The sequence below is a fragment of the Phacochoerus africanus genome, chromosome 13, assembly GCF_016906955.1.
Source record: "Phacochoerus africanus isolate WHEZ1 chromosome 13, ROS_Pafr_v1, whole genome shotgun sequence".
NCBI lineage: Eukaryota > Metazoa > Chordata > Mammalia > Artiodactyla > Suidae > Phacochoerus > Phacochoerus africanus.
Window position 1 is genome coordinate 59180641 of NC_062556.1, and position 144179 is coordinate 59324819.

The window sequence follows — 144179 nt, forward strand, 5'->3', positions numbered from 1 at the left end:
TTAGGACAACTCACAAGCAAGAAAGCATTGCATTAAATTCAAAGTTTTCAAAATGATTAAAAACCATCACTAAAATGCATTAATAGATTTTTTTTTGATGTGAAGCAATACCCTTTAAGCTGTGTATTTTTCAAAATATATACTGTACAACCAAGAGCTATAATATATCTTAGATTATACAATGTCTCTATGGAAAGGCCTTACAAAAAAAGAATACTTTGGAAGATAATGAAATAATGTGGGGATGATGAATTCTGCCCTATTATTATTTATCTATTTATTTATTTTTTTGTCTTTTTGTGTTTTCCAGGGCCGCTCCCCTGGCATATGGAGGTCCCCAGGCTAGGAGTCAAATCAGAGCTGTAGCCGCCGGCCTACACCACAGCCGTAGCAATACCAGATCCAAGCCGCGTCTGCAACCTACACCACAGCTCACGGCAACAACGGATCCTTAACCCACTGAGCAAGGGCAGGGATCGAACCCACAACCTCATGGTTCCTAGTCGGATTCGTTAACCACTGAGCCATTACGGGAACTATCCCTATTATTATTTATATAATATAGGTTCAAAATGACATTATGAACACACATTAGATGTTAAATTTCCAGCTTTACTGAATATTTACAAAAGTAAGAGACTTCTTAAATCTCACACATCATAAATAACTGATGAATAAGAACTTTCATATATTTAAAACATTTTATGATGCAAATTGGCTAATTGTTTATCCTGATAATTCTTTTACCTCATGCTTCATGTTTTTATAGGTCTAATCATCAGGGACTATATATAAAACAGGTATTACAGTAATTTGGTATCTGCGCTTTGTCTCATCTCCCTTTAGCCTTTCATTTATTGTAGATAAAATGATTCAATTATCCATATCGTCTTTCTATTTCAAATTGATTATACCATCATTCAAAATAATGTGCTGCTCTCCAAATTTCACGCGCAGAAAGAATGTTGATAACCAGCACAGTCTTTCTGAGAATGGTCTTTCTTGAGTTTAGCTATGTTTTTTATTCTGATAGCTCCAACAAAATGGCAAAGGAGTTTACCCAATTAGGATGTGTATACAATTTTCTTTCAGCACTATCATTTGAGACAACTAGACTCTCATTCTGTAAAATGTATACCTAATTTAAAATGTAGACATATAGCTAAACTAAAATGCACATATTTTTACTGAAATTAAGATCAAACTCTATGAAACAAAAACTAAATACCCAAATCAATCACCAGTTATGAAGTCCTATCACTACTTGGAGCGTCATGGTTTAAGAATCTGCCAAGCAAAAAACAAAAATGGAAAAAACAAAACAAAGCAAAGGATAAATTTTTAAAAAATCTCTGTGTGAATATGTTTGTATGATTCTACAGAAAGGTAGGATAAAAAAATAAAAAAATAAACCAGGAGATTAACCGGTCACTTCATTGGAGTGAAAATGGAAAGTGCATATATTTTTTTCTTCAAAACAACCTCTCTTGTTTCACAATTACCAAATTTTTCTAAAAATTAATTTGAAAAAAATAAATGATCTTTTTTTTTTTGTCTTTTTTTGTTGTTGCTATTTCTTGGGCCGCTCCCAAGGCATATGGAGGTTCCCAGGCTAGGGGTTGAATCGGAGCTGTAGCCACCGGCCTACGCCAGAGCCATAACAACGCGGGATCCGAGCCGCGTCTGCAACCTACACCACAGCTCACGGCAACGCTGGATCGTTAACCCACTGAGCAAGGGCAGGGACCGAACCTGCAACCTCATGGTTCCTAGTCGGATTCGTTAACCACTGCGCCATGACGAGAACTTTTTTTTTGTCTTTTTTGTTGTTGTTGTTGCTATTTCTTTGAAAAAAATAAATGATCTTTGTGTTTTTTTCTTCTCTAAGTCAAAAGTTCACTTTTTGTAGTATGAGCATTATTTTAGCTACAGCATGGATACTTTTTGTATAAAGGAAAGTGCATGTAACACTGACCTAAGTAAAACTGTAAATTAGTACTCAACCTGTTCCTCTTTTATGTTAAAGTATAAATTGAGACTGTATGGACATTATCATATTTACATCGTGCTCATTATTTTTTAAGGCTAATATGAATGATCCATTATATGAATATTGTATTACTTATATAAATAGTGTTTTGTTTTTGGCCACTTAGTTTGCCTCCAGATTTTATATTATACACAATGCTGCAATGAACAGCTTCACAACTGTAAATGACATGCTTTTGTAAAAGTATCCCTGTAATAAAATTAAACAAAACACGTGCACTGTAGAAGCTGACCTATGTCACACTGCCCCCCAAAATATTGCCTAACTATACACCTATCTCTCTAATTTTTACTATACCGCCATCGAAATTGAAGAATTTTGTTTGTGAAATTCTTTAACTATTAATGAATGCAGCATGCTTTCAAATGCTTAGTTTTCAATGTATTTTTACCGTTTATGAACTTTGTTAATAGCTTTCCCTTATGTTTTTAAAAAATTGAGTTATTGATCCTTTCCTACTATTTATAAATTAAATACTCTTTTGTCCAAGTATTTCCTTGTAGTTTTTGTTTTTATTTCACACACAAATTTTTAATTATTTAATGTACCGTTGTTAATTAATCATTAATCTTATGGCTTCTGTATTTTGCCACATTTTAAAAGCAACACTTGTTACTTATATTTTCCAGATATTTGGAGGGGACAAAATGTACTTCTATAAAACAGAGCAAGAAATTATTCTTTTCTTCTTTTCAACAGGAGCAATATTTAGGTAGTTTCTTCTAGAAACATCTTACAACTTGATTATGAAATGATTACATTTTCATTCTAAGGTAGCCCATAACAACTTCCCTAGATAGAACTGAGAGAACAAATAACTTCACCTTCAGTCTCTCTTTACACACACACATATATATACACACATATACATATATATTACATATTGTACATTTATATACATATATCAACTGTAGAGATAACATTATGCCATCTCTTACATAAACCAAAGTGCTGGCATATGTTTTATTTTAGAGGAATTAATTTCTGCATGTTTCTCTATCAATCTTGCAATGATTAGCAACACAAATTTCATTGCTATTACTCAGTTCACCAGAAATACTTACATTTTAATTTAAAACATCTTAACAGATTTTAAATAATGTATAGGCTTCTAACTGTATTTGTCTTTTGCTGAAATTGACATAAAAAGCATTGGATATGGAGTTCCCATCGCGGGTCAGCAGAAACAAATCCGACTAGGAACCATGAGGTTTCAGGTTCAATCCGTGGCCTCCTCAGTGGGTTAAGGATTCGGCATTGCCATGAGCTGTGGTGTAGGTCTCAGACACGGCTGGGATCTGGCATTTCTGTGGCTGTGTTGTAGGCTGGCAGCTGTAGCTCCGATTAGACCCCTAGCCTGGGAACCTCCATATGCTGCGGGTGTGGCCCTAAAAAGCAAAAAGCAAAAATAAATAAAAAAATAAAAAATAAATAAATAAAAAGCATTGGATATTTATTAACTCTAAAAAATTCTGAATATGTTTCCATTTTATATGAATATAGAAAAAGTGGCCTTTAAAAATTTTATAATAATTTTGTTTCATACTAGATTTAAATATGTGAATCAAAACTTCGATAACAATTTCTTTCCACATCAAGTTATGTAAACTCTTTTGTTGGCATCTTAAACAAATCTGTTTTACTTGCTATATCTATTTGAATAAAATATACATAAACAATGATCTTGCATTTAGCTTTCTCACCTCCTAATTCATTTCATTACTGACCTCACACCTCCATACCATTAATCATTTTTTGACCCGCATATTCGTGTTCTTTCCTTTCACAATTTTCCTCTAGTGTGATAAAAATCCTCTACTTTTGTCTGTGCAAGTGAATGACTGGAGAAAATCACACATGTATCCAATAAATATTTTTAAAAATCTCATTTATCTTAAAACTATGGCTCATCTTAACATATTTCTAAGTTTTCTATCTCATTTTCTCCCACAGATACTATGATAAATTGTGTAATACAATCTAAGTTGGACCTACGGTAGCAGTCTTTATATTGTGTTATAATTATGTGTAAATGGAGCTTCCACCTCCATCAACTTAGACACCAAGTCGCTCAAGATAAAAATCATAACAGAGTTCGTGAAATGTAATAAATGTTTGTTGAATATGAGTTCTTAGTTAATTTCCTTTAGTTATAAATATGACAGACTAATTTTGTTTTGCCTTATAATATAAAGGAATGAATAAAACTGAAATGACAACAGCAAAAACACCAACAAATATAATGGAAAGTTTGGGGAACACTTGAAAGAGTCAAAGGCCGGAATGAAGCACAAAACCTTAGAAGACCTCTCAGACAGGTTCATGAAGATCTCCTCCTAAAGTCTTGCCATTAAGCAATGTAAGCACACCTCTAAGTGTAGTGGTTTAATATTCCACATTAATGGGTGGGAAAAAAAAAAGGACAATTGTCATTGTGCAGCATAAATTTTTAATTTTAAATGATCTAAATCTTTATTTTTCCATATAAGCATGGAAATAGCTGCTATAAGTGCTTTCTGGAATATTGAGAGTGTTTCCCAGAGAAGATGATATCGGAATAAACAAGCAGCCAAACCAAGATATATTTAATGCTTTTGGATGGCAGAGGATTCCACTGTTTGCTTTGAGGATTATTAATTATAATACTAATCACAATATATTGAGCATGTATTCTGTGCCATACTATACACTGGATACAATATCCTGTTCAATCCTCAAAGCCACCCTGCAAGGTAGATAAGATCACAATAATCCCCATGTTATAGGTAATAAATCTAAGGCTTATATTATTCAATTAGAAATATTCTAATATTTTCCCTTGTGTATAATTTTCCATTTTGCCACACTTATATTGAATGATTTCATATTTATGATGATGCATTGAACCTGGTAACTTTCAATAACATCATTGTGTAGTGAATAATTAAATAATTGATAAGATTTTTTTGAAAATAAAGAAATATACAAACATTTAACAGACTACACTTGTTCCTTATTTTGGAAAAATGTATAAACTCTCCGTGATTGATGGCAATTTTAATGATGAAATGAGAATATAACTTTATGTTTAGTAAGAATGAGAATATAACTTTATGTTTAGTAAGATTCGCTAAGAGAAGCAAAATTTTCCTTCTACCCCCTTAGGGCTTTTTATTTGATCTGAGAAATAAATCTATGTACGACAGATTGGCTTATTTTACATTTATGTTTTACATGACATGGGAGATCTCATAAGGAATGAAGACCTAAGGAAATGGCAAAACCTACATGCTTTTATAGTAGGTTGAGGAGTGAGGCATTAAGGAAAGTAACTGAACTACTGAAAGAGGGTAAAGGAAGATACAAATTATTATTATTATTTTATTTCCCCAAAACATATTTTTTTGTCTACTGAACAGCATGGTGACCCAGTTACACATACATGTATACATTCTTTTTTCTCACATTATCAGGCTCCATCATAAGTAACTAGACATAGTTCCCAGTGCTACACAGCAGGACCTCATTGCTAATTCATTCCAAAGGCAATAGTCCTCATCTATTAACCCCAAGCTCCCAATCTATTCTACTCCCTCCCCCTCCCCCTTGGCAACCACAAGTCTATTCTCCAAGTCCATGATTTTCTTTTCTGTATTATTAGAGAAATGCAAATCAAAACTACCATGAGATACCACCTCACACCAATCTGAATGGCCATCATTAATAAGTCCACAGATAACAAATGCTGGAGGGGGTGTGGAGAAAAGGGAACCCTCCTGCACTGTTGGTAGGAATGTAAGCTGGTACAATTACTATGGAGAACAGTATGGAGGTACCTTAGAAAACTATACATAGAACTACCACATGACCCAGCAATCCCACTCTTCGGCATATATCCAGACAAAACTTTCCTTGAAAAAGACACATGCACCCACATGTTCATTGCAGCACTCACTATTCACAACAGCCAAGACAGGAAAGAACCCGAATATCCATCAACAGATGATTGGATTCAGAAGATGTGGTATATATACACAATGGAATACTACTCAGCCATAAAAAAGAACAAAATAATGCCATTTGCAGCCACATGGATGGAACTAGAGACTCTCATACTGAGTATAGTCAGAAAGAGAAAGACAAATACCATATGATATCTGGAATCTAATATATGGCACAAATGAACCTTTCCACAGAAAAGATACAAATTATTTTAACAGGATCTATTTGTATAGAATTATATATGTCTTAATTTCTTGCCCTTGGTGATAATGATGATACTTCCACTAGGGGGAACAGCTTTCACATGGGGATTTTATCTCCTGCTTTTAAGAGAAAGAACAAAGGTCAGAGTGCTTTTCTTGCCTGGCTTTGTATAAGTGCCTCTAAATTAAAATAATCATTATGCCAACATGGCATATTCTGCCACTATTCATTTCTATCTATATGGTTATATCTATGCCCATGCTTTTATATATATATATATATATATATATATATATATATATGAGTGTGTGTGTATATATATATATATATAGAGAGAGAGAGAGAGAGAGAGAGAGATACATCTGCCTTTACGTCTACATCACTATCCATACATGTCAACATGTATAATTAGACCTATTTGTAAACTTCTACCAAACAATGAAACTAGCTTCTTACTGTTTTCATGCATTAATTTTTAAAAAAAATGGAACAATACTGAAGAGCTTAGAGCTAAGATCATCATAAAGCAAGAATTTTATACCAATCTCTGTTGCATTCATATATGATAATGTTACACATAAGTCAACCATAAGTCTGTGTTCAAATTGCATGTGATGGTATCAAAAATATTTTAAATTCTGTTTCTTAGTAACAAGAATGTTTGTGTGTGTGTGTGTGTGTGTGTGTGTGTGTGTGTTCATTTTGGTTTCTTAATGTATGAAATATAGAATACATCATTTTAACTTAAACTAACCATTAATAAAATTCTATACCAATATGAAGTAATGAAAGAAGAGCTCACTCTCCAGAAAATCCTCTTTCCAGATACTGTTTTCCATATTATTCTTTATTATTTACCCCTTGGAATAACAACATATTTTGACTGGAAGTAATGTTAAAGAGTTGAGAGTTTAAAAAAATTACTATTGAAAACAGGTCTTAGAAGAAAGGATATGTCCTGGTCAAAACCGTGTGGGGTTAGCCTCACTGTGAGTTGACGTGAATAAAGGAAAGGATACTTCAATTGCCATATCTTCCTTATGAAATTTCCATTTTGTTGATGTCCTACTGACTTTTCTTATCCCCTAAATGTTTTTGCCTTAGGCTCTCAATTGCATGTGATATTTAGGCAATATAGTGACACTGTCATTCCCAGCAGTTCAGTCATTCTGGTACCACTTATCTGTGTGCCTACTACTCCTTGCCCACCATACCCTGGAATTGTGATCTCCTGTTTTAGAGTGCTTTTTCAAGTGGTGATACTTAGAGGCCTGGGTTGAAGATGTGTCCCTGTAGAACTGACTGACATTTTTGGTCCTTCGAGTTTGCAAAGTATCCTAAGAGCCTTATTGCTCTGGAACCAATTTGTCAGTGGGTGAGAGGGGAGGTAGATTTCTATTGGGAAGATTTCTGAAGCATATCATTTAGTACAAATTTCAACCTCAAACACCTATGATGTTCAATCCATTAGCTATGAATTCTAAATGTGAATCAACTTGTATCCATGCATTTGGAAAAAGTAGTTAATATTCCTCATGCTACTTGGCAGATTTTTTTTCTTCCACATTTAACTTTTGAGATGTAGGTTTATTTAGGGATCTTTTCCAAACCTTCACTAAATAGTTTATATCCTATTTCCAGAAGAGTGTATATATGGTAAATTATGCTTCTGTTAGCCATAGTACATTTTGGAATTTAGTAAAACAAAACAAACTAACAAAAAACACAATACAAATAAGATACCATCTATAGCTTTTTTCCTATGATCATTATAATTTTCTTCTAAAGAAATGACATATGAATATCAATAATGTCTATCTATGTATGTATAAATAAGTAGCGATCTTGTAGGTCTCACAATCTTTCTCCTTCCTTCATTGTCTCCAAGTTCAGAACATATACCCTCCACCCACTACATACTTTCTGCATCAAAAAATCCTTCCTATATCCAGGCTTCATACAGGATACATTTATAGGTTCAAACTCTTTTCAGGATATTTTGTAAACAAACACACGTTCTCAAGGGGATTTCCAGTGACAAATGTTGATGTGAAAGTATTTTTCTAATGTTTTACAAGCACACACTCAGTTACTTTTTCTCTTCTCCCACTTTTCACTCACTAGGACCAAAGAAAGGACACTCAGTTAAGATTAAAGTACTGTGGGTCAATAATGTATTTCATTAGGTGGTGGTGTCCTGAGGTTGATGAAATCCCTTGCTTTCTTTGATGCCTGGTGATGCTAGCAATGTTTCTGGATAGTAAAATTATTTTTGTTAGGAGACTATTACTCCCAGGCAAAGTAGTAGACAAGTGAAGGAGGTCTTTCCCCATTAGGATATGGATTGTAACTCTGAAAACTATTGCATTATCAGTCCAGTAAATCTCCCATTCAAATTTGTGCTGATACAACTGGGTCAGATTAATATTTGTTCCAATTTTGTGACCAAATATGAAAGAACGGCGGTGATTCGATTCAGTTGAAACCTCCTAGGATAATTTGGTACGTGAAGGAGATGTATAGCCCACTTTTGGCTTCCAAATGTATGATGCTATTTTAATTTTGGTTGGGACACATTTGTTCCTAAATTCACTATGGCTATTTACATAGACATATCCTGTTTTAAAGATACAGAAAGTTCCTTTATCTGGGTTGATTTCTTAGAGGGGAGATGTAAAAAAACAAAAACAAAAACAAAAAACCCACAAAAACCTGCTTCAGCCATTGTTTTATACAGATGACTTTCTTAGAGTTGTATCATTTTTCTAGAGATCAGCTTAATTGAGTTTTGTTAATCTGAAATAGTAAGAACATAAGGAATTGGAAACTGCATTTTCTTTATCAACAGTGCCTCATATACTACCAAACTTAATATAAAAATACGTATTACCTAACATGACTCCTTTTTTAAAGAAATGATTTTTTGTTTGCATTTTATATTCTAAGCAAAATCTTAATGGCTTATGGCCAATGAGTGTCCTTTCAAAGGTGTCATTGTCAGAGCAAATGAATTCATGGCTCACACTATGCACTGTCAGCATCTATTGTTATCTTTTTTTCTTCTTCCCTGTCATTCAGATTAATAACATAAGTGCTGCTATGCTTACAGCTTTCTTCTCCTTGTCAACTGACTCAGAATCTCCTTTGCACAAGGAATTTTTCTTCAGCAAATTTAAATGTACTGTAATATATCTGTGTTTAGTTGAAAGTGCTATATGATCATTTCTCTTCTGACTACTCTTATTAAAACAAATAGATTTTTTCATGTAGTTTTCTTATTTCCTAAACACATTACAGAATGAATTTGAGGTCTTACAATCGTTTTTGGTCAAAGCCTGGGATTAAAATTATTGTAACATTGTTTATGACACCTTTTAAAATGAGCTTTTTTGGGGGGCTGCACCCACAGCACGTGAAAATTCCCTGACCATGGATCGATCCTGTACCACAGCAGGAACCTTAGACCCTGCGTGACAACACCAGGTCCTTAACCCACTGTGCCACAGGGGAAACTCCTTAAAAGGACTTTTGTATTAAAAATACTAAATCATTAATAACATACACAGTATATCCACGTCTCTTAAGTCTCATGTTTATGAAATTCTTGACAAACATATGTGGAGATAGTCCAGACAATACGAATCTATGCATGACATACAGTGAAAGTGGTAAATTATGCTATATTCAAAAATAAGAATAATCAAATTTATGTTTTACTATTATGAGTCTAGGTATTAGGCTCAAAAGAAATTCAATACTTGTTTCACTGAATAAGAAAAACAAGAAATTTTAGAGTCATCCTCGGTCATAAGCCAGAAAGTTTGCAAAGACAATTTATGGAAGACTTAGGCTAGAAGTCTTGCCTCTTGCAATTTATGGGAGACTTGCATTTTGAAATGCTGATGAAAGTTTTAAAATAGGTGTTGGCTGAAAAAAAAATGCTGTGAGTTCGGTTTTGTTTGGGGAAACACCGAGGCCCACAGCCCAGGAGACAGCCCTCTCAGACGGGTCTGAGGAACTGCTCTGAAGGGGTAAGGAGGCCAGGCAGTATACACGTTGGTTTGGCAAAGGAGGTAAGTAGAATGAAGCACACATCTCACTATAAGTTTGCTGCTAATCACAAGGAACAGAGTTCTCTGTTAACGGTTTTAATGCTTTTCTAGGTATAAGAAGATGCAAGAAACTGGCTTTATAAATATAATAAATTTATTTATCCAAAGGTCTGTTTTGCCAGTTTTTCCCAGAGTACAGTGTCTCATTCCTGATCTCGATCCTGAATTCCTTTCAGGGTGTGTCAGCATCTATTGTATGTTAGCAGCTATTGTGTCAGCGACTGCAATAGCTAGTGACTTCATTCTTGTAGAAACAAATGGTAAGCAACATCTTTTAGTTGTCACTAGAAACAAAAACTACTACAAATACTTCAAACACAGTATAATTGTTAGACTACCTAGGTCTGAAGTCAGGGCACTGCCGCTAGGCTTCAAGTTCATGCCATTGCAGCTACAGCTGTAATCCAGATCAACAAGCAGCTGTTGCAACTACTCAGAGTTCAGAACACTGCAGGAAACCACTGCTAATGTCATAGTTTCCCTACACCCACATCATCTATTCTTACACATTGAAACAGAGGCTTTCAATTGTACAAATTGATATCAGTCTGCACTGCAGCTGGGGGATGAATAGATTCTGCCTGCCTCTGCCTTCCCAGTCTGGGGGTGGCTAATTTACTTGGAACCACCTAAATCACATCTCAAATTTAGAGGAGAGAGTCTGGGATTTCAGTTTTTAGCCTGTCAGTCCTTGTAATACAGTGAGAGCGGGATAAAGTGGCAGGAATGCATGCTGAGTGTCCATAGACAAGTGGTACAGCAAGTACTTCTTCACTGACACACAAGTTACTGTTATGTGAGATGTTAGAAGTGTCTACTTTCCAGGCTTAGAGACTTGGATAGAGTCAAAGGATGAGCTCTTCAGCATTTTATTATGTTATCTTTTCCAATTACTTTCTTCAACTTCATGTGAACTCTCTCCTCTTAAAGAGAGAAATGAAAATTTGAACACCTAGAGCATCCAGAACATCTAGGTCATTCCATCAGGATCCTAGAGGGAGCAAGATAAGACGTTTCATCTTCACAGCTCCCTGTTGTGTCCCAGGGAGTCTGAAGAGCTCTGGTTTTCCCACTGGGGTAGAAAATGCAGGCATCTTGTTGGTCTCTCCCATATCTTCCTCTGTGACACTGGTCAGAGAGACCTCTTATTTTTTGTTTTTTTGTCTTTCCATTCCTTTGATTGTGGGCAGAACACATGACTTTCCTCTAACTGACAGACTCTGGCAGAGATGATGAGTTATCTATCACTCCTGCCATTACAGAGCATTATAATACCATGCATGCAATTTCTCTTGAGCATTCTGCACTTCTAAATATTACTTCATATTTTTGGAGTTCCTGCGTTGGTGCAGCAGAAATGAATCTGATTAGGAACGATGAGGTTTCGGATTCAATCCCTGGCGTCGCTCAGGGGGTTAAGGATCCAGCATTGCTCTGAGCTGTGGTGTAGGTCACAGACTCGGCTTGGATCTGGCATTGCTGTGGCTCTGGTGCAGGCTGACAGCAACAGCTCCAATTAGACCCCTAGCCTGGAAACCTCCATATGCTGTGGGTGCGTCCCTAAAAAAGACAAAAGACAAAAAAAATTTTCTTCATTTTCAAGAATGAGTTACAAGGAAAAGCACTTTATGATTTAATTTGTTTTAGAAATAAAAGGAATTAAAAACTATTTAGCCTATATTAAAGAAAATATATTTTCAAATATATGATAAACTATTGTAATAGAGTTATTATTATAGTATTTTGTAATAAAATATGTTTCATATTGTTTTTAGACTATCAAAAAAAGAACATTTAGGGCTTCCATTGAATCCGAAATAGATAACATAAAATGAAACAAATAGAATTTAGCACATTGTGCAGAACCTAATTATGAACTGGAGCAGTACCAACTGTCTTTAACAATATTTATTTTCTGTATAATCTGTAATCTAATTCAGTATTCATTTCTCTCCAAGGAAAGTTTGTAGTATATAGAATTTTCACTGTGGAATGATACAGTCTTGCACACACACATGAAAACCGGTTTTTCATTTTCTCCAAGATAAAATTTAATGCATTAAATTTTAATTGGTCGCCAAATAATGTTTTACAAAATGAAATTTTATGTAGAATGCCTTTGGAATGGATTAGCAATGAGATCCTGCTGTGTAGCACTGGGAACTATGTCTAGTCACGTATGATGCAGCATGATAATGTGAGAAAAAAGAATGTATACATGTATGTGTAACTGGGTCACCATGCTGTACAGTAGAAAAAAAATAATGTATTGGGGAAATAAAAAAAAATAAAGGAACTGATAGGAAAAAGAAACTTTATGTATGAAGAAAAGAATCCTTGGTCAAATACATATAGACAGCACCAGATTAAACTGTTTCTGTTTGTGTTTGGTTGTTTGTTATTGTTGAGTTATGTGCAGGTATACCTTGTTTTATTTTGCTTTGCCTTACTGCGTTTTTTACTAAATGAAGGTTTGTTGCAACCCTATGTTGAGCAAAGCTATGGGGGCTATTTTTCCAACAGCATTTGCTTCACTTTGTGTCTGTGTCACATTTTAGTAATTCTCATAATATTTCAAACTTTTTCATTATTATTATACTTGGGATGGTGATCCATAATCAGTGATCTTTGATACATTTACAACTCACTGAAGGCTCAGATGATGGTCAGCCTCTCTTAGTAATAAAGTATATTATAATTAAGGGATATACATTGTTTTTTTAAAAATATAATTCTGCTGCGTACTTAATAGACTACAATATACTGTAAACATAATTTTTATGTGCACTGGGACTCACTTTATTGCAACATTCACTTTACTGCAGTGGCGCAGAACTGAACCTGCAATATATCTGAGGTGTGTCTGTATTTGATTGTTTTACCTCCATGCCTCTGTGATCCTTGACTGTCTGAAGATGGATAACCTATGATGAAGATTAACCTCTCAAAGTTATTTGACTAAAGTAGGCTTTGTTCAAAAAACACCTAATGTTATATAGAGTCAGAGTTTCTCAAAACATTTCTTGAGAATCTTTTGCCTAGATAAATGTAAAACAACTACTTTCTAAAAATTCTAGAAAATCTTAAATACTTCAAAAATTATATTATATCCTGTAATTTGCCTAATTCAATACAAAAATAAATAAGACAGATATTCTCATGTGCACAGAAGTTGTATAAAAACTATACATTTTTATTTGGTGACATTTAATGAACATCATGTATGCAATTAAGACACGGACTATGTCATACATTGTTAAAAGTTCAGAATATTAATGATTAAAGTATAATGCACTTTGTTTTCCACATTTTCTACATATTCGTATGTTGTAAATTAATCTCAGTATTTCTATATTAGCAGTACTCCTACAAGACAACAGAATATTTTTAAAAATTTGGATCTAAAAATAGAAAATTTCAATAAAATATACATTTAGTTACTACATAAAATATACCTACAATGACTCAGCTCAGAGCCCATACAAATATTTAAAATAAAATGTTGATTCATATCTTTATTTGCTTGATTAATCATTTTAGACCTGAGCTTTGATATCTTTGATGTATTTGATTTTCCTCCTTAAGATTTCAATAATCAACATATATTACAATATGCCTAATTGGAATTTGGCCTTACATCTTGATGTGTTGTGGAAAGAGAGACTAAATATTAGAAGTCCAATGCATTATCCATAGTGCAACATAGTTTGACACTAAATATCAAGAAAAAGTTCACATAATGAAAAATGTATAAAAGAATTAGAAGAGGAATAAATGACCATTATAAACAGTTACAAAACATATAATTCTAAAATCAACCCTAAAATTGAAGCACATATAAAGGGGTTTCAATTCTATGTATTATTTTTATCTTGGGTTTTATAATGGACTGGTCAATCTAAGTCATCTATCAAGAATGGCTAGAGATATAGGCTTTTAGAACATATTACTGAGTGAGAATTTCAGGCAGCATGATGGTAAAAGGCATAGTTTGGAGGAGGAGGATCTACTGAATTCCTTTCAGGTTGTCTCTTCCATTTTTTATAAAATATTGGTCACATTTAGATGGTTCAATGTCTTTCTTAATTTGGTGGTAATTTTTTTTTTTCATATTAGAGGCAACTCCTTAATTACCCTAGAGGTGGATCTTATTTAACAACATAATGAGTATATTACTGATTCTTAAGGGACTAAAAAAAATAAAGTATCTATAATAATTTTATGTATTTATTTTTTTCTTTTTTGTCTTTTAAGGGCTGCACCTGTGGCATATAGAGGTTCCCAGGTTAGGGGTTGAATCGGAGCTACAGCTGCCAGTCTACACCACAGCCACAGCAATGCCAGATCCGAGCTGTCTGCCACCTACACCACAGCTCATGGCGACACAGGATCCTTAACCCACTGAGCGAGGCCAGGAATTGAACACGCATCCTCATGGATCTTAGTTGGGTTCATTAACCACTGAGCCATGATGGGAACTCCTATAATAATTTTAATGCATTAATGTATATTTCATCATATATGATCTACGAATATATCCAGTAGTGTTGGATTGATGAATTAGTGATTTTCTGATATGAGTTTCTATTCTTATATAAACTTTACTTTCCATTGTTTATGGGTTAGATTCATTGCTATTAAATTGGCCTGTAGCTAATGAAAAAGACTGTTATATAAAAATACTTTCATAATCCCAGAAGAACTTTATTTTGAGAATTTTAAGACACAAAAGCATTACTAAATAGTACTGGGATATTAAGCAAGGGTAACATCTGTATTAACGGTGATGCAGGAGAATCATAATTCACAGGTGTCCTCTGGGGTGTCTTAAATTCTGTTGTAGACCCTCTGAAGACCAGTGGAAAACCACAACCATTGCCCTCAGGCTCTAGTGAGAGATTTGTCTATTTTTGGTGTAATAAACACCTATTTTCTGTAGCTGACAATTATCCTTAGAAAAAATGAAGCAAAATTCACAATAAAACATTTTTAAATTTCACCATATACAATGACTCTGAATCTTATCAGCAATAAATGCTGTGATACCCCACCTGCCTAATAAATAGTACCATACTAATTTTTAAAGTTTGTGTCTAATATTTGCTTTAAAAATAAACTACCCTGAAAATACATTCAACAAAGGTTTTGAGAATTGATCATTATACACAGAGTTTCATAAGATGCGTTTGTAAGATTAAATTAGCGGAAGTCTATTGCACTTTACTTGGAAGGGAGTGCTTTGTCAGGCATGTTTATCTGTTATCTCTTAGCATAGCAATTGTCAAACAATAGGTATCTTGGTCACAGCATTGCTGAAAAGGGAAAACATCCAATTAACATTCCAAGGAAATGTTTTTACTGCTGCCAAAAGCTAAGATACATGTATAATACTGAAAATAACTTTTCAAGATTTTTTTCTAAATCATTCTGTCTCTCTTTTAAGGTGATCAAATCATGTTATTTTAATTTGCTGATTTCATTTTTTTCTGCTACTTGTCATCATTATAATTTACCATTCTGATTAGGTTAGGTTACAGGCCAGCAAGCTCTAAGAGTTTCAATTTCTTTTAATCTCTATTTGATTCCTCGGGAAGTTGAGGAGGGATATCTGATATGTATAGTCCCTGATGGTATTTTCAGAAAATAGTACTTTCAGAAAATCAACCAGTCTAATGCACTGCATTTTTAAATTTAATTCTGTTATCCCTTCTGTTTGATAGTTAAGAATTAGACTGGTATAAAATAAAATCCTTATCTGGCAGTCACTACGATGACGTTTCAGAAACCTACCAACCAACTCTCATGACACTGCTCATAATATCCACATATACTACAATTCAGGGAATTCAATAGGCTGTGAACAAATATGAAATGACCAGCAAAGTTAATTACTTTCTGAAGATATTTAAGAGATTTATATCAGATAATTTACAAAATTGAAAAGTGCTTATTTAGTAAATTTAAAATGAATATTAACTGTAATTATTTTATATTTCTCCATATGTATATTTGTGGTGATTAACTGAACTCATTGAGGAAAAGATGCTTTTCTAAAAATATAAAGGTCATTTTACCCAATGTATTAATATTTTCCATTGTTCCATGAAAGAAGAGGTTTCTACATAAACTATTTCACTAAATATTGCACAGATCCATCCATCCATCTATCTATCTAAAATCTCACATGGAATTTTAATTCACACAAATTGCCATTGCATCCTGCCCTGATATATATAGAATACAGGAGTATATATGAACACAGATGGATAAAAGTTCTAGTAGCCTTCCAGATTCAGAAAAATGGTGGTGATGATGATAATGATAAAGTATCCTTTCTATTTTCCCAGTAATATAAGAAGCAAGGTTATACCTGAGAGATAGGCGGGAGACTTTTATGGTGGTGTAAGGAGTCAGAAATATTTCAAATGTGTAGGATATAAGTAGGAGAGATATGATACTAATAATTTGGGGGGGGGGGACAAGTCTGCATGGCTAATTTTTCCTAGTCATTTTTAGCTGTTTGTAAGCAGAAAGCAGATTCAGTCATGACTAGGGGGGGGGGTGCTTTACCAGGTGAGGGCATGGACAGCAATAAAGACAAGTGAGCTGAGAATATGCACAGAACTTTGGAATCTAGTGAATTTATAGGCCAAAGCAGGCTATGGAGAATAGAAAGTCCGTTAACAGGTTGTCCAAATAGGGTCAAGGAAGTTTGGAAAAGGAGTTAACAGTGACGGAAAACTGGGATTGAGAGAATGAAGTGATTATAATCTAAGTACAAGTAAGAATGTGATTATTGGTGTTGATATGGTCTAGGGTATTTGTTGGCTGAAGTTCACTAACGGAATAGACAGATGTTCTAAAGTTCATTAAAGGAATAGACAGAAGTTCACTAAAGGAATAGACTTTGACCTTAACACAGGTCAAAGTGTTAAGAACCCAGGGTTTTGGAAAAACTGTAGACGCTGAAGCTACAAAGAATGATGTTAGGAACACGGGATGTTTCACCATCTATTTAGGAAAATTCATCATGTTTATGAAGAGGCCTAACTAAAGTTTCTATAAATCATTCTTATGTTGCATTATTTCCCTATTTACTAAATAATTCTTGTTTGCATAAGGCTTAATAATTCCCCAAAATATTTGAAATTCTTTCATTTACTCAGTTTTTTTTTCAAACCTACCTAGTATATGAAAAATAATTTTAGAGAAAAGGATATAAAGATTCAGTGCCTGACTCTATATTTAAATGAAGTTTGTTTGTTTTTAATTTTTGTAAGATATTTGATTTTAAAATACTGCAGGTTAATATTCCCAGGGTGTTGAGGTACTAACTCTTGTTTGAAGAATCATGTTATCTTGAAAGTCAGACTTTTGCAACATGGTGCTAATGAACTCCATCTAACTGAATCCTCTCTAAACCCTGAATTCAAATTCCTGCTGCCTTCTTTACACCTCCTCTTGCATGTATGCCAAATCTCAAGCAGTTGGTGTCCAAAATGAAAATATTTGTTCATGGAATTTTTTCACCTCCCACCCAATTTGTTTTCCATTTTCATAAGTGCATCTTAATTTATTCTTTTGTTCAAGACATAAATTCAGGTGTCATCTTTGATTTCTCCATTTCCCTACCTTTCAACTCAAGGCCTGATTCAAAAAATATCTGAGGTTAGTTAAATCTAACTTTATTGCTGCCACCCTAGGCTGGGCCCACATAACCTAGATCCAGGATTTTTACAAAAGCTAATAACTAGTCTCCTCAATTCTTATATTAATCCATTCACCACTGAGAAGTGTGAGGGAGCTTCTTAAAATACAAATTGTATTATATACTTATTAGGAAGAAAAAAAAAAAACAACTTCTGTTTTCCACTGTGACCTTAATGTCTTGCATAATCTGACCCAGGTCTACTGAAGCCTAAGGATTGATAATGTTAACCCTTGTGATGCCACCTGTTACCTCACCATCAACCAGTCACAAAATTGTGCATGAGCTGATCACATACCCTGAGACTCTCCTCTCTCACCTTGTCTTTAAAAATACTTTGCTGAATCTATTGGGGAGTTTGGGCTTTTTGAGCCCTCACTGTCATGAACTCCCCGCTTGGTGACCTGCAATAAAGGCTGCACTTTCCTTCTCCGCAACCCAGTGTCAATAGATTGGCTTCAGAGTGCTAGGGCAGCAAATTCAAGTTTGGTTTGGTAACATTAGCATGTCACCTACATTTCTTCACTTATTTTTAACCCTTTTATTCTTTATGTGTTTCATTCTGCTTCATTCTGAACTTATTTCTGTATCACAACTTAGTTCCTGTCTTTACATTTAAGTCTGTTCACATTTCTGGAATTCTGCTTGGTGCTTATAAAAATTCACTTGTCCTCTTGTCCTTCTCTTTTCTCTTTGTTTTCATATCCTCATTGAACATTTAAAATTAATTTAAATTTCTATTATACTATTCAATAAACTGATTTATGTTCCAAAACAATGGCATAAGCCTAACATCTATTTGATCATAATTGAACAAAGATACTGGAATGTGGAGGCCATTTATGATCATGGCCACAATAGGCAATTACTATAATTATGACTTTAGGTTCTGACACTCTTAATCAGTTCTGCTCTGTGCCCCATATATCCTTATGTCCCCTTCTTTTTCCCAGGATCCTTTCATTTATATCAGGAATTGATAAATCTCAACAACGGTCTATGGAGTGGTTGATTTCATGTGTCAGTTTCACTGGTCATGGGAAACCCATGTAAAATACTAGTCCTGGGTGAGGCTGTGAGGGATGTTTCTGGGTGAGATTAGCATCTGAATGGATCAACTCAGAAGACTGCTCTCTCCCAGTGTGGGTGGGCATCATCCAATCACTGAGGTCCAGAATAGAAAGAACAGAAAGCTGAGGAAGGAGAACTTTGCCTCTTTTTTCCTGTCACACTGCTGAACGGCCATATCTTATCTTCTCCTGCCCTGAAACTGGCATTTACCCTTTAGGCTCCCCTTGTTCTCAGGCCTTGGAACCAGACTGAATTATATCACTAGGTTTATTGGGTCTCCAGCTACCAGAAGACAAATGGTACAATTTTTCAGCCTCCATATTGTGTGAGACAATCCCTCATCATAAGTAAATAAATAAATAAATAAACTCTGATTCTCTGCGAGGGAATAGAAACAGAACTCATTTTTGTGTGTTTACATGACACCCTGCAACTTCATTTAATTTATTTGCTAGAACTAGAGTGTTTTTGTGGTTTCTTTTTTTCATTTTCTATATACAGGATCATGCATCTATGAAAATAATTTTTTTTCCTTCTTTTAAATGGGTACTTCTATTTTTCTTTCTTGTCCTCTTGCTCAGGTTAGAATTTCCACTACAACACTGAATAGCAAGTGTACAAAGGGGTATCCTTGTCAATGCTCCTAATCTTAGGGGGGAAAGCTTTCAGTCTTTCACTATTAAGTTTGATGCTAGTTGTGGCCTTTTCATAAATGCCTTTTACCATGAGGTAATCTCCTTTTACTATAAGGTTTCTGAGTGTTTTTTTCAAGAAATATTGTTGGATTTTTTTTTTTTTCCAAGTGACTTCTGTGTCAGTTAAGATGATCATATGTTTTCTTATGATGAATCACTCCTGCGTTCCTGGAATAAATTCCATTGTACATGGTGTATAATCCTTTTTATATTCTAGTGAACTCGATTGGTTGGTATATTGCTGAGGGTTTTTAACTCTGTATTTAAAAGGGATAGTGATCTGGAAATTTATTTTCTTTGGTAATGCTGGCCCTATAAAATGACATAAAATGTGCCCTCCTCTTTCAGTTTTTTGGAGAAGTTTAGAAAATTTGCTGTTAATATTTCTTTAAATATTTAGAAGAATTTAGCAGTGAAGCTATATGGTTCTGAACTTTTTTTTTGTTGGGGATTTTTGCTTTGTGATTCAATCTCTGTACTTGTTTTAGATCTATTTTTTTTTTTTAATTTCCATTTGAAATTTATTTTCTACTTCTTGAGCCAGTCTGGGTAATTTGTGTGTTTCTTAGAGTTGTTCTATTTCATCTGGTGTATTTAATATTTTTGGTATCCAAATCTTCATAAACTTTTCATAGTGTCCCATAAACCTATGCTCAGTTTTGTTTTTGACATTCTTTTGTTCTTCGCTGTGCTTTAGTTCATAAAATTTGTATTAACCTGCCTTTGATTTCACTGATCCTATGTTCTATTCTAAATTTATTAAGAAGGGAGTTCCCCTTGTGGCACATCAGAAACGAATCTGTTCTTTTTTTTTTTTTTGCTATTTCTATGGCCGCTCCCTCAGCATATGGAGATTCCCAGGCTAGGGGTCGAATCGGAGCTGTAGCCGCCGGCCTACGCCAGAGCCACAGCAACGCGGGATCCGAGCCGCCTCTGCAACCTACACCACAGGTCATGGCAATGCCGGATCGTTAACCCACTGAGCAAGGGCAGGGACCGAACCCGCAACCTCATGGTTCCTAGTCGGATTCGTTAACCACTGCGCCACGACGAGAACTCCTGTATTTGTTTCTCTTGATTCTGAGTAACATTTATCTTATTCACTGTGCGTTAGCCTTTCCATATGAAAGAATTTTGGAGCTAAAGTTTTGTGATTTCTTTCCATAGAAATTGCAAGTATTTCTATTAGGAAAATAGAGTAAAGGTGCTAAATACTTTGATCCATTTGGAATTTTGCCAAGTCAGGGCTGGGTTGTAGATTTAGTTGACTTAAGTTCACCTGTGGTTTTAAATGTCTTAAAGACAGAACTGTTGGATAACTGTCTCTGCCTCTCCAACTCAGTCCTCATCCACAAGTGTTAACTGACCACTCAGCAGTATCTCTGAAGGTGAAAACCAGATGGAAAACAGTCACGTGTTCTAATCTGGTCACAGGCCATTAAAAGCTTCTCTAGTTTTACGTTTCCCAAGAGTCCTTTTACATGGTGCAAGCCTGATCTTCCAGTAGTGCTCAAGATTAGATCTGCCCACAAAAAGGAAAAGAGCCACTGCTCTCAGTGTGAGCAATGGTAACTTTCTACGTCCGAAACAGAAAGAGGATTCCTCTTCACTTTTCTGACATGCGTTATTTTTCACATTTTAACATCTTTGACCATTAGTTGCATCTTAAATCCATGCTGCAATTGTTGCTGGCTGTCGGTCAGAACATAATTCTATCATCTAAGCACGAATGTGATATATGAACTTGATTATTACTTTTCATATTTTTGAAATCTCAATTGACTTATTTGTACTGTTGTTACATATATGTTGTATTTCATTGCTTTTCAAATGTATTTTAAAAGATGATATTATAAATTAGATTGAAATACTAAGTCATTTTAATGTAAAAAGGCACTAAAACAGACTTGGGGGCAGCAACTTGCTATTAGTGAAGCAAATAATCATTGTCAGAATAATCATTACAATTTAATCATTTCTTTCAAAGAAACCACCAAGTGCCTAATGAAACCAAGGGAGATGCCTGCAAGCAGATGAAACTTTGTTACATTTTATTATTGAGATATGTGCAAAAATAAGGCTTATTATAAACTGAGCAAAGAGACTCAAAACAGAGGAATTGGCAAAATTCCACAAAAGAGATGAAAGAGATTTTAAAGTCATGAGAGGCTGGTCATATATTGCTCAGGACCATCGCTAATGCATGAATGTCAATTTGTCAGAGAATTCCTGTGCCTTAGGCAGAAGGGGCTTAAAGTTTAGATATATGCAAATCTATTGAGAGAAATGATGAAGTGTTAGAATATAGGAAGTACCAGCATCCAAGTTTAAAGAATAAGGGGTCAGTGTCTTGGAAAAGCATTCTGGAAAAAAAAAAAAAGGTGAAATGCCATTTTAAGAAATGCTACATCACTAACAATTGTTGGATTGCACCAGAAGGTATTGTGCCAACTATACTTTGATGGCACAAAGATTATAAAGTTAGGACAAAATATCACTAATGACAACAAGCAGGAAATCATTTAGAAAAGTTATTCATACTCAGTGTAAATATTTTAAAGACTTCTTTCCTTCTTATATATGTGCAGTGTCTATGTGTTAAAAGCTTTCTAAATATATCTAACCAGCACTTTCTATAAATAGGAAACATTTAAATAATAAAGAATAGTTTAAAATTTAATTTGCAGACATTTTCTTTCTCAATGTTCTTGATAATGTGAAATTACCTATTATCACACAATGATAAGCTTATACACTTCATATTTTTGAAAATGAAGTTTCCTATTTTAAGTCATATTTTCTGTTAACGTCCACCTCAACTAACAAAGTATAAGCTCTGTGAGGGAGGAAATGAGGTGGTATTTTTCAACGTATTATGCCTAGAATTTATCACCATCCTGATACATTCCAGGTGCTACATAAAGGTTTAAATAGTGAATTAATGTGCACATTATGGAGGTTTGGAGAGGACTATTGACTACTATATATGGAGAGAAGAGTAAGAGGGAAGGTACGTATAATTGAGATAGTGTTCACAGCCTCTAGAAGATACTGTTGGTATGGTGAGTAGAAGCTAACATTAGGGGAATGTGCAGAAAAAGAAGTCTTTTTAAACTATATTTAAACTGTTAAGAAAACTAAACTATGCTCCCCAAAGAAAATAATGCATATATAGTGTTTGTATGATTTCATGTCACTGTCTTTTCAAAAGTATTACTAGGAAATTAAAATCATTAATCTCCACTCATATTCCTTTAAAATTCCTTATTATTGCCTTAAAATTCCTCAACTGTTCCATAATATTTTAGAGATTGAATGATTCCATGGAGTAACCTGAGAAGAGAATTTGTTTTAGCTTCTGAAATGGAGGTTCTTATATTGTTTGAATCAAACTCCTCGATTTCTTAGGTGATGAATTAAATTGACTTCATTTTATGCAAACAGGGATACACTTACATAACTGAAACAGCCCATGCTTCATTCATTCATGAGCCTTCAAAAATATTTATTTAATACCTAGAGTTCCCTTTGTGGCCGAGCAGAAACAAATCCGATTAGGAACCATGAGGCTGCGGGTTCAATCCCTGGCCTCACTCAGTGGGTTGAGGATACAGCGTTGCTGTGAGCTGTGGTGTAGTTCACAGACGTGGCTTGGATCTGGCATTGCTGTGGCTCTGGCGTAGGTCAGCAGCAACAGCTCTGATTAGACCCCTAGCCTGGGAACCTCCATATGCTGCAGGGACGGCCCTAAAAAGATTAAAAAAAATGGCAAAAAAATTATTTAATACCTATAACAAGCACAGTACCAGGCGCTGTTGATATAATGGAAAATAATGAAGACCAAGTTTCTTACTTACTTCATATCATTTTGTGTCTTGGGGGGACAGGTATGAAAATAATAAGGCAATAGAAGTCATGAGAAGCATTATTAATGAAACCCAAGGTCTGAGAAAGACAACTATTGGGAGAAAGAGTCTACTTTACTTAAAGTTTATGCCAGGGTAGGTCTCCTGGTGAAATTTTATATTTCAGTTGACATTTAAAGGATAAAATGTAAAAAGCTATAGGAAGAGCTAGGTAAGGAGGTATTTTCAGGAATAGATGCCACACATAGGCAAATATCACAATATGGAAAAGGCCTAATATGTTTAAAGAACTGAAAGAAGATCTAGCTAGAGAATAAGCTGTAAAGAATATCATAAAATTAGTTTGGGGAGGGGAAAGATTAAAAAAAAACAGAGTCTGATGAAAACAAAGCCATCATAACGGATACTTTTAAATGTCTGACAGTGCTTAAGCTTTGAGGTAATAGGAAAAAAGAGAAGACTAATGTATCCACCACTGAAGCAGATTTAACAGTGAAAACAACTGTCTGAATATAACAAAAAGCTTCCAAGGCAGCCTGGACTTCAGGGGCCAGGTGACAATGTGAACAGAAGCTCATTGAGCTGAGTGCAATTTTCTGCACACCACTCTTCCTCTTGGGTATTTTCTCTTTCTTCTATGAAGAAAGAGACTGAGAGAATCTGAAAAGAAAAGGGCTTCTGGGAGACAGAAGCAAGAATAGTTTAGGCTACCCGAGAGGAAATAGAAGTTGCAGTTTAGGGCTGTCAAGGCAGCTAGGTCTTAAGTGACCAAGATATTGGAGGTAATGGAGTAAAATGAAATGTCTGACACTCAGCATCAGTTTTCCCCTTCAGAGATTTTTCTGGTTAAGTTGCAAAGGCAAAAGGTTTAGTTAGTATTGTTAGGATTTTGCTATTATAACTGTGGAAGGAATGTTTAGGATTTTGCTACTGTAAATATAAAAGTAATAGTTTGATTTATAAGTATGTGCACATTTACAAATTGATATATATATACACATATATATATTCACACAACACCCCTCTTCCACATTCTTTTGACTTTCTCTAAGTATAACTTGCCTAGCCACTATAAGGTAACAACACTTTCCCTTCTGTGCTTTATTCTCTTCACAGCAATTTCCATTATCCAATATACTATATATTTCAGATACTCTGTGTATGATTTCTTTCCATCCACTATAGAGTTTCCCTGGGTTGCATAGTGCCCCCACAATTCATGTCCTTCCTGGAGCCTTAGAATGTGATCTTATTTAGAAAATAGAGTCATTCCAGATGTAATAAGATTAGGTGATACTGGAATACAGTGGATGATTAATCCAATATCCTTGTAAGAAAAGGACGAAGGACATGAATAAAATGTGAAGTGAAGATGGAGGAAGAGAATGGAATTATGAACCTATGAACTATTTTCAGATGAGGAAAGTATTTTTTTTTTTTTTTGCTTGCTTCTTTGAGTCACATAGTTTAGTCTTGATCTAGAATTTACAGTAGCGGTTACATTTTTTAAAGCCTTTGTTTTTAAATAATGCTACATTGTAATATTTTCCTTTCTCTTCCTTCTTTCCCATCCTCCTCTTTCTCCTCTTCTTCCCTCTCTTCCTCTCTTCCTTCCTTCTTTCCTTTCTTTCTCTTTCCCCTTCACTTTCTACTTCTGTCTCTGACCTTTCCTTTCAACAAAACTAAAGAAAGAGGGAATTCACACTTGCAGGTATTAATGAGTTACAATCTCTTCAACATTTTTGATCAGCTTCACAGTAACACTAAACTTTTCCTCAATTTTTTCATACTTATCAAATAGCATGTTACATTCCCTTTCAATTTTGTCAAATGCTTTTTACCAATAATTTTTTTCATAATGAAAATTCAGAACTTTAAATAGTTCAATTTATCATTATCTCATTTATGTTTTCAAGTAACACAACATCAACTCTTATGTTACTTGAGAAAACATTAATTTTGTATTCATTTTATGACTACACCAAAAGTTATTTTGAACTTCCTATATATCTTTCTTAAAATTGAAATATGATTTTTGCAAAGCCTAATATTTAATTTACTCATTTTCTTACCACCCTCTCCTCTTAAAGACTATAAATGTCATGTAAAGTGAGTTAATAGAACATTTTTGAGAAGTGTTAATCAATAATAAAATCATTATCAAGTCTGAGAAGATTAAATTTTATTTTTACTCAACAATGAACAGTATAATTTATGAAATTTTTAATTATGTCATGGTCAATGGATTTATCCTCAAACATATGCTAAAATTTCAATAGAGGCTATTTGCCGATTATTTAAATAGACCAAGAGTGCAAACTTAACATACTTCTATTTCATCTGGCTAAGCTCTTTCCCATCCATTATTAGAAGCAAGTGCCTGGACATTATGCATCTTTAATTCATTTTTGGGGGATATTATTTTAGAGGCAGTGAAGCTGCTCTGTGAAGATAAAGTTTGGACATCTTGGCTTATAATATGCTGTACCTGATTTTTGTATTACCTTTTATGTCTACAGAGATTTGCATCCATTATTATGGTAGAATGCCTACAGATTACCTTTGAATATCTAACAGTGACATGTGCTTTTGATACATTATGGGTAGGAGATTTAATAGACTTGAAAAGCTTAAATTGTATTAAACTTTTATTAACTAAGGATTTTCTCTATATAATTGAATAAGTCACAGCTCTGACAGCTAACATGACTTAAGAAAGATTAAATCTTCACAGTAAGTTAAAAATAACTTTCATATTTTAAGTTAAGGAAATAAGTAAGGGGAAATAAACTTTCAGTAACCATCATTTCATATTTTTGTTGGGAGTTATATAGAGCACAATATAGTTTGTGCTCTAAATGATCCTACATAAACATTATTTTAAGTACTTGTCTTCTTGAAAGTAGTTTTGGATTATGAATTCTGATGTACTGTAAGCAACACAAACTCATTTTTATTTTATATTAAGCATTTCTGAAAATTTTTTTGTGCAAATAACTTTGGCATATTTCAATGTAAATCATATCATATTTTCTGATTTTTTGCTATTGTCTGTTAAATAAACTAAGTCAAACATTACCTTATACATTCATTGACTTTTTTGTTGTTAATGCATTTTTATGTTACTTAAATTCTAAATTGTATGTGGATGAGACCAAGAAAGCCTTTGCAAAAGCTTAATGTGTTTAATTGGCTGCTGAATTTCTGAAATTTCATATTGAGTTGCAATTTTACCACAAAATACCAGGCTTCGTTGTTAGTTACTAACTGCCTTTTAGGAATTATGTAATATAATCCAATACAGAGTTTGAGTCAGCAATTATGTATATCCATGCATATATATATTATATATATATATATATATAATGAAGAAATAGTAGTATTAAACTACTCCTGTTATGCTTTTTCATGGATTGAATTTTCTTCACATGAGATGAGATCTCCCTTGTTTTTTTATTTCACATCCTTCTCATCGTGTTCATTTTGCTCTTTTTTTTTCTTATCTTTGGTTTTTGCTCTCTTAGCATTTAACAGTGAAGCCAGCATTAACACCAGTATTGATGTCAGACATTCCACAGCTCCAAACTTTTCCCCATCAATATTTATCTATTTAAACTTGGAAAAGTGATTCTATTCCAACAGAATTTCAAGTTCGATCTTAATGCTACCAATTAGTGATACTTATTATTATAACCATTTCACAGATGAAGATTAGAGAAATAAAGTGAGTATACTCCATGTCACACATCTATTAAATAACAAAGCAGATTCTAAAAGCTATATTGTATTAAAAATATCGTTGTCTTTTGGTATCTGTGGGCGATTATCTCCAGGATCCCCCATGATACCAAAATCCAATAATTCTGCTCAAGTCTTTTATGTAAAATTATTTTATAAATAAAAACATAATAGGTAGTTTCCATTGCAGCTCTGCAGTAATGAACCTGACTGGTATCCATGAGGATGTTGGTTCAATCCCTGGCCATCATCCCTGGTTAAGGATCCAGCATTTCCATGAGCTGCAGTGTAGATTGCAGTCAAGGCTAGGATCCTGCCTTTCTGTGGCTGTGGTGTAGGCCGGCAGCTACAGCTTTGACCCCTAGCCTGGGAACTTTCATATGCTGCAGGTGAGGCCCTAAAAAGAAAGAAAAAAATAATAATAATAAAGTATTTGCGTATAACATATGAAATCCTCTCATATACCTGGAATAATTCCTACTCTAGTTATAATACTTAATACAATACAATGTGAATGTCATGCAAATATTACAAATACACTGTAAGTTCTATGTAAATTGTTACCAGCACATGGAAAATTCAAGTTCTGCTTTATGGAACCTTCTGGAATTTTTTTTCCAAATATTTTTGCTCCATGTTTGGTTGAATTCATGGATGCAGAACTCAGGAATATAGAGATCTGACTGTACCATGCTATTTCTACATGATGAGGTATTTTTAATTAAATTAAATGGCAACTTAAAGATGAAATATATATTATATATAATTATGTTAAAATTATACATTATATATGCTGAAGTGTTATTGGCCAGTGATCATGTTTTGAGTCCTAAGTGTTATGGAGGAACAGAAAGAGAGTAAAGCTGTTTGTGGCTATACTGGGGTGGCTTGTTGAAGTCATAGGAGCATTATCTGGAAAGCAACTCACTTCCAATAATGACATGGGCACCAGAGACAGTCTCATGGAAATGAGATGCACACACAGGGCACAGTGGTTATAAATGGGATTGTGGCAGTTGAAGAAGGAAGGGGATTGGAACTGAAGAAGTCAGAAAGATCAAACTAGAGATAGTATGTTCCCTGATGGATGAATCATCCTGTGATGGGAATCCCACGGCTAGCATAAAACCAGAAATCCAAAAAGATAATATTTGGAATTTACGAAAGCCTATCAGATATTGGCAGGGATTTTACCACATGGTGGAGGATACAGACTTTCTGAGGGAAAGAGCATGACTTAGGAGGTACGAGAAATACACAACAGAGCACTTCACTGGCATGAAGAAGGGAGCATGAACATGGGCAAATGAGACATAAATACACTGGCAGTTTCAGAGCATAAGTTGGCATCGTGAAAACTGAGCAGATATGGAGCTGGTTAAAACTCCTTGATTTATCTTTTCCTGAGCCAGTGATTGGTCTAAAATCTGAGCCTGCTTACAGAGTTACTTCTTCATGCTCACACAATACTAACTAATCAGAGGATACAAAATTCATACATTATCTTTTAAATCATTTATTCACCTGTTTCAATACAAAATAGGCATTGGTCAACCTATTCCACTCATGTATTGATTTATGCACTTGGAGCCTGTAAACGTATTAAATGCAATACTTGTTTTTAAGAAGCTTATTATTTAATAAGGTATCCAGAGAAGAATGCCTTGGGACAGACCCATACAATATAGTGTGATGCATTTAGATACAAGTTCAAAGAAGACAAAGAAGAAAGGGTATTCAATCCAATCTCTGGGAGTAGTAAAGCTATTTGGAGGTGAAACCTGACCAAGGTCTTGAAAGTAGACTATCCATTTTCTATTTGAAAGGACTAAAGAATGCAACCTTGGTAAAAAGATCTAAAAATCAGACAGAATATACTCAATTGAGAAGTCTGAGTAGTGCAGTAGGTCTGGAGAACAATCTACTAATGATAAAAACAAAAGAATTGGTAAAATATGAGGCTGAGAAATTATTGGCAACCAAAAAAATGTCGTAATTAACATACCAGTTAATTTTCAATCTCTCTAAAGGACAAGGGGTGATACATACATAAGATATGGGTTAAAGAAAGGTTTCTTTGCCCGCCAAGTGAAAGGCAAACTAAGGAAGTGTAAAATTAAGAGGGGGAGAATACTTGGTGAGAGTCTAAAAATGGTACTTAGAACAGATGCCACATAGATAATGGTAATGATAGATAGATAGATAGATAGATAGATAGATGATAGATAGATAGATAGATAGATAGATAGATAGATAGATAGATAGAGACAGACACACACACAGATGGAGCCGGATGCTGTCTGTACCAAGCCTCATCCCTCTGTGACTGGAAAACAAGGTCCCATTTCCTTCCATAACCAAGATATAAATACTTGAGCTTCAGACAGCCTACTTGTCAAAAATAATTACACCAGCAATTTCTACTCCAGCAGTTTGTGAGAGTTTTCAAAGGTTTAGCCTCATGCGTGTTCAGAAAAAGAAATCTTTCAGGTTGTTCTCAGGCTTACTTATTATCCATAAACTTGATGTTTTTGTTGTGAGTCAACAGCCCAGTCACAGCAACTCTCTCTCTCTGTCACTGCTGCTTCTATTTCTCCATCAGAACCCAGAGAGGTGACTGCTTGCTTCTATACCCCTCGGTACAATCAGAACTCTCTCCCAAGTCCCCAAAGCACAAACTGGTAACTGCATATAACTTTTAATGAGTATTTTCTGACAGTCCAATGATGATGAAACAGCATGCAGTACAGAGAACCAGTTCTCCAGTGTTAGCAGCATAAGAATCACCTGGAGAGCTTAAGACAAAGATGTCTGGACCCCCATTCCCAGTAACTTTGTTTCAATACAGCTAAGGTAGACCCCAACATTTCTAGTACGCTCCCAGTATAGTCCGCAGAACTTACTCTGTAGATCTAGAGTGAGGATCTACAGAATTAACGTCCACACCGAGCTGTAACCTCATGTCTCAGAATTCTAAGACCATCTTGTTCTATCTGCCCTTAAATCTCACAGGAGATGTGGATCCAATTCTAAACTTAAATGACCTTCTCTATTGGAAATCCTAGGAAAAAAGAGCTCAATCCTTGTCCCTGATGGCACTCCTCCCATTTCATGCCCCAAGTTGTTATTTTTTAAAGATGAATTCTAACAGAATGTTCAATTTCCTTCAAGGAAACCCCTACCTCTAAAGGTATACTTTTTGAATGTAGTAGACTAGGACAGCCACAGATGTTTTGTCATTGGTACAAATTTTTATTCCATTTATTTGTTCAAGTATCTGTTAATGGTGGTATAGGAACTACCACATGCTTCCAAACACTGTATAAAACTTAATTCATTTAATTTTCATGTATGTTTTATGAAGTAGATAATAAATTCCATTAACCTTTGTTACAAATACTAAAAATGAAATACAAAGAGAATTAACACATTTTCCAACCTCACACAGTTATTTAATGACAGAGAATATCATTTGGGTCTAGACTTCATTCTCATAGCTATTATCTTATGATCTCTCTTCAGTTTGGTTTGTGGCCACTCAAAAAAAGTGTATTATTTAAACTTTTCCATAGTTACCGTGTGTTAGAAGGTAATTGGTAATTTTGTGCAGAAGTTAGAAGGATGATGGCACCAAGGAACGGGGCCAAATTGGCAGAACAAGAGGAAGGGATGCCATGGAAGTTGGATATCTGCTGTGTCGCCAGCATTGTGAATGCTGAAATTTTGTTTGAGGGGGTTATTGTGACATAGACCACAGGGAAACAAAGGTACATCTCATGCATGCATGGTCTGAGAATGAAGTATAAACTACTTCCCCCCCCTCAAAAAAAAAGTAGGGAATATCTGTCTTGGTGGAGGGAGTAGTTTATAACAGAAGGAAGCAGGACTTGAACCAAGAGGAATATGGGAGAAATATTTACCAGGGATCTGCAGCTGGTGTTTCTGGGTTAGCGTCACCAGGGAGGATGGCTGCAGACGGAAAATGTAATTGGGAAATGCAAGCAGAGCTACTGGGAATTGAAGGCAGGTCAGGAGCATGGAAGGTTTGTGCAGGAAAAGAGGAAAGCATGAGGAGGAATTCCCCAAACCTGTTTTGAATTATCCCATACACATGTGTAGCCTGCAGTTTGGGGTATTACAGTTTTATTTTGTTTTTGTTCAGTATCTGGATGTGAAAGGTAGAAGATAGTTTAAATCACTTAAGCTGTCACAGAGAAACAATGTCACAGAGCGACACTGGCCCTTCTTTTTCCATTACTCCTATATCCCTGCAATGTTTGAATTCTCCATCTATGAATTTCAGGCTGAATTTCAGGTCTACTGTCTTGGTTTTTCAGACCCAGGTCTTACAACTGTTCAACTGTTTTTTATCTCTGGATTTCATCATTAACCACTGTCATTTGGGCCCCACCTGAATGGAGAGTTTGCCATTTATTCTGAGACAACTCTTGACTTGGGGAGTTCTTCTCATCTCTAACACTCTTTTCATCATTCATGGCACTGAATTATATCAAATATTTTTTAAGGAAGACAAGAAAAACATACAGAAGACAGATCCAGTACAACTAGAAGATTTGAAACACAGAAAACAAATCAGCTATACTACCTGCTACTGCCCCCATTGTTTTCCCGACTTGATTGGGAAAAAAAGGACTGTTGGGTGGACAATGTGATATTTAACCACTGATGTGGAAATAACTTTGCATAGTATTTATTTCCATTATTAATCATTCTTTTTCAATGTTTATGTCTATATCCTAGTTTTAGTCCCAAATTCCAGTGATTATATCCTGATCAAATTGCTTGACCCTTATCACATACTATATTAACTATAGCCTTTCAGTAACATTTTATATACTTTTATTGTGATGCACATGGGTATTGGTTTCAAGATAATCTGATTTCACATTTTAACTCTGCCAAGTATTTGCCTAACCACTCCTTCCCATCATCAATCTACTTACTTATAAAATGGGGTGAGCAGCGATCTGATTTGGTTAATTTTGGATCTTTTAAGATGGTATGCAAAAAGCCATTTAAAAAAGGGATAAACATGAGGAAAGATCATTAACTACATGTATTTCTCTTCCTTTATATATTTCATGCAGAATTGGTGTGTAGAATGACAACTGCCATCTCTTAAAATATGATGTCAAGTCTGAGTACAATAACTGGAGATGGCAGTGCTGAAGCTAGAAATAGCTTTGTGATTGATGATATCATTGAGCTTTTAATGAATCCTAGGCTAATCCATCTTTTTTTCTCCTTTTTCTTTTGCCCATGGCATGCAAAGTCCCTGGGCTAGGGATCGAACTCTAGCCAGGGCAGTGACACAGAAGCTTTCCCAGATGTCAAAGAGAGAGCTGCAATAATAAAATAGGAGCTAGAGAGATGCAGTGTGAGAAGCACTTGACTTCAATTATTGGCTTTGAGGATGCAGGAAAGGGGCCCTGAGTCAATGAATGTCATGCCCTCTAATAACTGAAAATGACCCTCAGATGATGGTCAGCAAAAAACAAGGACTTTCTTTCACCTTGATTTTAGTCCAGTGATACCTGTCCCAGATTTCTGGCTCAGAGAAATGTGAATAAAAAATGAGTGTTGTCTTAAGCCTCTATATTTGAAATATTTACAGTGGCAGTAGAAAACTAATACATTTAAAATTTACAACATGCATTTTTATCTTACTGCATTCAAACTTTAAAAGACATAACATTTTATACAACAAGATCTCTATTTCTTCTCCTTCATACTTTGTATTATTTTTGTTGTATATTTTACTTTATTACATTTTAAACCCAGTATACATTTTACTATTTCATTTTCAATTCCTTTTCTCACTTTTACAATTTCCAATATCTTCTGGTGTCTTTTGTAAGTTCACTGCTTTTTTTTTATATTTCATAGTTTAATATATTTTTAAACCTTTGTAGTGAATTTATAATTTTAGGTATTTTAGGTTTTTCTTTTAATTATAGAATTCTTACTTGGTTCTTTGAAAATATAATTTTCAATTTTATTTGATATTCTTTTTTCATTTTGCCTTTATATTATTGAATACACATAATGTAGATGTTGGAATAGCTGAAAGGTCTGGTCTTTTAATTCCATTTCTCTATCATTTCTTGTTTTTTTGCCTGTTGACTCTTCTTTTCCCCCGTTTATTGTTGATACTTTTCTTGCATTCTCACACTGATTGATTTGTGATTGGAAGCTGGACATTATGAGCATTATGTCATTGAGTGTCTAGAATTTTACTGTCTTCTTAGGACAATATTCACTTTTGTTCCAGCAGGTAGCTAGCTCTCTGTTATTAGCTTGATCCTTTTGTAGCATATATTAAATTTTTTTCTTTCATGTTTTAAGCATTCTTTTAAGGCTATATTAGCAGTACTCCTAAAGCCTTTCTCTAAATGTTTCTAAATGTCTATATTGTTCAACAATGTTTCTCATCTATGGCTTTTTAGACCTGTTGGCCAAATATGAACTCCTGTAGATCTTCAACTTTTCATTTCCTGGTATTTCTTCCTTCCCCAACATTTGTTTCTTCCTGGTACCATGGATTTCCACTCAGTGTTTGCCCAGTTTAATATTTGGCCAAAGTATCAAATGAATGAACATGCAGATTTCAGGAACTATTTCCACACAGTTCCCTCTTCTCTGGCCCTGCTACTCAAATTCTGCTCACTTCAGTACTCTGAACCTCAGTCTTTGTCTCCTCACCTCAAGGTGACCACTGTGTTCTCTGGGCTTCCCCTCTCTGCATTGCTGTCCTGAAAGTGCTTCTTGCAAGGAAACTGAGGCTTGATAGCTCTTGCATTGTCTGTGTCCCTTCTCTTAGGGATCCCAGTTTTTGGCTTCTTGTTCTTCAGATTTTCAAATAGTTATCCTACATACATTTCCAGTTTTTAAATTATTTATAGTCACTATCCTGCCATGAATAAGAATGAAAATAACACACACACATCCCCCTATGAGAAATTAAACTTATTTTCACTGCATAGTCAACAGTTACTTAGTTTTACCTACATTGTAAATATTTCAATGCTCTTTGTCATTTTCTGCATCTCTATATTCCATTTTGGATCCCTTAATCTTCTGTCAGAGGAATACTTTAGTGTTTCCTTTACTAGGGCTCTGCTGGTGACAGATATCTGTCAGCTTTGTTATCCTTAAAATATCTTTATTTTCATTCTTGAATGAAGCTTTTCATAGAAGAGGAATAATGAAGTCATGAAGTAAATGAAAGCTTATTTTTTAAGTTGCAAGCTTAAACATTAGTTTATTGATACAATGGCCTTCCAGGTAGATGAGATAAAAGATAGTTTTAGGGCAATTTATGATTGACTTAGTCTCTATGCTTTCATCAAAGATTTTGAAGCTTTATAGTCCTACTTTCTTTTCATGTGAGCAGTCAATTCATCCACAACTTTTATCAATGTTTATTTCTACCATAACATTATATAAAAACAACTCTTTGCTCTTGTGCCATGAGACTAAGTTGTGCTATTTTTATTTTTAAGTTTGAATTATTTTCCAAAATTTTTCCAATGAAATCTTCAAGCATATATAGAATTTGAAATTTGAGTACAATGATTAATCATATATTTCCTAACTAGATTAAGCAGATTTTAAGAATTTCTGGCCACAGCAATTAGACAAACAAAAGAAATAAAAGGCATCCATATAGGAAGAGAAGAGATAAAACTGTCACTGTATGCAGATGACATGATACTATACATAGAAAACCCTAAGGACTCAACCCCAAAACTACTTGAACTGATTCATAAATTCAGCAAAGTAGCAGGATATAAGATGAACATTCAGAAGTCAGTTGCATTTCTGTATACCAGCAATGAAATATTAGAAAAGGAATACAAAAATACAATACCTTTTAAAATTGCACCTCACAAAATCAAATACCTCGGAATACACCTGACCAAGGAGGTAAAGGACCTATATGCCGAGAACGATAAAACTTTCATCAAAGAAATCAAAGAAGATGTAAAGAAATGGAAAGATATTCCATGTTCCTTGATTGGGAAGATCAATATTGTAAAAATGGCCATACTACCCAAAGCAATCTGCAGATTCAATGCAATCCCTATCACATTACCCATGACATTTTTCACAGAACTAGAACAAACAATCCAAACATTTCTATGCAACCACAAAAGACCCAGAATCACCAAAGCAATCCTGAGAAACAAAAACCAAGCAGGAGGCATAACTCTCCCAGACTTCAAGAAATACTACAAAGCCACAGTCATCAAAACAGTGTGGGACTGGTATCAAAACAGACAGACAGACCAATGGAACAGAAGAGAGAACCCGGAAATAAACCCTGACACCTATGGTCAATTAATCTTTGACAAGGGAGGCAAGAACATCAAATGGGAAAAAGAAAGTCTATTCAGCAAGCATTGCTGGGAAACCTGGACAGCTGCATTGAAATCATTGAAACGAGAACACACCCTCACACCATGCACAAAAATACACTCAAAATGGCTGAAAGACTTAAATATACGACAGGACACCATCAAACTCCTAGAAGAAAACATAGGCAAAACACTCTCTGACATCAACATCATGAATATCTTCTCAGGTCAGTCTCCCAAAGCAACAGAAATCAGAGCAAAAGTAAACCCATGGGACCTCATCAAACTGAAAAGCTTTTGCACAGCAAAGGAAACCCAAAAGAACACAAAAAGACAACTCACAGAATGGGAGAAAATTGTTTCAAATGATGCAACCGACAAGGGCTTAATCTCTAGAATATATAAACAACTTATACAACCCAGCAGCAAAAAAGCCAATCAATCAATGGAAAAAATGGGCAAAAGACCTGAATAGACATTTCTCCAAAGAAGATATACAGATGGCCAACAAACACATGAAAAAATGCTCAACATCGCTGGTTAGAAGAGAAATGCAAATCAAAACTACCATGAGATATCACCTCACACCAGTCAGAATGGCCATCATTAATAAGTCCACAAATAACAAGTGCTGGAGGGGCTGTGGAGAAAAGGGAACCCTCCTGCACTCTTGGTGGGAATGTAAACTGGTACAGCCACTATGGAGAACAGTTTGGAGATACCTTAGAAATCTATCCATAGAACTTCCATATGACCCCACAATCCCACTCTTGGGCATCTATCCGGACAAAACTCTACTTAAAAGAGACACGTGCACCCGCATGTTCATTGCAGCACTATTCACAATAGCCAGGACATGGAAACAACCCAAATGTCCATCGACAGAGGATTGGATTCGGAAGAGGTGGTATATATACACAATGGAATATTACTCAGCCATCAAAAAGAATGACATCATGCCATTTGCAGCAACATGGATGGAGCTAGAGAACCTCATACTGAGTGAAATGAGCCAGAAAGACAAAGACAAATACCATATGATATCACTTATAACTGGAATCTAATATCCAGCACAAATGAACATCTCCTCAGAAAAGAAAATCATGGACTTGGAGAAGAGACTTGTGGCTGCCTGATGGGAGGGGGAGGGAGTGGGAGGGATCGGGAGCTTGGGCTTATCAGACACAATTTAGAATAGATTTACAAGGAGATCCTGCTGAATAGCATTGAGAACTTTGTCTAGATACTCATGTTGCAACAGAAGAAAGGCTGGGGGAAAAATGTAATTGTAATGTATACATGTAAGGATAACCTGACCCCCTTGCTGTACAGTGGGAAAATTTTAAAAATTATAAAAAAAAAGAATTTTTGCCGTGTCTTTATTATGTTACTGAAATTTGGATAGAGGCTATGCTTGTAATAGCAGACAGTTTTAATGGAAAATAGAAAAGGTACCTAATTTACTTGGGGAGTTGTTGAATCTGGATAGTGTGTTGAAAGTAACTACTGGATTATTCTCACTGTCTATGATACAATATGAGAATTGAAGGTGAACCTGGTAGGGAAATGTTCAGTTTTAAACAGAATTTATTGGCAATGCAAGATAGTCTAAGACAGTCTGGCCAGAAAGCAAGAACTTCTCAAAAGAAAGTAATGGCATCAAGCAAATCTCAAATTCAAAGCATAAATGTAGAGTTTAAAGGCAAAGAAGTCAATGGTGGAATGCAAAACTCTGCTCAGACTACAGAAAGATTTAGGGTGGTGGGTCTTTGACCCTCTCAGCTTTATGAAAATCTCTAAGAATCATAAGAATGAAGCATTATAGACTGGCTCTGTTAAATAATAAACCACCTAAGAATATTAAAGGTAGTCTCACTGCCTATGATTAAAAAAGTATCATATTCTTACTGCCTATGATTAAAAGTATCATATCATCATTAATTTTTAAGGATCAAAAAAGTAGAGAAGGGCTTTAAGTTGATTTGCATACTTTTTACTTTTTGTTTTTTCTAGTAGAGTACATTGTTATTTGATACACAGACAGCTACTGATATTTTTAAAGGAAGTAACTAAAATAGGACTGAAAAATGAAGGACACAGTTGTTCAAGATGAAAATAGCTCTTTGTACCCACAATCTGTTACAGATAAGACTAAGACAATTACGTAACTCTGAAAATAAAACAAAAAAATAATTGTTCTTAGTAAAGAATGGTTTGTAGAGGGTGGAAGAAAGATCATAGAAAACAGACCTAACAGCTATGGTAACTCATTTCTAGATAGCGAAACTGGGTCCAAATTAAGGAACTGGAATATATAATATACAGTCAGGGAATTCAGAACTGCTATGAAAGTGACTGCTGTAGGCTTTCTTTTATCCTTCTTATTGAATAGGATTGTCATTACACTTTATTTCAAGCCAATATTTCCATTTCATTTTCATTTCAAAATTAACATTATAAAACTTTTCTTAGTTTCTTTTATGTCTGCAGTTCTTTTTTATAATTTAAAAAGGCTTATCTCAACTTTAACTCAAGTATTTGTATATTATAAAGCATAAATATTTTCAAAATTATTACACAAATATTCTAGAAATAAAGTTCCTTTGTGAAACTCAATACTTCTCTGCAGTTGCTTCTGGGCAAAAAATATACTACGATTAGATAATTACTATATTCAAATTATTTGAAAAAATGTTTTCTATGTATCTATATTTTTAAATTGATGTAGAGTTAGGTAAACTTGCTTATGCATACAATTTTAGAATTTGCTTTTGCTCTTGGTTAATGTTTATTTTTCAAATAAATTATTTGGTCAAAAATCAAGGTAATAATACAAAAAAAATATAGAAGTCTCACATCCTTTCCTATTCTCTCCACCCAGTTTCCATTGAATACAACTGCTGAATCATTTTGATTAGTTTCTAATTTATTTTCCTATATTCTGAATACCTAATTTTTTTAATTTAATGATTTATAATCATTTATATTAAAATATATAATTTAATATTAAAGTTATCAAATTAATATTTAAAATTGATGTTTTACTATTACATGTATGTGTGTACATTAGTATGTGTTCATGTGTACATGCACATATTATTTATTGACTTTAGAATATCCTTATCTATGTATCTATAGACAGATATAGACATACCTTTTATTTTTTAAAGGGGGTTAAGAGGTGGTAAATATTTTGCTGTGGTTTACCATGAGCTAACATTATAATAATCCCATTTTCCTGATGTTTAAATCATTATGAGGTTTCATAGCTAAACCTGTAAGATAACATAAGTAGGTATGAAATTTTCTTTTCTTTTCTTTTCTTTTTTTTTTTTTTTTTGGTCTTTTTGCCTCTTCTAAAGCCACTCCCGTGGCCAGGGGTCTAATTGGAGCTGTAGCCACCGGCCTACACCAGAGCCACAGCAATGCAGCATCCGAGCCTCAACTGTGACCTACACCACAGCTCATGGCAATGCCAGATCCTTAAACCACTGAGCAAGGCCAGGGATCGAACCCACAATCTCACGGTTCCTAGTTGGATTCGTTAACCACTGAGCCACGACAGGAACTCCCTGAAATTTTCATTTTTAAAGGTCTGCTTTGTGGAACATATATTGCTTAAAAACTGCTTCAATAAAGATTCCATCAGCACACCAAAAACACTTTAAATATTTAAGGAGATATCTATTGATATCATTGATAGATGAGTTTACGTCCTTAAATGTATGTATGTATGTAGCAGTTCTAAAGCATTTTCAAATTATAAATGCATTAGAGCCTTAGTAAAAAGTTTTTGGAGGTGATAAGTTTTGATTCGGTGAGTTTTCTTAAATCTGTATTAAGAATAAAACTGAAAATTTTGTAAATATTTTATTCTCTTAAGAAAAGCAAAATAAACCCATTAGTTGTCAGCATATAAACATATTTTTAAGAAAAATAATTGCATTAAAAAAACATTTTTTAAAGCCAAAAAAGAAATTACTGAGAAGAGTGACATCAATATATATATTTTATAGACATTTTTTATTTTAGCTGACAATAGAAGGCAGCTATATTTAAAAGGGAGGAGTATTATAAAACCTTTAGATAATTGCTAATATTCTTCTTTGGGACTACACCAAAACATGATAAATTGAGGCTTCTCAAGGTTTATCTGTAATGTGGAATCTTCAAACACAACTGAACTTTTTCTAATGTGTATACTTACACATTAAAATTTATTGACTGAATTTGAACTTTGAAAAAATTGTTTTTCATTCATCATCCTTTTGCATCCTCATGCATTGGTCATTTGAAAAATGTTGGTTCATTGAGTTATGGAGATGCTCTGCAAGTTGACACATTTAGTTATTTAATACAAAAATGTTGCCAATCTCATCAAACAATTCTTAAGTATTGCAAATTTGTTAAAGCTATAGTGGCAGATACAAGTATTATAAAATTATACTATTCCTCAAAGGTTTGATTTTATAATTGGGAGCAGAACTGTCAGTTCTAAAGTTGGATGGCTCACTTTGGTCATTCTCAAGAAACTCCCCAGTCCATAAATCTGGTAGCTTATACTCTGTTCTTTTTTCTTTTTTTTTTTTTAATTTATTTTTTTTAGGGCCTCAGATGCGCCACAGCCTCATGACAGTGCCAGATCCTTAACCCACTGAGTGAGGCTAGGAATAGAACTTGTGTCCTCAAAGATACCAGTCAGGTTCCTTACTGCTGAGACATGATAGGAATGCATGTTACTCATTCTTTTGGGCAAAACTGGATTTCTGTGAAAAAAAGCAGCTACTTGTGTTTTAACTCTATCACAAAAATGCTTTTCCTGAAAATAATCATTGCAATTTTATAAGGATGTCTCTTTTGTCACACAGAATATTTCTGTAAAGTATTCCAGAAGAGAGAGGTAAGAAAATACTATTTTACTATTCCATAAGGAATACAGTTAATTGAAAGTGTCTCTTCCCCATCCTTCTATCAGCAAGTTCAGGGCAGTGCAGAATATAAACTCTAAACCACTTTGGAAAGACCACCATTATCAATGTCAAGATATAAGCAGTTTTATCTACCATGGATTTCACAATAACTTTGCAAGAATCAATACAGTGAAAAAGATGAATACAGTCTTACTGTTAGTATGAAAATGACCTTGAAGTTCTCAGGGAACTCTGGGGTTACTTGAACCGTATGAGACCTGATGAACCCTGATTATTTCTCTGTGTGTTTGTAATAAGTTTTTCATATCTTGTACCTCTTAAACTTCACAGAAAGTTTGTCTGCAGTTTTATTTGTGGCTTGAACACTTGCAAAATAAATTTTTAATTTCATTATCATCATCTATGCTGAAGAGGATTTGTACAGATCACTTAATTTGCCCTTTCCAAAATACTTCTAATCTATAAAAACTCAACTGGCTAGACCCAGTTTCAAAGTATTACTTATCGGGATTCAAACAGCAGGAACTGCTGTACTCTTAAATAATTCAGAATTCATGGCAAGTCTAATTTCAAATTTTCAAAGTTTATGCCTGAAAAATAATTAAATTAATTATTGACTATCTTCACTGTATTAAGCTCATAACTCTCTTCTCAAAGTTATTGGTTTATATTTCATTCTGCATTGTTCTTGCTTTATTCACTTGAATTAAATCAGTAGGGAGCATTTTGATACTATTTTCAACAAAATCCTTATGAGAATTAAATCTCTAGGTATAAATTTCTCTTATATTTGTGAATTTCACACCTGCAAAGATGTATTATTGATTTTTTTAACTTTTGTTTCCTTATTATCTAAAAGGATTTTGTTCATTTGAATAAACACATGAGAATTAAGTTCAGAAGAGGATTATTCTATTGCCCTATTCATCTTGATTATAAGTTGTTTCTTCAAGAAATATTTATTTTCCACAAGTTCTCATTGTGGCACAGTGGTTAACGAATCCAACTAGGAACCACGAGGTTGCAGGTTCGATCCCTGGCCTTGCTTAGTGGCTTAAGGATCCGGCATTGCCATGAGCTGTGGTGTAGGTTGCAGACGTGGCTCAGATCCTGCGTTGCTTTGGCTGTGGCATAGGTGGGAGGCTGCAGCTCTGATTGGACCCCTAGCCTGGGAACCTCCATATGCCATGGGAGCGGTCCTAGAAAAGGCAAAAAGGCAAAGAAAGAAAGAAAGAAAGAAAGAAAGAAAGAAGAAAGAAAGAAAGGAAGGAAGGAAGGAAGGAAAGGAAGGAAGGAAGGAAGGAAGGAGGAAGGAAGGAAGGGAAAGGAAGGAAGAAAGAAAGAAAGAAAGCCGAAAAGAAAGAAAGAAAGGAAGAAAGGAAGAAAGGAAGAAAGAAAGAAAGAAAGAAAGAAATATTTATTTTCCCATTGCTGACTGGGAAATAAAAAAGTTTGGAAGTTAATGGGAAATATGGAGGAATTTTTGTTATTTGCTTTTTCACATTTATTTAGTCATGCTTCCTTGAGCTTGATTGTTTCAGTTCTTATCTTTAGGTAGTTAACCCATTTGTGCTTTATTTTTGTGGGTAATATAGGATAGGGGTCTAATTTCATTCTTCTGCATGTAGTTATCAGGTTTCCCAACACCATTTGCTGAAGTGACTATCTTTTACCCATTGAGTATTCTTGGTCCATTTCCCAAATATTAGTTGAACATATGTTCTCTATTCTATTCCATTAATCCTTGTGTCTGTTTTTATGGCATCACCATACTGTCTTAAGTACTACAGCTTTGTACTATAATTTGTAATTAAGAAGTGTGATTCCAGCAGCTTTGTTCTTCATCGAGATTTTTTTAGCTATCCAATATTATCTGTGGTTCCAAAAGAATTTTTAGATTTCTATTCTATGAAAATTGCTGTTCTGTGAAAAATGCTATTAGAAAGTTAATGAGGATTGCATTTACTCTGCAGATTACTTTGTGTAGTACAGATGTTATAATAACATTAATTATTCCAATCTATCAACATAGACTTTCTTTCCACTTATGTGTATCTTCTTTAATTTATTTCATCAGTGTTTTGTAGTCTTCAGTGTGCAGATATTTCACCTCCTTGGTTAAATTTATTCCTAAATATTCAATTGTTTTCAATGCCATTATAAATGGGATTGTTTTCTTAAATTTCTTTTTTAATAGCTTGTTTGCATACTGATTTTTGTATGCTTATTCTGTATTCTGCAACTTTAATGAATTTATTGGTGTAAACATTTTGGGGAGTAGATTCTTCAGGGTTTTCTTTATACAAGATCATACCATCTGCAAACAGAAAAATTTACTTCTACTTTCATGATTTGGATGCTTATTATTATTTTTTCTTTCTTACCTAAATGCTCTGGCTAGGACATCTAGGACTATTTTGATTAAGAATGGCAACAGTGGGCACTCTTTGCCTGTTCCTGCTTAGAGGAAATATTTTCAGCTTTTCAACCTCAAGTATGATCTTAGCTGTGGGCTTCTCATATATGGCCTTCCTTATGCTGAAATATGTTCCTTCTAAACCCAATTTGTTGAGAGCCATGTTATGAAAGATTGTTAAGTTTTTTTCACTTTTCTTTTGCATCTTTTTGAAGGAAATATTTCCTTCAACATTTGGAAAAACATATTAGTAACTTGCAAGAGTTGTTGTTGAAACATTTTTAGATAAGCAGTCTTGTAATAATGATATTGACAAATTCTCCTGGGCAACCATAGGATATCTTAGATTTCTTTTTAATAAAGAAGCAATGCTGAAGAATCCTCCAAGGGGACCCTGTATATTTGCCACTAATAGATGTGCACTTATAACAAGAAAACTTTTAATATTTTACTTTATAAAGTCTTTAAGAAAAGAGTTGTCAGAAATTATTAAGGGTCCAGATATTAAGACACTGAGGAATTTTATTGTGAGCTTAAACATCAAATATAAAAAATCTGTATGAAATTCAAATTATTATACTGACTTTAAAATTGATTTTGATTATTAATTAACTGTCTACAGAGTGGCAGACTGCAGTTTATTAAAAGAACAAATGTTTTAAAGGCAGCAAAAGAAACTGAATAAAATAAAGAATAACTCATAACTCATTAGTATAAGATATATAAATCATTTTAAAGTGGAGTCAACTATTGTCAGTAAAATAAATCAAAGTTGTAAAGATCTTTATGATTTGAAACAGAAACAATCAGTATTCTGAAATGTAAGAACTAGGGTTAGCAAATCTCTCTAACATAGCTCTATCATGTGTACAATAATTATTTTAAACAAAAGTCATTATCTGAGTGAACATTTTCAACATCAGAATGTGTAGCTCTGGCATGATTTAACATAGCAATGTAAATTTAATAAATATAACTGTGATTTTGTTATTTTGCATTACTCTAGTGATACTATTACCATTGAAGCTAAATGTTCCATTTAGGCAATATGTGCGTGGAAATATAATTCTGAAAAAAACCTCTAGCATTAAATGACAAAAGAAATTAATATTTTGAAATATCTTTGAAAAAGACAGATTCTATCATTGTAACATAAAAATGAATTGAAATGTGAACATGAGATGAAATATGAAATGTTAATTCTTTTCACTGATACAGAGTTAAATATAAAATGTACATGAGATATTCAGAAAAATCAGAATTACATAAATGTTAAAATGTATCCCAGGGGAGTTCCCATAGTGATGCAGCAGAAATGAATCTGACTAGTATCCATGAGGATGTGGGTTCCATCCCTGGCCTCACTCAGTGGGTCAGGGATCTGGAGCTGCCATGAGCTATGGTGTAGGTCGCAGATGCAGCTTGGATCTTGAGTTGCTGTGGCTGTGGCTGTGGCCAGCAACTACAGCTCTGATTTGACCCCTAGCCTGGGAACCTCCATATGCTGTAGGTGTGGTCCTAAAAAGCAAAAAAAAAATGTTCATCTTGCTTCTTATGACAAAGTTTCTTATTGCTAAGTTGAGAATTTTTTTTGGGGGGGGTCTTTTTTGCCATTTCTTGGGTCGCTTCCACGGCATATGGAGGTTCCCCGGCTAGGGGTCGAATCGGAGCTGTAGCCGCTGGCTTACACCAGAGCCACAGCAATGTGGGATCCGAGCTGCATCTGCGACCTATACCACAGCTCACAGCAACACCAGATCCTTAACCCACTGAGCAAGGTCAGGGATCGAACCCTCAACCTCATGGTTCCTAGTCGGATTCATTAACCACTGTACCGCTACAGGAACTCGAGAATTTTTTTAAATAATTGTCTCTAAATATGAGTCCATAGGAAAAGGCAACTTCACAACACTTTTGGAAAATATGAGATAAGTGGGGGAGAAAAATAAAAGGCATTCCAAAATGGGTATATGCAAGTTAAATTGCTTTATACTTATGTTTCAGAATCTAGTGTAGTCAAGTTTTATGGGTCTCAGGAGACCTTTCTTCAGCCAAAAAAGTAGTGGCCTTAGACTTTACATCTTTAAACTGAGAAGAAACAGAGTTAATCAAATGTATATCTTCTTTCACAGATCTTGAGGCATTTAATAAGTGTGCCTTATTTAAAAAAACTCCTAAAGATCTCACATAAGAACTCAAGCAACCCAAAGCAATCTGCAGATTCAATGCAATCCCTATCAAATTACCCAGGACATTTTTCACAGAACTAGAACAAACAATCCAAACATTTATATGGAACCACAAAAGACCCAGAATCGCCAAAGCAATCCTGAGAAACAAAAACCAAGCAGGAGGCATAACTCCCCCAGACTTCAAGAAATACTACAAAGCCACAGTCATCAAAACAGTGTGGGACTGGTATCAAAACAGACAGACAGACCAATGGAACAGAAGAGAGAACCCGGAAATAAACCCTGACACCTATGGTCAATTAATCTTTGACAAGGGAGGCAAGAACATCAAATGGGAAAAAGAAAGTCTATTCAGCAAGCATTGCTGGGAAACCTGGACAGCTGCATTGAAATCATTGAAACGAGAACACACCCTCACACCATGCACAAAAATACACTCAAAATGGCTGAAAGACTTAAATATACGACAGGACACCATCAAACTCCCAGAAGAAAACATAGGCAAAACACTCTCTGACATCAACATCATGAATATTTTCTCAGGTCAGTCTCCCAAAGCAACAGAAATCAGAGCAAAAATAAACCCATGGGACCTCATCAAACTGAAAAGCTTTTGCACAGCAAAGGAAACCCAAAAGAAAACAAAAGACAACTCACAGAATGGGAGAAAATTGTTTCAAATGATGCAACCGACAAGGGCTTAATCTCTAGAATATATAAACAACTTATACAACCCAGCAGCAAAAAAGCCAATCAATCAATGGAAAAATGGGCAAAAGACCTGAATAGACATTTCTCCAAAGAAGATATACAGATGGCCAACAAACACATGAAAAAATGCTCAACATCGCTGGTTAGAAGAGAAATGCAAATCAAAACTACCAGGAGATACCACCTCACACCAGTCAGAAGGGCCATCATTAATAAGTCCACAAATAACAAGCGCTGGAGGGGCTGTGGAGAAAAGGGAACCCTCCTGCACTCTTGGTGGGAATGTAAACTGGTACAGCCACTATGGAGAACAGTTTGGAGATACCTTAGAAATCTATCCATAGAACTTCCATATGACCCCACAATCCCACTCTTGGGCATCTATCCGGACAAAACTCTACTTAAAAGAGACACGTGCACCCGCATGTTCATTGCAGCACTATTCACAATAGCCAGGACATGGAAACAACCCAAATGTCCATCGACAGAGGATTGGATTCGGAAGAGGTGGTATATATACACAATGGAATATTACTCAGCCATCAAAAAGAATGACATCATGCCATTTGCAGCAACATGGATGGAGCTAGAGAACCTCATACTGAGTGAAATGAGCCAGAAAGACAAAGACAAATACCATATGATATCACTTATAACTGGAATCTAATATCCAGCACAAATGAACATCTCCTCAGAAAAGAAAATCATGGACTTGGAGAAGAGACTTGTGGCTGCCTGATGGGAGGGGGAGGGAGTGGGAGGGATCGGGAGCTTGGGCTTATCAGACACAATTTAGAATAGATTTACAAGGAGATCCTGCTGAATAGCATTGAGAACTATGTCTAGATACTCATGTTGCGACAGAAGAAAGGCTGGGGGAAAAATGTAATTGTAATGTATACATGTAAGGATAACCTGACCCCCTTGCTGTACAGTGGGAAAAAAATAACAATAAATAATTAAAAAAAAAAAGAAATCAAGCAAGACTGGGGAGAAGCAGAGAGCAAAGTAAAATAAAATGAGTGTTTAAATAAACTACAATGTGTTGTTCTCAACCATTAGTATACTAGAAGTAACCAACACTTTAGGAAGTTTGTTGCTTAATAAGAACAACAGGAAAGTACAGAATGACCAGTTGGGTCATTGCTATAATATCTGAACTAAAGACAAGCTATAGATAGAGCTCATCACAATTTTCTGTATGAGTACTAAGCATAAGGAAAGAGTGAATTTTGAGCACTCTGGGGAAACGATAAAGGAGAAACGGATGTAGGCCATATCCTCTTAAAGCTTTTTCATTAATACAAAGGATTTTTGTAAGAAAATCTGTATTTGAGAGACACTAAAAAATGCTTGTCCTTGAACTTAGTGTTTCAACAATGAAATCTGAAAAAATGTTTTAAATTGGAAACTGAAAAAAATACAAAAAATTCTGCTTCAGAGTTACAAAATTAAAAAGTACTTTTGAATTTAAGAATCAATATAAATAAATTCTCACATAACTTGAGCTTAGACAAATGCAGTTATAAACTCATAGTGGCCTACAGAAAATTGTAAACAGTCTTACAATTTAATAAATTGGAGGGAGTTCCCGTCGTGGCGCAGTGGTTAACGAATCCGACTAGGAACCATGAGGTTGCGGGTTCGGTCCCTGCCCTTGCTCAGTGGGTTAACGATCCAGCGTTGCCGTGAGCTGTGGTGTAGGTTGCAGACACGGCTCGGATCCCGCGTTGCTGTGGCTCTGGCGTAGGCCGGTGGCTACAGCTCCGATTTGACCCCTAGCCTGGGAACCTCCATATGCCACGGGAGCGGCCCAATAAATAGCAAAAAGACAAAAAAATAAATTGGAGATGACAATGGATTTTGGGGGCAAAATTTTGAATGACTTCAACACTAACGAAAAACTAGTTCATATGAATATTTCTAGTGATTCAGGTGTATTCAGCTAATAAAAATGATTACTTTATTATTACTGTATCATAAGTCCTACAAATGTAAGTAACAGAAACACATCTCCTCAAGCCCTACAACTAAAAGTGATACAGCACAGTGAAATTACGATAGTCTTTGAAACCAAAAGAACCTGAATTCAAATTTCATTTCTAAAATTAAATAGAAGTTATTGGATTACCTAAATGCACTGAGACTTCCTTTGCCTTTCTATAAATTGGGGACAGTAATATGTAGCTCTTTAAGTGGTATAGGATTATATAAGAAAACTCTCTTTTATATAACAACGATAATAATCCTATGTTATTAAACAACTACTGGCTTTAATAGGTTCTGAATATCTTGAAATAGGAAACATTTGATCTTTTTTTTTTTTATTCCAGTGTCTAAAACACACCCTGAGTATGGAAATTTTTTGAATTTAATTATGCGTTGTACACACTTGTTGGATTTAATTATTCACTGCATCTTGGTTCATATATTACTAGAATACTAAAAACTAAGCAAACAAATAAAAATAAATTAAGAATTCTATAAAGTCTTGAAAATACAGCAAATGCTAAAAAAGTCACTTACATAAACATACACTGATTTTTCCAATACCCTCCCCACGTTAAACTATAAAGCCCCATAGGGGTAATGGAATAACAGTTTTACCAGGAGCTATAGAACCCTGACTTCTAAAGTGCCAATCTCATTACCCCATTATTAAAAAGAGTTTAAAATTCAATAATTTTTTGTCTCTTAGAAGAGGATGAGGTGAGATGATTGGCTATCACTGTTAAAACTGTATTATTTCTCAGTCTGGAAGCAGAGGTACTTATGGAAAATTAATAAATTACATTCTTGGTCTTGATATTTAGTCCCTTTTTGCCAAGAGTCTAATTAAAGTGGTTCTCAGATCTTGTCTGTATATTAGAAATACGTCTTTGCTACATTCCAAATCAGTTAAATAAAAATCTCTAGATTATTAGGGCTCTGGTATCAAAAGTTTCATAGGTCGTTCCAATGGACAACCAGGTTTGAAAACTGTTTGACTGACACAATGTGTCTTTTTCAATTACCTCCATTTCTTTCCATGAGCTTGATCAAGATTGTCTGGAGAGGTAACATAAAAACAGTTATGCTGGGTGTGGTTACCACCTGGTATCATGGAATCTTTACTGCCATTTGCTTCTCATGGCTTATTCAACCCCCTTTATTTTCTTGGCATTTTTGCTGAATCGTATACTCATCATAATATCAGTATTTTCAAGCTCACTGAATGCGGTAATTAGAAAATAGCATGTATAGTAGATTTCCCAATAAGACACATGTGCCAAAGTGTGGGAGAAAAACTCCACCAGGATTCATAGACTTTCCACAAGGGTGAGGTTTTTAGGAATCAACTGATCTGGAACATGCCAGGACATGTTTACAGGGTAAAGGAAGAGATATATATGTCATACCTCTCTGTAGAAGCAGAACAGTCAAAGGATCACTTTGGATTTTTGAGGGAGCATTATGACACTTGAAAACGGTTCTGCAATGTGTTTATCAGTTGGGGTCTAAAAAGCAGGATTTGTAGTATATCAAAGATAGAAAGAGATTATTCCATTTTTGCTATCTTGCCCAACATGTATAATTGTTTAAGTTGCTACCAGTGGATGAAAATGCTTTGTGGAGTTTTTAGTAAATCCTAAGAGAACTGATATATGTGCACCCCAATGATTCTGGAATAGTGCTACACCTTCTTTAGCAGAGAACTCTGCTTCATATGAAAAACTGCTTATAGTGTCATACCAAGTGATTCTATATTCAGTCATTGTTGAAATAAAACCATGAGTCACAAAGTTTGGTCAGGTCAATTTGGTGTCATCCTTAATGCTAACTGGCCGGAAGGCATAAACACATTGCAAGAAGTAATGGCCTTGGAGCCCTATCTAGGTTATACTGGAATTTTTTTTCAAGCCTGTGTCCCCATAGGTGACTTCCTTTAGCAACACGGAAGAAAGAAATTGAGCATGGCCTATAGACATGTAACTCATTAGTGCTAGTTGAATTACACGTTGCAGAGTTCCCATCATGGCTCGGTGGTTAACGAATCCGACTAAGAACCATGAGGTTGCAGGTTCAATCCCTGGTCTCACTCAGTGGGTTAAGGATCCAGTGTTCCCATGAGCTGTGGTGTAGGTCACAGATGCAGCTCAGATCCCATGTTGCTATTGCTCTGGCATAGGCCGGCGGCGATAGCTCCAATTAGACCCCTAGCCTGGGAACCTCTATATTCTACAATGCGGCCCTAGAAAAGACAAAAAAAAAAAAGAAGAAGAAGAAAAGAAAAGAAATTACATGTTGACACAATATAGCCATTTTTTGAGGTAGACCTAAAGAAATGCAGTAAAGAGGGAGCCCCTCAGTGGGTAGAGATACACTGGCCAGTCAATATAACATTTATATAAAGGAAATAAAGCCTGACCTGGGAATAAACACTGACTTCAATGCAGGGGGAAGTGATTGGTCATGGTTCAGGGGTCTGAAGGTAACAAGACTAGGGCATTTGGAGAAGTGTCATGTGTATAGAACACATGAGAATGAGAAAAAAGATGTGGGAATTTGTGCCTCACATTAACGCTTTCCAGAAGATACCCACTGCAGAAAATAGTCTTGTCAACCCAGTGGACAGATTGACTCTATGAAATCAACTATTCTTTCTCCTTAAAAACTGCAGTGATAGCACAAGGTCCTCATCAGGAAAGTGGTCATGATAATAGCAATAAGGTTCCATTTAGATGCCAAACATCAATTCTTTTCCACTAAAGCTTATCTAGCTAATTAGATCTAGTTGTTAGCAGCAGGAACAGACAATGAGCCCTCAGTATTTACTATTTCTCAAGTGAAGCAGCCAGTAACTTGTGACAGATCTATTACATGGGACTTCTTCTACCTTGGTAGGTCAGTAATTATTCTCAAACAAATAAATATATATTCTAGACATGAGTTTGCCTTCCTTTCCCTGGAGGTCTCTACCTACACCACTATTTAAAGAATGACTAATGAATCAACTTAGTACCCCATGCACGTTAGCATCAGGCAGAGAAACCATTTTATAGCAAAGGAGTAGAGCCAATGAGTGCATGATTATAGAACTCACAGAGTGCTATTACAAATTACCCCAGTATCCCAGGACTGATCAGTGATGAGCATGGGTTTGCATGTGAAAGCATGTTGGGTCTGGAAACCAAAAGGTAAGACTGACTTTTCTCTTCATTATTTCCAGTGCCCCACTTGTGCAATTTGTGCTTCTCAGCTCCACAATCGTAGGCCCTGTGGTGAAGGGAACCTGGTGGTGAAACTGTCCTTTCAAGGGAAAACATGAAGATTTCACTGCACTGGAAGATAAAAATGCAACCTGGCTTTTCTGAATTGTCTCAGCCAGAGCACTAACATGCTAAAGAAAGGAATTATTGTACATGCTAGAGAAAACAACTTTAAAGGCCTTCAGTGATTTAGTTTACTGATATGTGTTAACACTGATCTGAGAATGAGTGGAGAGGAATATTTCTGGAACCTAAACAACGCTCTTGGGTATGCTTTGATGCTTTTTATAACTTGAATAATGATAAAAAGTCAATGGTAGCAAGCATGGCTCAACGATCATAAGGCACATGGAGTTCTGGATCGTTTGGATCAAAAGACCAGCACAGGTGAGGGGATGTGTAACAATGAAGTCCCTGTCTTGGTAAGAATTAGTTTGGTTCAATTATCCTTTTTAATATTTCAAGAGAATACAACTGGCCTTGATGCTGAAGGATTGCACTTCTACCAGTCTTCTTAGGGAAGAAATAAGTGCCTTGACACACATATATTCTTAAAGGATGTATGGGAACATCACCTGACTCACTCAGGAGATGCTTCATCTGGGGTCATGAACACTTGCTTTTCTCTCTTGCTTAAGTGGCATTACTCAGGGTCCACAGTTTCAGTCTCAAGAAGCAGGTTGTGCAGCTGCCTCCACGTCAATTACAAATCAAGGAGCCTTTCATGCCACCAGATGACATGGAAAGACTTCTGTATCTCTTCACTTAATAGGCATGAGCTGTAGAAGCTCAGGCAACCCAGAAGCAAGGAAGAGTGAGTTATCCATGGGTTGAGAACTCACTCTTCCTTTGACCACAGCGAAACGGGAGTTTCCAGGGATCTATGGGTTAATTTTATCTCCTCTTCTTCCTCCAGCTAGATAAATATTCTAAGATACAGTCAGCTCATTCCACCTCTATGAAAATGTCATCTGAGACCAAGGACTCAGTCATGTTTGTTACAAAAAATAAATAGACGAGACGAATGTATCTTTTTCTTTCTGCTTTTTCTGCTTCCCTTTTGCTCTTATACTCCTGCTTCTATGGGATTGCAGGCCCCCAGAGAATTTTCACATGTAAGGTTTTCCTTAGGCTCTTTTTTCTGAAGAACCTAAACTAAAGCATCAATCATGCACTATCTGAAAAATATATATATATATTTAAGAACAAATTGCACCCTAAAATAAATAATGTAGATCAAAGAAGTCATTAAAATTTTTCTTACCATTACTTACAGTAATCAACTGATGGTTTAAAGCAGCTAATATATCTGCATTTAATCTAAAACTCTCAAAAATAAATCCTCTATAATTAGGATATTTCTGTTTCTTCCTCTTTTAAAATCAATATGCATTTCAGGAACTTTTTTCTTTTTCCCCTAAAAAATGACCATATCTCCAGTTCCTATATTGCTCACTAGGGAAAAAATGAGATCCCCAAACACTGAGTCATCATGATAAGATCTCTTCACCTCCCTGTCTTTAACATGCACAACCCCATCACTACAGAGAGCATGTGTACTAACTACTGATGTCAGTGACCACAGTAAAACTGAGACCCTCATCACGAAGGCTCTAAGTATCATGGGGTTCTGCACATCTTCTTAACCTATTTTCCACTTCCTATCAACCTTGAAACCTTTTAACTAAGGCAAGAAATTCTGGAGGAAATTTACTGGTTTTGAAAGACCCTAAAGAAAATTCATGTATGAAAAGAGGGTCTTCATGAATTGGGATGAAGAAAGATGGTGATTCCCCCACATTTTCCTAAGTGGCTTGGTGTTAAGCTACACATCTCGTGAGAGGTGTCCGTATTATTTCTGCTTAAATCGTACTGACCCCAAATTTAGTCACCTAAGCTGGTTGGAGGAGACTACCAGAGGACTTTGGTTTAGGCAGTTAAGATTATAATCATGAGTCTTAGCATTGGCAAAAGATAGCCTGACTCCTTGGGTAGATAATTAGATCTATAACAATATTTCTAGTAGTCACATCTGACTTTTTTTTTATCTGATTAAAAATCCAGGTTATCTAATAAGTACTTTATTACTTCTTGAGAAACTATAGGAAAAATAAGTCTCCAACTCATAAAAACAACTAAATACAATATTATGACTTGTTCTGGAAAAATAGTAACATGTATATTTTTGGGGAAAAATAGTAAATGATTCTTTTATTATAAAATAATGCATTATGCATAGTCACCAAGCATAAATAATTAGTTTAATAATACTATGTTGCCTTTTTTACACCATCATATTTACAGATTGGTGAGAAATTCTATACACTTTTTTGTCATGTTTTATTTATACTGCCATATAATATACATACAGGAAAAACAAAATATTAAGTAACACAGGTTTTAATTAAACAGAGTTTAACTTAATTTCTGTGGGTAATACATTATTTTAAAAGTGGCATAAATGAATATTTTCATTCCTAAAAATAGGGACCAACTCCATATAAATGTATAGTTTTAAAATTATAAATGACCAAGTTACTCCTTGGCCAATTTCTATTTTCTATCACTACTATGATGTAGCACCATAATAAATCATTACTGGGACACCACTGTGAAGGTATCCCATAATAAGGCATCATTTAGAACTACTGTAATAATAGCTGCCCTTGTGATGATGCATTGGTCTGACTCATAAGCACATATTTAGAACATACTTGCTACAAAATTAGGAAGGCTCTTTGAAGAACTGAAAAAAACAAAGTGCAGAGATAATAAGGAATACTGCATGTTCAACTGCTATGCAATTATTCATGCAAACAGCAGCAGAGTGGAGAGATGATTATATAAGGGTCATTGGAGGAAAACATCCTATAGCATATTTTCTGAATGAGTTATCTTTAGAATTTTTCATTTTAAAGGTTATTGAGAAAAGAGGAGTACAAAAATATTCACTGAGAATATTTTCTAATAACTCAAAGTTTCTAGTGCCTAAGAAGTCTACTGTATCTAAGAGAAAGATTGACTGACTGATTGATTTATGCATCTTCTTAATAAAAGAAATAATTAATACTTAAGCCAATTAGTAAGTTGTTTGTCAGTGACAAAGCCAGGATTCAAATAGAGGTCAATTTATATCCAATAAATTAAAATTATTATCCAACGCTTAAAATTATTATTCCCTAAGGTCGTTCAACAGTATGGTAAAGAAACTTAAACTATTTTTTTATTTTCTGCCTTCAGTACTTTATTTGCTCTATATCTGTAAGTCATTATTAAATGAATTCTTGAGCTTACTAGAGTCATATTGGTAGGTATCAACAATTTGCTTGCTGAATTTCTTAGAATATAATAGATATTCTTGATTTTTGACTCCCTGAATAGTAAGAAGTACAGAAAGATTCTTATGTTATACTTTCTGATTGGAGGTCCCATCCCTCTAGAAATACTGACAACAGAATTAAAGGGTAAGAAATTGGTCAGTTTGCTGAGAGGTTGATGCTAACCTGCCTCACAGCAGATTCATTTCCTCATTTTTCTAAGTGCTTGCTTTCTGATTGACTGAATGATTGTCTGAACCACCCTTCCTTACTTCACTTGAAATATTCATAAAACATTTTCTATATGCCAGTACCTATGATAACAGCTGAGAATAACGGAGTAGAATGAACCTGGTTCTCTGCTTAAGGGTGTCACAATCTATAGGTAAGAACAGAAAAATAAGTCTAGCAAGATGAAAAATTATTGAATAAATATGTTAGTAAAAGAAGATTTTTGCTTTCCAAAATTAAATTCACAGATTTTAGTAAAGAAAATTATCATTTCTTTACTTATTTCAATATGAGATATTAATTTTACTCTATTATGGTGAGTGTTTTGTTTTACCATAAAAAACCCCAACTATTACATTTTTGATAAATTAGCTTTAAATCCCTACAAAGATATGGAAGTAGTGTTGTGCGTTCTATTATCACCATAGGGAGTCGGGTATTAGTGGTATCAAGTCAATAATAATACAGAGATTATTGCCATAGGACAAGTAATAGGAAAAAGACTTTACAATTTTCATTTAGTAAAAAGGTTTTACTTGCTGTTGTGTTTAAGATGTTCCCTATTCTGTATTCTCAAAATAACTAGTTCAAATGTTTATGGTTTTGTCACAAATAATTCCTATTTGTTTCTATATAGATTCCTATTTGAATCTTCCTATTCCATGTATAGTCCTTTCTAACACAGCAGCCAGAATGTTAAAAAGTTAAATCGTTTGAGTGGCCTTGGAGGACCATCCTCCACTGGCTTCTCATCGTGCTCAGGTTAGAAACAAATATTTTATAGGGGCTCACATGACCACCTGCAATCTATAATGTCACTTCCTGTAACAAATTCCCTTGCCTTCATCACACTAGGACTACTCAACCCCTTCCTCTTTCTTGACCATTCAAAACGAACCCTTGACTTAGGGCGTTTGTACTTGCCATTCTTTTGACAAGGGAGATAATACAAAAGAAACATGGAAAATGTTTTCCATAAAATCAGTAGTAATCTTTCTTTTTTTTTTTTTTTAGCCATGGAAGTTGAATTTATGCCACAGCAGTGACCCTAGCCACTGAAGTAACACTGCTGCATCCTTAACCCATTGCACCAAGAGGGAACTCCAATAGTAATCTTAATTTACATGGTTCTATCAATTGTACATTATGAAACCAAAAGACACTTTCAAGTAAAAGCAAAAATAAAATTTGATAAGCCACACTAGAGAAAGACAACTATTTTTCTATCTTTTAAGAAAATACCATAATAATTTTAATTTGAATAAGTGAAGAAGGAATATGTGGATTAAAAAAATGGAAAAATTATCATAGAGATAGATCAGGTAATTAATTATAAATATTGGCAATGTATTATAAATTATGTTTATATACAAATCTATGTAATTAAAATTATATATTACTTATCAAATTTGACATGTGGTATTACCAGACTAATTAAGCATATAATTGGTTGTGATTTCTCTTTGTCAAAATAAATGTTTAGTTTCACAACTAATTCTGTATTATTTTTCTTAAAAAGAGGTCCCATAATTGTATAAATCTCAGGTCCCATAAAGCTCAGATCTAACAGTGGCACTAACAGTCCTTTCAATTCTTTTTTAATCATGTGTCTCCAACGACCTAAATAAAATGAGATCCTCTCCCTTCTGTGTGCTTCCTACCTTCCCTTTATTTTTTTCTCTTATTTTCATATTTGAAAATCCTATAAATATGACATAAATCTGACCTGTAATATATATTGAAATTGGAGTGAACAGAACACAGAGCTGAAAATACTTTTATAAATGTGTGAAACTTACTCATAGATAGAAGAAAGAAGACACAGCTACTATAACCATCTTTGAATTCGAGAAAAAATGAGCATAAATTAAATATACCATCTTCTTTTAAACTTAACAGTCCATTAAGTATAATATTCGACCTAACAAATAATTACATGGTCAAGATTTAAGAGATAACATATTTACTCTTTTTCTTTTGTGTCATACCAACCTTCCTAATAATTGCCAATTACATCTTTATATGTTGATAATTATTTTCAAAGGACACAGAGTTCCATTCAGAAGGATGACTTTCCTTCAGTGAAGTGCTGGGTGTACCATTTGTCCTTAGCGAAGAGGCACTTACATGGTCACATCAATCAACCTCTATTACCTAAAATACTTCAGAAAATTTGCCATGACAAAAGAATGTTAGCTAGAGCGAGTAGGGATTAATTCAGTGGCAATATATTAAATGTTTGTTTTTAATTAAATTTGTGCCATTTAGCATTTGTGGAATGAAAAATGACATGGCAAGTATAAATCAATAAAAATAAATAATATTTTTTTTTCTCTTATAGGATACTGAGTGCTAAATTAAATAAAAGCAAACTAAAAATAAAAGCTCAGAAACACACTTTCCATTTAGGATAAAATCAATCCATTTATCTGGCCAGTGAAGAAGGAAGTGTTCAATATTTTTTATTAAAATGTTGGTTTTAGAATTTGACTCAATATTTATAGGAAATAAAAATGTTACCATGATCTCATGTTACGTTGGTTTTTTTTTTCATTTTTTGGGGGGGTAGCCTCAGCTCTACTTTGAGTTAAATAATAGCTCAACTATAATAAAAAGTTCTATAGCAACAACAACAACAAAAAGACAAAAAAAAAAAAAAAGGAAAGGAGTTCCTGTCGTGGTGCAGTGGTTAACGAATCCGACTAGGAACCATGAGGTTGCGGGTTCGGTCCCTGCCCTTGCTCAGTGGGTTGATGATCTGGCGTTGCCGTGAGCTGTGGTGTAGGTTGCAGACGCGGCTCGGATCCCGCGTTGCTGTGGCTCTGGCGTAGGCCGGTGGCTACAGCTCCGATTCGACCCCTAGCCTGGGAACCTCCATATGCCGCGGGAGCGGCCCAAGAAATAGCAACAACAACAACAACAACAACAAAAAGACAAAAAAAAAGTTCTTAGCTGTGTCATAAGTTTACTCACCTTGAGAATTTTGTTAATATGCATTTTTAATTGGCTTACTTTTTTTTTTTTTTCTTTTTAGGGCTGAACCTGTGGCATATGGAGGTTCCCAGGCTAGGGGATGAATCCGAGCTACAGCTGCCGGCCTACACCACAGCCACAGCAATGCAGGATCTGAGCATTGTCTGCAACCTACCGCACAACTCATGGCAACACGGCATCCTTAACCCACTGCAAGGCCAGGGATTGAACCCACAACCTCATGGTTCCTGGTTGGATTCATTTCCTTTGTGCCATGACGGGAACTCCTGGTTTACATTATTTTTTAAACTTCCCCTTATCTTATGGTTATTGACAAGACTGAACTATATCCAAGCCCTGTGATTCTACAAAATGGCTATGGTTACTGAATCCTACACCTATCATCTTTTTGTCTTCTGGAAAAGGACTGCCAAGAACTACCCTTTCTCATAAGTCTGGAATAAGACTCACTAATGCCTCCCCCACCCCTCACCCTGTTTACCTGTGACAATGCCAGACACAGTTCTTCTAAATATCCACTTGTCACCTCATAAATTATTTACTGAGCTGTTTTGTCCCCTCTTATCAATTGGAATAAATGGTGTACCTAAAGTTGAGTTAGTATTTTTCTCCTTCCCCTGGGACTCATGAACTTTATCCTCAGAGTGAGTTAGCACAGAGCATTCTCTTAAGGGCCACTCCTGGGTTACAGGCTGGCCTCAGCATAAACCATTTTCTCACCTACTCTCCAATGATGGCAACTTTTTGTTTCACATCTTCATCCCTGGTTCTTCCTAACCTTGTTTACTCCTCTCTATAAAATAAATATCTTTTTGCCTAACTCCCGTGTAACGTATAGATCCTGCAGTCAGAGTGCTCTCTTTACTACGATAGTCCTTTCAAATACAGTCTCTCCTCACCTAGGTCTGGATATGTTGTTAATTTAACATAACATGTTTGCATTAGGAGAAGTTCTGCTAAGGATACCTGGGAAGTCCCTGGATTATCTTTGCATCTCTTTCATCAGTCTCTTGAAAATAAGAAAGTTGAAGAAACAAAGGGATTATTTCTGTATATATCCTAGGAGTATATATATCCTAGGATATATATATCCTATATATCCTGTATATATCCTAGGGAGTATATATCCTAGGACGCTCAGAAACTTTTTTTTTTAAATAAACCTGATAGGTTGATCACTACTGAGGACAAAATGATCAGAAACTGAGATAGTTTGAAACATGACTTGATATTTGGCAATATCCACATAAAGATATTGACCAGGGGAGAGGGCATAAACTGGCTTCTGGAAGCACCTCATCTCAGTTCTTGGCACATTTGTTTCACCAGTTTGCTTTTATACATGACTACAACCCGGACGCTTTTACAAAAATTGTTTTTTTACTGGAAACTTTAGAGGGTCTTGTACTCACAAATAATAAAATTTCAAAAGACTATTTTAAAAGGAAAGCTGATAACATACTTGTGAAAAAAGGTAAAACAAAATTGGGGTTATATATTTTTTTAGATATGGAAAGAGGTTATATTTGTTCAAACAAATGTTAACACTCAGAATATTTTTGGTTTTTGAATTTTAGACTACGTATATGGCATGTCCATCTCGTAGTAATGAAGGGGTGAATTCCTTCCGCTCTACTCTTTCTGCATACAAGTATCATATTCCTGGGATTTGTCCGATACGCAGTTCTCCTTTTCTTCCTGTTTCTCTAGCCAATTCCTCCACCCCAGGCTCGTTGCTTCTCCAGCCACGGACCCTCACGTGTTGTAGACTCTCTCAGCCCTAGATAATTCCGTTTCCATATATACTTTATGTCAGCGTCATCTTATCCCCCAACAATATTTTCTCTATTCCCACATCACAGCACTTTACTTTTTCCTTTTTTAAAGGATATATTAGACATTGGTCCACAAATATATGTTGTGGAATTCTAAAAGCTGTTTTTATGGTGGTAATGCAAATTGGAGTAGCCAGTTTGGAAGATAGTTTGGCAGTGTAGGGAGGGGAAAATAATTTTCCCTCTATCTGTCACTGTTTTTGGTCAAGGACCCGTGTGTGTGTGTGTGTGTGTGTGTAGATAGATTGATTGATTGATTAACAGAAGAGAATAAATTCAGTTGTGACCCTATGTACATACAAAAGCCAAAGATAAGAGGAACAAAATGTGGTCAGATGATTGAGACTTATACAACATCCTTAGTTCAAGAAAGGTATCAAGGTCTGGGGCTTTAAACTGAGGAAGACAATTTGTGGGACAAGGAGAAGAAAACATGTTTATTAAATAAAGGTTGCACTGTCTTTCAGGTAAGTCTCTCATTTGAAATAGTTATCTCTGGCACTAGGTCTCTTCCTGGTAAGCCTCCCCTTTAAATATAAATTTCCCTTACAGAAGGTTAACTTCTCTGTTTATAGAACTTCTCCCGTATCTGTAGATTCTCAAAAAAAAAAAAAAATCAGCTCAAAATAATCCTTATGATCGTTATGCTGAAGAGGTATATTTTGGTGTGGTATGACCTGGCATTCTTCAGAAGTTTGTTACAAAACTAAACATAATCTCAACACATGATCCGCATGATCACATTACTTTTTTTTTAAGGACCATACCCACTGCACATTGAGTTTTCCAGGCGGGGGGGTGAATGGGAGCTGGAGCTGCCGCCTACACAACAGCAACAGCAATGCCAGATCTGAACCATGTCTGTGACTCACACCTCAGCTCATGGCAAGTCTGGATCCTTTAACCCCCTGAGCGGGGCCAGGGATCAAACCTGTGTCCTTATTGGTACTAGCCAGGTTCATTACCACTTAGCCGCAATGGGATCACATACAGTGCTTTGTATTTACCCAAAAGACCTGAAGGTTAGCCGTGCAAAAACCTGCACTGGGATGTTATAAGAGCTTTTTTAATAACTGCCAAAACTTGCAAGCCCACCACTAAGATGTCCTTCCACAGATGAAAGGATAAATAACTATGATACATTCAGACAATAGAATATTATCCAGCACTAAAAAGAAATGAGCTTTCGAGCCATGAAAAGACATGGAGGAAACTTAAATGCATGCTGATAAGAAACCAGTCTGAAAGGGTACATATGATTCCAACTCTACGCCATTCTTAAAAAGGCAAACTATGGAGACAGCAAAAAAAAATCAGAGGTTGGCAGAGGTTCATAGGGAGGCAGGAATGAATACAGAGCATAGAGGATTTTTAGAACATTGAAACTACTCTGTATGATACTATAAAGATGGATTCTTGTCATTACATTTTGCCCAAACCCAAAAAATATACAACACCAAGAGTGAACCCTAAAATGAGTTTTGGGTTTTTGGTGATAATGATGTCATTGTAGGTTCATCAATTTTAACAAATGTACCACTCTGATGGGAGATTTTGGTTATGGAGGAGGTGACGCATGTGGGGAATGGGGGGTAGGGTGTATATTGGGAATCTCTGTACCTTCCTCTCAATTTTGCTTATGAACTTTAAACTGTCTCAAAAATAAAGTCTTTAAATACAGAAAAAATAGGTAATTTTAATGCAATAGTTTCTAATCACTGCTGCAATTATAGACTTTGTATTTTACATATTCCTTACCTAAAATTTGTTTTGAAGTTTAACTGATTTTTTTCTTTCAGAACACACGTGGCTGATGCTTGCTAAATCCTCTTTATTACAAACTAGATTTTTTTTTTTGGTCTTTTTGCCTTTTCTAGGACAGCTTTCACAGCATATGGAGGTTCCCAGGCTAGGGGTCGAATCAGAGCTGTAGCCACCGGCCTACGCCAGAGCCACAGCAACATGGGATCTGAGCCGAGTCTGCGACCTACACCACAGCTCACAGCAACACCAGATCCTCAACCCACTGAGCAAGGCCAGGGATAGAACTCGCAACCTCATGGTTTCCTAGTTGGATTCGTTAACCACTGCGCCACGACAGGAACTCCCAAACTAGATTTTTAATAATTTCATTATAAAAAGTATATAACAAAATTTCAAATTTATATAACTTTAAAAAGTCATGTATATTTTACATAAAATTAGGAAAGGTGGTTTATTATTATATTTCATTTATTTTATTAGTATATCATCATTCACTTTATTTTCTTAATAAGAGAAAAACTGATTTTTTTTTTTGGCTTTATAGGGCCTCACCTATGGCATGTGGAAGTTCCTAGGCTACGGGTCAAATTGGAACTGTGGCTGCTGGCCTTCACCACAGCCACAGGAGCTCAGGGCAATGCCAGATCTTTAACCCAGTGACTGAGGCCAGGGATTGAACTCACATTCTCATGGATACTAGTCAGGTTCCTAAGCTGCTGAACCATAAGAGGAATGCCCAGAGAAAGCTGATCAAGCAGAAGTTGCACAAGCCTGTGAATGGCAGACAAGAGGCATGCTGACAATAAAAATAAGTGAAAAGAGTGCTTGAGGCCAGGTCCAAATAATACCTGAAGTGATGGATTTCAGAAAATGTTATTTAATATAGGCAGGCCTGGGCTGAGAGCCTCTAGAGGTATGCTTTTATGGTAGGCCTCAGGTACTTCCCGAAGGAATTCCCTATGAAATGTAATAGTATTTTAAAATCGAAAGTGGTAGGCATTTAATTCAAATACCCCTAAGCCACTATGGGAGACAGGGAAATTCAGGAAGCACTGTCTGCATGGTGGAAAGCAAGACAGAAATTCAAACTTTAAAAGTTAATTCAAGACCATCTTGCCCTGATTATTGTTCAATGTATGCTTCTAATTAAATAGCAATAATTGAATTCCACAGCGTCTCTGTGGGGTATCACAACATGTAGGAAAAAAAGACAAGAGGTTGTCTGGCAACTGAAGAGTAGCAGAACATGCGACCCTCAAATTACACTCCTATAGAACTGTAGGGGTTCAGGACCTGCTACACAAAAATATGCAGCTTTAGTTTATTGCTTATTTTGAGCTGTCGTCATTTATGGCAAATACGGGCAGGGGTTTTCTCTGAACCCGTCTTATCTGCCTAATGATACAACCTCCCAAAGGAACTCAGTTGTCATAAATCCATTCCCCAGGAGTTTCACCAACCAGGGAAAACTGACACATCTCACAAAAGAGGGGATTAGAAGTCCCTACCGCACCCAGACCTAATTTGTCACAATCTGTCATGCCTTTCATCTGTTTCTCTAAGAGCCCATTCATTTTTTTCTAAAAATTCTTTACTCTCCCCTAGGAGGCCTACACCCCTCTTCCCTTCCCCTATTAAGATGGTGAGGCAGAATATTAACTCAGGTAGTCAGTGTAGGAACCCGGGCTTCGAAGCATTCTTTGGTATGGCTATTGATTAACATTTATGGTTTAAGGGCTCCAGAGAGTAATTCCCCACAGGCCTTGTTTTATTATAGAAAGTAATTTCCCACAGGCCTTGTTTACTGCAAAAAAATGTGTCTTCCTCAAAGACCATAATCTCTAACCCACTCCTCAGCTGATAGAAAAGGAACGAGAGGAATGGTGACCTAGTCCAAGGGAAGAGAAAGACAAAGAAGTCATCAAACTTATGGGGACACTTCCACCCCTAAAACCCCAATTGGACAAGGACTTATAGAGGTAACTGGGCAAGGCCAATGGGAGAAAACCACCTCTTTCTGGAGCCTACATTGGCAACCTTCTATCTTTAAGGAATAAAAACCCCTATAGGACAATAGAGAAGGGGGGCTCTTCTCCCCTCTCCCAGCAGCCCTGGGAGCTATTTGCTTTCCTTTAATAAAGACTTTGCATGCTTGCTGCCTCTGTGTTGGCGGAGTTCATTCTTCGACTGCTGTGAACAAGAACCTGGATTCCAATATCATCTTTCTGGTATCAATGGGATTTAAGCCTGAATTCTAAGCCACCTTGGGAATTTACTCATTTTCTCCCATGTATACAGAAGGTATACATGTTAACAAATTTCTGAGTTTTTTTTCTTCTCTTGTTAATCCATCTTTTATTTTAGAGATCATAACAAAGTACTCAGAAGAATGGAGAACCATTTTTCCAGACCTGTACCAATCAATCACATTTTAAACTTAAAATTTCAAAGTCTGATTCAATATTTATAACCGGGCATATGGGACAACAAAGAATATGAGAAAGAGAAACACATTATCAGAGAGTAATTTTTTTAGGCATACAAACACAATATTAAGTTCCACTGAAAAGGTGAATAGGAGTGAAATGTTTTTGTGTTTCTAAGAGTTGCAAGCTGAATAAAGTAATGTGAAACTATTAAATGAAATGACCTGACCTGCTAAAAGCAATTTAAATCTCACTAAAGGAAACATTCAGCACTTTTCACGTGTAGATAGAAAGAGTTGTCTTTCAAAGGGTCAGTTGTGTTAGAAACACTAAAACATATGGGAGAATATCAGAAAATTGCCCTTTGGATACTTAATGGAGAGTATTATAAATGACCTTGTGCCAAGTGAAAAGATTCAGTCAGCTTGCAATGGTGAGCATAATGAGCATAATACAATTTTTTTTTAAGTTTAATATCTAGTTATTTTCAGGCAGGAGGCAATTATTTTTGCCTGGCAAAGTAGACATTTTCAGGATCTTATTTTAATTTGTGATAACAGAATATATCAGTTTTTTAAATTCCAAACTTGAGCAAAACCTGTCAAGAATAACCACTTTTATATATTTACCCAAAATATAACTTACTCTAAAAAAACACATATCATGCAAAAGTGTTTTTGGTCTTTGTTGGATAAAATACTGACAGTCTTTATTTCAAATCATCTGAAAGGAATAGTATGCATGAAACTTTTATTCTAAGGAAAAGGTAAAATAATTAGTTCTAGTTGTAAAATACATAATAGTATACCTATCCAGGAAAAAAATCAGAAGGCAAAATACGAATTACTGAAACGAAAAATTTTCATGACAAACATATCATAATGTATCTGCAAAGCTAATTATGAAAGCATTCTTTAACTGAATGAAAATAGCAAATACAACTTAAATATTAAACATTTAGGTTTCTGCATTTTGTTACATGAGGCAAGACATATGATTTGAAATACAGTTAACACTCTGAGACATCTAGCTTTTCAAATTCAAATGTGAATTCTAGATTATGTTTCTAAAAGTATACACAATTTAGAACTAACTCGTGATATCTTAGAATAAAGGCAAGTTTATTTTCAATACTAGACAATAATCTCTGTAAAGGGCAGGGAATTTTTCATATCCAGAAGAACTGGGACAAATGAAAATTTAATCGGTCAATCAAAAATGGAAATGGAAAATTTTACTTGAGCCACGTTTGAAGATTTTACTCAGGAAGAGCATCTTCGAAATCTCTGAAAACTATTCTGCCTATTAGAAGTCAAAGCACAGCTATCTATATCTATCTATTTATCTATCTATATATATGTATTTTTTGAGACAGAGAGCTGTATATCAAATAACATATTATTGACAGTTTACATAATTCAGATCTAAGCACAATGTGACCCCGTATGAGATCATGAAGGGATGTTATCTTTAAGGAGTTGTCTTATTGAGGCTAGCAGAATATTGCTCTTTGTGGCTGAGCAGATAGCTCTGTCTCTGGGGAAGTGTTGGTCCATGCATAATGCAGATACACAATGCACAGTGTGGGGAGAGAGGAGGCCAAAGGCAGAGAAAAATTTTTGTTTAAAATTTTCTCATCTCATCATAAAATATGAATTTTATTTCACACAAGGTAGGTGTTCAATATTTATTAGCTGAATGTATGAAGTATATGAATAATTTTTCAAATATGCAAAGAATTATCCTTTAATATCAGTGTTTCTTTGAGATAATACATCATGTAATAATGGAAAAAAGAACTGGGATGTAACATAGTCATTTGAATCTGTGCCTTATTTCTAAAATGTGGCTTGTATTAATTTTTAAAAATTCTATTCTGTCTTCCCTAGGTTCCTACAGGCATATGTGTGAAACTTATTAACATAAGGCCCCAGAAACTGGGGGGGAAATACTCAATTTGAATATCCTTGAAATTAAAGCTTAAAGTACAAAATTAAAAAAAAAACCTTTCTGTTTATTGCACAGAATAATTAACTTTATATGCTATATAAAAGTTCTTACAAAATTCTATTATCAACTTTATTGTTGGGTCTGACTCTAGATATAGTTACTTATAAAAATATACTTATTTGTAAGCTCCTTTAATGATTGCCTGAGGTTCAAGGCAGTTTTAAACTAAATAATTTTATATCATTTCCCGCATTCCTCATCATCATGGCCCAGATGTTTTTGATAGCAGTGTCAACAGTTTGAAGAAATAATGCCATATCAATTTTATAATTATTACCAGGCCAAGTTGATATTTAGTACATTTTATAAACAATTTGCTTTCTGGAAAAATTCACTTTTATACTCCTAAGTTTGTTTACGTGTTTTTTTTTACAAGTATGAGTTTGATAGAGATAAGCACTCATTAATTTTCTTTATAAAGATTTGCATCTAAGATAATTACTAATGGTGTTCTGTCCACAGCACTGCAATCTTCTTCTATGACTACTACTCTTTTTGAATGTAAGAGGATGTCAGACTTCTTAAACTTATTTGTTTCAAAATTTAAGCTTGCTTATGCGAGAGTTCAAAGGAAGGAAAAACGAACATCTGCATCATAAGGACAAACTTATTAATATCCCTTTGAATCCACAGACTCTAAACACTTGCACCTGCCCCCTTCCTCTGTTAATGGTGGAGCTGTTGGAGAGTAGGAAGGGGTTTCAATACTGGAGTGCTAGCTAAAATACTGAGTTCAATTAATAATAATTCACTTAAATATATTTGTTGAATATGTCCTCTAAGCTAAGCACAGTGCTAGCTGCTAGAGAGAGAGCAATGAATGAAAGAAACTTTTTCCCTGCCCTAAATGGTAGCCCATAGTTTCCAATGAAAGACAAGTATGATAAATAATTCAAAAATTTGTTGTAACTGTAATAAATTCTAGAAAAGGCAGATATGAGATGCTTAGAACATGTATATCAGGAACACCTGGCCTAGTCATTCTTAGTGGCAAGGAAGTTTCCCCTAGAACAGTACATATAAATTAAGTTTTCCATTGATTTTTATGTTGTGATGCAAATTATCACAAATATTTCCTTTAAAGCAATACTGAATTGTTTTGCTCAGTCTTAACTGGAATCTCTTTATCCATATTCAGTAAAAGTAATGTATTTAAAATACTGTTTTTTATGCAAGCCTTTAAAAATATATGACATTTCACAAATTACTACAAACTCCATTCTCAGGGGCAAAAAATAAAATCAAATAAACCCAAAACGATCAAGATTTGGTATTTCACTATAGGAGCAGACTTTGGATATTTATTCCTGGTTGTGAATCTAGATCACTAACACAATAACTCCATGATAATAATCAATAGATAAACCTTATTTATTCAGTAATTGACTCATTTATTTAAGCTGTGCATTAATTTTATGTTCAAATAAGAAATAATTTTCCTTTATCTCTGAAACTAACTCTAGTTCCCGAAACTTGTGCATGTATCCATTTATGTGCTCCTTTTAGGAATACTATTTGCAAAGAACATTTTCTGCTATTTCTATCCACGTGAATTTGGGATGAATCAAACCTATATGCCATTAGATTTGGTTGGCTAAAATTTTGTTGAGAATGTTTGCATCTATATTCTTCAAAGATATTGACCTGCATTTTCTTTTTTTGGTGGTATCTTTGTCTGGTTTTGGTATTAGGTGATGGTGTCTTCACAGAATATCTTTAGGAGTATTACTTCTTCTTCAACCTTTTGGTAAAGTTTAAGAAGGATGTATATAAATTCTTCTTTGTATGTTTGGAATAATTTGCCTGTGAAGTCATCTGGTCCTGGACTTTTATTTGTAGGGAGTGTTTTTATGAAATAGAGAATATTTCCATCTTCATAATTAAAGCATATAAATTCTACATGGGATCTTAAAGGATATGAAGTGTCAAACGTGTCATGAACCATTCAAGAAAAATAGTAGGAAATGTTCTTTGGAAATAGTATTCCTAAACCCTGGAGTTGCTCATAGCTTGGGGCTGATAGCTTTTCTTCATAGTTTGGCAGTACCACTTTATCACCATGTTTGGCTATGTATTCTAATATATTTTCTAAAAATGTTAATTTTCTACCAATATCACAATTTTACCAAGGCTTTTTTTTTCTTTTCTTATTCTTATTAAGTTCAATTGCTCTGGAAAATGCTACTGGGGATGCCAGAGAAAAGAGAAGCGACAGAGTCAGAACTACTGGGAGAAATACAATTGGAAATCAGATGTTCCTTTGCATCCCCTTTGATCTTAGACCTTCTCCTTTTATTTTTATTTTTTAATTTACTTTTTATTGTTATTTCCCCCAACACACTTTTTTTTTTCCACTGTACAGCATGAGGGACCCAGTTAAACATATATGTATACATAATTTTTTCTCCCATTGTCGTGCTGTGTTGTATCTAGACATAGTTTTCAGTGCTACACAGCAGAATCTCATTGTAAATCCATTCCATGAGCAATAGTTTGCATCTGTTGACCCAAAGCTCCCCATCCCTCCCACTCCCTCCCCCCACCCCGGGCAAACACAAGTCTATTCTCCAAGTCGTGGTTTCCTTTTCTGTGGAAAGGTTCATTTGTGCTGTATATTAGATACCAGATATGAGTGATATCATATGGTATTTGTCTCCCCTTGTAAAATATATTTTGAGGAGTTTCCATGGTGGCTCAGTGGAAACAAATCCAACTAGGAACCATGAGGTTGCCAGTTCAGTCTCTGGCCTCGCTCAGTGGGTTAAGGATCCAGCGTTGCCATGAGCTGTGGTGGAGGTCACAGACACTGCTCAGATCTGGTGTTGCTGTGGCTGTGGTGTAGGCCAGCAGCTGTAGCTAGAATAAGATCCCTAGCCTGGGAATCTCCATATGCCACGGGTGTGGCCCTAAAAAGACAAAAGACAAAAATAAAATAAAAATAAAATACATTTTGAGGACAAGTGTTCTTTATCTTGTCACCATAAACAGGCTATAGATACATAGATAGACTAAGAACATTTTGAAAGATACACACAGATGAATACAAATACTTTACCGGGAAGAGGATACAAGTATTTTATATCTTTCTCAAAGAACTTCTGTGACCCAAAATTTACAAAGTAGGAGGAAAGAAGGAAGGCAGGCAAGAAGGGAGGGTCAAAAAAAGTAAACAATATTAGAAGGCAGAAATAGGATAAAAGTTTTAAATAAGATATGATTAGTTGTAGCAACTACCTCAAACTTTCAGATGAATCTAGTCATTCAAAGGTTATTTTTGAAATTTAAAGCAATTTCAGCCAAAGAAGAGAAGACTTGTTGAGAGGGATTTAAAAATAGAAGTTATATTATGACATATTTAAGACATATCACTTTAGTCACTTATTATGGTTCTGAAATAGTTCAATTTTGATAAGATTATTCTCACTTTACATATGGGAAAGTGGAATTTCAGAGGAGTTTAGGAACTTATTCAGGATATAGATGAGTAATATACAACCAGAAATAAAACACAGGTCATGTGGCTATTAGTTTCTAGCTTATGTTACTCCAGCCCTCATCCTGTTATTACAGTCAGATTCTCAATCATTCAAATTTTTTTTTGGTTTAATTCAACTTACTTAAATTGACAGTAACCTTCACTATTGAGGGTGAATGCCAAAATAATAGTCTATTTTTTTGGCAGTACCCATATGAACAGACTGCTTCTTTGATAAAGCAGAGCAAATCGAAAGGGGGAAAAAAAGTGTTATTTGATCAGAGTACACTTGGGAGAAGTTCACAGTGCCGAAATAGAACTTTAAATCAGGTATTTCAAACTTGTACAAATGAAACCTCAATAGCATTCACTCCATTGAAGATAAAAATCAATAAAATATGTTTAATCTGGAAGAACTATGCCCCTTTGATTGTGTTACTTCAAAAGGTGTTGAAATTATGCAGAAACAACAGTTTTCATACATTTTTAAACTATTTTCAGACATATTCATGCTTTGGGGTTATCTGTTTTTCAGATTTTTTGAATCATTATCCAAAATGTTTAGTGGTCTTCATCTTTCATCCTCTTGCCATGACAGTTCCTTTATCACATAGTTAGACACCTGCTCCAGGCACAGCTTTCCTCAGGAGTAAGCTGCCACCTAAGAATTATTTGAAAGGTAACAGGCAGGCCACCTTCATTTAAAAACAAAAGCCTCCCTATTTCTTGTGACAAATGCTTGGATTCCACTAAATCATTTACTCAAATTACACACCACTAAAAATGAAGACTGATGGACACATTTATAAGTCATTTATCCACTGGCATGAAAGAGCGGATCTTTTTTCCCTGAAAAAGTATCATTTATAAGGATTAGAAGGCCCTGAATACGTGGGGAATGGCGTTAGAAGTTATTTTAAGATCAGATGTGTTTCTGAAAGCTATGCTGTATCAATCAACCACCAAAATAACCCATGAGAAATTAATTTGCATGGCTCATGAAATAACCAAAAATATGAAGAAATAGGGAATACCATTTTAATAATCTTGACAACATTTTTAAGGATTGTTTTCTTAGTTCCCTTAAACTCTAATTCATTTTAAAAGAGCAAGCAGCAAAATCAGTACTACAGAAAAAAGCAGAAAGGCAAAAATACAACAAACATTGGATGAACCCAATAGGTCTATATTAACTTTATATAACTTGCCAAATCAATTCATATATACTGAGTATTTTTGAGAGGTCAAAGGTTCTTCAGGACAGTACTGTAAGACTGGTGTCAGAGTCAGTTATTTTTCTATTTCAGTCTTGCCTTTGGTGTTATATCAGGCAGGAAGGCTTTTAATCATAAGTCACAGGAAAATGAATTAATAGAAACTTAAGCTTTTCACATGTAGATGAGGAAAAAATAATTTTCTCCCTACCATTCTGAGTTCTTAGCTTAGCCCCTTATAATAAAAGATAGTTTGACAACAGGAAAAAAAAAATCTGAATTTTGTTAACATGTACACCTCATGAATACAAGGGACTTAGGGAAAAATGAGTAACTTTCCCAGTTGGCTTAGAATTCAAGCTTAAATATCATCTTAAGAATGAAAGAGGAGAAAGGGTAAAGGCTTGTTAGGTGAAAGTAAATGATTTTTAGGAAAGATAAATCGGTTTTTTGAAGAACACTCGGGAAGGGTGATAGATTGTGACAAAGCATGCCTGGGTGTGGTATATAGACTTCTAGTCTCTTCTCCTTTAATAAGAGTCAACCTGGCCTGGTTGCTGAAACTTCTGGGGAAGGGATTTATGACAACTGATTGCCTTTCAGAGGATATATATTTAGGCAGATAAGGGGAGCTCAGAGAAAATCCCTGCCTGCATTTGCTATTTTTCAAGTACCTATAGCTCAAAATAATCAACACGACAAAATGGCACACTGTGGGGATGGGATAGTCTACTACCTTTCACTCACATGAGGTTTACCAGCAGGTATTACTAGTTTGAATGTAGCCGCTTCATGAGGCAGTGAAGGTACTAGACTCCCTTGAAGTATTTATTCTGAAATCATGAGAGACTTGGCATTTTATCCTGTTACTTCAGGATCACAAGAAGGCTGTCATCTTCTGGTATCACATTCCTTACCTTGTAGTCAAAGAGGAGAAGCAAAGTGGGCTGCAGAAGTCAGTTATCCTCATGATACGTCTGCTCTCAGAAAGCAAACGCTTCCCTACCAAAGACTCCCTTTGCCCTGCAGATTTCCTTATATGCTATGCTGGCTAAAACTCTGTCACATGGCCAGCCTTGGGCATTAGGAAAACTGGAATCATGGGTATCAGGTGGCTATCTGGCAGAGCAGAGTGGGCTTAACAAGGACTGGCTAAGATTAATCAGGATATATCCCTGTAACCACGCATTGAGCATCCCTAAACTAGACTGGGGTTTTGTTGGCAAAGAAGAGAGAGCAGTTTTACCACAAATGAATAAGCTTAGAGGAAACATATGGATTTCTATGCTAAATATTAGTGACACATATATTCTTCTATTGTCCCTGGGAATAATATAAAATATGAATAAAAGTAATTCTAAGTCAAAATTTAAGGATCACTAAAGCTGATCTGGCATGATAGGCTATGGTAGGAATGTTCAACCCTATCACTCCATCATGTTCTTTCACAAGTTTATTTCTGCAAGATGAGAGAGATGCTGATAATAATGTCTCAATCAAAAAAGGAGAATAATGTTTATCAGCACCTATAATTTAGCAGTCAATAGAACTTTTACATATGTTTCACATGTAATTCTCAAAATAATAAGTGAGATATCTATGAGTATATGCATTTCACATGTCAGTAGAGACTCAGAAATGTTGTCATCCATATGTAATATTTTATCAGTAAAAACATCAATGAAATTAGAAGAGCTTCAATATACGTTTTTCTCACATCATTAGAAGAGTTTCGTGTTGCAGTAACAGGTTTAACATTAATACAGATTGGTTTCAGTGTCTCCTGAATTCATTAAGATATGATATAGGTATTGGTGTATAAACATACAGAATATGCTCATTTTTTTCTCCATGCAGTGAATGACTTTTGAATATATATGATAAAATCCCATTTCCAAAGAGGTCCTCAGTGTAGACAGGTAAATAGACAAAGATATGAGCACTGCCATGTTTTACATTCTGTTATGAAAGAGGCATTCCTATGGTAGCATTAGAACAATGACAGTGGGCCTGTTCTATACCTGCCATGGACATCTTGGTTATTTTATGTATCTGAGCTGAGTCAGCTTTGTGTGTGTAGAGGGAACTAGAGATGTATGTCCCTGGAAAAGGCAAGATTATCTGAAAACAGTAAAGAGGCTAGAGATCACATGGCTCAGATATCATGAAACAATAGGACATGAGTATAGCTGAAGTATATATAGTACAGACAAGGACATGAGTACGGACAGGCAAGAAGGATCTAGCATAATGTGTAAAGATTTTGGACTTCCTTCTTTCCAAGGATAGGCAGAATCACAGAAGTCAGCTCTATGATATTTGGGTATTAGCTGGATCACTCTTGTTGTGGAGTAGAAAACAGATTTATAGTTAGCAAGAATGTAAGCAGGGAGACCAGCCCAGAAAATCGCATCAGAGTTGATGATAATCTGAATGAAGATAAAAGAAAGAAGGATTTGTAAACTAGACATGTGGATGTATTTTGGAAGGGTAGAATTGTCCAGGTTCAGGAGATTGTCTATACAGCTCTATATATTATATTTATGTCTATAATAATTATTATATATTAATTAGTATATGTTAAATAATAATATAATGATTACAATATATTAAATCATGTTTTAAATTTTATATTCTAGTATTTGTGTTGCTCTTGCAGTAGCCCTAGCTCAGTGTTCCTGCTCAGAATTCTATGTGTTACATCAACATAAGCAGTCATGTCTTTGTTTAGTTCTGAAAACCTCTCAGCCTTTCACTCTTAGAATGTCTGTATTCCTTTCATTCTCTCAGAATGGAATTCTGCACAACAAATATTTAACAGTTATTATAAGGCTTCCTAATGCTGCAGTAGATTTTCCTGAATATACTATGATAAGCACTGAACTCCAGAAAATTTTTCTAATTATCAACCTGCAATACTTGAGAGTAGTGGATATTTTCAGGCTTATTCTTCCTCCTCTGTAGGACATTTTTAGATGCCATATAATTTGGAGAGCTTTCTAGAAGTATTGCTTTTCTAACTTTCATTACAGATTGAATTAGAACAATTTCATGGTTATGTGTCCTACTACTATTTTTGCTTCAATATGTAGGATGTGGATTAAGACTGTCTCAACTTCACGTCAGCTTGAAGGTGTGCTATAAGTGTGGTCATACATTTTATTCTACTTGGGTCTGAGACTAAGCCCAGCCCCGGTCCAAGGCTAAGTGTGTGGATTTCTCTATAGCCATATATTTATATTTATAATAGTAATTCACAAAATTCCAAACTTACAAATTCAACATAAGATATATACATATTTTTCTACTTGATTGAAATGAATAACACCATCTCACACAATTTTTGTAATGGAATATGTTTAGGTAGCCATAAAAAGAGTTTCCAAGTACAATTATCTGACATCCACTAGCAGCACTACACAACACCATTGCCATGTTCTTCAACGAACCATGTGGCCTAAGAGTTGGAACATTTGCCTGGCATGAATTTGTTCTTGTGAGCATCAGGCCTCTTCACCATTTCCTGAGCTTTCTGAAATTTTCTGCAATCCAGGAAGCCTGGCATGGTTTCCTTTTTAGTGCCAATATTTTTTTTGCATAAAGTCTTTTGGTTATCTGGGTCACTTATATTTTTCTTAGCTCTCTGTGACTTGGAACTGGCAAAAGGCAGCACCTCCCCACCCACCCATACCACGCACATGTACTCATGTATTTTACTTGAAAGCCTATAGAGCCATGGTCATAGTTTCAAACTGCTGTATTAATTCCTCTGCAGTAGTCACTATTATGAATATAAATGTCAAGAGTGGTGCATGCCAGAAAATCAATGCAAACTAGCTCAACTTCAAAATGAGATATATTGGTCCACATTGCCAGGAAGGGCAAAGGTGAAACTGATGTTGAGTAGAGCCAGGAAATTAAATGTCTTCAGGATTCTCTCTATATCAGTCTCTTCTGATTTTCTTCCTAAATTATTTTGGCTAGATTCTAGGGCAGTCAGGACTATCTACACGAGGGACATGGGCTGGGAGGTCTAGATTCACATTTACATTTCCGTGGCCTGCCAGGTAAATTATTCCCCACTAGTTTGTAGTTAAAAAAAATGTTGGAGGGAGTCCCCATCATGGCGCAGCGGAAATGAATCTGACTAGGAACCATGAGGTTGAGGGTACGATCCCTGGCCTCACTGAGTGGGTTAAGAATCTGGTATTGCCATGAGCTGTGATGTAGGTTACAGACATGGCTCAGATCCCATGTTGCTGTGGCTGTGGTGTAGGCGGGGGAGCTACAGCTCCAATTCGACCCCTAGCCTAGGAACTTCCATATGCTGCAAGTGTGGCCCTGAAAAGGCAAAAAAGAAAAAAATGTTGGAGAATGAATTAGGGGTCCTGGTTTGGGTCATGTTTATTACCTGGGTTTGTATTCTTTGAGAGAATAAGAAATGGAAGAAATGTGGGATAAACCACACGAATACACTCAAATGCACACACATGTGCACTCACATCTACACAGGAAATACTGTCACTGGCTCCATGTGTGTTGAAGTTACCAGAGCCTATATATCTTCTCTAACTTGGTTTTCATCTTTTTATGTTTTGTGTAGGATAATAAGGACAGCAGGAAGACTGTTCGAGCTTTGTTTTTATTAAAGTGTGCTTTTCAGAAGCACTGCTCTCAATATTAATACTTCCTTGAACTTTCTCTTTTATCCTATCTTCTACTGCAGTGTCTTCTACTTCAATACAAGAAGGAATTCCTTTTTTCCCCTACTCTCTTATTTGTGGTGAGGGCAAGAACAAAGACCTACTTTATTTTGACATTCCTACATGAAAAGTTGGCACATATAGCTGTGCAAGTTAGAAATGTCACAATTGTAGGAAATGCTGCTCACCTAGACTATGAAGTGACTACTTTCCCCATGAGTTCAAATATTCTCAAATAGTTGTCCATTGTTAACAGAAAATGCGTATACTATAAGAATAAAATTAACTTTAAATGTTGGATATTGAAGCTTTCCCTAGAACACATTGAAGTTTCTCATGTAACTCAAACATCACTTTACTTTATTGTTCAGCATTGGGTCTCCGATTCTTACAACAAACCCAAGTTTAAGGTCCTCACATTCAAGTTCTTAGATGACATCTGTTAACAGATATAAACATTGTAGAAATTAACCTTAGAAGTATGAAGAAGTAAAAATATCTTCCCAGTTTTTCATTATTTTTTATGGGATCAAAGAATAACTAAGATCATCAGGAAATTCTACCAAGGCTAAGTTCATATTCTCTGTATGTTTACATACTCAATGCAGCCCAGCTAATTCAAGCCTATGTGATAATGTTGTTTTGGTTGGCATTATTAGCAGCCTCAATACTGTTCACTGGCATTCTAAAGCCAATAAATAATGAAAAGAATACATCTGTTCCTGGTTACTGATTGTCTCTGTTACTATTATTTTCCTACTTAGCAGTTACTTCAGCTTCTAGTACTTAGTATGTAGTGAAGATGTGTACGATTTAGTTATTCACGAAAGTTTTATATTTGGCCTTCAAACATAACATACTGTATAAAGGCTTATGATCTAAAAATCTCATATTTCTTTAATATTTATTTGAAGGTATTAGCCTCTCCAAAAATTTCAAATGTTGGCAAAAGTCAACAGGTACATGAAAAGGTACTCAATATCACTCATAATCATGGAAATGCAAATTAAAACCACAATGAATTAGCATCTCACTCAGTGGTTTAACAAAAAATTGGGAACAGAATTGCCCTGTGATCTGGCAATCTCACTTACAGGTATAACTGAAGAAAACAAAATCATTATCTCAAAGAGATATCTATATTTCCATGCGCCTTGTAGCAATATTTACAATAGCCAAGTTATGGAAACAACCTAAGTGTCTGTTTACAGATGAAAACAATATGGTACATATAAGCAAGGGATATTATATTCAACTTTTAAAAAGAAAGAAAATCTGCCACTTTTGACAGCATAGTTTAACCTGGAGGCTTTATGCCAGACAAAGAAAACAAACACTGCATGGTATCACCTAAATGTGAAATCTTTAAAAAAAAGTAAATATGTAAGGTGATGAATGTGTTAATTAACTGGATAAAGACAGAGATAAAACTTTCATAATGTAAGTGTATTCAAACCATCACATTGTAAACTTCAAATATACTACAAATTTATTTGTCAATTACACCTCAAGAAAGCTGAGAAAAATGAGGAAACTAAACAGCCAAAAAGAAAACATTCATGGTATATAAATTTGAGAACTTTTATCTAAAATGTTTTCACTCTAATATTCAATCAATCATTTAGTTTATAAGCATAAATTAAAAGGTGGATCAGAGGAGGATAAGCATGTCTGGCCAGCTATTATGTTGGGAAGAGGTTTTTAATTTTTACTGAGTAGTAAGAAATGGTGGAAACCCTCTAGGTCTCCTCTTAATTTGCAGTTTTAGTGTGCTTGCAGCAAGGCTTCTAAAATCTTTTGGAGCTGAAGCACTGAAGGGCTCTTTGTTGATCTAAATTTAATTTAATTTTTCATGTTTCAGTTTCTTCTCTTTAACAATTTAGAAAACCATTATTTACATTATACAATTGTGATGATTGAGATAAGATCATATATGGCACAAGTATGGCATATTTGGAGGTTGTAGGGTATATTGGTTAAGAACTTGGGCTTGTAGAATCAGGATTTCTGGATCTGAACCTCAGCTTTATGACTTGCTTGGTAGTATGACGTTTAGCAAGTTATATAACCTTTCTAAGCCTCAATGATTCATCTGTAAAATGAGGATAATAACAGCAATTTGCTCATAAATTTTTGCAATGATTTTCATATGAAATAAATTTATATGTAAAATATTTAATACAGTGCTGGGTATAGAGTGAAAATACAACAGTTATTTATGAAACACAGTCTAGGCAGAGATAGATACATCAAAAGCATTTTTTTTTTGTTTTACCATTCTATATTTGTTAATATTTTGAGTCCCTAGCCATAACTGAAAAGCTAGGTAATACTCAAAATTTAAAAAAAAAAAAGGTAACCTTAATCAAAATACTGTTGTGAACATTCTTGTCAGTATTTGATGTGGAATAAAATTAAATGAACACTACTTTAAACATTTGAACTAAATGTGTAAAACTGGATGAAAGCAAACTAGAATTTCATGACTACCATCGCAGAAAAACTATGAAACTGGTTTTTAACTACCCATCATTTGATAGCTCTTTCTCGAGGAAATTGAAGACTGACAACCTTGTTTCCATCTGGAAACATCTAACATCTGTGGCTGTAAACACTGAAACCCAGCTGGTGCAGTTCTGAGTAAGCACTCCAATTTATTTATTTTTGACTTAAAAAAGACTTTAGTTTTCATCAAACATCAGTTGTTAAGCCATGTTCTTGCAGGAGGAGGAAAAACAAGAGAAATCACCACATCAAACATGTAAGAACAGTACCCTTTCTTGTATTTTACTTAGAGGAGATAGAATTGCACTTCAATTAAAAAGCGTATTTGGTGGGTGTGATTGGTGTTTTTAGAAACCAAAGAATTTAAAGCTACAGGGATATTAGAGATCCTTGAGTGCATTTCATAGTTATAGTATTATGAAAAAAAGTTTTTCAGTGAGGCAAACTGGGCTACTCAGGGTTACACAGGCAGATACGGAACAGAACATTGTTCAATTTTTTTTTTACATTGCACCTGGGTGTTTCACATTAATTTCAACAAGAAAAGTTTTTACTAAAAATTTAGAGTGCATCTTAGTGTATTACTGATTTTTAATGTATATTATTCTAAAAATTATTCCGTATAACAAATATTTTATATAAATTTGTATACATACTATACACATAGATAGCATTGTAAATAACACTAAAACTTGAATCATTTTCCCAGTTCTTAACATAGTTCTAATTCATTTTAAGCTAGATTAGCTCCCTTAACTGCTACTTCCCCATCAGTAGCCAGGGAGACCCGAAAAAATGTCTTGTAGCTTCAGTCCTTCAAAGAGGCTAGCCAGATGGGATTCCTCATGCTCAAGTCAAACTCCCTGAAAATTGATGTTTTTCTGACCTCATATTAGGTATGCTTTCTCCATTTAAGCCCAGGACCTTCTGATTGATTCCTTGTTTGGTCTTCTACCCACTTTGCCTCATACTAGCAAGCATTCATCTCTAGGCTCTGCAGTCTGAAGGCAAGTCTTAGCAGAGCCTGGAATATTCTAGGCCGCCCAATACCCATCTGGAAGGGAAGGATGGGTAGATTCCCATAACTTAAAGAATATGGGATCTTTCTGTGTTCACAACATGGCTGAAATAGTAACACCAATCCAGTAAAGTCAGGTTTTGATAACCAACTTTATTGATTAATATGTGCAGATTTTATGGATTGTGGTTTAAACCTCAGTCTTAAACCTTTGAGGTTCTTGAGAAGCCAAGTTCAAAGCCAGAAGATTCTGTCCTATGGTGCAAGGGTGACTCCAAGTGGCAGAAAATTAAGGTACTTTGCATAGAACTGAAACTAAAGGGCATGCCAAGGTCACCTGAACGTCACTAGAACACAGGCAGTAGTTGTTCTTGCCATAAATAATATAACAGGACTTCACGAGTGATTTAATAACATTTTCCCTTTGAATACGGCTTATTTCTGATTTTTAATAGAAAAGGATAATAATATGCTTTGCATAGCTGTTTCAATCTTCATCTATAGGATCTGGGCAATAAATATTCCCAACTCATAAGATTGTTGCAATAATTAAATAAAAGCACTTATATAAGGATCTAGTATACATATAGTTTGAAATTTTAATATATAGCATTTATGTGGTATAAAATATGCTGTATATACAAAATAGCATGATATATAGTATATACCCCATGTGTAAATACATAAAATATAACGTCACATAAAATGTATAATACACAGTATGCAATATTTGTAATGTGGAATCTAATATTTAATATATAATAAAATATAAAAAGCTGCAAAAATATACTTTTCCCTCCTTTCTGGTTGGGGATTATACTTCAAAAAGCTTTAACTCTTTCCTTGAGATATGTCCAAGAGAGCTGTCTATCAATAGTTACGGATTCAGTGACCCATTAATTATGGATTTTTTTGGCATCTTAACATGGAGACCAAGCTGCACTACTGCAAATTTCTTGTACAGCTAACGGCCCCAAATGGAAGCCCAATGTTATAAAATGACACAAAATTTTGAATTCTTCCTCTGTTCATTAACATTCCAGTAGACTGGAAATAAGTTGCTCAAATCTTTTAGAGAAAGAATGCTCTTTGCCCACTCTCCAGAGAATATGGTGCTAGTATAAAAACAGGTATGCCAATAGGGAACAGAATATAGAGCCCAAGGATAGATTCATGAATCTATGGCCAACTGATCTTCTAGGCTGCAAAGAACACACAGTGAAGGAAAGTCTCTCCAATAAATGGTGCTAGGAGAACTGGATATTCACATGGAAAAGAATGAAATAAAACTTCTATCTCACACCAGACACACACACACAAAAAACTCAAAATGAATTAAATACTTAAATGTAAGACCTGAAAATATAAAACTCCTATGAAAATATAGGGAAAAAGCTTCTTGATATTGATCTGGGCTATATTTTTTTTTTGCAATAACAGCAAAGTACAGTTAGTTAACAAAAGCAAAAATAGACAAAATGAATTGGGTCAAACTTAAAATGTTTCTGCTCAGCAAATGAAATAATCAACAGAGTGAAAAAGTAACCTACAGAACTGGAGAAAATAGGTCTGAAAAGGGATTAATATTCAAAATATGTACAGAATTAATGCAACTCAATAGCCCAAATACCAAGCAATCCAATTAAAAATGGGCAGAGGACTCAGATATTTTTTTAAAAGAAGACATAAAAATCACCCAACAGTTATATCAAAAGGTGCTCAACTTCTCTAACAAAGAAATGAAAATCCAAACAATGAGATATCACCTTACAAGTGTTACGATGGCTATTTTGAAAAAGACAAGCAATAATAACTGTTGGTGAGGATATAGACAAAAGAAAATTCTTGTACACCATGGGTAGAAATATATAATGGTACAGTTATTAGGGAAAAAATATAGAAGTTCCTCAAAAATTAAAATAGATCTACCCTATAATATAGCAATCATACTTCTGTATATATATCCGAAGAAAAGGAAATCAGTATCTTGAATACATACCTGCACTTCCATGATCATTTCAGCATTGTTCACAATAGTCATGACATGGAACCAACTTAAAAGTCTGTCAGTGCATGAATGGATAAAGGAAAATATAACACACAGAAACATTTTTCAACCTTGAAAAAGAAAGAAATTCTGCCATAGGTAATGACAGGTATATACTTTGAGGATGTTATCCTACGTGAGATAAGACATTTGTAGAAGGACAAATACTGCATTATCTCACTTTTATGGAATCTAAAAATGTCAAAATTAATAAAAACAAGGAGTAGAATAGCGTTTACCAGCAGCTGATAGGAGAGGAATACGGGTAGATGTTGATCAAGGGGTACAAAATTTCAGTTACGCAAGATAAATTCTGGAGATATCATGTACAACAACGTGACTACAGTTACCAATATTATATCATATACCTAAAATTAAAAGGGCATATCTTAAGTGTTCTCAACTATACATACAAAAATGGTGGCTATGCGAGGTGATGGCTATGTTAATTAGTTTGTGAGGAATATTTCACAATATATACAATATCAAATCATGTTGTACACCTTAAACATAGACATTTTAAAATTGTTAACTATACCTCATGCTGTTAAAAAATAATAATAAATGTAGGAGTTCCTGTTGCGGCTCAATGGAAACGAATGTGACTAGTATCCAGGAGGAAGCAGGTTCAATACCCGGCCTTGCTCAGTGGGTTAAGGGTCCAGCGTTGCCATGAGCAGTGGTGTACGTCCAAGATGTGGCTCGGATCCCCACGTTGCTGTGGCTGTTTGCAGGCTGGCAGCTACAGCTCTGATTCAACCCCTAGCCTGGGAACATACATATGCTGCGGGTACAGCCCTAAAAAGACAAAAAAAGTATATTCACTGGCTAATGATTAGGTAAAGACGTAATCTATGATAAATTATCAACATATATTTTACTAATATATGATTTATGAGCTCTTGAAACAATTCCATAATAAAGATTCATATTTTATATAGGTGTATACTATGCTTATCATTTTATGGTTTTGTAAAATCACATTCCCATAAATCTTCAACACACATTGCCTGCTCTTATTTTTTTCATTCATCTTTTTTTTGAAAACAATAAATCTGTGATCAGAAACAAAATCAATATGCCATTGTTATTTCTTTTTTTAAATTTTTTTTTGGCAAGAAAAAGATGTCAAAGTGAACATGATGCTCTTTAACAATGATAGCTAATTACAAGCAGTGAAATATTGATATCAAATATTCAAAGGAGACTTCACAACAGCTGCCCAATTAATCTCCTCTAAACCTAAATTCTGTTCATGTTATTCTTCTGCTCAGTTACCATCATTTGTTCCTCTGTTGCTTACCAAATTAATTAAAATTGATGCATTTTGGTATTCAAGGCTGAATTATGCTATCTTTGTAAATAGTATTGTGTAAGGAGTTTTTTTTTTTTTTTTCCCCCCCTTAAGGAGTTTGTAATTCTACCTGGGAAGGAGATGTATTGGGGAAATTCTCAGAGAGATGACAGGCATTGAAACTGGCCACAAAAGTGAGTAAAATCTTTCCATGCTGAGAACAATGATATATTTAAAAATATTATTTTTATTGAAACTGACTTCACATGTATAGGCTGTGATACAATGCTACTTCCACATTCTGTATGTATCTCTTGACCACTTCTCAGTATTTTATATATGTTTTTATAAATCTTTCTTATACATTTTCAATAAATATGCAAATGTGAAATCCCCTTTAATCTTATTTTAATAAAGTGATTCAATAGCACCACAAATTTACTTTTCATTTTAAACCTAACTTTAAAAAAATTATCTTCCATCTATCATTTACACATTTTAATATAACTGTAAATATTTAATATTAAAAGAATTGCCAGTACCTAGACTTTGAATAAAATTGGATTTCTGAACTCCTCAGATTGAGAAGCAATAACTCTTACATCATTTTAAACCTTCGACTCTTTTTGGTCTGCTTTTTACATCTGTTTTGAATATCACTAGAAGTCATTGCCATTTCCCTCCCTACTTTGTGATTATTTCAGACGAACTGAAGTTCTAAGAGAATAATCTGTTTTCCTCTCTTCCTCCCCATTGCCTCCACCCTTACAGTTTCTTCAATGTCTTAAGACAGTGATCAATATCATCTCTAAATCTAAGTCCATTCATTCTATTCCACGTAGCATGGCTTCTTTTATTTTTTCTGTGGCCATTACTTTTCTCAGTATCAAGATAAATAAACAGGAAGATAAAGTCCATGCTTCTACCACCTTTATTCCTTATGAACCCTTCACTCAGTTCCTTGTACATTCTTATCACAGCCTTTGACTGTCAATGTTTCCCTCGCTGTGATCAGATGTTTAAAAATTAATTTTGCTCAAGGTCCATCTTGACAAAGAACTTTTAAATTGAAAGTGTTTTTTGAGGTAATATATAGGATTGCACATGTTGGGTGATGTGTAGGGAATTATTTCCTGCCAAAGACACACATGTGTGGACACACACACTGATCTTAGTATTTTTTTTTAATTTGTAATTCATTGATTAAAACCAAAAGGAAATGCAAGAAATTAGAACTGTGGAGAACATAAATCTTATTCCCCCCAAATCAGCATTTGCAAAATATCAATTTCTGTTTTTTGTAACCTAATATTTGAAAAGTAAGAACTTTTTTAAAGAGCAAAAGAACTGAGAAGAAAAAGAATGAGTACTGGACAGATACAACAGAAATAATGGCTGATCTTGTGTGAAATTCAACCTAAACATTACTTAGATATTAGTCAAAATATTATTTTATTTATTCATGTTCCTGGTCATTCTTTATTATTTTCCTCAATGCTTTCTTTTCATCTCTTTTTAAAAGTGATTTTTTTTTCTCCCTATTCTTTCTGTCTTCTCTTAAAAATAAATGTGGTTTGGAATTCATTTTCAAGACTGGTAATAGGAAATAGAAATATGTAGGTTTTGAAAGAAGTGAAATAATGAAATTACATATTTCATATTTATGTTGAACTTAAAAATAGAAGTAAATCAGCAAATCCAATCATGTATTAATCTCTATATTCTTTGAACAATTCTATTACTACCATAATACATCATATGAACTCAAAAAATACCAGGAACATTTTAGGGAACACAAACTTTCACCACTTTTGTATCACTCAACTACATAACCGATATTTCTCAAACAAAAAATATTTTCCTCCTCTTATCCGTTGCAATCCACTGGGAATTTTCAACAGATTTCTTCCTTGTTTTAACAACATACATCCTCCCCAATGGCTAGTTTTGCTCTTCTAATTCCCCTGTGCTGAGTACTGGCTTCTCCAACTGGTATTCTTCCATAGCTTCTATCACTATTACCCTTTGGAATAGTTACTACTGTGGGTCTTCCAGTGGTACAACATTCAAAATATGACAAAAACGCTGCTTTCTCTCCAACCATCATAGCTAACAGAGAACTTTACTCTTGTATCAGAAATAAAGAGTTTCTTCTCTCTCCCTGTAGCCCTTTTTCGTTTTTGCGCATCTTGAAAGCAGCACCATGTGTGCAAAGAATTCTAGTTGCCTGAAGGGAAGTAGCTGCTTTTTTGTTTCCCTGTAACCACTCAGTCAAAGACCTCAAACAACATTCTGTGATAATGCCATCAACTCCCATCCCTTGACACCTCCAACTAGCATCTTATGTGCATATCACAAATCCTATCACAATGTTCTTCTTTTAGTTAAACATTTAAAATAACGATAAATTAAAAACTCCTCATTGATTACACACACACACACACACACACACACACACCATTTTTATTTAAGCAATACCTGGAATCTCTTGTTTTTATAGAGAACCCTCCCTAAACTGGTCATTAAATAAAATTCCTTGATAAGCTATATGGACTATGATTCAGTCTGGAGTTTTGGGACACAGGATTTGATTTAGGAGCATATGGAACTAATTCACAACTAAAAGAGACTGAGTATAAATTAAGGATTAATTTCTAAGTCAGGCTGGCATTAACAATAGCGAGACATTTACGAAAAAACCCTACTTTTAACATCCTACCCGAGAACAAAGGAATAAGGGAGTTTGGTAAAGAAACATGAATTCAGAAGAAAAAAGAAAAGATCAACGAAATATACCAATGATGAAATTGAAGACATCTTTTGCATCAATTTCAATATGTATTTGTGTGTGTGTGTGAGTGTGTGTGTTAGGGGGTAGGGTGTATCATCAAAAGTAAATTATATAACTAATATTTACACATATTTCAAATCAATAAAATTATCAAAATAAAAGGAATCTCTGAAAGCTTTAAGAACATAGATTTGCTTATATCAATTTGACTTCTAAAAATCATAAACAGTGTACCATAAATAAAATTTTAAAAGATACATATGTAAATTTGGAAAAATGTTGCTATATGTATTCAGATGTGTCATTTAATATATGAAAATTTCTTATAATTTGCTAAAAATTGCATACGCAATCTCTCTTATCTGTGAGAGAGATGGATAAGAATAAAACTAGGTAATGAACAGAAGTATTAGCCATGTAGACAAGTTCTATATTCACATACTTTCAATTTACTAATGAGAAATTTAAGACAATGAAATATCAATTTTTAAAATTTCAATTAGTTGATCTTTTAAAAATATACTATTTCTTAATTTGGGGCATTTTCAGATTTATTTAAATAAAATATTAAATATAATTTTTTTAATATATATAAAAGGATATATAGAATTAAAGAAATGTAGAGACTATTGTCACCTTTCCTCTTTTATTTTAGTTTTCTATAGTAGCATATATTTAGTAATCAGAAAATTAATGTAAGATGTACAGCAGAAATTGACAGAAAATTGTAAATCAACTATAATAAAATTTTTTTAAATTAATGTAAGAAAGCAATATATATATATATTTAATTTTAAAACATATTTGTTAAGTTAGTTATTCAAGAAATTTTCATATATTCTAGTTATTCCTGATTCTAGATTGTAGCTTAGAAATATCTAGTAAGTGTATTTTCCTTTTGACTAATTATAAAGCAGCATAATATGCAATATCAGTTCAAACTTTTTATCTTGTAAGATTGCGGTGAATCTCTTCTTTTTGATTTTTGTTTTTGTTGGGATGGTAAAACATCATCTTTTCAATAATAAATTACATATATTAAAACAACATTGCTTTTAATTTTTGGATTTATTCCTTCTATATTATTTTCTCTGGTTCTGGCTGCCATAACAGAATCCATCAACTGGGTGGTTTAAACAGAAATTTAAATCTTACTTACTTTTCTCGAGGCAAGGAAGTCCAAGATCAAGGTGATGGCCAATTTGGTTCCCCTGTAAGGGATTTCTTCCTGGTTTACAGACTGCCACATTCTTGCTGTATCCTTATATTGTTGAAAGAGAAAGAGCTTTAATCTCTCCCTATAAGAACAACTTATCCCATCATGAGGCCCTACTTTCATGATCTCATTTAAATCTACTTCCTCCCAAAGTCCTCACTTCAAAATACCATCACACTGGGGTTAGGGCTTCAACACATGCATTTTCAAGCAACACAAATATTCAGTCCATAAAATGTGCAAAATAATTTTTCCTAAGACTTTATATGATCCCAGGTCTTTGAACACTATGAATTACTTTGCTTGATTTCAGTGATTAGGTATTCATTTATATAAATTTACTTCTGAATTTGCTAAATATTTCACCTATAACTATAGAGGGATCATAATCTATTCTAATTATACTTTTTATAATTATTCTTTCAACTGATGAGAAAAAATGTGGGAAACTATTCAAAGACAAATAATGAGCTTTATGATTGTAAATAAAACAGTAAAGGATTCAGCTGGCAGGTTTTAGTGTTATCCTGGTAGAAAATCCGTACATTAGGAGATGTTAAGCCTCTATTTGAGAATTAGAAAGTAGAAAATGGTGATCTATTTTCTGAATTTTCTCTTTTGAGAAAAGGAATAAACTGGAAGAATAATGATAGTTACTTAGATTCATACCACATGGAATCATTTGAATCTTCCTAACATAAGAATCTGAGTTAAGAATCAAGAAAAAACAAACAAACAAAAAACACAGTTATGTTAACAATATCAACTTGCTACAAGGCAGGGATTTACAATGAAATACTATTCAACTATGATGAAAGAGGAAAGTTCTGTCATTTGCTACAACATAGATGAATCTGGAGGGCCTTGTGCTAAGTGGAATAAATCAGGTGCAAGAGACAAATAATGGGAGTTCCCATTGTGGCTCAGTGGTAACGAACCTGAATAGCATGCATGAGGAGACAGTTTGGTCCCTGGCTCAGTGAGTAAGGGATCTGGCATTGCCATGACCTGTGGTGTAGGTTTCAGACACAGCTTGGATCATGCGATGCTGTGACTGTAGTGTAGGCTAGCCTAGGAACTTCTGTATGTTGAGGGAGAGGCCCTAAAAAGACAAACAAAACAAAACAAAACAAAAATACTGTATGATCTAACTACCTCAAAACTGGGAGTTTCAGCAATACTGTCAAAGCCACTGCATCATCTAAGGAATTGCTGCACTTTAATTAAAGAGGAAAAAAAGGAAGGAGAAAAGAGTGAAGAGAGTTCATATATAATAAAAATTAGTGCAGTTCCTATTGTGGCTCAGCAGAAACTAATTTGACTGGTGTCCATGAGGATGCAAGTTTGATCCCTGGCCTCAATCAGTGGGTTAAGGATCCAGCATTGCTGTGAGCGGTGGTCTAGGTCTCAGACATGGCTCACATCTAGTGTTGCTGTGGCTGTGGTATAGGCCAGTGGCTACAGCTCCAATTCGACCCTTAACGTGGGAACCTCCACATGCCACGGGTGCAGCCATAAAAAGACAAAAAATAAATAGCTAAAATACAATACAAAAAAATAAGTATTATAAGGCCAATTTTGTGGTGAACAACTTGTTAAAATTTGAATTGAACTGAAATTATGTACAGAAATTGTGAAAGACATTCTTCATAATTGAAATACAACTAAACAATAGGACTGGAATACTAAGTGTCTGATGCCTATCTCCATGCTTATTGCAATAACATCAATAAAAATACTAATAACATTAGGCACCAATGAGTGCTTTTCAAGCACCAGATATTATTCTGTACCCTTTATATGTATTATTTAATTGATTTATTTTCAAAGTAACTTAGAATACGACAAGATTTTTATTTAGTCCACATATTTCATCCTGTTCTTATACAAATGTTTTTCTTCATAATCATGATTTATTATCTCTGTCAATGGAATATACTTATAACACTTCATAAAAAACAAATATTTTCAATAACTCAGTGATTAGATAATCCTGAAATTTCTATATTCTTTTTCCAGGAATTTCCTTGGACATTAAATTTATCCAACCTTTCAAATATGTTACTCTTTTAATGACTTCAAGATACTAGAACATCGGGTTACTTGATCCTGGATTTGGAAGTACATGTTTCTATGAAACAATTTCTGTTTTTCTTGCAGGATTGGAGTACTGAGTTTCAAAAATTTCTGATACTTTTAAGTGTCCAAAAATGCAATTAAAGTTATTACAAATTAAAATGTTACCTAAAGAGAGACATTTTGTTTTCTAAAAGAAAAATATAAATTAAATAGTTATCTTGTTAGGGAACAAATTTCTTCACTTTTATCATTACCATTATCCTGTATCCCACACACTCCTTTTTGGTTAATGATTTGTGTTTTCATTTGATATCACTGGAAAATATATAGATTATTTTCAGTAATCATGAGAGATATAAAAAAAGCTACCTACCATATGTTTCATGGTTATCTGCTGCAAAATTCAGTGTCCACTGAGACCTGCACACAATGAATCAATGAGAAGACCTATAAGTACCTATGTGTATACTGCACTAAGGGAGCAGTCTTCTGGTTTCTGCAGATTCTTCCTCTTTTGGATATCCTACAGAGGCAGAACAGAACCTATACAGAATCTGGTATGTTTGACAGGAATTATGATGTCAAACACAAACCAAGAAAGAATGGAAAGTTTATTATAGGCACCTCAAGGTACTGTGGATTTGGTTCCTAACCAATACAATGAAGCAAGGTACACAGATTTTTTGGTTTCCCAGTGCATATAAAAATTTACACAATACTATGGTCTATTAAGTTTGCAATAGTTTTATATCTAAAAAACAATGACTCTACCTTAAATTTACACAATACTATGGTCTATTAAGTTTGCAATAGTTTTATATCTAAAAAACAATGACTCTACCTTAAATTTACACAATACTATGGTCTATTAAGTTTGCAATAGTTTTATATCTAAAAAACAATGACTCTACCTTAACTGTAAAATAATTTATTGGAAACAAATGCTAACCATCATCTGAGCCTTCAGTGAGTTATAATCCTTTTGCTGGTAATGGGTTTTTCCTCCATCTGGATGGCCATTGACTGATTAGGGTGGGGTTTGCTGAAGGCTGGGGTGGCTGTGGTAATTTCTTAAAATAAGGCGACTATGAAGTTTGCTGCATCTATTGACCCTTTCACTTGAACACTTAGAGGCCATGGTAGGGTTATTAACTGACCTAATTTCAATATGGTTGTGTCTCAGAGAACAGGAAAGCCTGAGGAAAGGGAGAAGGTGGGGGGGAAATGGTCATTTGGTGGAGCAGTCAGAACAAATATAACATTTATCAGTTAAGATCACTATATTTTAATGGGTTCAGTTCATGCCCCCCCCAAATTACAACAGTAATATCAAAAAATCATTGCTCACAGATCCCCATAACTACTATAAAAATAATGAAAATATTTGCAATATTGGGAGAATAACCCAAATGTGACACAGAGACCCAAAGTTATCAAATGCTATTGGAAAAAAATGGTGCCCCTATAGTTGCTTGGGGTCAGGTTTCCACAAATCTTCAATTTGTAAAAAAACTTAGTATTTGCAAAGTACGATAAGGCAAAATGCAATAAAACAAAGTATGCCCATACTTGCAAAATAAGTGTTTCAGAGGAGAACAGAGTAGTCTTCCCAAGTTGGTCTGAAATGGTTTGAGAGATGGGAAAGGAAACTGGTTTTATTGCGATGCAGGGGCAAGGCTGGGCATAACAATTTTAATTGTGGGCAAAGGATGGTGGGTTTGAACCTTCCTGACAGTACATAGAAGAGGGGCACAGGTTCTCTGCCCGTCCAAATGTGGGCCAGGAGAAGGGGAGGAAGGATGGTGAAGCTTGAATCTGACAGCACTCAAACATTAAAAATTGATGTCAGATTCTGTTACATTTGTTATGTCAGATTTGTTATTAACACAGAAAATCTATCAGTCTTTATATATCACTTTAATAAAATGAGAAAACTCCATAGACGAATCAAACCTGTCAGCATCCTTATCCAAACTACTCGTTGCCGCTTTGCAATATGTGTATTATTGATACATTGAGAGTTATTTACATGAGTAGAAATTTTAATAAAGTAGATACCTTGAGGAAACAAATTTAGTCTGTAAAATGAAGAATATGAAGGTAAAGTAGAGGGTTTATATGATGGACAGTGGCAGGTCAAATTAAATAGGTTATGAGAAATTTCCTCAACAAGGGGAGTGACAGCACTATTAAAATGAAAATATTAATACGAGAGCAAAATAAATCAGATATATAAATGCAAATCACGTAAAATATATAATAAAAACAATCATAGTTTGGTGAGTTCAATATCTTAAAGAGAACTTCTGGGCTGATGAAAATAAGAAATAGATGAAACATGGGTGAAGCAGGAAGAAGGATATGACTTTACTATAAATGTAGATGTGATTTAATTTCAATAAATGTATCTTCAATTAATAAGTCTAGATTCACGGAAAGAAAGTGAAAGTATATCAAGAAATGACTGGTCTTGAGTTCCCTTCATGGTTCAGCGGTTAACGATCCCAACTAGGTTCTATGAGGATGTGGGTTTGATCCCTGGCCTCGCTCAACAGGTTAAGGATCTGGCATTGCCATGAGATGTATTGTAGGTTGCAGAAGCGGCTGGGATCTGGCTTTGCTATGGCTGTGGCGTAGGCTGGGAGCTCTAGTTCCAATTCAACCCTTAGTCTGGGAACTTCCATATGCCATGGATTCGGCCTAAAAAAAAAGCAAAAAACAAAAAGTTAGGAGGAGTTCCCGTTGTGGCACAGTGGTTAACGAATCCAACTAGGAACCATGAGATTGCGTGTTCCATCCCTGGACTAGCTCAGTGGGTTAAGGATCCGGCGTTGCCATGAGCTGTGGTATAGGTCACACACAGGGCTCGGATCCTGCATTGCTGTGGCTGTGGCATAGGCCGGCGTATACAGCTCTGATTAGACTGCTAGCCTGGGAACCTCCATATGCCATGGGAGCAGTCCTAGAAAAAGGCAAAAAGACCAAAAAAAAAAGAAGGTAAAATAAATAAAAATTTATTAAAACAAAAAAAGTTAGGAGAACGGGAACTAGTGACACAGGGCTTGGCCACTAACTATTCCTGGGCATTGTGACTGGACACTTAACTTTTTTGAATATTCAAATACCTTATTTGAAAAATCAGAAAGTAAGGTTTATTGGTCGTATTTTTCAATGTATCTGATTCTTGCTACATATCTATGAAAAAAATGGAATACTACTCAACAATAAAAAAGGAGTTAAATATTATTACATGGATAAATCTCAAAACATCATGTTAGAGAGAGAAGCCACACACAAAATACTATTATTGTAGGATCCATTTATATGAAATTTCTAAAAACAACAAGCCTTACAAAATTGAAAAATTAGATAGCAGTTTCCTGGGGAAAGAGATGGGAGCAAGGATTTGATTGAAAATGGGTGGCAGGTAATGTTTAGTGGTGATGGACGTATTCTTTATGTATTCCAAATATAGATTGTATTGTGGTGATAGTTACACCACACTTAAATGGGCTTATTTTATGGTACATATACATATGTATATTAAACTTTGAATAAGCTATTGAAGACAACAAAATAATTCAGAATATATCATATAGCCATTAAAATCTTCACATATAATTTCAGTGATATGTTCAGTGGCTTTACATATCACTCAGCTGTGCTATCTTGTTAAATTTCAAGTATAAAATGCAATATTCTTAACTATAGTAACCATGTTATATGTTAGATCTCCAGAATTTATTCATCCTTCATGACTGAAACCTAAAAAATGAGATGTTATTATTAATAATGAGTCAAGTGGACTGCTTAGTAGTTTGAATATAGTCACCTATTACCTTTTAGCACAACATCTGAAAATTCTGGGGCTGCCAGAATCTTTGCCAAGGAACTTTAGAATTACCTCATCAAAGAAGACTCATTTATAAATGTCTCATTTAAGTGCCTCTCAAGTAAAAGATTCTTGCATTTTCATAAGGAAAGCAAAATACAAGGCTATACAAATCATAGGAATATATTAAATATGATCAGTATAAGTTATTTTATTTTATTGCTGAATACATCTTGTATGCATTTGATGTGTAGTGAAATATATATATATATATACATATATATAAAATATTCCCATAGTGTTTTCATTTTTCTTTGTCAATTTTTAATAACCATTACGGTATACTTTTTGCAACTCTCTCACATTATGCATTGAATAAATCTTTCTCAGTGTTATTAGAAAATTATTATTTTCTGTGCTTTTTCCTTAAAACTCTAAATTCCTATTTTCTGCTTGTTTATGATTGATTTTCTGAATTGCCTTTTCTTACAAGTATCATCTACTCAGCCTTAATTGTCAATAAATTACTAACCTATTCCCCTTATTGTTTACTTTATTAAACTGTCTGTCAGCTACATTATGCAAAAATATTTGAAACAGATTGTATGTTGTTATGCTCTGTTTTCAACAGATGTCAAGTTAATTGGACCAATTGTGTGAAATTTCTAGAAATATAGAAAGAACACAATCACACACCTTTACGGTTGGAAGTAAGCCATAGTTTTTGCTTTTTTTTTTTTTTAAGTTCTACACTGACTCACCTGCAATTGCATGCATTTGTTTATTTGTCTATATATTTTTAATAAAAGTAAAACACTTCATTGGTTGGTGTCTTCAGCATTCATGTAGGTGAGAACTTGTCCAGGACTGGAGGAGAAACTAGAAATGCCAAAGGGGAAAAAAGAGATGCAATACTCAAATAAACTATGTTACAACACAGCAAAAAGGAGTCAAGATTAAAATTTATTGTTTTTCTAATAACCACTGTTATGTAAGTGAAAAAAAATGTAAGTTTAAAATTTTAGCAGATTATGTGTATTCCCAGCAAATTTAAAAGTGATTTTGCAGCTTCTCTTTTGAAGAGACAAAGCCTGTTTGTCCATGCCCTACATCTGGACTGGTCCTATGATTTCTTTTAGCTTAATAAACTGTGTCTGAACTGATGGAATGCAACTTTCAAGGCCATGCCTCAAGTGCCTTTCCCAATTCCATTATCTCTGTTGGGGTACCTGCCTCCCTTGGGAGAAGAAACTGATCACATCTCATGGAATGTAGAGATCATTTGAAGAAGAGCTCACTTATCTCATTCAAGGTCATTCTAGACCAGCCTATAGTCAGCCAAGCCCCAACTAGATGAAAAACAAATAGACACAAACACAAAAAAAATCCAGACAAATTTAACAGGTTGGCCTTCTTGATATTCAGCCAAATGAAAACACATGAGTGAGTCCAGTCAAAACTAGAAAAGATACCTACATGACCCACAGGACTTGTGAGCAATACAAATGCCTATTGTTACAAGGTTTGTGACAAGTTTTTGTTTTGCTTTGTTGGGATTTTAATCTTATCACTACTGTTCTCCAGCACAGAGAATAAATGTTTGACTTGTTTTAAATGATCAATAAACAATTAAATATGTTTTGGAGCCTTTTCATATCTAATTACATATGTTTTCAATGGAATACACCGTTTCTAAATAACTGTTAGTATTCATATTGAAGCATTTTTTTTAACACAATTTGAAAATGCTGACTCTCCTGTTAGAAAAACAATAAATTATAGAAGTTTTAAGGCACACCAGAATGATAAAAAGTAAAATTTCATATTTTTTTGTGAGAATATAGGATACAGAATCCCCATCATCTTCTGACATTGATGCAGACTAATGCCAGTATTCTGGATTTCAGGATGGTGGTAGTAAGTCAAATTAAATATGTTCATCCTATACCCAGAAGTCCTTTTCCTAGGTTAATATCCAAAATAAATTTGTACACATGTCTCTAAAAGAAGAGTTACTAAGATTTTCACTATTTTTCTATCTGTTGGTGTGTGTTTGTAGAGGCAATGGGGTATTCATCAGCAGTAGAGTGAATAAGCAGTATTTATTTGGTAGATACACACTAATGAATAAGGTATATTTAGCAGCAACATACAAAGGAACAGTTGGGAACATGAGTAGAGCTTATAATCGCAGTTCTTAATGAAAAAAACTAGAATGAGAATAAAGTCGCTATCACATTACCATTTTATTTTGTGTATTAAAATCTATAACCACAAAACAAGACTACAGATTTTACAGGGATACACCCAGGTAAAGTGATTCTGATCAAACACATTAAGATGGTTTTTACAGCAAAAGGAGAGAATGAAAGTAGCGAAAGGGAATAAAATGGAATAAATGAATGATAAAATAAATGAGGGACTTGTGTAGACCAGTACTGATACTGTATCATATACACAAATCTCTGTATCTGTGGTCTAAAAATACACAAAATAATAAAAAAATAATAATAAGTGACATTGAGGAGACATACATAGTCAAGTCTACACTTTGCAGATCTTTTGAGAAGAAATAACACAAAGAATAATTGATAGCCATTTCTACAATATCTGTGGTGATTTGAGGCAGAAGAAGAATAAATTGCTCTACATTATTAAAGTTTGCAATTTATCTTAAATATGTGACTCTGAACAAATTAATTTATTGAAGATTTATGGGGAAATCTTTATTACTACTTGAGAAAAGCCTAGGACTCCAGCAACCTCAAGCATTTGACTACCTATTTGACTACCAATATTTAATATTTAATTTCAGAAATTGCTCTTTGTCTGCTAAATTTAATATATAACAGATTTTCCAAAAGTGATTTATGTTCCTATTATATTTATTGAATTTAATATAAATTTAATGATGTTTTTATTTTAAATATTCAATTAATTCTATTTGTATTTTTTGTTTTCATCATGCTACCAATTTTTCTCTTTCCATTCTCATCACCAATAACTATATTTTCAATATCCATGACATTCTCTCTGATCATATTGTTGGTCTCACCAATTTCTTTCTACATAACTGGCTCCCCATTGTGTTCTGACATAGTTACTGATCTTACTTTTCAGTCATTTGTTGCTCCTAAAAATTATTTTTCTCTTCTTTCTACTTAATGGATCCTCCTAGTTTCATCTACCTCTAGGTATTGGAGTGTTCAAGATTCAGTCGTGGTCCTTTTATCAGTATACTGCCGACATCTTAAGTTAGATTTGCACAGGCATTTCAAGCATAAATTCAAGTGGTATATTTGATTGCTACTCCTACCATTCATATTTGTTAGGAGTCTTCATTATCTCAAGTTTCACAGTCAAGTAATCTCAATTGATTAATTTTCCTTGTCCTTCAGCTTGTACATAAACAAATCTTGACATTTCAAGCTCCAAATTATACCTCCAACACATTCATTTATCTTCATCTTTTCTACAATTACCATATTCCAAGTCACTCTCATCTCTAGCCTGAACTATACGAGTCTTCTAAGTTGTCTCACAGCCTCTTCTTTCTCTCAACCCCCAATTCGTCACACTTCATTTAAATCACTTCTCTCTCAATATATTTAATGGCTTTCCCATTTCTCTTCACCAACAGTGAAATATGTCTCTTAACTTGTTCCTGAAAGGCTCAATAATTATTTTTACTCATAAATGTTGAAAATCCAAGGTGCAGTTCTAAAACTCTGACTAGGTACTGCCTTTAAAATCAACCATCTGAATGAACAAGTATAAGCTTGTTTTCCTTCATTTAAAGGAAAAATAAAATTTAGAAAATGTTACTCTTAGAATTCCCGTCGTGGCTCAGTGGTTAACAAATCCAACTAGTATCCATGAGGACGTGGGTTCAATCCCTGGCCTCGCACAGTGGGTTAAGGATCTGGAGTTGCTGTTAGCTGTGCTGTAGGTTGCAGACTCGGCTCGGATCTGGCATTGTTGTGGCTGTGGCGTAGGCCTGTGGCTACAGCTCCAATTAGACCCCTAGCCTAGGAACTTCCATATACCACAAGTGTGGCCCAAATAGCAAAAAAAAAAAAAAAAAAAGTTACTTTCTTCCCACTGTCATTAACTTAAAAAGAATATTACAGATTCACTTCTGCCATATAATAAATATATATATACACACATATACACACACATACACTTAGTGTACATATATCTTCTAAGTGTATATATGTACGTGTGCAAAAGATAATCACATTTACTCATAGGCATTGATACTGGTTGATGCTGGTTTTGGTTCAATTTGCTTTTAGGATATGTGTTCATTTTGTATTTTTTTTTATGATAAAAGCCCCCTCAATTAATGATGAAACAATTCATCTAACACAATGATTGTATCTTTTAAATTATAGAATTTGTATCATAAATTACTATAGTTTTAACTTCAGCATTTTTAAAGTAATATCACTCAGAACTTTCTTTTCCAAGAATCTCACTCTGAATAATTGGTTAAACAATTTTTATAAAACATGCATGTGTCAAAAGTAGTTAATGGATGAAACTTTTCATGCTATTTCATGATTTTTTCCTTAGGTTGGGAATTTTCTAATCTAGGCTCTTTTTTGACCACTGTTATCATGAGAAGAAAAACAGAACAGACACTGAGGAAAGGTATCCTAGGACAATTGGATATTCATGACCAGTTGGATAAGTAACTTACTTATCCTCACCAGTGGGAACCTTCTTAGCGGTGGCAGGAGGGAAGTATCTGATATCAGAATGTATCTAACAAAATAAAATGTATCAATATTTAACCTCAAAAATATATACATAAATCATCCATCAAGAGGTGATTTATAAAATAAACCTTTTCCGCAATCCAGTCCAATGGCTGGGTGGTTGCTTTATAGTCTGTATAGGCCTTATCTTTTTATGCTGATTTTAGAAGCTTCTTCATTTGTCACATTTTCTCTACTCAGTGAATTGGATTTTTTTTTTTTTTTTTTGGCCTGTCTTTTCATCACAAACGAATCTGATCAAAGCCTAGGAATGCCTCATTCATTTTTTTATTGCAGCTTGTGGCAAATTTTAGAGCCTCCAGATATACTTTCCACTGAATGAAAGAATAAAGTATGACAGGAAGTAGAAAGAGGAAAATAATTATAGATGCTAAAAATAATGCAAAAATGGTAACTTTTTAGCAGTTATTTAATTTCAAATTTAAGATAATATTTATTTTATTACTATTTACTATAAGAAATACTTAGGAAAACTTACAAACCTTAAAGTAATTTTAAAAGAAACTAAATAATATCTGTATTCTTTTCATACGTAAATACCAAATTTCAGAATACATTTTAAAAATAACGCTACAATCTACATTGCTGTCTAAATCCATTCGCCTTATAAAAAACAAGCAGCCAGCATCTTTCCTTGGATCATCTCTACAGTGAACTTATGAAGAAACAAATCAGACTATCGAAAATATTAAAGAACCAATATAAAAAGTGTAAAATTTTGGTTTGAGGTAATTAAATCTTAAAAACAAAACATTCCTCCTAATATTGAATAACTTTTCATGGCTAGGCCGCCAGTCAAGCTTTCACTTTGTTCCTGCAGGCCTCAGGCACACAATCTGCTCTTTTCTCACTAGTCCCCAACAAATATTGCTCCCACCTGGCTTCCTGTTTCGCTCGAGCCTGCAGCAGACTAGAATCCTGTGTCTTCAGCTTTTCTATTTTTTTCTGAGTTTGTAGAGATAACACAGGGATTCATTCCAGTTTAAACCAGTTTACTAGTAATTCCCAAGAGGGGATAAAGGAGAAAAACAACAACAAAAAATATCTTAAAATATGAAAAATACAAAAGGAAATTTTAAAAGCCCTTAATACATAACCAAATCCTCATGTTTTTCTCTCCAGAGCCTCTAGTTCCTATCTCACTTTTATAGACTATATGCTGAAAGTTTCAAAGATTTCTTCATGCTACTCTATAATAACAGGATAGAATTTCTTTCTCCCTCTTCAATACTGTGTCGACAGAATTCTAAAGATACTCCTCTCTCCAGAAAATTGCTTTGCCTTTGTTTTTCGATCAAACACTAATCTAGGTGCTGTTGGGAAGTAACTCTGCTGATACAACTAGGGTTATTAGTCAGTTGACAATAAAACTAAGATTATCTCAGATAATCTAGGTGGACCTGTTGCAATCACAGAAGACTCTGAAAAGCAGAACAGCAAGACAGAAGAGTCAGCTCAAGATGCAATTACAGAAATTAGGAGAGACAATACAGACGGAGAAGCCACAGTTGGTGAAGAGGCCCACAGGGAAAGCATGAGAAGAACAGGAGGCAGTACTTTTGAAACAACATTAGCTAGAAATGGAAACCTCAGTCTCATAACTTGCAAGGTCAACAACAATCTGGTCAATAACCTGAAAGAATTTAGGAACAGGTTCCCTTCAATGTCTTCTGATAGGAGTAGCTTGCTGATCCCTTGATTCTGGCTTCAGGAAACCAAGAGCAGATAAACCAATTATGGCATCCTAACCGTCTGACTGAAAGAATTATGACATTTTTTTTTTTGTTATTTGAAGCCAATAAATCTGTGGCAAATGTTTCTTTTTGCAATGGAAATCTAATACAAGTGTCGAAGTCCTACACTTAATTATCTGTAAACTGAGCCCCTTAGCTGTGCATCCTTAAGTATCTCTCTCTCTCTCTCACACACACACAAAGAGTGAATTAGAAACATTTAATTTAGTATTCACAGATTCATACATAATTGCTCATTCACTTAACAAGACAGGAGGTTGCCTTCAGATGGCAGAGGATTATTTCAATGGACATATAATTTTTCAATACTCATTTTTTAAATTTTATCTTTATTTAGAAGATGATAGTTCAGACTAAAATTGCTAAAAGCCCACTGAATACAGGAGGAAAAGAAATGAAGGAACCAGAAAAGCAATGGCAAATTTGATGTGAAACAGAAATTCAGTACAATATGATTTGTGGATGTGTGTGTGCATGTGTAAATGCGAAAGGAAAAGTGAAAAAGAGAAAAGCCAGACTTTAAAAGCCCTTCAAATCCTTTATGAAACAAATTGAGGATGTATTTGTTGCCTATTGTGCCAGTCGCTGGAAATTCAATAGGAACTATAAGGAGCTATGGTGTCCACGTTGTGGACATTCAGCCCAGTGGGGACCTGAAGTTTAATCACACAATCATTGTTGGAAGTACTATCGAAATCTACCCAGTCTAGACAAAGCTTTTTCAACCAGTTTCAGGCATTTAGCTTTTATGCTATAAACGATAGGAAGCTATTGCACAATTCAACTTTAGATCTTAGTATTCTGTGTTGGGAAGCAAGCTGACATGGTCAGATTATGTTTTAGAAAAAGTTGATTACTCTAGATAATGACTGGAATGTGAATCTGATGGCAGGAAGACTGCAAAAAAGTTATGACAAATGAGTAAGATGTGAGACAAAAAATAAAAATAAATATGAGAATTTAAAAAGGGGATGCATTGATCAAATATTTTTTTTAGAAAGTAACCACTGATTTAGAAAATTATTGGATGTGGAGAAGAGAAATCAGGATGATGACTAGGCAAATACTTGAGGAGTTTCTTTCATCAACTGAGATATATGGAAGGAAAAATCATAAGAATATTAATATTAAACATTGTATTTTTTCCTAATTTAAATCCCTAGGAAGCATGAAAATAGTGACACATAATAGTCAGACGTGGTAAGTAAAATACATACCCCCCCCAATATAGCTGTGTCCTAACCCCCAGAACATATGAAAGATAATTTCTATGGCAAAAGGGAATTTGGAGATGGAATTATGTTAAAGATCTTGAGATGGGGAGATCATCCTGGATTACCTGGGGAGTCCTGATATAATCTCACATGTCCTTACACAAAGGGGACAAGAGATCAAAGTAGTAAGAGATGTGATAACAGAAGCAAAAGGTTTGTGTAATGTGAAGAGCCATGAGTCAAGGAATCCAAAAGGGACCTGCTCTGGCAACACCTTGAACTTAGCCCATTGAAATAGGTTTTGGACTTCCGACATCTAGAAGTATAAGGTAATAAACTTCAAACCTACTAATTTGTCACATTAGCAACAGGAAATTAATATAGCAGAGGGTTCTGGAAGTTAAGAGGTATGAATGACTCATAACCTAACCTTCCTACAGCTTCACCAACAAATCCCCACTGCAAGTGTGGTCATACAGTTTAAGATACAAATTTATGTTCAAACAAACCCATACAATTTATGAGCAATAAATCTGCTCTCAGGTCTACTTCTCCAGTATGACACCCCTTTCCTTATGCAAACAACAACAATGACGATGACAACCACCACAACAAAATAAAACTGGAAATTACTAGAAATCAGGAGCTTTTAAAATTCTTCCTCCAAAATTAGCCTCATTAAAGAAATTATACTAGGATGATGTGTAGAGGTGGGGATACTAGTTACAAGACAGAAAATATAGGGCTTTAAGACAACAAAGAGGAGAGGAGAGATTGTGGATTTCAACAGACACAGAAAGTATTCAAGAATGTCAGGAAGCATTCACCTGGTTCTCTAAAGCAGGTTGAGAAGGGAAAAATTGCCCACAGGCAAAGACTACGTGGTATATTTTTATAGAATGTAGTGACAGTATTTTGAGGCTTGGCAGCTTTCCAATACTGTTTGTAGGCTGAACAGAAGATTTCGAGGATCCATGAGGGCTGGGACAATAAAGGTGGTATTTATAATGGATAAGGGACTTGGATTCTTCTTTTCTGGAAATCATATAAACTTTCCTGACTTTGTGCAGGTTGAGAGAATGTTTGTGAACCATGGGAATGGCTGAGATATAATTTCCTCTTAGTTGTTTGGAATAGAAGCTGGGGTTATTATTTGTTTAAAATAATGGAAAAAATAATTTTTGCATGCCTTTTCTTATGAAATAAGGTTGTCCATGTATAGAACAGATAATAACTTATAAATTATTAAAATGAATAGCGGAATTCAGCATGGCTAATGGACTCAGAATGACAGCACAATTTAACTGAATTTCTACACACCAGAAATGCCTTATCTAAAGAAGTGCTTATAGAATTGTTAGATAAATACAAAAAATTTACAATAGAACAAAAACAGTCAAGATATATAGGAAAGAGTTTTACAAACAAGGAATAAGTTATTTTTGGTAGACTTCCCCCTTCCTGGATCAGCAGTTAACAAACCTGACTAGGATCCATGAGGATGTGGGTTTGATCCCTGGAAATGCTCAGAGGGTTAAGGATCCAGTGTTGCCATGAGCTGTGGTGTAGGTTGCAGACATGGCTTGGATCTGGCATTGCTGTGGCCTTTGCACAGGCTAGCAAACTACAGCTCCAATTCAATCTCTAATCTGGGAACCTCCATATGCTGCAGCTATAGACCAAAAAAGCAAAAAAAAAAAAAAGTTATTTTTGGAGAGAAATGTAATTCATCAAAAACAGCAAATCAATGTGGAAATAATACTGATATTAGAAAATGCAATATCTTAAAAAATAACCAATCTCTTCAAATTTCAATGATAGTTAAAAAATCACTCTTCATTGAACTTGAAATATATATGGATGTGCAAAGAGCTAAAAAAGGCCAAAATATGTTTCTGAAAATGATCAATATGAGCATATTTGCCCAAAAGATATCACAATTAACTGTAAAATTACAAAATAATATAGTTTGACACAGAAATGCATAATTAGGACAATGGAATAGAAAGGAATAAAATGAAAACAGCAGATAGAAACATATATAAAAACCTTGATTTATGATGTGGTAGAATGGCATATCACTGAGAATGATGATTTAATCAAGATATAGTGATTTGGTAATTTACCCACCTAAGGAAAAAAATGAAAAAGCAATTCATCAATCAGAGGATACTGAGTGCCTTGATGGATTCAAAAGCAAGACTCGACTATATGTGTCTACAAGAGACTCACTTTGGCTCTAAAGAAAAATATACTCTCAAGTGAAGGGATGGAAAATGATACTCCAAATGAATGGGAGCCAAAATAAAGCAGGTATAGCCACACCCATAACAGAAAAAAATTGATTTCAAGGCAAAAAAGGTGATAAGAGACAAAGATGGGCATAATGATAAAGGGAACAATTCATTATTAAGACATAACAGTTATTCATATATAGTCTTTCAACACAGGGTCAGCAAAATATATAAAGGGATCATTTACAGATCTAAAGGCAGAAAGTGACAATGCACTAACCATAAAGCTACAAAATAATACAGTTTGATATAGGAATTCATAAATCCTACAGGGAACTTTAACATACTCACTTACATCAGTGGATAGATCATCCAGACAGAAAGTCAACAAGGAAACATTAGACCAGATGAATCTGATAGATTTCTAGAGAACATTATATCAAAATAACAGTAGAATACAAATTCTTCAGTTCACATGGAACATTCTCAAGAACAGACTATATACTGACACACAAAATAATATCAATAAATTTAAGAAGACAAATCATAGCAGGCATCTTTTTCTACATAACAGTATGAAACTAGAAATCAGCTACAAGAAGAAAGCAGGAAAAATCCCTAATATGTGAAAACTGCCCAACATGCTGCTGAACAACTTTTGGGTCAATGAATACATCAAAGAAGAAATTTTAAAAAATACCTGAAGCCAAATGAAAATAAAAACACTACGTAAAAAAACCCTATGGTAGACAGCAAAAGTGATACTATGGAAGTTTATAGCAATACAGGCCTATCTCAAAAAACAAACAAACAATAATATCTCAAACAGGAGTTCCCATTGTGGCTCAGCAGAAAGAAACCCAACTAGTATCCATGAAGATGTGGGTTTGATCCCTGGCCCCACTCAGTGAGTTAAGGATATAGCATTGCCATTAGCTATGGTGTAGACCACAGATGTGGCTTGGACTGGCATTGCTATGGCTATGGCATAGGCCATCAGCTACAGCTCTGATTCCCTAGCTAGCCTGGGAACTTCCATATGCCACACCTGTGGCCCTAAAAAAAAAAAAATCAAAGAATCTAAGCTTAAGCTTACACCCAAAGGAAATAGAAAAGAGAACAAATAAATCCACAGTCAATAGAAAGGAGGAAATAATAAGGATAAGAATGGAAAATAAAAAACTAAAAAGTCAATAGAAAAGATCAATGAAACTAAGAGTTGGTTCCTGAAAAAGATAAACAAAATTAACAAACTTTTAGCTAGACTCACTAAGAAAAAGAGAAGACTCTGGTAAATAAAATCAGAAATGAAAGAGGAGAAATAACAATAAATATCACAAAAATACAAAGGATTATAAGAGAGTAGTAGAAACAGCTTCACACCCACACATTGGACAAATTAGATGGAATGGACATTTTTAGAATCATACAAACTTTCAAGACTGAATCAGGAAGAAACAGAAATATGAACAGATTAATTAGTAGTACAGCGATTGAAACAGTAATCAAAAAACCTTCCTCAAGCAAAAGTGTGATGGCTTCACAGGTGAGTTTTTTACTTAACATTTAAAATAATTTAATACCTAATCCTTAAACTCTTCCAAAAAATGGAAGAGGAGGAAGTGCTTCTTTAGCATGAATTCCTTCTTTAGTGCTAATTTTAGAAGGCCAACATTACCCTGATACCCAACCAGACAAGGACAACACAGAAAAGAAAATTAAATGCTAATTTCTGATGAATGTAGAGGCAAACGTTAACAAAATATTACCAAACTGAATACATTAAAAGGATCATACACCATGAACAAGTAGAATTTATTCCAAAGATGCAAGGAGGGCTCAACATCCACAAGTCAATCAGCATGATATACCACATTAACCAAATGAAGTATAAAAGTCATATATCATCATCTCAATAGATGCAGGGAAATCATTTCACAAGATTCAACATCTATTTATGATAAAAACTTTCAATAAAATGGGTACAGAAGGAATATACCTCAACACAATCAAGGCTATGTATGACAGACCCACAGCTAACATCATATTCAATAGTGAAAAACCGAAATCTGTCCCTCTCAGATCAGGAACAAGACAGGGATGTCCATTCCTGACACTCTTGTTCAACAAAGAGTTGGAAGTCCTAGCCAGAGAAATTAGGCAAGAAAAAGAAATAAAAGGCAGCTGAATGGGAAAGGAAGTAGGAAAACTGCCACCCTTTGTGGGTAACATAATTTTATACAAAAAAATGCCTAAATATTCCACCAAAAACTACTATAAATAATAAACAAAAACAGTAAAGTTGAAGAGCACAAATTCAACTTCAAAAATCTGTTGCTTTTTTATATAGTAATTATAAGCTAGCTGAAAGAGCAATTCAGAAAACAATCTCATTTATAATCACAACAAAATGAATAAAATAACCTGGAAATAAATTTCACCATGGAGGTGAAAAATTTGTACACTGAAAATAAGACATTTTCAGAAGAATTTGAATACGTAAATGAATGTAAAGCTGACCCATGCTCATAGATTAGAAGAATGAACATTGTTAAAACATCCATGTTACCTAAAGCAACCTACAGATTGAACATAATCTCTAGCAAAATCTGAATGGCATTTTTCACAGAAATATTTTTAAAAATCTGAAATTTATATAGATAACCACAGAAAAACCCTGACTAGCCAAAATAATTCTGGATAAAAAGAACAAACTGGGAGGTATCACATTCCCTGACATCAAACTGTACTATAAATCGGTTGTAATGAAAAGCACAGAAGTATTGGCAGAAAAACAGATGCATAGGTCAATGGAACAGTATCAAGAGCCCAGAAATAAACTCACCCATATATGGATAACTCCTTTATGATAAAGTAGCAAAGAACATACAATGGAGAAACGATAATCTTTTCAATAGTGCTGTTGGGAAAACTAGACAGACACATGCAAAAAAATGAAAATAGACTGCTATCTCACATCATACCCCCAAAGCAATTAAAAATGAATTAAAGACTTGAATGTAAGACCTGAAACCATAAAACACTTAGAAGAAAACAAATTCAGTACGTTCTTTGATATCAGTCCTGAGGGTATTATGCTAGGTTAAATAAACTGGATTGATAAAGATAAAGACCTTATGATTTCACTCATATGTGAAACATGAAAAACAAACAAAATAAATGAATAAACCAAGCAAACAGAGACACATGGATACAGAGAACAGAGAGTGGATACTAGAGAGGAAGATGTTGGGAAAGAAGGAAATGGGTAAAGTGGGTCAATTTTATGATGACAAATATAAATTTTTGGTGGCAAATGTGCTACACTACATTCAGAAGCAGAAATAGAATGTTGTACACATGAAACCAATGTTACCTTAATAAAAATAAATATCAACCAAAAAATGGAAGGTGACATAATAGAGCAATAATATAACAGTCACTTCAACAAATGAAGCTGAACAACTGGACAACATGCCAAAATGAGAATCTAGACCCAGCCTTTATATCCCTTACTAAATTAATGCAAAGGAACATAGACCTAAATGTAAAATGTAACACCAAGAGTAAAGCCTAACTAAGGAAATTATGGAGTTAGTGTGATTGTACATCAGTGCAGAGTTATCCTTGGTTAAAAAAAAATATATTTGTGAGTGATGTTGATAATGGTGGAGGCAATGTGTGAATAGAGGCAAGGAATACATGATAAATCAATGCACCAACCTCTCAGTTTTGTTGGAAACTTAAAACTAAGAAAATAATGAACTTAGGTTTCCAAGAGAGATTGAGCACGTCAGCCAGAAACTGGGCAATAATAATTACAACACATATAAATAAAAATTAAAAAATATTCCAACAAAAGAAGAAGAAAAAAATGTCAACAAAAATACATAGAAGATAATCAGCAACACACAGGAGTGGAAACATAAGCAATAATAAATATAGGAAAATATGCTCTAATTCCTCAGTATGGAAAGCAATATAAATAGAGCAAAAGTTAGTCAGACAGCGTGTGGTAATGGATCGAACAAACAGAAACTGATCGCATATATAATGCTATTGAAAATATTTATTGAAAAACAATTTGCCATTTTAATGATACTTCCTTGACAATGTTGTGTATACTGTTCATATTTAATGAGTTTTACAAGTGATTCATTTTATTCCACAGCATATTTTTCACTTGCGTTATATAAAATAATGCTGCATCTTACAATCAATGACATCTTAAGATGTGAAAAAATATGGCAACAGATTTGAAGATATGTGAGCTGTATGTCACAGAATTTCTACTTCCAGGTTCATAGCCTTGTGAAATAAAGTCTTGTACATGCCACTTTTGCCTCGTTGCATTAGTATTACTGGTAAAAATGTAACTAGAATAAGAGAAATATTAGCATGACGTGGAAGCTAAAAAAAAAAAAAACCCCAAAAAACGAAACCTTCCCTTCAAGAATGACAGACACACTATAAAAATGAGGGATGTTATCATGCCATTGTAGGAAACCATTTTTTTCTTTTATATTTTCATGACATTAATCAAGAAATCAGTTATATTTAGTCTAGCTAAAGCAGTTAGTGAATGGGTACTCACGCTAGTAAAGTGCTAGTAAAGATAGTCTCTTAATAACTTACCATCAACCTGGCAGGGATATAATAAATGTATTTTGTAAGGAGAAAGCACACAGATAATTAAAACATTTTAAAAAATCCCCTTTTCCTGTCAGAACTGAAAATAAATTACGTTACTAAATATAAGTAAAGAAAGGTAGAGAGAAAATTTGAATAGATTATTTTTGCCTGAGAAATTTTACCTACCATACTTGATACAAAAAGAATGGATAAATGGAAATTTTTATAACTGTCCTCTACAGTTGCCTAACCCAGCCAGGGTACACTCTCAAGGGCCTCCCAAGAAGACGCAGTGTGGGAGCTCCGATTGTGGCGCAGTGCTTAACGAATCCGACTGGTAACCATGAGGTTGCGGGTTCGGTCCCTGCCCTTACTCAGTGGGTTAAGGATCCGGCGTTGCCGTGAGCTGTGGTGTAGGTTGCAGACACGGCTCGGTTCCCGTGTTGCTGTGGCTCTGGCGTAGGCCGGTGGCTATGGCTCCGATTCAACCCCTAGCCTGGGAACCTCCATATGCCACAGGGGTGGCCCAAGAAATAGCAACAACAAAAAAAAAAAAAAAAAAAAAAAAAGAAGACGCAGTGTGCAGAGTAGCCCTTTTTTATGTTATATATTTATCAGTGGATTCATTTGAGTTACAATTTATATGACCAAAATCCTAGTATTTATATGAGATTCTATTTTTAAAAAATTATGATAAAAGGAAACTTTTTCTCTGTTACGTCTCTGTCAAGCGCATTTTTATAAGGATTTTTTCCATTGCAAGGGTTAGCGAAATGAATCAAACTTGGCTGAAGTGAGTGGGGAATTCACTGTCAGACGTTCAGCAATGGGACAGGCTTCACATGCTGCACCTTCTAGGATGTCAAAGACTACCTCAGGAACCTGGGGTGTAGACCAGGCTCAGATATCCCTTTCCACTGTGTGTAGGGTTGCATCTCATTATGGGCTTTTGCATCCTTGCCTGGAAATGACCGCATTAGTTCCAAATCAAACTAACATCCCTGAACTTTCTCATTCAATGAAGAAAAGAAACCTTAGAAGTCTCAAAACACTAAAGAGTTTTTTGGTTTGTTTATTTTGTTTTTTTTTTTAAGGCAGTTTAAGCTTGACTTTCACAGCCCTGATTTATGCTGATATTCATTCCTATGAATCTCCACCTCAAAGGGGGTATGTTTATGCTAACATATCCCGGGTAAGTCAGGAGCTACTCAAACAGAGAGGAGCTGCATGTTTCCCCATCTGAAAGTTAAGTGTACTATCTGGAACACTTTCACAATTTGGGGGTTCAGTACAAAAGGACATTTCAGGAACCCTTGTTAAAAAACATTAAGGATTCCAAGACAGTTACAAGACCATTAAATCAAGCATGAAGCCCTTTAAAGAATGAGGCCCTGAGCTATTCCAAAGGCTGCAGGTTCATGAAGCCCCCTAATGTATTGTTTCACCAGAAGAAAGGGGAACAGATTTTTGGTGAAAAAAAAAAAAATAGTGTATGTCCAAAACAGAATTTAATGAAAGCTTTTACTCAGCCACTATAATTTTAACGAATGGTGTTGTGTTTTTGAAAATTCTTACACTTTCAAAAACAAACTTGAATCAATGATAACAGAAAATATGAAACCCACTTCCTTTTATAAACATTATGCTTCTTTACTTCGGCAGCTTAACTTCCATATTTCTGGGGTATATGTTCCCATTTCTCCTTTAACTTCCCTTATATATACCACATCTCCTGTTCTCAAAGACGCAGAAAAATGCCCTCCCCTTAATACAGGTCTTCCTGCTTGCTTCCCCTCTGACTTCTTCACCATTCTCAATCCTTAATTACACTTCCCTCCTCTGTTTTCCCAAAGTACTTCACGTGTTCCTTATTTTTGTCACTTATAAAAGTTTTCCCAGTGACAGATTTCAGTTTTAATTATCTTCGAATTTAACCATCATGTACATGGTATGGAGCTCCATGCCTCACACCTAGAGGGCCTAATGCATATTTGATGAGTAAATAAATATCATTATTTTCTTTCCCACTGTTATGCTCATTTGCATTCCCATGTTGACTGAATTCCCCCATTTAATTAGATAATATATATCAGAGTACCCACATAATCCCTGATTCTATTTAATTCTCAAAATGAAATATAATTTGATTTGAATTTGTATGGTTAAATCATTTATTCAAATGTGCTTTTTTGTATCTCAGAGAAATCTATTTTACATGGCTTAATCTCCAACTCTGCCATGAGCACAGAAGGCATATGAGGCATATGTTTCTACAAATATAATTATATTCTGTAATTTTCTAAACTAAAAATTCTTTATCCACAAAGAGTACTATTTCTTTAGGTGTGTGTATTTGTGTGATTGGCCTTGAGTTATCTTAATTATGTTACAAACCCCATAGTATTTTAATTTAGGAAAGCATTATATAAACATGAAAAAGACTGGCTTGCTGGAAGACTATAATTGTTTCATATACCAGGTTGTCATGATTAATTAATCAATCACTTTTACACCTTAAAATGAATGCCAAATTAATGACACCCCTTATTCTTAAACAAAATGATATTAGTACGACATTATTTTCTTGTTAAAGACCTTAGTAAAGTCCAAATATGTTTGCATACCTTATCAGTAATTGCAACTGTCACGGTAGTAGGAAAGCTATTACCATTATGCAGTGAACATTTGAAGAAATATGCATACAGGAAGAGATAATATTAGGCAGATAATTTAACCATTTGACTGCTTTTTAATCTGGCTCATCAGCTTTCTGCTTCAGTGTTTATCATAATCTGCATTCTTGTGATAAATTTTAACTAAAATGACCAAAAATTCAATATACTCCCCAAGCAGTAAGTTTAACAACACAAAAATATTCCCAATATTGGGCTTTAAGTTGATTGGATATAGCCTGGCCTTAAAAATATATTATTTTATAGTTAGAGTCACTTTGTATTTCTATAAATCTAAAAAAAGTATCTCTTACTACTCAATTTTTTCTTTTATTAAAAACTCAATCCATAATATTTCCAGGAAAACACACTGTACTAACTAATTTGTACTAAAAGATATTTTATTGTATGTTCATTTACTGATATGTCCCTCTATTTCTTAGGTGTTCGTCTACGTATATATTACTTACATAGATTCATCCATTTATAGTAAAAAGAATTATGAACTTATATACGTGGACCTAGAAGCAGATATATATAGCAGGTTAAAAGAGCTTATTTTCACATCTTCTACTACAGTGAGATTCTGAATCATGAGACCACTTAACATATCTAGATGCTTTAAGTATAATCTCAGGGATGTTAATTTTATGAATATTAGTTTTACTTAATGGCTTAAATGTTGGGACTATTAGTCAATAATATGACAATGAACTAGATGAAAAGTTGAAATTATTTTAGGTGTTACCAAGGCTGCATATACTTTATATTGTATGGAAAATGTTGTTATTAGAGCACATTACAAAATCATCCACCCATTTATTATTTAGAATGAGAGAAATTGAAAAGCAACTTGAAGAAACTGAAAAGATATGTATTCATAAAAGAGGATTCAGTAACCCAAACTGTCCAGACTTGTCATGAACATTGATTGAATTTAAGTCTGTAATCACGCAATAATAATCAAATGGAGAATTAAGGAATTATTTAGTCAATTTTATCAATCTAGATAATCCAAGGCTAAATCCTTCTTGATCTTGAAGAGCCTGAGAGGATTCCAGACATCTGTATTTTTTATATAATTGCCTTAATTCTTTAACTTTTTCTTCACTGAAATTTGCTTTACAAGCATATGCAACAAACTGGTCTGGACTTGGAATAAGTGGTAAAATGAATACTTTTAAAATATGTCCATAAAAGTAGATCATAGAAAAGCAAAGGGATTTTACATATGTTCCTTTTGGAATGATAAGGACATGTATCTTTCCTTTTCTGCTTGCAAAATAAAATATTTTGCCTGAAATGTATTTATTTAGTACTTGCACCAATTAGTGGAAGATCAGTAACTACACTGCCTTCTGGAAATTTGGAAAATATCATATGGATGTGTGTACTTTTTTGTTTGTTTTTATTTAGGAAGGTTAAAATGTCTCAACAACAACAATAAAACACTGTGTATATGTATATGCATGTGGCACATTTTAAAAAGCCATTTTGTTTCTTTAGAGAACTAGGAGATTCTAAGAAAACCCTTTAAATATAGCATACTTGCTGTGGTAATCGTATTACATAAAAAGGGATGAATTAAGATGTGTTACATGCAGTATACCATCTGCTTCTGTTTTTGTTATTTTCATTACATGCATCTGTTCTTATTCAGCTATAAGGAAACACTTTATCTTAATTTACACATCAAAATATTGCAAAAAATCAATTTTGTACATTAAAAACCTCCTTTTCCTGAAACCTATGCTAAGATCAAAGAGTAACAAATTACCAAAGTAAGATTCTATCTTTGAGATGAAATTTTTAAAACAGCTAGCTGGGTAAGGGGGATCCAAATCACTCTAATAAAAAATTCACTGAAAAACCTATTTCTAGTTATTTCTTATAGGCTAAGAGGAGAGTATGAAAGTTATAGCTGAAGCACTGGGAAAGGCCCAGGAATATGGGTGGGGCACACAGAAAAAGGCAGAGTAAAGTCCTGACTTAGTGCTAGATGGGAGGGGGCATTGTCTCAGGATCTCCAAAAATGTCTGTACAGTACATAGGTCCTGTCTCAAGAAGACAAAAGAGGGGCCAAAGGTTCCACTGTGGGGTGTTTAGCCTGCTGGTGAGGGTCTGAAGCTGGAAGGGGAAGTCAAGAAGGCCAAGCCAAGGAAGGCTGGCAGGCGGAGAGGGAAAGACTGTCTATGTGTACATTATATAGAGAGATAGAGAGTTTGTGCTTGTCTGTCTGGCACCCCAGTGCTGCCCAGCCCTTGTTACCCTTGTCCATCGCCTGCCCCCCAAGGGGGGGTTTCAAAACTATTCAAAATTTTGCAGGCATCATTGTAGGACTAATTCATCTCAGAGAACTATGAAAACTGATCTTAGTTACACTAAATATTTATTTGATTTGACTGTCATTAATATCATCTAGACTATAAACTTTATATTAATATGCCTTGTATATAAAGGTATTTAAAAATATTTGTTAACTGATGATCATCCTAATATTTTATCTTGAATTAGAATCATCAGACATAAAATTTATATTCTGAAAACAAAGAGAATCAAATGGACCTCCGTGTGTGTCAAGGGAATAAAATAAAAGCATAGAAGGAAAAAAGAGATACTAATCCAAGTAGATTTTGAACATAGGACAAATATTTGATTACATACTTTCAGGCTAAATGTAAATACAATGACAAATAAATCTTGAAATCTAATAATTGGTTTTTGTTTTTGTTTTCTAGTTGTATTGGTTTAGCAACCCCGTGCCTTTGTGAGTATTGTAAAACTAGAAAATGAATTAATGTTTGAAGTTGTTAAGAGACGGGGTTCTAAGCAGTGTGAGAAGTGAAAAGCAGTTGGGCAGATGGGGAAGGCAAGGAAGAGCCTTGGGCTACTGAATTTAAAATGTACAGGTATCAGTAGAAACTCATCACTCAATGTGCACATACACATATACATCTGCATATATGAACATATATTTTTAGCTATTTCTGTAGTAATAAGGATAAAAATTCCAATCATTGTTTCAACATACCTCACTAAACTGAATGAACCCAGTGCTCCTTGGAGAAATAGTTGATTCTAGAACTAAGGCAGAGAGAGTTTTGGATGAGCTAGGAACAATTTCTTGTGCCTGAAGAATAAGGAAATACACTAACAATCCTAAGATCATAACAAAAGACACAAAAGGCAGCTAGGTGAGAATTTCACTGGCCAATTTGTAACAATTTAGAGCATTAAAATGAATAATGACAATAATGGATCATAACAGGCTAAAAAATTTAATTTCCCAAAAACATTGCATAAACACATATATACATTGACACATATACAGAAAACACCAATTAACAAATATTAAAGGAATGATAAAGTTGGCAGAGTAAAAACTTCCAAAACCATTATAATGATAAATTGAGGCAAATATCAATGAGTGCAAAAGCAGTGAGCGAATATTTTATGGACACAGGCTAATTAGATAGTTAACATTATTTCCTCATCAAGGTTTAAATGAAATTTGGAGAAACTCAGACAGTACCTCAATCAAGAGATCAAAGTTTATATCAGAAACAATGGATTGACATCATGTGCCTTGGACTATGGTACGCCAAAAAGTACACAGCTTCTTTTTTGCAGTATTGTTGCTAAATAGCTTGAATCTAATCATGAAGAAACTTCAGAAAACCCAAATTAACTATCTACAGAATAACTGGCTATTATAGTCTTCAACGAACAAACAATAAACAAGCAAAAAATACTGTTAAGAAAAGCAAAGAAAGGTTGCTGAACAGTTTCTGGATTAAATTAGACTAAAGAACATATTAAATTAAAAAGGTGAAATTTGGAAAATTCTGCAAGTGGCATTATCAGGACTATTGCAAACCACCTCAAAACTATGCAAATAATTAATGAGTACAAAGAAGTGAATCATAAATTTCATATTTCATGAAGCTGGGAGACATCTGAAAAATTAAAATAAAAATCAAATGGAGGAGTGGTAATTAATTTGTAGACTGGGGAACTAAAAACCTACAAGTCCACAGAAAGAAGGAAGAGGAGTCAAGCTGTTCAGTTCAAAGAACTCATAATTTTTCTGGAATTGGCTGCACTTGCTACCATAGCAGGTGGCTACAGGGTAGAATGTGAAAATAATTGTTTGTAAGTCTTCCAAAGACCTTGGTACATGCACCATTACCCAGCAGGATACCTGGCATATAGTATCTAGAGAAATTAAACAATACTTTTCTTAGACACAAGACACCCAAGGTGCCAATGTTGTGGCCAGTGGTAAAGGGGGTACCATTCTAAACTCGGGGAATTAAGAGGAAGTCCTCATACTGAATATTCAGTCCACCTTCACTTTATAAAAAGATTACAGGACACTACAGATATTTGGAATTTCTCATTTTGTGGCTTCTATTGCATTATTCATTTCTGCTTTAATCATTATTATTCTGTTTCTTCTGCTTAGTTCACGTATAATATGCTTTTTAAAATCCAGTGTCTTAAGGTGAGGTCACGATTATACAATTTTCTCCTGTTATAAATATTTAGTGTTATAAATTTTAGCCTAAGTATTACTTTAGAGACATCCTACAAATTCTTATAGTGTTCTCATTTTTATTCAATTCTTAATACTTTTTCTTTTTTTTAGGGCTGCACCCATGGCCTATGGAGGTTCCCAAGCTAAGGGTGGAATCAGAGCTGTAGCCGGTGGCCTACACCACAGCCACAGCAACATGGGATGCAAGCTGCATCTGCCACCTATACCACTGCTCATGGCAATGCCAGATCCTTAACCCACTGAGCAAGGCTGGGAATCGAACCTGCGTCCTCATGGATGCTAGTCAGATTCATTTCCAGTGAGCCAGCAAGGGAACTCCTCATAATACTTTTTTTTTTTTTTTTTTTGGTCTTTTTGCTATTTCTTTGGGCCACTCCTGCGGCATATGGAGATTCCCAGGCTAGGGGTCGAATCAGAGCTGTAGCTGCCAGCCTACACCAGAGCCACAGCAACTAGGGATCCGAGCCGCGTCTGTGACCCACACCACAGCTCACGGAAACGCTGGATCGTTAACCCACTGAGCAAGGGCAGGGACGGAACCTGCAACCTCATGGTTCCTAGTCAGATTTGTTAACCACCGTGCCACGATGGGAACTCCTCATAATACTTTTTAATTCCCCTTTTAACTGTTCACTAGCTCAAGTAGATTGACAAAGCTGTTAAAATCTGTATCTTTTCTAATTATTAAGGCTGGATCTCCTCACTGCAAAAGGCAGATTTGTCTCTTCCTTTGTATTTCTTTCAGTTTTTTTTTCCCCCATATATTTTGTAGATCTGTTGTTAGGTAAATAAATACAAATTTATAATTGGGACCCCCTCCTGCTGAATTGACTTTTTTATCCTTGTGGAATAACACCATTGTCTCTAATAATATTCTTTGCTCTGAAATTTACTTTACTGATGTTAAAATAGCCACTTAAGCATCTTTTTTTTTTTAAACTTACGACAGCATGGTCTATACTTTTACATTCTTTTAAAAATCTTGTATTTATTTTTAAATGCAGTTCTTGTAGGTAGCATATAGCTGGGTCAAGCCTTTTCTAATTAGGATGGTTAAAACATTAACATGTTTTTATTGATACAGTTAGGTTTTAGTATTTCATCTTGCCATGTATTTTCCATTTTCCTATTGTTCCTTTATTTTGGCATTCTACTAGTTTATTATTATTATTATATTTATTTTTTAGGCCCACACCTGTGGCATATGGAAGTTTCCAGGCTAGGGGTTGAATCCAAGCTGCAGCTACCAGCCTACCACAGAGCCACAGCAACACAGGATCTGAGCCACATCTGTGAACTACACCGCAGCTCACGGTAATTCTGGATCCTTAATGCACTGAGTGAGGCCATGGATCAAACCCACATCCTCATGGATCCTAGTCAGGTTCATTTCTGCTGAGCCACAATGGGAACTCCCACTATTAGTTACTTTAGAATTAAGAGAATACATCTTTAATTTTTTACAGTTTACCTTCAAATGATACTATGTAACTTCACATATAGTATAAAAATCCTACAAGAGCATATTTCCATTGTTTTCTCCTGACCTAGAGAGAGGTTGGCCTAGAGTAGGCACTGTTATTTTCTGAATGAAGGAAGGAGCTTAGTAAATGATTCAATCCATGCAGAATGTTCCTACCTGAAGGTGGTCCATGAATCCTGAGAACTTCTCTTTCACATTCCAATGGCAGGACGGTTAAACAGCAAACATGCCTAAACATCATTCTGGCAATGTTTAGTTTTGAGTCAGTTTGGGTAAAATATTGTATTTCCCCATTTTTCTACTTTTGTTTTGTTTCATTTATGGATTTGGAAAATGAAGCATTTTATTTACATTATTTTGAAATTTGAGTTATGTAGTTGGTCACCTGTTAAGTTGCTGAACTGACAATTGTTTTCTTGGCTTAGTCATTCTCCCTTTCATTGTGCCATTCTTTCTGTCTTTTTCCTCCTGTCTCTTGTTAATTTCTACTCCCTCGCTTCTCCTCTTCCTTATCGCCATTTCTTCTCTTTCTCTATCACCCCTTCTCTCCCTATTGATCTCTCTTCTCCATTTCTTTCTCTTTTTCTTCCTCCTTTTTCCTTTTCTTCCCCTCTCCTATTTCCCTTTCCCTTCTTTTATCTTCCTTTCCTCTGTGCTCTCCTCTTCTCTAAAAATACAATATTACCCTAATGAAATCTAAAACACAATATTAACAATTTTTTTATAAGTCAATAATCACATACTATGTGCTAAGTGTTACATTAAATTCTGAAGAATAAGGTAAAGCAATGTGATGAAATAATCTTCCTCACAAAACAGAATCTGCCAGAGAACAATGTTTTTATTCTATCAAAAAAGGCAGGGGTGAAACCAAGAGTTATGGTGTTAACTAATCCACGTCAATACATTAAATTCTAAAACTGAATATTCTAAAAGATGTTTTCAATAAAAATATCTTTGATTTTCTAAGAACACCAATTTTATTTGATACGGGCTATTTGTTTTAAGAAATAGTTCCTGGAGTTCCCGTTGTGGCGCAGTGGTTAACGAATCCGACTAGGAACCATGAGGTTGAGGGTTCGGTCCCTGCCCTTGCTCAGTGGGTTAACGATCCGGCGTTGCTGTGAGCTGTGGTGTAGGTTGCAGACGCGGCTCGGATCCCGCGTTGCTGTGGCTCTGGCATAGGCCGGTGGCTACAGCTCCGATTCAACCCCTAGCCTGGGAACCTCCATATGCCGCGGGAGCGGCCCAAGAAATAGCAACAACAACAACAACAATAACAACAACAAAAAGACAAAAAAAAAAGAAATAGTTCCTAAAAATTTGCCTTAAGAATTTAAAAAGTCTTTAAAAAACCTTTCTGTACCATAGAAATAGAATATATTCTGTGTGTGTTTGTGTCTGCATGTGTGTGTGTAAGAGAGACAGATAGAAAGAGAAAGAAACAGAGAAAAACAATCAAGTTACTTGCCAATAGAATTGGTGTTCCAGCAAACACCTGATATTGTCCCTCAAGCAAAAGAAAAATCAAGAAATTTTCCAATACCAATCTAAATTATATAAGTACAGTAATTCAAAAGGAACTTCCTCTCACTTTCCCCAAACAAAAAACAAAAATCCTCTGCACTTGTTCTGTTGCACCTTAAGACGTTAAAAAAGTCCTTGAAGTACAAAAGTTTTACTTGTGTATCATTCTGTGAGGCTGCTGATATCTCATTCTGGTGATGGCAGAAATGTCAGGGGATTCCCGTTCAACAGTAAATAAGCAATACCTACAATGATAACAGTTCCATTTATCTACCTCCTAAATAGCTCTTAAATTTAGCTTTGTATTGCTACCACTGCCCTAGCTCAATCTTTTATATCTCCCTTAAAAACTGCAATATCTTCCTAACAGAGAACCTAGAATCTACCTTTATCATTCTCCAAAGTATCACCAGAAAGATTTTTGGGTTGTTTGTTTTAAAACTTTTATGTGCTTATAAAAGTATGGTAGGCTTTTGAATTCAGGTGGAGTTCAAATTCAGACTTGATATTATCTGTAAATGATGTAAGTTATTGAGACATTCAAACTCTATTCTCACCCATTATATAAATGTTGTTTGATGATAACTACCGAGTAGAATTTAGATAATAGAGGGTTAAATACGATTACATGAAAAGTGCTTCTCATATTGAATAGAATCAGTAAATTATCAATGAATATTAGTTTTTTGTGAGTGCTTTGATGGTTATGATAATTTGGAAACTAAAGAAAAATAATGAAGGAAATATTAATAATATTAACCCATTAATCCTTTATAGAATTTTCAATTTTTTTCTCCTCAGTTACTGCAAATGATGCATATAGTTAATTAAATATTTGGGCCAAACAATTAAATTTATATCTATAATTGAAATAATACTTTTTAAGAGTAGTTTTTTAGACCAATTTTGATTGTCATCTATTTTTATCCAAATTATATAAGTAATGATTGTTTAAAATGAAGCTTGATATCTGATATTTCTCTTCTCCTGTCCCCAGCCTCCCCTTGCTCCTCTATTGGTTTCTGGCTATTCTTCCACATTTTTTCTTCCTCTAGATAAACTTAAAGGGTATTTAACATATTTAAAATACTTACTTTCTTATTCCAGAAATAGAGTGTATATCTTATTTTATCCAAGACTCTTTTATTATTTCCCAGTACATTTTTAGCTTTTGAAATGTGGGTCTTGAATAGTTTTCTTAGGTCTGTTCTACTTTTTGTAGATAGTATTGCTTTCATGAAACAGGTGATTTAATCATTAAATATTCTAAGTTGTTAATGTTGACATATGGATAAGCCATGGTTTTAATGTTGATCTTCTAACTACTGACTATAAGTTTTCCAGGTGATTTTGTTTCATATTTTGGTTGACAATATATCTGCAAATGCCATCAATTTTGCTCTTTTAAAATCATTTTTAATTTTAAGAAAAGGTTTATAGGTATTAAGTAACTGGAGTAAGTGAATTCCAAAAATTATATTACTCCCTTGGTTGTTTATCTACTGTCTTCTAAAGCACCAATAAAGATACCAAAATTAATTTATGCATGCAAAAATAATCTGTGCATCTCCTCTTTGAAAGAATTAAATTCTCCACATACTCTTTGTGTTTCTTTTATATGATTTTTCCCTCATCTCCAAATTACTCTTCTGCAATTCATGTTAGATATACCTTAGAAATTCTGAACTTAGTTTATTGGTTAAATTCTGACATATTTCATATGTCTTTGCTGGTGTGCAGCTCATTCTAAGAGAATTCTTCAATTCAATATCCTATGTGAGGAGTTCCTATTGCAGTTCAGCAGGTTAAAAACCCTACTAGTATCCATGAGAACATGGGTTCAATATCCATGAGAATGTGGGTTCAATCCCTGGCTTTGATTGCTCAGTGGGTTAAGTGTCTGGCATTGTTGCAAGCTGTGGTGTAGGTCACAGATGCAGCTAGGATCCCACATTGCTGTGGCTGTAGTGTAGGCTGGCAGCTGCAGCTCCAATTCGGCCCCTAGCCGAGGAACTTCCAAATGCTGCAGGTGCAGCCTTGAAAAGAAAATACCCTATGCAATTAAGAAGTTGTGTCCATTCTGTTCTGTGACATGAATTAATTTATTGATGTGTCTGACCAAGACTGAATGAGGATTTTTAGAAATAGAATGGGTCATGGAAATATTTTTCTGTGATAAAATTAATGGTATTCAAGATAAGTGTATGTGTTCTCTTACCCATTCTTGAAAGTGGTAATAGAGTCTGTGTTTATTAAAAATTGATTGAATTTTTACTGAAAATTGATTAAAGTATAGTTACCTAACATTGACAGAAGTTTTGCTGAATTTTGCATCTGGAATATTTTTCTATTCGTCGTGAATAAACATTTCATTTAAGGTAAGGTTAGAGATAAAAACAAACAAACAAACAAAAACCAAAAACAAAAACTCCCAGCGAATTGAGTTGAAACTCTTTGATATTTTGACATCTACTAGTAAATATTTGTGTCTGTGGCAGAATCCTTGTTGACAATTTTACCCTTTGCAACACACTCTCTGTAGGGAATGTTATAGTGAATGCAGCCTCACATCCTTCACATTATTAGAAAGTTACACTCTACTCCTAGAACAAACTAATGAAACAGAGGAAACAGTCTTTGTTGGTTTCAAACAGCATCTAAGATATAATTGTCTAAAACCTAACTTCTGTTTATAGATCCACTCCTCTGCTTTCACGTTTCTCCACCTCTGTAAATGGAAACTTTTCTCCTCCAGCTACAAACTCCACAACTAAGGCTTAAGCTACCATCACTCATCTGAATTGCTTTCACACACTTCTCCTTGTTTCTCCCTTTTCTCTTCTCCATAAAATAGCTAAAGTGATTAAAATGTAAAACAAAGTATGGCACTCCTCTGTATCAAATTTATGAATAGCTCTTCCCGATTTATTAAGAATTTTATTGATAGTGGTTTTTTTTTTGCCATGACCATTGAGGCTCTAAATATAATGTTCACTATCACCTCACCACCAACCCCAGACACACACACACACAGCCACAAAGTACTTCTCTTACCTTCATCTTCCACTATTTCCACTTTGAAAATCATGCTCTAGGCTGTCTGGTATCTACGGTATTTCTAAAACACAGTCATTATAATCGTGCCACATGTCCTCTGCACATCCTAGTCCCTCTTACTAAAATTATATTATCCAGATATCTTTATTTCAGCGCCTCTCATTTCTATCATGTTCCTGTTTACATAATAGGAAAATATTTAGTGTCGATTCTATGTAAAATAATAGTAAAACACCTCATCCCTTTCCCGCTTATTTCCCTGTAACATCAATGAGAGGAAGAAAAATAAATAGATAATGAGTGAAAAAAATTAGGTATGCCCAAACCATTGAAATAATTCTTTTTTTTTTTTTGCTTTTTTTGCTTTTTAGGGCAGCACTTGCAGGCATATGGAGGTTCCTAGACTAGGGGTCACATCAGAACTAGAGCTGCTGGCCTATGCCACAGCCACAGCCACAGCAACACAGGATCCAAGTTGCGTCTGTGACCTACACCACAGCTCACGGCAACACCGGATCCTTAGCCCGGTGAGTGAGGGCAGGGGTGGAACCTGTGTCCTCAGTCAGATTTATTAACCTCTGAGCCACAACGGGAACTCTGAAATAATTCCAAAATTAAATGGACCTGGGGAGTTCCCGTCGTGGCTCAGTGGTTAACAAACCCGACCAGCATCCATGAGGACATGGATTCGTTAGCCTCAGAACCTCCTTATGCTGAGGGTGCGGCCCTAAAAAGACCAAAAAAAAAAAAAAGTAGTGGAGTTTCAAAAAATAAAAATCTGTTCCTTGACAACACTGCAATCAGTCTGCTCCACATAGTACTGCAGCCTGGCCTCTGTTCATCTCATGAAGGATTCTGAGTATAAAATTCCATGGATCAATAGGCTTGAATAAGAAAAATGCATTTGTAATTTTCAAAATCCTCCACATAAAATTTAACATTTCCTTCGATTATTAATGTAGGCAACAAAGTGGAGTCTGTTAGTATCTGTGACTCTGTCCCAAACAGAAATCATGATAATGTTCTATCACATTATGGTCTTTACAGAATACTTATGTTTTTAGGCTTCTTTCCACTGATAAATTATGGTTCATTTTAAACTTGCCACTGGATCACTCATGGTTGCAACAGTACCCACCTGGCTTCTCTGCTTTTGGAAGAAAAAGGGTGTTTAGAAGAGACACTGTTGCTTTCTTTCAATTTGAATCGCCCTCTGATTTCTTTTCTTTTTTTTTTTCCCCCGCTGTACAGCCTGGGGACCAAGTTTACATACATGTATACATACTTTTCCTCCCATTGTTGTGTTGTGATGTACATATCTAGACATAGTTCTCAATGCCACACAGCAGGATCTCATTGTAAATCCATTCCAAGAGCAATAGTCTGCATCGGTTAACCCCAAGCTCCCCATCCCTCCCACTCTCTCCCTCTCCCCCAGGGTAGCCACAAGTGTATTCCCCAAGTCTATGATTCTCTTTTGTAAATGGATTTCTCAGATTTTCTGGCATATGGCTAAGATCAATGCTTATTACCATTATTGATGCAAACATATTCCTAATTTTACATTCCTTCTGTCATTCTAAACAGGAATCTTAACACTGTGTGGATTTATTGGGTGTGGGGTGGAGACTGACACACTAGTGCTTATATGGCTCATGATGTCATCTTAACTAGAACTAACAGAGTGATCTATCTATCTCAAAAGTTTGATCAACCCACCCATGATTCCATCAAAAAAAAAAAATGGTTCCTCCTTCCCTTCATCATAAAGTATAAATGCCTCAAAACTTGGTGTACATTGATTTTCCATTTACTTTTGCATATACGCTCACTTTTCTATCTTGTAGCAATAATAATAATAATAATAATAGGCCATTTTGAGGTCCATTAACTTTGTGTCATATATCAAGCTAAGTGCTGTATAAAAATTTATTGCATTTAATTCCCACAATAACCTTATTAGGGTATGTACTATTATTATCTCCAAATTACAAATACAGGGAACAAAGGCTATAAGGTTAAGTAAATTACCCAAGATCACACAAGCAACAGATGCGAAATGTAGTATTTGGACCACGTGGATTGACTTCAGAGCCAAAGAGCTTTACTCTTACATTACAGTAACACCCTATGAGTCTCTGTGCCTCCCCACCATGCTCATCTCCACAGCTAATACAGCACTTGCCACATTATATGTACTGAGTTAAAAATCTGCATGCATAATAAGGAAAGGCACTCATTTATTCCTTTACATCAGTATCTTATGGTTTTATATACTCCAGTTTCAATATCCTAAATACCAAAAATTTGAATACTTTCATAATTTATGCTAAAATTAATTTTAATAAGACTATAGTCTTTTCAAGATTGAATTAAAAGAGACAGAAGCTCAGATTCTTAAACAAAATGAAAAGGAGCTATGATAAAGATTTAGGAAATTTTCAGCTGCATTTTTAGAAGTTTGCATTTTAAATTAGGACAAAGGTAAAAAAAATCAAACCATAACAAAATTGTTTTGCCCCCAAAGATCACCTCTCCCAGAAGTTTTCTCTAAAGCTTATTTTAAGTAGATGTCTAGCTTTGCTACTGCTGCTTCTCAGGGGAACAAAGATGCGACATCCTGATAGTTGAACATTTTTATACTGAAAATGTTTCCAGGTGATACAACCACTTGCAGCACTGGATACAGAATCTTGGTAAACATGTTGTGAAAGTAGCTCTTAGAGGAAACCAAAAGTATGAGCATAAGCTACTTTCCTTTCCCCTGAAGCCAGTATTTGGCTTCTAGCATGCCACTCTCATAAGAGTTTCAGAGGATTTACCTGTGAATATAGATCAGTTTGTAAATTTTAAATAAGATATTCATGATAAAACATTTAATAGTTCTTATTTACTCTACTCAATAGTTAATAGACCACTAATCTTTATTCCGCCTATTATTTAGAACAACCTATGAGGCATTTGAAAATGTAGACACCTCCTATGTCCTACTCCTGAATCAGAGTCTCTTCAGGTAGATATTTAGAGACTTTATGTAGTTAACAGTAAAATTATTTTTTATAATCCATGTTCAAAATTATATTAATTCATTTATATAACAGTTCGAAGGGAAAAGGCAAAGACAGCCTATGAAGACGTTTTTTAGCATGAAATGCAGAAGGTCAGTCATGTCTCCACAGTGTGGGATTACTGTGGAGAACCAGCATAGCCCAAGATGGCAATCATATGTGGTCTGAAATACAATGTGACTGCAAACTCAACATCTACTCATCTCTCAGGGGATAACTGAGAGCAATTAAGCTCAAAGGCAGCAAGTATAAATATCTATATTATATCAAGTATAAATATCAGAATATTTATCTACCTACCTACCTACCTACAGTGCTAAATAAACCTCTCAAGTTAGTATTCTCTCATATAAATGACAGAAGGTTTCTATCAAAAGTTCAGTTATCATCAGAACAAATGTTTACTAATTTAAGTGGTAAATAATACTGCCCCGAAGCCAGGATACTGATACCATCTGGAGAGTAGCATCTCTTGCTGTGTGCATGCTACATGAGAAGTAGTATTATCATCAGAGCTATTTCAGGATGATATGAAAACTGGCAGTGCTAAGAATGGTGTGCTGTTTTCTAACATCTGGCTAAGGCAACCTCACACAACCATCTCCACATTATCAACACATCCTCCACTGTAGAATGAAAGTCTTTGTACTCAGGCTTCTCTGAATGTCTGCATGGGATGCCTGATATTTCCCTGTGCAGTTCTATTTTCCTTTTTTACAGAACAGTCCCTTTTCCAAGTGAGATTTTAAAAATATTAATACCTTCACATTAGAATATAGTCAGGTCTTCTGAGTCTATAAGTCTTAAGGTTTACAATGGCTTGATATATTACCACTCTGATCCCAAATGTGTATAGTTTTAAGTTCAACTCTGAAAATCATATTTGTTGTTGTCAAGTTCTTGAGATCATGGGTGGCACAAATCAATTTATCTCCATTTATCATCTAAAAATTCATCATGGAGTTAAACATGTTATTTAAAATGTCATATTTCAAGAACATTGGATAAAGCACCATAACTTATTATCTGGTTTATCACCAGTACCACTTCTTTGAGAATCTTGGTTTTCAATTTCAAAGAAGAGAAAGAACAAAGATAATAACATAAAAACTTAATCTAATGGAGTCAACATTAACATTGTATTCTTACATGCTTATGCTACTAAAAGATTAGTTATTTCCTAATAAAACAAGAAGAGGGATAAGCTCTCCTAGGTAACACTTTTATAACCCCCACTTCTAATCTGGGTACTTCATTATGTGCTACTGGATTGAGAAAACAGTTTGTCCTATGAATAATACTATTAGTTAAGGAAATCTTTTTTTTTATAGCACCCAAAAAGCTATGCAAATAAAATCCAATTTGATTTTAGTATTGAATGAATCAATTAATTCATATATACATATTTATCTAAAGGTAAAGTAAAATGTCTTTTGCCATTAAATTCCAAATGAACAAATAAAAGTTGAGTTGAAAAGGTTGAATCTACACCATAATAAAAATTCAATATGGTTCACTAATAATTTAATGAGAAATGATGTGTAAGTTAGCTTTTCCTATTCAACAAATACCTCCAGTTCTACTTGCTTGAAACAACAGTCATTATTTAGTTCCACATTCCGGTCTTTCTAGACCTTCTTATCTAGGGTGGCCTCATTTGTTTGTCTGGTGGCTAGAAACTGTCATCTTGGGAGCTTGAGTCTTTCCTATCTTTTCTATCTCACCTCTCGTCTTTCAGCATATTAACCAGTGCAGTACAAAGGGTAGCCTCAGATTTCTGAGCTCAGTGGAAGAGGGACAGCCACAATACACAAGCAATGCCAAGTCTCAGCTTATGTCACATAGCCTAATGTTCCATTAGTCAAAACATATTCAAGGGGTTTGGCCAGCAACTCCATCTCTTGATGAGAGGAGCTGCAAAGTCACAATGCAAAGGGGATGGGTGGGTGCAAAAAGATGGGATGGATTTGCAACCATTTTACGGTTGACCATCAGTGGTATATTTTGTTTGTTATAGAAAGTTCTCAGAGCACTTTTGCCCAAGGCAGTTTTTCACAAGGCCTAGACACAACATGAGCAACTAATAATTCTTGCCTGATGATGTCCAGCCTTCTACACACAATTATATAATGTTCCCACAGGGTTTTAGTTTGTTAACTTGAAAAGTATTTCTATACGCTGTTGGAAAAATTCTCCCAGAGGTTACGAATTGGGTTAAAAGCTGTCTATTTGCTGCCTGTGCAGTATTTTTGCTCTTTATGTATTTTACTTGCTGACATATTCATGATGGCGCAATGATACTGGCAATTTTAATCTATAATTACCCCTCGTTATCCAATTGCTCTTTAGACATTTTAGAAGTTAGCCTTGAGCGGCTGTAATGTAAGTTCATTCCTACAAGAAACTTGATCAACCTCCTAACTCATTTCCTGTGTGACTTCCATCATTTCACTTTCAGCCATTAGAATTGTTAAATAAACTGCAGTTACTGACCCTTTTAAAAAGCTCTTCCATTGCCTGGATGCACACATATTCTTGCCACTCAGAGACATTTGGGGCTATAACTACTATCCCTTACAGGCAAAAGAACGACAATTATAAATAGGGAGGAAATTAGAGTAAGTAATTTGTAGCTACAGAATAAAGAATTTCAGCCAGTATTCCAGTCAAATATCAAGAACGCCTAAGCAACTCTATCACTGTATTGCTTTTAAAATGACATTTGTTATTAGCATCTTGCCTCTCTTATTTCATACTCACTTTAGCAAATACTTTTTATAAGAATTTTTATCCGTTATTTATTTTTTCCTTAGGCTTCCCCCCAATAAGCTGCAGCAGGATTTATGTCAGATGATTTCATTTCCTGTCCTAATTTATGTTAAAGAACGACAATACCTTCAGAAAAAGAAAGTTCTGTGGAATCTGGTACTTTTCATTAATTAAAGTAAAAGTTCTGCTAGTCCTTCACATTTGACTTTTTCATACTCTGTGAAAGTGACAAGTGAGTGATGTGAAAAGTTGGATATAGTGAAAGGTGTTATTTAAAAGAATCTGCAAAATAAAATAGGTTACTGCTCCCCATTGAGAGAAAAAGTCAAAAGAAAAAAGCATCAAATACAGTAGGCGCTTAACAGTTGCTTGTTACATTAAATTATCCTAGTGGATTCTTGAAGTTGTCAACCCAGCACCCTTGTTTGAAGAGGTTTTTCTTTCCAAAAACATGGTAAATACGTAGGGTGACCTTATATTTTATCATTCATATTCAACATTTTGGAGAAAAAGTGCTTTTAATAATTACATGATGGAAGAAGCACAGACTTTATGATGCTAGGCAAAACTGGATTATGATTTGCCTATGAATGTGAGAGCCATCATAATTCTCTAAATGCTGGCTCCTGGTATAGGTCAGATCAAAAGTTCATTTGCCAGTGTCAGACAGAAAGAGCTAGAAGACAATTGCTCTCTGGTAGCTAAAGAGTAAAATGTAGCCTTGTCAGCTTACAAGGACAAAGGCAACTTTCAGCAAAAGAAAATGAAGCCATTGTAGCACAGAAGATAAAACAAAGAGACAAGCAAAAATCAGACCGTAACAAAGATGAGAAGACTGAGAAAGGGATATTTGTTGCTCTTGAAGAAAAAAACAAATGCCTGCCCTTCCCATGGTTTTGTTTTTAGACCTTTATTTGCTTCCTGTTACGTTTTTTCCATGCTAGTTTGAGATTAGTTTCTGTCACTTGCAACCAGAATGATCCAAATGAAAATATGATTACGTGATTTCTGTACCAGACAACATAGTTTCTTCTTAAATCATCCTGTAATAAGCATTCAAGCTATGAATCAGAAACTCCTACACAGTGCAGTGAAAACAAAGATCTAGAGATGTTAATCTAATATGATATCATGATTAACTATCAAATATTTAAATCCTTCCTTTATGGTCTTATGCCCCCCTGAACGCTTACTTATACTATAGCTTTTTTTCTTTTTTTTCATAACCATATACCTGTGAACTCCAGTGGATGAAGACAATGTTTTGGAAGTGTGATCTTTTCCAGAGAAATGTTGGGCCATTTCATACCCAATGCCTACTTTAATTCAAGGATTGGAAGCCAGTTTCACGAATTCTTACATTTTCCCAATGAAAGTGAGGTCAATAATGAGACACTGCTTATGGTATCAAGTTCGTAGTTAAGAGATGTTAACAGGGCAATTATTTATTGAATCAAATTATAATTCATTTTTTGTTTACTTTGAAAATTAATGCTGCTGGCAGAGTATTTCCTTCAGATCATTGCTCTGCCATGTATGCCAGAAAGGTGTTAAGTTAGAAACACCAAACACAGAAAATAAATTATGTTTTGAAACCCAAAAGGGAAAGTTGACAAAATCAATAATATTTGAAACTAGATATAAGTACCCAGGAAAATAGTATTTGTGGGGATTAAAGTAGGAGGATTAAGGGAAATATATCCCCCACAGGTTGTGTGCTTCGTGATCCATCTTAATAAAAATGCTAAGTCAATATAGGGATTAATACACTTAAGGCAGGGAAAAGTTCCAATACAGTTCAAAATCATTTCTTAGAACTACTCAGTTTTCATAGATGTTCTTGTAATAGGACAAAATATAAAATTATATTGGAATTTTGATGAGGAAGATAATATCATCAAGGTAACTAGAAACAAACACCATCTTCCTTAATTTTAAGCAATTAACTATACAGTAATAATAGAGCTATAGACTGTACTTCCAAAAATGTCTGATGGTAGAGAAAATAATTTTTATTCATATAACCCAAATTATTGTCAGTTATAATATTTGAAATTGAACCACTGATTCATTCTTATAGCAAGAGTTACCATTAAAATGGGGAAATAAGCAAAGACTATATTTTATTTACATACTTATTTACATATTTACCAGATCCCACTGGAACCTGGGAAATAGATCATGTTAAATATTTAGGAATGAGTATGAGTGTAAGTGTTAGGTCAATTTTAATGTTCTTAGTGCTGTATTATGTATGTGACTTAAGATCAATATATATTTCATATTAATTTAAAATGTAATGTCAGGTCATTGTAATGAGCAAAGCAGCGGTTTTCAATTTTTTCCTATGCATTAAAATTGTTTGGGAAATTTTTATAACATACAATTGACCAGGACCTACTTTGAGAGGCTCTCATTCAATTGTCAGGGATGGAACAAGGGCACTGGTATTTTTTTATGCTTCCTAGGTATTTTTAATTTCTATTCGGGGTTGAGAAGCACCAAGTAAGAGCCTGAGTTTCAAAGCAAATAAATCTGTGCCCATTTTCCCAAATATGCCTTTTACCTACAATATGGTTTTAAGAATTCATTTACACTTTCTGAACTTCATTCTTCAGTCGTAATATGGAATAATAATGTATTAAAAACAAAAAAATATTGAAATACCTCTGTTGGTACTATTATTGTCATCAGTATCACCAATAGTATTGCTATTATAAGAATATTCCTCTCCACTAATACAGCTCTCATTTCAGAGCTCAACTGAAAGGTCTCCTAATAAAGGCTTCTTTAACAATCATTTCTTAAAATAGTTTTATTGAAGTGTAGTTGATTTACAAGGTTGTGATAATTTCTGCTGTACAAAGTGAATCAGTTACACATGTACACACATCTATATTCTTTCATATTATTTTCCAACACAGATTATCACAGTTTATTGGGTAGGGTTCTCTGTGTTATTCAGCAGGTCCCTGTACGTCAATCATTCCATATACCTCAGTGTGCATATACCAGTCTCAAACCCCCAGTCTATTCCTCCTTGCTCCTACCTGTCCTCTTTGGTAACCATAAATTCTTCAAAGTCTGTGTCTGTTTCTCTTCTGCAAATAAGTTCATGAGGCAGAATCTCTCTCTTGTTCAGGTAAATGACACTATTTATTTAATTTTTAATGCTTATTAAAACATTTTTTCTTGGTTGCTTGCTCTCGCTCTCTCTTAGATGATATATAATGACCAGAAAAGCAGAAACTTGTGTTTCTTATTGACTCTGAGCGCTCAATGCCTAAAACCATGACTGTCACATTGCAAGTGCTGAGTAAATAGTTTGTGAACACTGGAGTAAGCAGGGTTAAGCCTGTAGTTTCCACAGCTTGACCAAAGAGGAAAGAATTCCAAGTGTTAATGTGTGTAAATATATCTAAAATCCTTTGATTACTAGTCTTTATTGCTGCTGATAGAGCCATTGAATGAGCAATTAGCATTATTTGGCATAGACTGAAACCTATCAGTATCTAGGAGGTAAGGGAGGACTCACAGAGACATCACCCATTAATGGAGTGGGCATAACACCTCCCTAAGTTTTGATTTTCATTATGACATGCCATCACAACAGAGATTGGATGTGCTATCAAGCAACTTAAAGAAGACTAGATTCCACATCCTTCTTCTATCTTTACTTAGAATGTCTCTTCTCAGATAAGTGATATGATTATTAGTTTTCATTTGGAAGCCAAATTACATATGGATTGGGATTTCCAAAGCTTTATGAAGACAAGAATTATCAAGTTAAATGTGTGATCTACAGAAAAAAACTACCATGGTGGAGTATTGGCTTATCTGGAAAATGGACGAGATGCTGGTAAAGTGTATATACTTAGAATATTTTATCAGAATGACTAAAATATCATGAAGAATGGAGCAGATGAATTTGCTCAATGGTGCACTTCACTTCAAACATTTAGTTGAAATTTTGTTCCCAAACTATAAAAATACACTTTATTTTGGACTAGAAAATTATATGGTAAAGACAATTATATGATTTAGACATTTATCTCTTGCTTTAGAAAGTAATACTGTCATTTAATGAAAACAAATAATAATCCTGTAGGGTTTTTTTGAGTTCCTGTTCTGGCTCAGTGGAAACGAACCTTACAAGGATCCATGAGGATAAGAGTGGGATCAGTGGTTAAGGATCCAATATTGACATGAGTTGTGGTACATGTGGCAGAGCAGGTTGGATCCTGCATTGCTGTGGTGCAGGCCAGCAGCTGCAGCTTGGATTTGACCCCTAGCCTGGGAACTTCCATATGCTGCAGGTGTGGCCCTAAAAATAAATAAACAAATAAATAAATAATCATGTAGTTTTTGTTTATTGACCATTGAAGTAAGTTCAAGAGAGCAAAAATAATAAAAGAATCTAACTGTAACACTGAATAAAAGTGAAAGTTTCATTTAAAAAAAGGACTACATTAACAACAAAGACAAGAGAAATAATTTAGAGAAAAGGATTGGGAGAGTCATTAATGCCTACATTCCAGATGATAATGAAATACCAAATGCGCTTAAGAAAAGGTGTTTTTCTTATTTATTTACATCTGTGAAGAAATGATATGATGGGGGAAATAAGGTACCATGGTAACACATTTGTCCATAAAATTTCGTTTCAAAGACAGAGAGTTAATTTTTTTTTAATTTTGTGAGTCATTCTTAAAGAAACAGTGTGAAAAGAAACACAGTTCAAAACTGATTTAAAATTGTCACAATTTCCTGTGAAAATCTAATTCTGATATTTTTGTCTTGAAATTTTTTAACATGACTGTTTCACCTCTCTTACTGTTTATATTTCTATCATGTAAATTTTCAATAACTTTCTTTATACAGTATTGGCAGTTGTGAACCAAATAAATTACCTTGCAGAAAAGACAAAGAGGAAGGAGGAAAAAAAGTCTATTTTCAGGAAGAAAAGTCAAAAATTTCAAAAAGAAAACCACTTGGATTATATGATCATTACATTTGCAACTGATTTTTTTTTCATTTCTAATTATTAAAAATACAGAGAATTTGAAAGATAAAAGTTTAAGTAAATCAAACATACACTTAATCTAACAATAGATAGCCTATGATATTTGGCTGAATTATGCTTTCTTATAAATTTAACTCAGTATTGTGCTATATATATATTCTGTGATATTAAGTAATATTTAAAAATGGATTTAATAGGTGGTTGGGTCTCCATTTTATAAGTTTATTTATTTACTTAATCTTTTAATAAATCCCAGTTTGGTTTGGGTGTTTCATTTTTATACAAAACACTGATGACAATCTCTGCACCTAATTCAGTTAATATTCTTTTTTCAAGAAAGGGTTATTGATATGATAGTTACATTATGAAGGCATGAAATCATTTCTAGCACATGTGTCAATCAAGACAGGGCAATTAATTGATTTACATACCAACATAATTCTGAGGAAAAGAAGTTTTTTTTTCTTTCCCTCAAAAGAGAAAATTTTGAATAAGAAAATAAAATTTTTACTTAATTTTGCCCCTCAGAGATAACTAATTTGATGTTTCTATATACAAATAATACTTTTATTCAGCTGAAAATATTGAATATTAAAATGGTATTAAGTAGACTCCATAAAAGGATGTAATGTATTCTATACCATTATTTATATAGTAACATGAGTAACTAGAAGGCGAAAGATGATTCTTTCTATAGCAACATGGTTACAATGACTGGTGCAAACATTCACTCATTTCTCTCTTTTCCGTCTGTCTTTCTGTCTTTCCTTCCTTCTTTCTTTCTTTCTTTTCCTTTCTTTCTTTCCTTTCTCTTTTAAGGCTTACCTTTGGCATATGGAGGTTCTCAGGCTAGGGGTCAAATCAGAGCTATAGCTGCAGGCCTGTATGACACAGCCACAGCAAAATTGGATCCTAGCTGCATATGTGACCTATACCACAGCTTGCTTCAATGCCAGAATTCTTAACCCACTGATAGAGGTCAGGGGTGGAACCTGAATCCTCAAGGACACTCTGTCAGGTTCTGAATCCACTTGAGCCACAATGGGAAATCCCCAAACTGTATTTTTCATCCTAATTTATTCATGTGTTTATCTTTCTCACTACACTGTAGGACTTTTGAGTGTGGTTACCACAGTTTACTCATTATTTAAACTGCCCTCAGCAAGTGTGTTCTAAATTTAAAAAATCACCAAAACATGTTCTTCTTCATTCATATTTGAGTCCAGTAGTCAACTGAAATGGTTAGTTTGTCAAAATTTACCATATAATATAGATTAATTTGGTATTAGATTACTACAGGATAATAAACTGTACAAAACATGGTCTCTAAGAAAACTGAAAAGATTCATATAAGCTAGAATTCCACTACATTTAAAATTAAAAAAAATATATTTGAACACAATAGCTTCTCTCATTAAGATTTTAAATAAATAAAATTAAATTAAAATTTTATATTTTTAAATTCTGTATTTAAGGCAGTGAAAATAAAGGCTTTAAAAGGGCCAGTGAAACAAATAGCTGATGTGATGGATGCTTACATTTTAGAGCCATCACTGAAGGACTCTACTTTCTGAGGTTCCTGATCTAGAACTCTGAAAGAACCTTAAAGATGCCTCTGATCTAGGCTGCACAGTTGTAATCACAGAGAGGATTAGGGAAAAAAAAAAGGAGATTTATCAAATTATTTAATACCTCTATCAGTCTTATTCTGATGCATTGTATTAAATTATTTACCTCCCAAAAATATTCTACTGGACTTTTAGAAATGATAAATAATGGGTCAAAATTTTTTTTAAAAAAGTTAAAAATACTACACATGTAAGACAACATCCCTTTACTATGACCATGACAAATGTTTATCTTTATCTGAATAATAGAAATGCTTAAAAACACTCAGTGTGTACTTAGAGACATTAAAGAGTAGAAAATCTACTTAATGCTGTGCATATCCAAAAGACAATTTGGATAGTTTATCAGAGCTTTATGCTTGTCTACATTTGATTGTTTTAAGTGAAATAAAGAGTATGGGAATAACAGCAGCTGAGTGAGAACAGGACTGTCAGTTGTTCTCTATGCGCATGCTCATGGTACATTTAAAGAGAAATAGTGGTACCTTCTTGAGGAAATATGTTGACACAACATGATTTTATGCTAATGGAATATATTAAGGAAAGCAGTTTTGCACCAAATCCATGATATTCATGGAGATAAGAGGTATTAGGGAATGATATTTTTGCATGTTCCTTTTCTTACTAACTAAAAGTGTTTTTTGCATGTTCCTTTTCTTACTAACTAAAAGCACAGGCTTCAAATTATATTCAGTCATGCTCCATGCTTTGATGTTAGAAACTGTGCCTTCCCACAGAATAAACTAACACATATCAAAACCACAAAGTTGTATTAAGGCTCTATTTTCTGCTGAATATGTAAGTTCAGGAAGTTTGATTCCTGCTCAACAATTTCAAGATTTTATAATAGAATTATTAAAACCCTGGTGCTCGCCGCTCTGCTCAGAGGGAAGTTTGGGTTCTTTTGGGTGAATTATAGAAAGGCACTCAATTTCCAAAAAATCATAACTACTATAAGCTTATCATAATGCCATCCTTGAATCTCTACAACATAAGACATGGTACAGCAAAGCAAAAACAGTTTGCTAAGACTCAAGGTTGGTGCTTCAGGGGTTTCATTTCTGCATGTATAAATGGTTATATATTATGTGGAAGACCTGACTATAGAGTTGGTCATATTCTTTCATGGTGTTATATTAGCTTTATAGACCCTAAATCCATTTGTATGCTAGTGTTTGTGGTGTAATAAATGGCTTGAGAATATCTCATTAAACTTTCTACCCTTAAGAAAACAGTGTGAGGTTATGACCATGTACCCTATCAGTGACACCACTATGAGACCAGAGAGAGAAGGGAGAAATTATTATGGTGGCAAAACTGAGACATAACTCAGGACTTATTAACACACTTTCCTAGGATACAAAACATTGCTAATTAACAGAGTTCCCATCATGGTGCAGCGGAAATGAATCCAACTAGGAACCATGAGGTTGTGGGTTCAATCTCTGGCCTTGCTCAGTGGGTTAAGGATCCAGCGTTGCCATGAGCTGTGGTGTAGGTCACAGACGCAGCTAGGATCTGGCATTGCTGTGGCTCTGACCTAGGCCGGGCAGCTCTAGCTAGCTCCAATTAGCCCTCTAGCGTGGGAACCTCTATATGTCACGGTGTGGCCCTAAAAAAGGACAAAAGACAAAAAACAAAAAACAAAAAAAAACACATTGCTAATTAAATTATAAGATTACTGGTCACTGGCATACCAGTAAGTGAAATATGTTCAACATTAAAAAGAGAATAACCAAATCCCCAAAATCAGATAAATTTCACATCATCTAAATTTTGATACAGAATCAGTCCCTTCTACTTCTCTCTCTCCATTTATCTTTCATTCTTTTTCTCTTTTCCTCTAATAAAGGGCTAATTATTTTTTCTGACAATTATAATTTAGCTCAAATAACAGCTAAGTAGAAACTTTTATAAGACCTGATAGTCATTAGACAGCATAGGCATAACAAGAGCTTCATTAACAAAGTAGGACATGGACAGGATGCTTCTCAAAAAATGAGTCCAAGACACTGATGTGGTTCTGACAATTGACTATTTTGAGTTTATATCTTTGGGCTGATCAAAATGATCTTCAAACTGTGGTACACATGGATGGTCGGTCTGCCTAAGACATGATCGATAAGTAGAATAAATAAGCCCCTTGCATTATATAAGGAATGTAAATATGAAATTTCCAAGCAAATATTTCCACAAATTGCAGTAGTCTCTATTTCAAAAGAAAGCTTTTGAAATCTCACATTTGTGGTGCTATTTTTTGAAATACAAAGAAGTCACTTTCTCTATGGTGCATAATTAAGTAATCAAGTTAGAGCCATAGGAGTCCTAGATAGAGCTCAAAAGGTTAGTGACTTTTTAACCCCACTTGCTCTCTGAAAGTTATGGGAAGGGCAAAAGAATAGAATGGCTTTCTTTGAAAGCTAATCTTCATCTGGACTGAAATAAAATTTTAGAGAGCTTGGTGGAAGGTTTGTATTACAGAAAACATTTCCTGAAGAAGAGGTGGACACTTAAAAAAAAAAAAAAGAAAAGAAAAAAGAAAGAAAGAAAGAAGAGAAATCCTATACAGGGACCCTCAGCCTTTTAATTTGGATTGTACCTTTAGAAAAATCCATCTTGATCTCCAAAAAAATGGAAGTTATGGTTTCAAGGCTCGTGCCTCTCATTTTAAGGGAAGAAACATGGAACTCCTGACAAGATTAAAGTTATATAAGAGGGTAAAATCATGAAGAAAGTCTGAGGAAACAGAATTAATGACAGATTTTCATGAGCAAGGCTATCAGAGTCAAAATATCTAGGACCTTGACTATACTCAGACACCACTACAAAATCATGTTGTCATCTGCAGCAAATTAATAAAAAGAATGGTTCAATTGTTCTGCCATCAAAATAGACTTGGAAAATTGTGAAGATCAATCAAACACTAAATTTAAGATACAAATATGCAGGTAGGAGGTGGAGTTAGAGCTCTTGTAACTATTTAAAACTACAATTTAGTAACTATCTACAAAAATCCCACTTGAGAAGATAATATTCTCCTTCCTGGAAACTAAAGCTTCCTCGACAGACTGCTTTCCAAGACCGCTGTTAGTACCATGACCTTCATGAAAGTCCCAACATTTTTTCATAGATTGGTTAGGAAAGGAAACAATTCCAAACAGAAGTAGCCATCGAATATGCATCCACACTTGGAACTGATTGGGAATCAATCCAACGTACCACAAATTAAATGGGACATGGAATGGCTTGAGACATTAGTCCACGTCTCACTCTTTTTGAAAAATCTCTCACTCTTTCCAGACCACAATTCTTTAAACATTATAACCTAAATTAAATAGGTTACAAAAAAAAATGAGTTATTTTATTCAACACTATTATGCACAGTGTCAGGAAAATGTGAATTTTTTTCTGTAAATATGACTGGATAATTAACAGCCAAACTTTGGCCTTGTGAAACAAGATGTGGTACAAATTGAAAAATCACAGTTTAAGTTGTCTTTTTGGAGCCTGTTAGGGGTTCATTCCCTTATGGTGGTCATGTCCTATTTCAGAACCTGATTTATACATTCATTTTGATAACATCTGGCTCAATATTTTTTGAATAACACAGGCCACCAGTAAAAAAATCAAGGCCTCTTTCTCACCTGGAGTAAGAGGAAAAGAAAATCACCACACCTGGTAGAGGCAAACACAATGTGAATTTTTACTGTAAATTCTCTAAAACATTTTTACTCTAAATTCCCTTTTAAGACCAGCATGTTAATAATCTCCAACACAATGCTTCATTATGCATAGCTTTCATTTCTAGAAGAAAAATAACAGGCTAGAATACAAACACAGAAATATGTGAAAGAGGAAAATGGGAACTGAATATCTTATTGGAAGAAACAGGTAGCTTGTGCCCCAGTGCCTACAAAGCACAGAGAGGAGGAAGCCTGCCCTCAGAGGTATGACACACTAGACTTGACATGCAAGTTATCTGCACAGAAATAAAATTCTGGGGGATTTAAAATCCCTTATCTTCTAGATCTGGAAAAATGGATAACCACGAATACACACTTTATCTAATTAAAATTAACAAATCCTAAGTATAATAAAGGTGAAAAATGTCATGCTGAACTGGACTCACAGAAACTAAAGGAAATTCACATATGAGAAATAAAATATTTTTAGCATGTAAACTAATGTTGGTAGAGCACTGAAAGTGGAATTATTGAAACTGGTAACAATGAGGGCCCTGGGTATTGACTACGATGAGGGAAATGGAAAGAAAGCTAAATTCTGTAAGTATTACAAGATTTGAATTTGAAAATGAGCCTTTCAACAGGGAGAATCAGCCTATAAAAGGGAGAATCAAATTGTTTCTGGCTATTAGCAGAGGGATGTGAAAAGCAGAGTTGTTTGTGCTTGGACTTTGGGAAAAGACTAAATATAACTTCTAAGATAATCTTGAGTCTGTGCTTTGCATCTATTTATAGTTTGAAGTTGTATATGCTGCAGGGTATGTAACTTGAGAAATTAACAACCACCACTACCACAAACACTGGCATGTCTTCAAGGAAAGAGCACAAAATGCTATATGAATAGACAATCTCACAACTCAGGCAGCGTGGGCTGGATATAGACCTAAGAAATATCTTCAGTGAAGATGGATTCAAAACAAAAAACTTAAAATTCATGAGGAAGTATTTAACAATGAGGGACAACTAGTATTTTGAACAGGATAAATCACACATAAATTACTAGAGATAACAGAACAAAATTTTTTGAAAAAAGGAAAGTAAAATAAATAGGTTTACAACAATAAAAGACATAAATAAATATAAAACCAAAGGGGAAGATCAAGGTTTATGAAATGAATGATTGTCAAATTTGAAAACAAAGTGAACATTTAGATGTAAAAATATATACTTGATAAATTTTGAAACTAATGGAGAGACCAAATATTAAATTTAACAAAGCTACATATGAAATTCATAAACTGAAAGGTACTTTTAGGGTATGTCAAAAGGTAGAGCTGAGAAAGATGCAAAGTTGCAAAATACGAATGCAAGTTTAGGACATATTCAAAATAAATCTAAGATAGTTTGGTTATAAGGAATAAAGAAGAAAATAAGTATTATTCTATATGATAATGACTGAGGAATATATTTTTAGAAAATGGTTCAAGAAGTGCAAAATGACACCAAGAAATAATAAACTAAAATAAACCCAAATGCAATTATGTAAAAAATGAAACTGTACCTCCCATCCTCCTCCTTTGAACAAAGCACGGAGAAAATTTTTAAATTCATCAGAGAAAAAGATACATTACATACGAAGAAAGAACATTTTTTCACGAAAGGATCATTAAGAGCAAAGGATATTACCTTTCAAGTGTTGTGTGAAAATAACTTACAATGAATAATGGTTGACCCAGATAATTATCAGTTTAAGACTAAGGAATTAGGAAATTTTCTATACAAAAGATTGAGGCACTTTAGATCTGTACAGTGTTATAAGATAACTGATAGATACTTCATTAAAATGTGAATTGATCCCAGTAGGAAAAATAACAATCAAAGTAAAAGCAAACACATTTAAACATATTTCGGTAATTTAAACTAATATTGAATCTAAATTTCACAAGTGAAACAACAAACTTAAAATCAAAGTGAACCTCAAAAGATCTCATAGCAATATCATGTAAGATGAATAGAAGTGATCAGAATTAAGGCAATACTTTAAACATTTTTAATTAAATAGATAATTCTCCATTAAAGTATAAATAAAAAATACTAAAATAAACAAAATTGATTAATAATTACTGAAAATATCAATTCAGTGTGTTAAATATACTTCCAAGGAATCACCAAAGAGGCAAATTCTAATACTTGAAAAAGACCACAGAAGATAAAAAAGAGCTGCAGCTACCAACAGACATGCATCCTGTTTCTAAAGTAATATATTGACATAAAACAACCTAACAGTGTATTAAAAACTAAATCATGTAAGTGTAGGGCTTGTTCTTAAAGTGCTAGTATGGCTTAACACTAAATTTGCTACTCAGATAATTTTCCCTATTAAGAGATTAAAGGCCAAAACATTGAACACAGCAAATATGCTTTGAAACCTCTTGACCATTAAGGAAGACTACTCACCAAAACAAACAAAATCTACATGTTTTCATTTTACTGGAGGATACAGATAATAGTAAGTCAAGCATATGAATAAAATTCAACATTATGTTAAACAGGAAAAAACAAAGAATGGTAAACATGAAATGCGTGTGTGCAGTAATGGATTAGGGTAAATTAAAGACACAAATGCAAAATCACTTAGAACTAAAATAGCTTTACCCTAAAAAGGTATAGAAGATTGAAATATTTAGAAAAGTGTGCCTGTCTTGGGTGATTTCAGTACTGTAATGATGTAAATCTCCATGATTTGACATATAAATCCATGCAAAATTTTTTCTTACAGCATTTCCCCCAGAATTTATTTGCAAAATCACAATTAAATATAAATTGGTAAGAATAAAGGAGAACATTTTTCAAGGAGATAATCTATGAAGCGTAGGATAACATACTCTCCTTCTTATCAGTGCTTAATATAGAAGTTTGGTTGTTATTCACAGTGTATCAAAGGAAAAAGATGAAAAGCCCAGAAATGTCACATCCATAAACAGAAACTTGGCATGTGACAGTATATTAAGAGTCGGTGTGGATAGATAGTCCATGAATATGGATATGACAATGTGTATAAACAGGACAGACATGGTCCCTGAGCCAACAGAGCTTATATTTATGCATAACTTTTTAATAAAGGCTACACTGTTTCCAAAATATCTGCCATTGTACAATCCTACCAGAAGTGCATGAGAGTTCCAGTTCTGCCATATTGTTGCCAAAATCTTATATATTCTAATAAGTTTGTAGCAGTGTTTCACTGTGCTTCTGTATTTCTAAGTGCTAAAGACTTTGGCTATCTTTTATTTGCCATCCATACATGCTCTTTGATGAATTGTTTGTTAAAACTCTTGTTCCTTTATAAAACAGAATTTTAAAAGTACTGATTTTTGAGTATTCATTTTATATTCTGTGGAATATTTCTTTATCAGATATATATTTTGCAAATATTTTCTCCCAGTGTGCAGCTTAACAACCTTTTAGCACTCTTTTTTGATGAGTAGAAGCTTTCATTTTTGCTTTTTTGTTTTGTTTTGGCCATATCCGCAGCATGTGGAAGTTACCAGGCCAGGGATCAAATCTGCACCACAGGAGTGACCAGAGCCACTCAGTGAAAATGATGCATTTTAACTCCTGGTGCATCTTTTTTAGTTTCAGGGTATACTTACTGGGTTCTTAACCCACTGCACAAAAAGGAACTCCAGAGCTTTGATTTTGATGAACTATACTGTATCAAAATATTTTTTATGGGTCAGGCTTCTGATTTATATATGAGAAAATCTGAAATCTTTCAATATCACAAAGGCTTACCTTTGTTTTCTGCGGGAAGTTGTCTAGCTTTGCAGTTTATATTGTCTCATCCTTTCTGAGTCTATTTTTTTTTAATAAAGTGTGAAGTATGATACATGCTATAGTCTATTTTTCCTATGAACTTCCAATGGTTTCAGTACTATTTGCTGAAAAGACTTTTTTTTTTTTTCACTGAATTGCATTTGAAAATTTGATCAGTTGATTATATTTGCATTGGTATATTTTTGTTCTTTGTTCTGCTCATTGATTGGTATCTCTGTTTTTAGCAATTTTTAGTTCTGGAAATTAATTACTCACATTTGTTCATTTAAAAATTTTGCTGGTCAATGTTTCCTTATGTTTTTATATTCTTTTAATAAATTAAGAACTTAACATTCCCTTATATTTGTGAAAATGGTTTTAATTATTTTTATTGACATATAATATTGACATATGGGTTATTTCAAAGTTGATTATTTTCTACATATTTCAGGGTATTTTGGAGGATATTTTTAAACTGCTTTCTAGTTTAATTTTATTGTGGTCAAACAACATACCTTATATAATTTGACAAATTTCAAATTTACTATTTTATTTATGGCCCAGAATTTAGTCTACCTGCATAAATGTTTTATGAGTAATTGAAAATTGTATGTATTTTGCCATTGGTAGGTAGAGTGTTATATAAACATCAGTATGTTTATGATTAATAATTTTCAAGTACATTATATTTTTGCTGATTTTTTACTATATTTGTCTACCAATTATTGAGAAAAGAGTGTTGAAATCTCTAATACAATTTTGGATTTCTTTTCCTTGAATTTCTATCAATATTTTTAAGGTCTCTTATTAGGTGTATATTATTTAAGATTATTATACATGATTAAGGTACAACTACTATGGAAAACAGTATGGAGGTACCTCAGAAAACTAAATATAGAACTACCATATGACCCAGCAATCCCACTCTTGGGCATATATCTGGACAAAACTTTCCTTGAAAAAGACACATGCACCTGAAAGTTCACTGCAGCACTATTCACAATAGCCAAGGCATGGAGACAACCTAGCTGTCCATCAACAGATGAATGGATTAAGATGTGGTGTACACATTGGAATATTACTCAGCCATCAAAAAGAACAAAATAATGCCACTTGCAGCAACATGGATGGAACTAGAGATTCTCATACTAAGTGAAGTAAGTCAGAAAGAGAAAGATAAATATCACACAATATCACCTACATCTGGAACCAATATATTGCACAAATGAACCTTTCCACAGAAAAGAAAATCATGGACTTGGAAAACAGACTTGTGGTTGCTAAGGGGGAGGGGGAAGGAGTGGGATGGACTCGGAATTTGGGGTAAATAGATGCAAGCTATTGCCTTAGGAATGGATAAGCAATGAGATCCTGCTGTATAGCACTGGGAACTATATCTAGTCACTTATGATGGACCATGATAATGTGAGAAAGAGAATGCATATATGTATGTGTGACTGAGTCTCCTCGCTGTACAGTAGAAAATTGACAGAACACTGTAAACCAGCTATAATGGAAAAAATAAAAATCATTTTAAAAAGGGCTTTTTGATTATGAAATCTAAAAAAATTATGTGATTAGTAAACTAAAATTTATTAAGAAATTATTTTAATACCTGACATTTTTACTTCTAAATGTATTTTTCTGACATTCAGCTATCTTTAACTAGAGTTAATATGGTATATCTTTTAATATTTTTCCACTTGAATCTATTGGAGTCATTAGATATTTAGCATATAATTACAATAAGAAAATTATTGTTAGAATTCTTTTTCTTCTTTTGAAAATCTCTATGTTTTATTAGGGTGTTTTAATGATTTGAAGTTAATATAATTTTCATTCCATCACCTTAATATTTGCTATTTTCTAATTCTATTATTTACTTTGTTGACTTTTCAGAGTAATTCTTTGTTTTGTTTGTGCATATATTATGGTTTATTATGTATACATCCCTTTTACATCACAAAGCCTAGAGGACTGCCCTTGGGTTTCTCATACCTAAGCCATGGCCCAGAAATTCCTGGTATAATTTTAGAGCTTATTATCTCTTTTTTTTTTTTTCTGTTTCTTAAGAGTCATTTTCCTTTGTTGCCTGATACCCAATATCTTAAAAAATATTGTTTTTGCTCATGTTTTTATTTGATTAAAGTGGAAGACTACATGAGTCCCTGTTTCTAAATCTTAACTAGAAACAGAAGTCTTCTAACATTTATTGAACACTTAAGTCAATCTCACTGAGTTAGGCACCACTATTATCTTCATGTTTCTATTTGATCAATAGAAAAACCAATTTTTCTTAAAGGATTTATTACTTTTAATATTCCAGAAAAAATGCTGTAGATAATATAGATACAGATATGTGGCTAAAAAGAAAGTAGGAGGAAATTTAGCTCCTGATTAATATTACTTTGACTTCAAACATGGGTTGGTTAATTTGAATCAATAGTGACAAGTCAGCTTCAACTGAAATCAAATCATTGTGAACAACCTCTTCACTTGTCAACTGAATGAAAGAATAAGGTTGGAAATAAAGTTACATTTCATTCCTATCTGTATATCTTCATCTCTCTTTTGACAGGTAATTAGGGCCATTCACAGGTTTTTGTTTGTTTTTCCTTTGCTGAGAAAAGGAGACTATTAAATGCCCCTGTTATAATTCAGAGACACCAGGCTTAAATGGTTTTATTTCTATGGATTCTTGCATTTGAAAATTAAAAATAATTTTTAAACTTTCTCCTAAATCAGTAGCATTTTTTATGCAGTATTTGCTTATTGTAACACCATTTCTTATACGTTATATGTCTGAATGTGTATCATATGAATATTTGGTTTGTGTAACAAATTTAATTAATTGCATCGAGTTTATGAATTTGAAAGACTTTTTTTTTTTAAATCACAACTTGAGTAATGCTAACTTGCTCTTTTCTCTTTTCTCTTCCATGGTACTAATCTTTCTTCATTAAAACAACTATCAGCATATTAAGTATATATGTAAATCTATTCTTTAGTGCCAAGCCTTTCATATTTGTTCTCCTGCTTCTCACTGTTTTCACTCTCCTATAGAGATCCCACATATTCTCATCATTTCAACATGCTGTACCTTAAGAATACATATCTCTAGCTTTGATGTTCAGACTTAAAAATCCAAGCTTAAATATCAGTCTCCCTGCTGGATAACTTCATTTACATGCCTGTAGCCACATTACACTTCTTGATTTTAGGATAAAAATTACTAATGTTTCCCCAAATTTGATCTGTTTCCTGCATTCCCTATCTCTAATAATGGAACTAAAAACAATCCAGTGATCCAAACTAAAAACCTGCATGACATTTGAGACATTTTACATTCCTTTAGAACCTACAAGTTCTGCAAGTAATTAACCACAATAGGAAGTTATAATATATTCTTAAATTGTTCTCAGGAGAGTGTTGGCTAAAAATATGAAAGTCAAACTGATGTAATATACCTTGGGAGTGAAATTATTTCAATATTGCCCTATTCTACCAATTAGAGACAAGTTACACAGAGGAGGAATTTTTATAAGGGATTATTTGGAGTTGGTGATGACATCTTAGAGACTTCCTGACAAACATTCAATAAAACATGAATGTTTTAAGACATATATTGGGTTAAAGGATTGATGTTATTATTATCAGGTTTGATTTGGAGAGTGCTGCTTGGACCCAGGGCCAAGGTGGCTTCTCTATTCTACAGATAGAAAGGAGAACAGAGAAAAATAAGACTGGTATGACAGATGATTATGAGTAGTATCTTCAAGAACTGACCTATTAAAAGACCCAGTGAATTCATTCCCCCTTCCATACAGAGCAGCAATTTAGCAATAAAAAGAATGAATAGTGTTTCCCTCAACAGCTGAAACAAATTTTTCCTATTGTTTAGGGCCACAGTTGCAGCAGATGAAAGTTTCCAGGGTACGGGTCTAATCGGAGCTGTAGCTGCCAACCTATGCCACAGCCACAGTAATGCCAGATCCAAGCCAGGTCTGCCACCTACACCACAGCTCATTGCAATGCCAGACCTGAGCAGTGCCAGAGATCAAACCTGCACCCTCATGGATACTAGTTGGGTTCATTACTGCTGAGTCACAATGGGATCTCCAGCTTTTTCATTAAAGGGCATTAAAATAGAGTGAAAAATGTTTTTTTCCTTGACATCTAAAAATCTAGATGTGACAACCGTATTATAATACAGGCACTGTTATT